Consider the following 121896-nt stretch of genomic DNA (forward strand, 5'->3'; position numbering starts at 1 on the left):
CAGCAGCAGCGAGGGAATCCAGGCAGCCGAGCCATTTCCAAGAAGCAGGCTCCTCTTCTCTCCGAAAGCCCAACCGCTCATCACCTCATCTGTCCCCACAGCGACCCCTCCCCGCGCTCCTCTCGGCACGCACCGCTGCCGCTCCTGAGGCATCCCGGCACACTGCGGCCTGGCAGTGAGGGGCGGCTCTCTCCCAGAAACCCCCAGAATCCCAGAAAAAGCTCCTGAGCTGCAGTAGGCACCTCTGGCCAATGCCCACGAGCACACAGACCCCACTCCTCTGCAGTGCCCCTGCGCAGCCCGAGAGACAAAGCATCACAAGTGGTGTTGCGTGATGACCTTTTTTGCCCTTAAAGCCATTTCTCCTGCGAGTGAAACATTCATGGCAGCCAAAGACCTCAGACATGTCACAGAATCACAGATTATGCTGAGTTGCAAGGGACCCTCAGGGATCATTGAGTCCAACTCCAGAACCCACACAGCACCATCTTCAAAAATCACACCAAGTACCTGAGAGTATTGTCCCAACACTCCCTGAACTCTGTCAGGCTTGGTGCTGTGACCACTTCCCTGGGGAGCCCGTTTATCACCCTCTGGTGAAGAACCTTTTTCTAATACCAATGTCAAACTTCTCTCCAGCAGAAAACTGAAAGCCGATCATTAGAAACCAAAGTCCTGCAAGACTTCGGGTGAAGGATCATGACTAACTCCTTCCCAAGTCAAGGAACTCCTCACGTCCAACCTCGCTGCAAAGCCCTGTACCCCAAAATGCACCCCGATGCCCGGAGCGCTACCTGGAACCCCTCGGCCTGAGCCGCTCCAGTGATAAGGGGATAGCACAAGCTGGGCAGAGCACCGGGAGCCCATCGGCCCAACCCCTCTCAGAGCTGGATCAACTTCAGAGACAGATAAATGTGTTCTAAAACTTTTTCTTGTTTGGTTTTTGCTGTTGTTGTTTTGGTTTTTTTTAAAGTAATCGCTCCGATCGCACCTACACGACGGCCTTCCCCTTTTCTGCAGGGTGCGAGGCGGCCGCGCTTGCCACGGTGGGAAGCGCCCGCGCCAGTCCCCGCTTACCTGAGCTCGGAAGTAGAGGAAGAGGGCGACGCTGCAGACCACCTGCCCCAGGCCCAGGAGGACGAGGGCGACGAGGAGGGAGCGGGATGCGGGCGGCGGGTGCGGGTGCGCGGGCGGCGGGGGCGGCGGCGGCGCCGGGGCGCTCTCGTGGGCGGCGCCGCTGCCCAGCTCCTCGGAGCCGCGCAAGTACTTGGTGTAGTCTCGGCTGGCGCGACGCATCGCAGCTCCGCTCCGCTCCGACGGCTCCACACGCGGCTCCGCCGAGCTCCCCAGCGCCGGCAAACAACCTCACCACCCCGGCCGGGCACCTCTTATAAACTGGGCGGCCAATCAGCCCCGGGCGGCGCGCCCCTGCCGCCCTCCTCCTCCCGCCCGCTACCGCCACACACATCACCGCCGCCCCCTCCTCGCCTCGCCTCGCCGAGCACAGACCGGCCCCCGCCGGCCGGGGTCGGGTCGGGTCGGGTCGGGTCGGGTTGGGTTGGGCTGGGCCCGCCCCTGCCCCCGGTGCCCCGGCCCCCACCGCTGGGCAGGTCGCCCGGGGATCGCGGTCGGCGCTGCTCCGCGCCGTGCAGCGGAACCGTGCGCCCCCGCGCCACCGTGGGTGAGCACCGCGCGAGCAGCCCTTCCTCCGCCGCCTCCTGCCCCCTCCTCACCTCTGCCCCACTCAGGTTCGCGCTCCGTCAAGGCGGCGCCGTCAGCCGAGGCTTCCCTGAGCCCCTGGTTGCATCTGGAGGGTCCCTTTCCCCTAAATTCCCGGTATATGAAATCAGCGTGCACCTCGGGTGCGCATCCCCTGGCTCCTTTGGTGGGTCCAAGCCCCTAGGGGACCAAAGGCCTGTCAGTCGCTCCCTGTCTCACTCGCTCCTCACTCAAGCCAGGTGAAAATGAGCACAAGTGCTGCTGACTTGCGATGTCCAAAGAGACAAAGCAGTTCACAATCTTATTAAAGGAATGGGTTAAAGAAATGGCAGAGGTGTGCTGGCACCTAGCTGCCGGTGAAACCAGCTCAGAGCTTCCTCATCTCCCACATGCAGCCAGCCTGCTACAGACACATTTCTGAACCCTTGGTTAGGAACATCTGGTGCTCCCCATGTCTCAGCTTGCATTCAATACCAAAACCTCTTCTTCATAAAGCCGTTCTACAGTTCATAGGCATTTTCTTTCTCATGGTCCTCTAGGCCAAGTCTCCCCTTCATAATGCTCATTTAAAGTTTGCCTGTTTATAGTCCTTCCTGCCTCCATGTAGTCTTTCCTCCATCTGGACTTTCACTCATCAATTTACCCACACTTTGGAATTCACCATCTCTTTGGCAGACAGAGCTTATCTGCCTGGCAAGTTCACTTTGTGGAAAACGCTCTCTTAATTCCTATGAAAGTGCCTGTTGCAATGGTGGCGCAGGTGTACTAGGTCTGCAGCCCTGCAAAATTCAGTGGGGAAATGGTCCAGATATAAAAGTGAGCTGAAGTCCAGCTCAGGCTTTGAAGAACATGGGAGAATGACACAAATCCATCATGTAGATCATCTTGTCTGTAGAAAAAAGTCTGAATTTCAACTCAAATACATGATGCAATATCCTGTTTAGGTCTGCCTAATCTAAGAAACTGAGAAAATTTTACCTCCCAGAGAGGTTGACGGAACCAGACATAATTATGTGCTCCAAGAAATTAAAGGAAATGGAAACCAAACCACCATGCAACAAATCGCTATCAAAAGAAACTGATATTTAGCACTGAACCCAAATAGTGCAATGGCAATTCCTTCACCAACAAGACAACATCTGAGAAATGATGATGAGAGGACCTGCATCGCAACATCACCCACCACAAAGTCTTTGGGAATAATACCCCAACCTTGAATAGCTATCTCTTCTTTCTAAATGCTTACTTTTATTCTTGGAAATGTTGGGAGCATTGTGGTCTGTAGTCCAATTGGAGGAAGTGTTCCTGTAACTGTGTCTCAACTTTTCTGGAAAAAAAAAACAAAACAAAAGACAAAATAGCCACCATCACCTGTAAAATAATCATGAAAATAATCTCACATTATAGTGAGCTGCACCCTTCTATATCAATTTTACATTGGTCTACAAAAACGATTCTTTCAGAAATGATTTTTTGAAAGATAAGAATGGGGTTTTCTAAGGGTCTATGTAGTTTTTTAAATCCAGTCACCAATTAGTTATTAAACAATTGATAAAGGAGAAGTTAGAATAGTATCAGTGATGCTAGCAGATGATTTTTTATGCTTTTCTGTGAGAAGGAACTCAAGAAACACCTCTGCTTTTTTCACCCTAGAGTTCAAATTTCTTCCTAATGAAGATGGAAAAAAATTATATCAGCTCTTGCCACCTTAGGGTGCTCTTCTACATTCTTGCAGAAGGAAACGGAAGGAGACTTCCAGTGAAGAGCTATGAGGATCTGCAGACACCATCTTTAAATACTTTGTTACATATGGAAATTACTTTCTCCAGACAAACATGCTTCCTCCATGATCCCTGCTTCATTAACTCTCTTCTCTACTGGCACCATCTTTAGCATAGCTATCATATGCTCCACCAGGGAGCCACTACCGCTGACTCTATGCCTAAGTGACTCCTAACTGGTATCTTATATGTGCCGGTCTCTTGACACTGAATAGTCAAGCCCGTCTGTTTCATCTTCATCCACAACAGTTTCACCCTCACAAAATTTCAGATGCAACTACAAGCACCCAGGTACTTGTATCCAAGCACCAGGATATCAGGCTCTTCAGGAGTCAGCCCACGTAAAACATGAACCTTTCCACCAAACCAACATGGGTTCCTAGGGTACACTAGAGGCACATAAATGATATCTGTTCTGAAAACTTAGATTCCCTCATTGATTTCTACCACAAATTCAGCAACAAAAATTGCCCATCAAACTCTCTGGAAAACTTACATCAGCATCAACTTTCTAGACACCAAGGTCAACATGAAAAATAGCAACCGTCAAAATACCATATGCAGAAAATCCACAGACCAACACACCTCCTTCCACAAACCATCAGCTATCCAAAACACACTAGAAAAACTGATATAGCCCACAGACATCACCTCATTTGCTCTGAGGAAAGCACTCATGACACGCCCTCACAAAACTACAGATGATGCTCATCCAACAGTGACACTTCACTAGGATCACATATTTGAAGAAGCCACCTAAACCTTATCCAAACTTACTACAATACAGAGAGAAAATCCCCTACTGAGTATCGTATACCACAATATGCAAGAAAGGTATACTGGAAAATGTTAATGAGTTGTAGCTTATATTGGAAGAAAATCATACCTTGAAATTATTTTTCCTAGAAACACCCATCCTTCCCTTCAAACCACACTCATTATCACTAGTTCCATCACTGAAAGCAAATTTTGGCAGACCAGTATATTCTGGCTAGAGCCAGATAGCTCTGGAAAATCATACCCAAATATTGCCATAGCCCTCATGATAAACACCTGCTCCATCAGAACCACCAAAATACACAGATCCTACACGTGAGCAATCTGAAATGTCATAGGCAGCACGCAATGCATTCACTGCTCTTAGGGAGCTCGTGGGTGAAACCAAACATCCACCACAGGCTACCTAATTAGGCTAGAACAGCGACACCCAGTTACTAATTGGAAAATTATATTCCCAAAAAAGCTACTCCATCTCTAACCTTGGAGTCCTGACACTGCTAGGCCAAAGATGGGCTATGGAACTAAAATGTGCGGCTCCGTCAGATACCAGATTTCATATCAGATGAATTTGACAAAGACTTCTGAGTTTCCATATTTCTCAAGTCTTGCCGATCTTTGATAGGAATTGCTGTTTCCTCTGATCATTCCACTTCTGTCACCACTTATACTCTTTATAGGGTCAGGATCACCCTCTGCTCCCAAAATAGAAAACACTTTTCTCTCAAATGTCAAACTGATTAAAATAATTGAATGGAATCAAAGCAATGACCTACAATTATTTTCATATTTTCTCTATACTTTGGACTCAAAGAGTAGTTCATCTGCATGAAAACTAATCTGCTTTATCTAATATCTCATTTACACAATTGTCTCTGTGGGCCTAATAAAAGTACTTTCTTCCTAAAATATGTGTCATTCTTTGGGTTGTGTGAGGACTAATGACATCCACAACAGTTCCCATAAACAAAGTCCTGGCTCCATAGTATGAACTCTTGGCCCCTGAGCAGAGCACAGCTCTTTCCTATTGTCTACAAAATACTTGTGTTGCAAGAGATGATCACAAATATACTACCTGTTGTGATAAGGCTGCATAGCTGCTAGGATTTTTTTTCATCACTTTGCTTTGAAGCAAAACAGGAAACTGTGTTTACATAAAAAGATTGTGTTGAAAGTAGTTGTCATTGCAAGGTTGATTCTCATTGCAAAGTTGAAAGTCTGGAAGAATCTGAAAATGTCAAAGAGCAACAAGCCTGCAGGTCAAAGTAAAACATTAGGGGGGAAAAATTCAGGCTTTTTAATTTTAGTTTGTTCTCTTTCAAAACAGGGAGGATCACAAAAAGTTCTTGTCCTGACCCACACTTCAAATAATACAGTGGTTTTTACCTTGAGAGAGATTATGCAGCTGAAATGTACCATTTTGGTAAAGCAGTTAAACAAGTGTTACATTCTTTCACCAGAAAAATTTTTTTCCTGTGGACAAATGCTTGCAACTAAAGGGTCTGGTATTACTATGGTTTGAATATTGTCCGTGAAATTATTTCATCAGCCAAAGGTTGTTTTGAACCTGACACAAATGTTTAATTAAGTTGTATAAATTTTGAGCATGTTTTGGACAGTAAGGTTTCCAAGGAACAGCACAGACTCTTTAGGGGATGTAAAGAGAATCCTTTACTGAAACTCTGATCTACTGAGTGTGAATAGGGATGCTTTGATGAAAGTAGTGAAAATAGGCAGAAATTCCATATATATTATGTAGAATGAAATTCTACAACCTCCAAAATTGTCATGGAATGGACTTTATCTTTTTTTTTTTTTTTTTTCACTTCTTGACATGCTATACAGTGGTTAATATAAGTAAATATATAAGTGTGAAGAGAAGGATGGCAAAATATGACCAATACAGAGAATGCCTTAGTTAAAACTTAGGCTTTTATTTAAAATACTATTCTAGAAAAGGCTGGAAAACAGCAATTGGTACACCAGGAAATAATTACTATATTTTACAACAGTGGAAAAATGCATTAAAATGTCGTTTAAGTTTTCCAGCAAATTGCCATTCTGCTGCTTTCTAGTCTAGTGGGTATGACAAAGGTCAAAACAATGAAACTGATTTTGAAATCTCAGCAGAAATAATTAGTATATTAAAGTATTTTATTTTTATGTAAAAACTCTTAAATTAAGGTAATAGAAGTAACTTTTTTTCCCTGTTTGGGAAAAATTAACTGAAATGAAACTTTAGAAATGTTCTTACATTGTTTTAGAGCTGAAGACAGCAACAGCGTGTTGGGGAAAATACTGAGAGAACAGTTCATATCTCTCTAGGTTTGGTAAAGCCAAAAAAAACCCCAAAAATCCCCATACTCCTTGTTGGTAGTTAAAGTCCTCAGAGCCTGTTAAAAGCTCAGAGAAATTGGTGAACTTATTTTTCAGGACTTCAATGTATTTTGGATCAGGTTTCTCCAGTAAGAAGGCTTGAGGTCACCTTATATGGATTTGCACAATTTATTTCTGTATTGTACAGGTTTCACACATTAGGATTGCAGCACCTCAAGGCCTCTTTTGCAGAAGAGAGGCTTTCTGGATATTTCTTTAAGCCAGATATGCTGAAACATTTCTGAATATAAAAGATTTCTTTAGCGTAACTTGACTGTCATAGCACATTTCTTTGTGATGTCTGAGTTTCAAGTATCCTAGGCCAGACAAAGTCCATGACCAAGTTACAGGTGACATGCAGAGCTGTGAAACTCCTGAGATGGAGTTGAAAGACAGGTGAAAGTCCATCTCAGTGATTATAATCCATACCAGGAGCACAGGCAGTGAAGCACTTTGCTCAGTAGAGTTTGATATTGGATAAGGTCACTCTGGTCAAACTCTACATTAAAAGGGTTTCAATTTTATTTTCCAAATAAAAAAACCAAAACCAAAACCATGTATTCAATAAGCTGGTTAAATTAAAGCATTGCAGAAATAGTATTTTTCATTAAATGATGCTGTCAGAATTAGTTGAACACTTTCTGTCTTATTTCACTGAGCAGCCTTTCATTCTCCATGACTTTATGTTGAAATACACACAGCCCTAAGTTTTTATTAAGACCATCCTGCTAAATTTAAATATTTCAATTTACATTGCAGCTAGGAACTGTATCACTTTACCTTTTTATGGCTGTCTTCCAAGCTGCTACTACACATCTACTGCTTTCAGCACTACCTAGAAATGGTGGAGTTGCTCTGATGCCAAGGAAGAACTTGTTGTTGCCAGTACTGATCAGATTGAGTTAAGGTATATGCACTTGAAAACAAATCATTTGTTGACAGCATCTGTGCCTCAGGGCAGCTTTCTCACACAGGAGGATGAGCAGTACTGAGTCAGACGGAGATACATCGACTCACACTGGCCTGTGTGGGTGGCAGCTGCTGTAGATTTGGAGTAGCCATGTCCAGCTGTGGAGAGCAGTGTGGCTAGCCCAAGCCCTGATCTTTGGAAACCAGAGTGCAGTTGCCTGGAGCCTGTCCTTCACAGGGATGGTTTTCTTAATCAAGTGGAGTCTGGAGCTCCAGCCACCACACTGGAATTTCTGGATCTGAGACTCTTGAACTGTCTGGAAAAGTGGTTCAGGCAAAAAAAAAAAAAAATACTACCAGCCCAGAATTAAGCACTAGCACCTGCAGTTCTGCATCCACAGTGACAGAGAGGAGAACAGTTTCATGTTCATTCAATATCCAGACTCCTGCTGCCCAAGAAACCAATAGCCACAAAACTAGTAGTGAGTAAACCCAGCTAAGACAAGAGAATAACGTTCTGATTTCAGAAGTAGGAGTGGCCAACCATTTATGCCCAGGAAAGAAATAAAAGAATAGGGCAAGCATGTAATTAGACTTCCCAGTACTCTCCAGCAGCTTGTGGCTCAGAGCTGCCCTAAGTCAGTGGTGGTATTTTTTGTGTTTAAGTCTGTGCCTGAAGCTGCCTGAAGATTCCTGATGGTGTGTGGACATGTGATGGAGCCTTGGTGGGAGCTGAGTCTTGGATGGGGCAGGGACAAGAAGATGTGACACAAAAAGAAAAGGCACAACAGAGCAGTGATCGCAACAAAGAATATGAGTCAGAAGCTGTCAGACATGCCCAGCAGTGCTTGTGGCTCACAAGAGGGGACAGAGAGTACCAGATGATGTAGCAAAGATCCCTTAGAGAGGATATTGAACAAAGGAGACCTAGAAACATGAAGTACTGGATGAAGACCCATGGGAAAAGAGCAAGATGAAACACTTGGAGGTCAACACAAAAAAACCCTCCTTCTTAAAATTTAACATCTTTAAATCATGGAAAGGCTTGGGTTGGAAGGGACCTTTAAGATCATCTAGTACTAAGTACAAAGTGATATTGGAAAGGAAGTTGGTTGAGATAAATTAATTTTCCACTTGATGTAGACAAATCTTCGTCTTACAAAAGGGATATGTCATTCCTGGCCATATAGGAGGACAAAAGAGGATCTCCTTTTGGAAGAGAAAAGACAGTGCCTCTACCCTTCCCATTAAAGTTTTGACAGTGCTCTTGTCAAATCCCATCAAATTTCACAAACTACTTTATTCCCACTCATCTTGTTGGCAGTGGTCATGTCTGTAGGTGCTCTCTGGGCTTGACACAGAACAGCCATTGAGGATGAGATGCTGGGCTCTCCCACAGTCACTCCACAGGATGTGGGAGACTTGCCTTCGTATTTCTTTTTTTCCAGTGGGATTCAAGCCGACAAATATTCCAGGATCCCTAAGAAGAAATCCTAACCACATGTCTGTGTGCTGGCTAAAGGATGGGCTCTCCCAGTTTGCACAGCAGTTTTAGGGATTTTGAAGATGAAGGAAATGGGAAAATGAATAATATGGGGGAGGAAGGTTGTGTAAAGGTGTGTTCCCATAGAAAGCAATGTTTGCCTTAGAGATAATATCTATCTATCTGGAACATCTGTCTTCATCTCTCACTTCCTCTTTTCTCCACGTATTTCAGTGGTAAAAGCATGGGGAAAGAGCATCTGGTTTCAATTCTGCCTCCATGAGGGCACAGAAGCATGTCCCACGTCCCCAAAAAGTAGTACAATCATCTGTTCTTCTGACGAGGGAGTAAATGCACTTGCGTAAGCCCACCTGCCAGAACTGTTCCACATTGCTTGGAATAATTAGAAGGAAAACAAACAGGGATTTTCCAACTCAGTCGGATGCTGAATGCAGAAAGGAGATGGCATGAGTTAGAGAAAGGTTTCTTGTAAATTATGATGTGATGTTGAATGTATATCCTGAAAGCAGGGATGCAGGTCTGAGGAGTTTCACACTCAGCACTGGGTCTTGAGAGTTTCATTCCAAAGTACCTGCTATGGAGAACAGACTGCAGACCCAGCTCAGGACAGTGTCCCAATGCTTTTTTAAGGACAACATGAAGTCTGGTGTCACAGTGCCCAACATGCCAGCCCCAGTGCACCGCAGATGATCAAAGCCTGCACAGTAGCTGAAGTAACCTGCTGAAACACACATACACTGATTTTTTTCTCCTTTATTGCCTCATTTGATCCTACAACCAGTACCACTTAAGAGTTCAAATGAAGACTGTGGTAAAAGCTGCCCAGGAGCATTATAAAGCAGAGGCAGGTTTTACAGTCTGGGGCCGCCTAACATAGCTACTGTTGCATAGTCAATAGCAAAGAAATGCACTTGTTACCTTTTTTTGTACTGATCAGTTATCAGTAGGGCTGAAGTGCTAAAACTTGTATAAACCCTTCAACAAATGCACCAGAACTGCACAGAATCAGCAATGGTTGCAGGAAATATTCAAGTAGAAAGCAACTCCCTCAGCATCATTTGTCTTGGAGCCTGAAGAAATAGGATAGTTTCTTCATGAATAACTACTTGCAGACGATTGCACCCTATTCTGCTTCATCATACAAAAGCACAATAAAAGAATGAACTGAAACAGGGAACAATGCTGTTTATTCTGCCACATTTTTTAAGATCTTGGTCCTAATTACATATCATAAAATACTTTGATGCCTCATATAAAAGCAAAGTGTGAAAATAATACTTTTCTAGTTGAGAACTTCCTACTAATTATAGTTTGAATTTGCTTTATTTCCTCAAAGGCCATTACCAGCAAGCTAGTGAAGTTGGGTGAGACTCCAAATACAGTGCTCTTGTTTCAGATCTGTTTACACAGGGGGATAGGGTTAAAGCCCTGGTGAAAGCACAGAATTTGTCCCAATCTAGTACCCACACTGAATAAAAATTTCGTACAGGAAGAAGAACAAAGAAGTGCTATCAGAATATCAGAGAAGTGAAAAGCTTGCAGTCAAGGCTAAAGGGGTATAATTGCCACAAATACATTAGGGATATGAAAGTGGCAAAGAATCTTATTTAAAGTAAAGGTTTACAACCTTTCAAACAAATCAATATAAATTGTCAATGATTATTTAAGCAGGAAATCAGAAGAAGGCTTTCACAGAATCATAGAATACTTCAGGTTTGAAAAGACCATTGAGATCATCGAGTCCAACCATTACCCTAACACTGCCAATTCCGCCACTAAGCCTTGTCCCTAAGCACCACATGTACATGTCTTTTAGTACCTATAGGAATGGTGACTGGAACACTTTCCTGGGCAGCCTGTTCCAACACTTGACAATCCTTTTGTTCAAGAAATTTTTCCCAATATCTAATCTAAACCTCTCCTCTTGCAGTTTGAGGCCATTTCCTCTTGTCCTATTGCTAGTTGCTTCAGAGAAGAGGCCGACCCCCACCTCACTACACTTTCCTGTCAGGCAGTTGTAGAGAATGATAAGGTCCCCGTGAGGCCCTTTTTTTCCAGGCTAAACCCAAGCTCCCTCAGCTGCTCCTCATAAGACTTGTGCTCCAGACCCTTCACCAGCTTCATAGCTCCTTTTTTACGCATTTAAGGAATAATGTTCTGGAATAACCTATTAGTTAGAGTAAATGGAGCAAGGAGTTTCTCCAGAAACACCAGATAGACTTGACTTTATATGTGAAATGTGTTATTTAAGTGTTTTGTAAGTCTTGCAATAGCAGGCATCTATCTTGAAATGTCCTTTCCAGTCCTCCTCCTGTGGTGACTTCTGCTTCTGGATATAAAGAACTTTCAAATACAAAGGAGAGGATGCTCCTCTGCTTGTGCAAGATGCATGTACCTTGAAGCACAGAGGAATTAAGTGGTTTCTACCTTAGAGCTATAAAATAAGGCTGTTACTCATGCAGTTTTAAAATCATAATAGTGAAGAGTTTTATGGGACAAAGGGTCAACATCTAGGTGTTGTTATTGACATGAATAGAGAGGTTTAGAGAATGAAACCGCAATAACAGATTTCAGTTTTAAGTTCTGTGCAGCTTCCTTCTCTCAGAGACCAGTACCTATTCTGCCTGTAATTAGCAGAAAACTGAATCCCACAAAGAAAAGGGAAAGTTTCAAACTCTTGCAGCAAAATAGATGCCACTAGCAGAAAGACCTCCCTGTTAACAATCTTGCAAATTGGGAAGTGAATCTGGAAAGGAGTACATATTCTGTTCCATACTAATGCTCTGGCATTGCAGCCGACATGCCCTGCAAGTCCTTGGACTGTTTATACAGGTGATGGTTTTATCTTCCTGTTTTACAGAGCAATGACTTTCCCTGGCAACAAGTCAGTGGATTTTACTTACTTTTGCTCTCCAGACATCTTTCAATTAAAAAAAAAAAAAAAGCAAACAAAACAAAGCAACAAACAACATTTGACTCAAGGTTCATTTCTAGCTACAAGACTCATCATTAATTAAATGGTAGCTTTTCAAGCCCGTCACCACACTTATGGACAGCAGAGTTCAAGAAGTTCATGAACTGGTTCCCCACAGTTATCTTGAACATGAACTCACTGTTTAGTCAATGGCTTAGAAAAACAAGGCTGGACAGCTGGTCTCTGTGCTACTTACCACAGTCCCAGGGTAGGGACAGAGGAAATTTAGAGAATATTTCCAAATACAGCCTGCCAGATTATTCAAATCTACAATGCATCCACATAGATGTTAAGTATTATTTCTTCTGGAATTTAATGTACACTGTAATATGCTCCCTTTTTATGGAGTGTGAAGGCTGACATTTAAAATTCGTGCTATTTCATAGCCTCGTATCTGGTTTCTACATCTGGCTGTGTCATGTAGTCTGGGGAAGTGCTCTACCACAAGGACTTGAGCCACAGAGGATGGTGAGACAGATGAAGCTAGATAATCTTTTTTATGTCCATGAGGGTCAGTGTTTCAACACCAAGAAGAACTAAGACAAATAAACAGAAACAGGACTCACTGTAATTAATGGCTCCAGAACACAATAAATCCAAACAGCTTCTTATTTTCTATCTGTGGCTCACTTCAGACTAATACGAAAATTTAGAGGGTAAACAAGATCTTTCCTCTTAACTGTTGAATTGGAACTTTCTTATAGAACCACTTTCAAACTAAATAAGCACACAGACAGAGCACTCCCCCCACCTAAGGTCTCTGTCTGTATGTATGCATGTCTGTGCCAGAATGTCATTTGAGAGGGTTCTTCCTTTCCCAGTGTTACCTAATCCTAAGAAAACACCATGTCCTCACGTTATAACTGTGCAAGAGCATTTCAAAAATGTTGCCACGTGGACTTAGATATCAAATACAATTTGTTCCTTCTCAGTTTTTCATGTATTCTCTGGTGATCCAAACCAATTTTCTCTTTAAAGTTCTTAAATATTAGGCTTGAAGCAGAGATGGCTGCAAAGATTATTTTCAGCACGGATTACCAGATTCACACACACTTCACTGTTGCTCTGTAATATGACAAGTTCTGCCTTATGAAAACCAAAGATTAATCCAATAGGTTGATAAACATGATTTATTAATACTATCCCTGGCCCCAAACACATGCACACACACATACACATGAAAACTGAAGTCAGGACTCAGCACTCACTTTCATCTTCTCGATGGTATGAATCTGAATCTTACATTAATGAATTGTGGTCACATTCAAGTTCTTTGAGTACAACGGGTCTGATTCAAAACACACTGAAGTCAATGAAGTATTTTCATTTAGAGTCAGAGACTGCTTCCTTCTCTTTTACACCCCACCTCCAGCACCCCAAGGCATCATCTCTCCTCCTCTTTAGCTTTGGCACTGGAGAAAGGAAGGAGGAAAAGCAGGGAAGGGATAGGAGGGACAAAGTGAAATTCCTAAGAAAGGCTGTGTTCCTTGTGCAAGCTTCATGTTCTGATGCCTGTTCAAATCAAGCCTGCAATCCTGCCCATTATCTACTAAACATATACTGCATGATTTGAAGAAAAACATCTGGTTAAATATCATTCCTTGAGGCTGGTTCTTCCGTAGCTTCTTCTTTACAACTGATTTTGAAGCAGTTTATCTCATTTTATTATGGAAGTTCAGGCAGTATCTCTTTATGAGATGTGTTAAATCCCCACACACACAAGTTTTGGGGTTTTTTTAATTTATTTTGAATAGCTGCACTCATGTGGATTGTCAGTGTGCCAGCCCTTGTTGCAAATAGCATGCTGTCCTTCTGTGCCCTGGGCCTCCTGGTTGGTCTGGGAAATGCAGTGTGCTAGGAGTTTCTGGCCTCCTTTGGGGTTAGGTATGATGGTCTCCGTTGTGCGTAAGCAAGTGGTTTCAATCCTTAATTGCAATGGGGAAGTGGTCAGACAACATACAGTCCTGGCAGGATAATGGCAAAATGTCTTGGAAGAAGACCAGAAAATAACAAATATGTTACATATGAAGTGAATATGTATTTCTAACATAACCTGGAAAATGTGTAAAGTATAGGAAAGCAAAATGCAAATATGTTTTTGATGCTTTTTCTTTGAAACTGGTGCATTATTTCATCCTATTCCTTTATTCCTCTTTATAGAAATTAAAGAAGTGGTCTAAACATTTTCTTCTTACATCACAATTACACAAATCCAAACACTTATTATGAAGAAATGGATGTGGGTTTTGACTATAATTATGAATTGAAAGTGAGCTGTCAGTCATCAGTAGTGAAGCACCAAATTACAGGAATTTGCCTTGTTTTATCTAGGAGAGAGATTGCTTCATCACAGATGAACACTAATACCTTGCACTAGACAGCTCACCTCTTCCAAAGAGACAGGAAATCTTTCACAATATCATTTTGGTAACTTACTACATCCTTCTGAGATATGTTTTACTTTGCTCACTTTACAGAGGATTAAACAGAGACATAGAAAACTTAGCAGCTCTAAGTCTCTCTATAATTCAACATGACAGCTGGGAATTACTTCCAGGAATTGTGTTTCTAGTGCTTTCTTACAATCACTTTAGTGATTCTCTCAAAAACGTGCTAGCCAGGATAAAAATCCAGCTTATGCCCCCAATCTTGTCTGTGAAGATGATTATCTGAATAAACACCAATTATCATGTACATCCCTGAAGGAAAAGAAAAAAAACAAAACCAACCCAACCAAAATCAAAACAAAACCAAAAAACCAAACCCAAACAACAAATAAGGAACAACCTCTCATCTGAGAGTTTCAAAGTGAGCTATTTGGTCTTCCAGCTCTCACTGCTGTTTTCAGAGAAGGCTGCATATCACTTACATTTGGACATTTCTGTGCTTTACCTGGGATTTTTTACAGGTGTGGATGCATTCTCCCACCTGCTGACCTTACTTTTTATCCATGGTCTATTTACACTACAGACATCAAGGTGGCAGGACATTATGTATATGAGGTAATACAGGCAATGATAGCACTGAAGATGCTGGTGCCCATTTCTCAGCTTCACCCTCTGAAGTGATACACAGAAGCTTTGTCCTTTTCCCACTCCTCTTGCAGCTGCTTTTCTACTCTTTACAGAGTGAAGGTCATACACATACATGAAAAATCATACATCCATGAACAGCACCTCCGGTTTTAGGTCGTAGACTTTCCTGGCTATGTCATAAATATTCCCTCTTGTTCATTAAAAGTGGAAGCCTATATCTGATTTTATATGAGAAACACAGAAATAAAAGTAACTCCTACTTGGTCCCAGTCCAAAATAAAATATTGCTTGGAAAATAATAATTTTAGACTCTTTTTGACAGTAGAGATTACTCCTTTATTTTCTTAAAATATATATGCACAAAAAAAAAAAGCTTAAGGGTTGTAGCTTAATTCATCAAGAAATGTATTAGCTTGCATCATCTGAGAGGTAGTGACAATAATTCTTACAGAACAGGACATGGTCTCATCTTAAATCATTTCTATCTTCACAAATAGGAGAGTTTCCACCAGATGCTCATGGGATTATGGAGTCATCTTGCTCTACCAGAAGAGGAGTATGTAAGCATTCAGCTTATCCAGGACCTGTTTTGCTCTAAATCCACCTTGATTCTAGGGGATGTGTGTGGATCTTCATAGCAAAAAGTATTTATAGCACCTTGTGTTGCTACGTGTTGCCTGCTCAGCTGTGACAACATGAACAGCATATCTTGATATACCCATCATTATTCCAGCTACTCCTAGAGAAGGTAAAACCTGAAAAAGAGCTTTCCTTAGTCAGTCTGGTGCTGGGTAAAACATTGTTCCACACTTCACACAAGGCAACATCCCAAGGAACTATAAAACCTGGCATGTGTAAATGGCTACTCCAGGTCTGGTTTGGATCTATTTCCCAGTTTCTGTATGCACCTAAAGTTTATAGTTCACCTGAAGTTCACTGGCTTGTTTGAAGCTCAGTCACTATCATGAGGGGAGAAAGGAAATATCCATTTAATTAGGCCCTTTGTCTGCCAGTCCAAATGCCTTTGCTGATATTGAAGAGGTTGCACTCAGAGGCTCTGTTCAATCTGACCAGAGAATGGCAAGTGAGTGGATTGTAACTGCAACTGTTGTTTTGTCTACATGAAGGAAAAAAATAGAATAGAGGAGAGGAGGGGGTTTATTACTTCAGTTATATTTCTGAATTAAAAATACAGTACTTTTAATACAGTATTTTTAATACTTAAAAATTATTTTTCTAGGAAAAATACCCAGAACAACATCTATATATTGTGGAGGGGAAAAAAGAGCAGTTCTACTGAGGACACTGTTTCTGTTGTTTATAACTCTTCTCACTTAGGATTGACCAAGTATCACACATAAAAGTATCTTGGGGAAATGTCACTGTCATTTTTCAATATATTAGAATGGTTTCAGATGGCTAGAGAAAACTGCTAAGACATTTTCAACCCAAGGTGACATTCAGAGCTCTGAAGCATAAGTGAAAAGTGTGAATTGGTTTGTGCAGTTTCCATTTGCTCTTTTCACTTGCTTGCAATACACCATTTTCAGTATTAGACCTCAATACCTGGGGTGTTAGTTATCACAAAAGAAGCATAGCTCTCCATTCCAGTAAGAGTTTCCCAAAGGTCGAGTCTTGCTCAGTCTAAAACTGTGCTAAAATTTAAGTTTCAGGTATGGGTTTTAGAAATTGCATTATACGGTCTGTATGGGAGTCACTGTTAGTTGAATGTGGAGGGATAAGAGGTGGATTAAGCTTAAAATTAACCTGAAAGTAGTTCTGCAAGGTACAGTCAACACACTAAAAAAAAAACCCCAAAAACCAACAAACAAGATGGAGTGGGCAAGTCATTTTCTTTGATACATTTGTAATTAGTGGCATTTATCATAGAAATTAACTAAATCTGTTTTTTACTAGCATAGAATATCTACCAGCCAATATGAAGAATATCCATCTGCCAAAATGAGGAAATACTACTTTCCCAAACCCCAAGTAGTAACCAAATTCAAAATGCTGAAAAGAAACCCAGAAGGAACCAAGTAAAGACAGCAGCACCGCTGTTTTATTTTTGTAGTTCTTTGTAACTCAGTTTCCTGTTCTAAGCAATAAATTGCTTAACCTCTTACAAGATTGAGCTTATTTTCATCATTAACCTTGTCCAGTAAAAGCGAAAGCAAATCGGCAGATGCAGGTTAGTCTGTTCCCACAGTAACAGGTAATCTGCTTACGGGGTGGATTTGCATAGTGCCGATGAGCCTGCAGCCCTGCACGTCCCGCACTACAGCTGCAGGAGCCAGCTTAAATACAGCTGACAGCAGGGAGGAATTGCATGGAGGAAAGTTCCCATTTTCCATGCACAAGCCAGAAGGCGAGGAAGGGGCAGTGGGAAGACAGCTGATTACCTAAAAAGCCCAAACATAACTTTTCTTCTAGATCTCACCCTGAGCTTGCTGGTTTATAAGGCTGCAAGGAGAAATCAGCTTTGTCTACAGCACCACAGATACAAAGAGTAATACTTGAAGACTGGGCTGCAATTTTTGGCTGTGTGAAGTCAGTGCCAAGTCAGGTACCTGCAGTAGGGGCCTGTGCATCATTCTGTTTCTTGAATATGAAGTCATAATTTAACCCTCTTAGGTAACAGCCTAAATCATACTTCTTGAACTCAGAAACTAGGATCACTACTACACCAAAACAAGGCAGCTATACCAAGAAATCTGAATGTGAGCCAGACTCACCAACATCAGTTTTGTAGTCCAGTTTTAGCTATGTTGCAATGATTATCAAAGAATTCAAGAGAACAGAAGTGAGAGAGGTCAAGAAAGAAAAAGTAAACAGGCTCATTGAGATTCTTGCACAAAGCAGCATTCTTATGACTTATTACCAAATTTGAAGTGCAGTTGGGTTTGTTCCCTCACCTAGGTAGATGCCAGAGGTGGTTCTGCCTATCTCTAGTCTCACTTAATGCCCTTTGTTATAACATTCAGATTTAATCTAACTTCTTATCAGTCAGTAGATCTTTCATTCTCCAGGTTGAAATTATTGATGTTGGATATGACAAGGGTAATTTAAAAAAAAAAAAAAATAAGTCAAAACCATTTATTTTGGAAATGGTTAATGAGGTATTATCAGCTAGCAGACAAGAAGTCATTTTTCTACAGATGTTTCAGGGTCTGGCTTTAAAAGGTTTTTCCCTGCAATTATGTTACCCTACCCACAAATGCAGTTTTTCCCTTAGTTCAAATGACAGAAGCCCATGTACTGGATTGAAGTGTTCCAGTCCTTCAAATTCACATTGCACAATGATGCTGAGCACTGGGAGCTCTATCCTTTCGTTTTCTGTTTTTAAAATCTAGGAGGGAAACACACAAATCTGTTAAGAGCACAAAAAAAGACAGCAAAGGAAGTTAGGAAACATGGTAGGCATATATACACTATAATGTGTTCTGTATATATCAGAATCATACACAAATTTCATCTCTAGACTATTTTGTTATTGTTTATTTTCTGACAAGCCTTATTTGGAGACATAAATATTTTGGGCAAGGCATCAAAAGACAGTGTTGTACAGAACTGCCCATACTCTCTCTCTAGAGTCTCAAGCAATTCCAGACCAGTTCCCACAATGAAAATGTGTTGTGTGACCTCATGGAAGTGGGCAGAAATGTACCTCCACAATTTTTTCAGTCCTCTGGGCCTCAACTGTGCACCCAGTCTATTTCAGAGTGAGAGGGGAGATCTCTAAATATCTCCTAGATGTGGCTCCTTAGAGGTCCTTTCCCTTTCCCTTGCCTTGCCACCAGACTCTCATTCTTTTAATGTTTTCCTACTACATTTTTCTTAAAAGCAAACAGAAGGATAGGCTACAGTTGTAGCAATTTTCCTAAAGTGCAATTTTTGTCTCAATATATATTGTCCCCAAATGTTTTAAGATCTCAGGAAAAGAGGCTAATGGCAAGGAAGAATATGTATTCCCGTGGCCAGAGGCATAGGGATAAAAGATGGAGCAGGGGAAGGAAGACAAGGTTGTAGAATGAGAGACAGTGATGACATTTGTTTTCTCAGATGAAAAGCTGTTGTCCTTTGAGAATGCTTAGCATATTTATCTTTTAAGGGAGGAAAAAAAATTCCCACTAGATAGACTGAAAATTTGACAAAGGTCTGAGAAATAAGATCTTCTCAGAAGATCTTTGTCTGTAGGTGGGTAAAGTCATAATAGCTCTGTTTTTCTTGGTTTCCTTTACATGAGAAAAACTGAGTAAGAATGCCTTACTATGCATAATTGTAAGGATATTCATTTCTTGGAGTTCTTTTTGCACTGCATCTCTGTCAATTGAAAGGTCAATTTAGTTATTTTTCCCTCCCTCACATCCTATACTGGGAGAAAAAAACCAACACCAAAACATGTAGACAGGTCTTTCAGATTTCAATGAAAATAACAGCTGTTACCCATCAGAGCAGCTTCCACCCAGAGCGAGGATGACATCTCCGCAGTGACTGAGATTTTCTCCCAACAGCCAGAGCTTCATCTCAGGCAGAGCCAGGCGCTGCTTTGCTTAGCAGAAGCAACTGTTGTGATTTCACTAACCTCCTCTGCTTTGGGTCTGAAAGGAAACTTTTGATCTGACTGCATCTACCACGTTATCGTGCAGATGATGGAGCATATTGACTGCAAAAATCGCTAGGCTCAGCATTTGTTTGCTTGTTTGGCATGGTGCATGCAGAAACTTTGGTTTCATATTGTTTTGGTCAGATGTAGGTTTTACATTCTCTTCTTTTTGCCTGATCAGTGCACTGGGAAGACCACCAATCTTTTGGGTGGGCTCTACAACAGTCTCTTATTTCCCAATTTATTTAAATTCAGGGTATGAAATCATTGCAACAAAACCACAAAAGCCATGGAGTTTACAGACAAGCTAAAGGCTCTTCTCCAGTGACTTAGATGCAATTATAGTATAATACTAAGCAAGCAAATATTGTTTAGTAAGGACTTTGTTTCTCCCCTAAACCAGTGAACGGTTAGAAAGACAGTCACTTCACACACGTGTGCCTAACAACAGGCCAAGCATGGATGCAGTACAATAGTGATTCAAGTTCAGCGGATAAGCTGGAAACAATCATGGACTTCCATACTGACCTTAGTCCATCAACATGTGTCCCATAGGCCAAATGAGAAGATCATGAAATACTGTAGGGCAGAGAAGCAGGCAATGGGCTCATCTGTAGCATGGGAATGTGAGATAGGTGGGACAACTGAGTGTGCCCGGAGTCTGGGGTAATTTTGACAGCTCTTGCACCCCTTACACTAAGCCATCCGTGCTGGAAAATGTATTTGATAAGAACATTTCAGCTAGAGGTTGGAAAGGACACTTACTGTGTTTCCCAGCAGCACTCAGTAAAAGAGTCTGTAGGTTGAGAGTAATGAATTACATAAGAGCCATAAGAGATACAGAGTTTTAATAACTAACTGAGGGTAGATCTTGCTATAAAAAATCTAGCTCTAGTTGGAGGTGCGTGGTATGCTTGAAACTGGGTTCAAGATTGTCAGAACCAAAGTGTTGCTACATCAAGCAGTGGTGGGCAGCAATAGACAAGCCAAAGCCAGTCATGAGTAAGGATGTTTGTCTGCGTAAAAAGGCAGCAGCACCATTTATTTTTTCTCCAGCTGCTGGCTTTCAGACAGCCTTCAGCAGTGCCCCAGCATGGCAGTGCACCTTTGTGTCCTGGGGTGCACGGTGCTGTTACTTCTGTTTGCAGGCAGGGCATCTCCCAGCAGAACTAACACTGCAGTTCCTGAACAGCTTTCACTAATTGAGCTCTGCACATTAAGTGTGCGGTATTAAGGCATGATGCTGTGGCTTTTTACATTGTCTGCAAGTATGCAGAGCTGCTGTGCATTACTGGGGCTTCTCAAGAGACCTGTTAACTGCTTTTTAATATTTCAACCTCTGACATGGGTGTTAATGTGGTGTTATAATTGGAAAAGTCTCTCTCCCTTACTCAGCAGTTTTGCTCCATGTGTGTTCCAAGACTTACTTGCTGACTTTATTGACACACATAATAAGTTTATTGCTTCTCTTCTTGCTCTATACTGTTATTGCCAAGTCCCAGGCACGCAATCTTCAGTCTTGATGGAAATACATAAGCTAAAAAAGCATAAAGTCTGACTTCTTTTATCCAGGCCTGGGGCTGCAAAGTTGTTAGGTAGTAAAATGAGAGAAGAGGGGGGGAATGCATCATTTCAATACCAAAAAGAGTTGATCCAGCCCAGCAGTCCTGTCAATACAGGTTAACAGAGTACTTTTTCATGGTATGTCTCTGGCCATGAAGACCATTTGTTTCCCATCAGTATAATATCAGGTTATCCCTTAGTTATTTAAAATTAGATTTGTCTGGTATTTTATACTTTCCAGGTTTGTCCACAAAAGCCTGAACCAGAGTTCATAGAAACAGAATCACAGAGTATCTTAAGTTAGAAGGCATCCCTAAGGATCATTGAGCCCAACTCCCTGCTGTTAGTTAGGACTGCCTAAAACTAAACCATACAACTCAGAGCATCATCCAGACACTCCTTGAACTCTGACAAGCTCAGTGTTTGTGACCACTTCCCTGGAGAGCCTGTTCCAGGGACTGACCACCCTCTCAGTGAAGAGTTACTCCTTGCCCCAAAATCTGGCCATACTGATTTCTGCTGAAGAGTGGCCAAAAGTAGCAAACTGGGCATTTGATTTTAACTTTGGGTTTAGGAGGAGCAGAGTTGCCTTGAATAAAATGAATTTTTAAGAAGGGAAAGAATAGAAGAGTGGCTGTGAATTGTTAGGATCAGTGGGAGAAGTGGAGATTTCCTACCACCATGCAGAGTAATTTGAAAAGGATGGGTTGAGTAAAAAGAAACTCGTTTGATATAAAATGTTAGCATATCCCTACACAAGTAACTTACTACTGAATCACATTTCCCTGCATTCATTAAGACCTTTTTATTTTCTTCTTTTTATGCTTCTTTTTAGGATTTCCACAGATTGGCTTCAACATCAGCTTAAGTCTTTCAGCAGAGTAGGGAAAATTGAGTTTGGGGATTTGGAAGCTGATAGTAAGGCTAAACCTAGGAACTGGCTGGTGTCATGACAGCTCAGCCATCCCAAGGCAAAGAAGGACTGGTACAGAAGATGCAGAGGAGGGGAAAGTCTTGCAAAGCCATGTTTGTGACTTGTGCTACTGCTTAGGGGAAACAAGCCGTAAAATAATGACTTGTACAGGGTTTCTCACCAGCAGAAGTTGCCACACAACCATGCCAGGTCAGGTTTTAGTTATATCAGCTTCCTGAACTGGCCTGCCACTGTTCACACTCAGTGGTAACAGCACTGGAAATGGGTGGGAAAGGACATTCAAGGGCAGGGGAAAGGGAGCTTGACCACACCATCTTCATGTGAGCTTCAGCTTACAGTGTAAGAGCTGTAGCTGTGGGAGAGGGCTTAGAGCAAGGCACACACCTGCATCGCCGTCTCTGAGTACATCATCTGGTCTGGTGAATGTCACTATTACGGTGAATAACCACTATTAGGGCAAGGTGCAATCTTTAAACAATTAATTTCATGCCATGCTTACTTGCAGTGGTAAGAACCACAAATGACTCTCTAGGTTTCGTTTCCTCTGTGTGGTCATGGATTTTCCAGACGAGCTCAGCACCTCTCTGTGCAGCCCAATCAAGCAGTCCTAAAATCCCACGAAGGAGATTGACATTGTGCGCTCCCTCAAATTCAGCTTCCATGTATCCCAGCACTGATTTGCTGTGTTGTTTCTGAACAGTGAGTGGGTGCTCAGGTTCACTTTGTCCATGCAAAAGTGAGCCTCATAATCCCACCACATGAGCAGAGCAGTACTGCAGCAGGAGCCACTGTAGCACGGCCTCTTGTGTTAAAGCATTGCCAACATCACCGAGCAGCCTGTGGGAGACAGCTGCGTTCCCTTCCCACTGTACAGTTTTGACAAGGATAAAAAGGAAATACTCAGATGTCCTGTGGGAATGTGGGTGATCTCGGATATGAAGGAGTGAAGTGTTAATCACTCATTGCATTTTTGTAATGAGGAACCACATTAACTGTGTCATTTGGTATTATTGCTTGGAGGGTTGGGGAACTATGTTACATTCATTCTGCTCTGATTCTGCACATAGTGAACATTCTGTGCAACTGGACACCTTGCCATAGAGAATAAAACTGCTGGAAAAATGCTGTGATTGATTAAGGGTGGTCTTGTTAACTAGAGACCTTCCCAAATGGCAACATCTGCTTCAACAAACCATGAGAAATAGAAGTACCAGCAAAAACAATAATGCCAAACTCACAGCAGCAGGTGCTGACTTTGGAACAGTTGTCTTTTCATTTTTAAAATCTGTTACTACTTTGCCAATGTTCTATAGGTATGCCAGGTGACTCAATTTGCCTTTTTTATTTATTTATTTTTGGCAAACTGAAATAACATGATACTTTTGAATAAATCTGAATAAAACAAAAAATGTATTTAATAGAACTTAAAAAAAAATCTGAAGGACTGGTAGGTCTGGTAGGAGTTTTAAACGATATATTTTTGTTACAGGAGCTATTTTTATTTTAACCATTTTTGTTAGCACAGCAAAAATAAAAAGCACAAACAAATCTTTTCATGTTATTCCAGATGCACCATTTGTCTGCTCCAGCATAAAAAAGGATTATTTTAATCACTCAAAGATGCAAGGTTTTGGATCTCAATGCAGCTCACAGGGTATCTGTCTACTCCTGGTTCCAAACCATGGTGCAGCAAAGGGGAACAGCACAGTTCTGGCCTCTTTCTGCACCTGTGAAGAGCTGGAATTTGCTGCAAAGCCAGGTAGCACAGAAGTTAAATAATTTGGAGAAATACTCTGCCAGAATGCTGGCTCAACATCTGCCCAAAGTCTTCTCTGGCACTGAGAAGAGGCTGCCACAGTCAGAGGGAGCATTTCCACCCTGCAAGGATGGGGCTGAAGGCAGCAGGCTCTTCCTGCAAGAAGGTCTGGCTACCATGTCTGCCTGAAGATTGAAAGTGGTGGCTTGCTGCCAGGAGGAAAAGGCTAGGAAAGCCAATGACTTTGGGAACAGTAGCTCCCTGTCAAGTGAAGAACACCACTAAATGCCATGCCAGCTGCAGCCCGTTGCCAGGTGGGGCCTGTAGTGAGGGGAGGGATGATACTGAAGAAGGGCAATTTCTCACTTCCCAGTACTGTGTTTCCAATTAAGGGGAGTCACCATTAAGTAGCTAGATGTTTCATGTCTCTGGAAGTATCCTGGGGGCCCAGGAATACCTTATCCTCTCCCCTGCCGAAGGCAAGGATGCCCACACACACTTGGGCGTGGTCACTCAGGGAAATCAGGTCTCTCCTGGGACTTTGTCATATGGTTTTGCCCCCTTTTTCCCCCTGGCACCAGGCAGAAATCTCTGAGTACCTGTAATCATTTTATATTGGGTTTGTGGTTTGGGTTTTTTTTCCCCAAAACCATGGTCCCATTCTTTTCAGGAGACCTTGCTGTGGTCCCTTGATGGCATAGCACTGATGCTGATGAAAGCATCAGATGTGCCACTGCCTGACTCAGCTTGTGGGTGTGCCTACAAGAAAGGGACTGGCCTATGCCACTTGGTCTTGGCACACCACAGGCAGGGGATGGGGCATGGTGGCACAGTTTTATAGGGCAGCATCGTTTCAGCCAGGCAGGGTTGAACCCTTGTCCTCTCAGCACAAAGACAGGCAGGAGGTTTTCTGGCTCCTCTGTTCCTTTACCTGCCACTGAGTATAACCTAAGAAGTTGGAAACTGAAGCCAAGCACTGATCCTTGGGTAGAAGCGTGGGTGTCCAGGGGCCTGGACTGGGTTTTGTTTTGTCAGCAGCTGGTTAGCTGCATCTGTGAAATGATGCTCTGAACAAGGAGAAGTCATACTCTCTATTTTTAGATATTTAACTTGGCATGACATGAACTGCTCTCAAGCTAAATAACGAAGCTGTTTTCAAATAGAGATGTTGTGCACTCACTGGGAAAATCCATTAAAGAAAACAGTTCTTTAAAAATGCCGTAATAAAATACTGCACTGCAATGATGCAGGAAGTCCTTGCATTTGCTGCATTACCAAACAAGCAGAAATAGAAGCATAGAGGAGGCTAAGCCTGTCTATTTGTTATCTTACACACTGTTTGGAAAAAGAAAAGAAATCCTGCAGTTTGATTATGTGTAATCTTGGAAGCTCTGAGCCTCAGGCACAGACAAGAAATGGGACAAATTCAGGTGTCATTTTCACTTTCCCTCTCTGTTTGGAAGATTAGCTGGCTAAGCAAAACACTTCTGTATCTGGGTAACAAAGCAAGATGTGGCAGTTCTTCAGGGTTGTGGGTGTTCACTGTGGATTTTACTGACACACTCTTGTACGCTTTAGGGGGAAATTGTCTTAGTGTGGGATGGGCAGAAAAGGTTAAGAAGCCACTGCTCTTGTGTGTGATAATATTTTTTTCTTTATTTCATTTTCACTGTACAGCAAAATAGTTATTTTGCTTTCGGTTGTTAATGAACTGAGCACTGCCATCTTGTGGGCATTTTTAGCAAGTGAAATTATTCTTGAAAATCTGCAAAGGGCAGGAAAAAAAGCAATCCATGAAGATCTTGCCAACGGATTACTTTCCACCTCCATTATGATGCCTCTGTTTGCATCTGTAGACTCGTCTGTATAAACCTAAAAATTCAATGAATAAATCTATATGAAAAGTGTAATATAATTTTAAAAGCCGATATGTATCTCTTTCTCCCTTTTTTTTTTTTTTTTGGGGGGGGGAAGGGGGAGGAGTTGAATGGAGATTTATCAGTATCATGTGAACTTTGCAATCAGGAGCATCAGTATTTCTCTGCACATTTCCGAGACCACTTCAACAGACCATGAGCTCAAAATCCAATAATTGTATTTAAAGTTTATTGACTCATGGACTCATGGTGGAGTGGTGATTCTGTGAAGATATCTTGGATCCAAACCTATCAGCTCTTTCTGACAGGTATTAATTGAAGGGCCATTCTTTCAATTCTCTTTTAGGCAGCAGCAGTGAGACAGAGTCATTCGAAACACTCTAAGGTGAAACCAGGAGCCTGAAATATTTCAGTCTCAAGACTGCTCAGCATGGTTCTCCAGCACAGAGAGAGATGCTAATACAGCCTGACTTTGTGAAAATCATAGAGTAAAGCATAAATTTAAAGAGAGAATTTCTCCTGTTGTCTAATGAGTTACTTTTTACACAGGCAGATAGTGAAGGGACAAGGGAAAACCATTTTAAAACAAGGGAGAAGTGATTTAGATTAGCTATCAGGAAAAAAATTTTTACCCAGAGCGTGGTGAGGCACTGTCAGAGGCTGCCCAGAGAAATTGTGGGTGCCCCATCGCTGAAAGAGTTCCAAGCCAGATTGGATGGGACCCTGAGCACCTTCTGCTACCTGGTGTAGTGGAAGGTGTCCCTGCCCATGGCAGGGGGGCTGGAACCATGTGATCTTTGAGGTCCCCTCCAACCCAAACCATCCTGTGGTTCTATGAGTTTAGAGAAAGACTTTAGGGACAATTGTCAGTGTAAGAGGATCAAGGCATACCTACACAGTGCTGCTAGAGAAGTCAAAATACATTACAGAGGGTCAAGAAAATGAACCATAGACACTCATTAGAGTTTCTTTTCTCCAAGAGGCATTGACAATGCCAGTGTATCTACAGCAATGAAGGCAAAAGTATGGCAAGAATGGGTATTGGTGACAACCCACTTCTATATATCATAAATAAAAAAAAAAAAAAATAAAAGGATACTTCAGTTACATACCACAGAGGCTGCTGAGAGCAATTCAAAATGGGGAGGCAAAGCCATCTCTGACTGGTGCTTCAGGTGATGTCTAGACTACAACAAGGCGCCAAACCATTGGCTCAAAAACCTGGTCATTGCCAACAGCCTGGAATAACAATGATATTGTCCAAGACAACAACATTTCTTGCCTCCTGCCAGGAATAAAGTGTGTGTCACTTGATGGTGAGGGACTTTTCCTCTGACTCAACGCCTGAGGTAAAATCTTCAGTGACCAAAGTCCCCCGCTTACAATCCCTCAGTCCAAGAACAGTGCCCTCGCACCTGTCTTCTGCAGTTTTTTGGGCTATGCTTGTGGTTTTTTGGGCTTGTGGTGAAAGCTACAGATCCCAAACCAGCTCTCAGTCCATCTCCAAAGAGAAGACCCTCTGACTAGAGCCAAAAGATAGAAAGTTGGAGGGAGCTTCCCATGTCCGCAAAGCAATCCTACCCCCAAAGCCTTTGGAGATAGAGAAGATAGATGTGGCTGCATAGTTGAGGTATATGCATATATTATATTTTTTAAGTATATATATATGTGTGTGTGTATGTGTGTGTATATATATATATACACATATATATAGTATGTACGTATGTATATTTTGTAAGCAAATCAGCCCTGAAGAAATTGGTGCAGGGCTGTGTCAGTACCAGAGGCCCTGCAGCACAAATGTGCAATGCACGTGGGCTTTCACTGCTATGAGAAGGTGGGCAACAGCCCACCATGTGGACTGTCTACTTTGGGATGTGCTCACTGAACAAGTCCTTAGAAGCAGCCTAAAAAAACCACACTAACGTGACCACAGGAGGGCTGCTTCTCCTCCACTGGTCCTCCAGTCCTTCCCACTGCCCCAGAAATCCCCCATGACCAGTGAAAACAATTTGCATGATGAACAAACTGCATGTACGTGGCATATGGGTATCATTGGTTATACATCCAGCAGTCAGTCCTGGTTCTTTTGAAAGCCTTATTTCTTCACCTGTAAAACAGGCTTAATAGTAACATGGTTTGAGTTTAGTTTGTTTTGTTTTTTTCAAAGAACATGGAAAGCCACAGCTCAGAAGTCCTTCATGTAACAGATAAAAGCTATTAACAGTGTCTTCGTGGCTCTGGTCAATAAAGCGGAAATAAATTGCTTAGCTAGAAAGGATTATGAACAGTTTTATTAATGTCTGCAAAGTACTTTGAGGCTCTAACATGGGCAGTGGAAACAAATATTGTATAAACATGATGTTATTAAATGACTGCTCATCTCTGGGAAATGGCATGGGAGCGGTTTTTCCGTATTTGTCGTGACTCAGTAATTCCAGGTAAAACACACGTGTTTCACAACTTAAAAAAAGAGAGAACTCTTAACTGTCAGCTCTGTCAACACATCTGAGGAGTCAGAAGCCAAGCCATGTTTTTCCTGGCTTGCCAATTAACGCCACTAGCGGCAATGTTACAGGGGAAATGCTCCTTGCCGTTGCGTTCCATCCTATTCCACAGGATTTCACCTGAGGATGTGAGTATTCTGCCTGTAGGTGAAGGGCTGAGACAGTGTCAGTCACTGCTTATTTAACAGTGCTGCTGACAGACAATGAATCCAAAAGCCTTCAGCTCTCCCTCCCTGTTCAGTTCTGGCTCAGCAGAGTTTCTATATGTAGAACTGCCAAACATTTCTTTTGATTAATAAAAGCAACAATGACTAAATTCACATCGAGGGTCAGTACGCTGGGTGAGAAACACCATTTTCACGGAGTCGCTCTGAAGAATGCAATTTGAGGTACTGAATTACATGATTATTTTTTGTCAAGATGCTGAAAATTATTCATCTTCTCCCTGCCCTAACAACCCATCAAAATGTCACTTCTTTTTCAGTGCAGCTTCTAACCAGTGATATTTAACACGGGTAATTATGCCTCTTCAAATGCAAAGTAGTCAAGTTTTGTAAAGCATGATGCATGGAGCAGTTTTACCAGCTGTTTTCCCGAGCCTGAACTTCTGAGCTAGACTAATACACTGTGATCCTGATGCAGGACTTCTGGTGGTTTCATGAAAAGCATCGGAAGGCGAAAACGTTGTTGTATTGTATTTCTACTGTGTTTGGATGCTGGCCCATGTGGGCTCCAACACCCCCAGAAGCAAGCTGAAGCTGGCCTTGTGGCCATCAACAGTGCTCTGAATATGGCTTATGGAAAAGTTCCATTTAGTTTTACACTTGCAATAACATTGTGCCTTGTATGTTGTTTTTTGTTAGCTGAAAAGCATATGTTTTGACTTTTCCCATCAACGTAGGAGCAATGGCTTGTATTTTAAGTCATGGGACAGAAAAGAAATAACAAAGTCAAGGGTTTCTTTCCAAGCTGCTGCACCTACGCAACATTTTACAAGCTTTTTTTGCTAATTTGCATAATTGCTTTTTGCTATTTTTTACTCACTTCTGCTAATTATCATCACTCAATTTTTTGCACAGAATTAACAACTTGTGAGGACATTTTCATAGCACAGAAGTAAATTTTCTCTGTGAGGGTATTTAATTATTCAATTCTAGCCAAAAGTGCTGACACGCATAAAATGCATCAAACATATTACCCTCTTCACTGGTCCATAGAAAATCTAATAAAATCAAGAGGCACAGAAAACCTTTTGCAAGGTGTTCAGACACTGGAAGACTGGATTTCATCATTTATATGGATTTATTGAAGCTGGTTGATTACCTATTAATTGATTACTACTAACTCTTGTCCAATTTTACATTAGTGGCCAACAGCCATCACCCTTCAGACCTTGCTAGATGATGCACAGCAAGCAGAAATTTGCTCTGATGACATCAGCTGTGAAGCAAAAACCTACTCAAACTAGTAAAGGTATAAAGACCTGACACTGGGTATAAATGCCATCTTGTTACATGCTGGACTTCAGATACTCTCCATCCAATAAGTATTAAAAATATCAAAAACATACAGGTTTTTTCTAATACCAACATCACAGTTTTTGAAAAATAATCACTCTAAAATTGAATAGCTGTAGATTTTACTAGCAGACCCATCAACTACCCATCTCTCATTACACCAATTTCTACTATGACTGTAAAAACAAGCTCCTCCATGATGCCGAAACATAAATAATTCTTGGCAAAATGATAACAAAACCCGTAAGATTTCTAATAGATCTAATTCTGGAAGGATACTTATTTGACAGTCAAGTAAACTGTTGATGTGAAGGGAAGGACTTTTGAGCATGAACTGACTAGCATGATTCCATTTTATTTAGTTAATGAGAACCCCAATTTAAAAAAATTCCCCTAATACACCAGTGCTGGTATATTGGTACATACTACGACCCAGCCTGCCTTTTTGAAGCTACTTTGGGTGACACCTCAATCTTCTGAATGTCTCCAGAGGTACTTTCCTCTTCTTGGTGACTGTAGAGAGAATTTTAAAACCCTGTTAGGAAAGAATATTTCATCAAGCAAGTCAAATTTAGATCCCCTGCTAAGCTGGGCAGAATAGATCCCACATAAATATACAAACTGAACACTAAAAGAAAGCTGTTTACTCATGTAAGTTTACTCTGGGTGCTGCAGTGAGTGAACATGCCCACCTGAAAGATGGCTCTGGTGACTCTTGTAGCTTGTGTGAGATCCTCAGTATTTCTTAGAGATTGAAGCCCCTTCCAGATGACACCCCAAGCTGGGGGACTGTCCCCGTCTCAAAGATGACAGCTTCATAACATCCATTTTTATAGTGTGGATTTACACCTGAGGAGAAGGTTATATGTCAGAATGGGAACACTGCATTGGTAAACCTTGCCTTTCATTCTGTAGGATGGGAGATTCACACATGCCAGTTATTGCAGGCAAGACAACAATTAAATGAGCCCTGGGGACAGTCCAGCTCACAGCAGGCACCATGGCTGGATCTGGCTGCCTCTGAGAGCACAGGAGCATGGGCACCTCTCTTGGACTAAGCTGACACCAGCTCAGCCCCACAAGGGGACTTGGTGCCCAATGTGCAGGCAATCAGTTCAGAAATCGTTAACTGGCCTCAAACTACCTAAACTACCCCTGGAGAGATTGAAGGTGTCATCACGTTCAACAGAGCAGACACTGAAATACTGGTATTGGAAAACCCAGGGTGCTACTTTTACCTAGCAGCAAGGACCTTTTTTTTTAAGAAACCATCCATTTGCAGAACGATGTGCACCTAAAGTTTTATCCTCAGTGAGTATTCTTGATTTTTGTTCACAGGCTGCATGTAGATAATACTTCTCTCTTAGTGACACACCATACTACACACAGAGGAGTCAGACACAGCGGTGATTATCTTGTGGACAATCCCTTGTTTCTCTTGGAAACGTTTCAGGGGTGAAGTAACAGGAACCACACTGAAAAAAAGTCAAACAAACAGTACAGTATTATGGCAACTGATTACATTGCATTCAAAAAAACATTAAGGGTCTTGCTCTATCTCCTTTTTCTTTTTTTTTTTTAACTTGCACGTATATTTTTTTTCCCAATCCCTGTCCTTCCTCCAGCACCACCTCTCCAAAATCTTCCTGCTGGGATTCATGTACAAAGCAAAATAGCTAAATTAACTGTTCAGTACTGTTCCCAGAGGAGATCCAAACTGTAGGATACACACTGGTTTCAAGGCTGCTAGTCAAGCAGTGTATTTGACTGTGAAATTAAAGATGGCCCTGGGGATTCCTTCTGTGGTCACACAAATGAGCAGGGTAAATTTCAGTATACAATACATAACATTCAGAGCAGGATGATCACAAAGTTGGTAGTTAAGGCAAATTAATGGTCAGTCAAGTAAAAAAAAATTGTCATGATCATACAATGATCACTTATCACTCCTGTAACTTCACAGATTGTTCCTATTCCTAACAAAGTGCTTTAGGGTATCCCAAAACTTGAATTGCACCAATAATGAAATCATTCTTGGAAAATATTAAGTTCAAGGCTAGTTACCATGTTCCACCACAAATTATCTGGCCTTAAGTACACATTTGCTTCTAAACTCCTGGAACTTAGACACAAATGTATAAATAAGCATTTACCCTAAAACTATTTGGTCTGGGAAAGGAAAAGCTCTAATTTAGAATACAACATGGAGAATGTACTTCTTTAAAATCAGGATAGTCCAGGTTAAATGCCTCTGATTGCAAGGCAGTATGGCATGAAGCAAGAATCCATTTTTCAACAGAGCAAATCAAACCAGAATGCAAATAGAGTTAACTATGCTGGAAACCATAAACTCTGGGATGACTGACTGTGAAACACCAGTGTCACGAGCTGGCACTAAATTACACCACCTGTTGATTGTGCTTTGCTTCACTTTCTGGAAGGGGTAAAGGTACAGTTTTATGGCAGGAGAACTGCCTAAACTCCAGCTGGTGTGTACACAGCTCTTGGTATTTGAGTCTAGACTCAGAAGCAGACACAGCCTCCTACCCAGACTGGCTGAAAAAAAGTTATTTATTTGAGCCACTGCCACAGGGACAAAGAGCCACCACCCACTTCTCCCCATCTGGTAGTGCTCGGGCATCGCCAGATCAAGCCACAGCTTGTGTCCTCATTCTTATCATGAAGCATAATGAAAAGGAAAGGGAAAGGGAAAGGGAAAGGGAAAGGGAAAGGGAAAGGGAAAGGGAAAGGGAAAGGGAAGAAAGAAGAGGCAAGATAGAACAAGAAACAAGAACAAGATAGAAATAGCTATACTTCTAGCTAACCACTTTCGAATGTAGCCAACATTTAAAAAAAAATAATAAATTATTTGAATACTTTCTGTCATCTATGTTTAAATCAAATTTCACTTAGAGCAGCAGATTTCTGTATTACTAATATTTTGCTACAGGGCTGCCCACTAAACCAAGGGCTGCTTCCCAGTAGACCCCTCACTCTGCCACAAATTGCACAACAACACAACGAAACAGAAATAATGCATCTGGAAATACATGATATATTTAAAACCTGCAATCAAAGAGAGCCCAGTGGGGAGCAAAGAACACTGGTATGGGCTCTATGGCACTTCCATGGCATGGACCCTCTGTCCCCGAATACAATCTGCCTGATACATGCTGGAAAACCTCACCAGGCCAGCCCTTCATTCCTGATTGTCCTTGGCATGGATCCAGGTTTAACCATGCTGGCTTCAGCCAGATAGATTACTGAGGGAATGAGGGAAGATGGATAAATTCACCCACTAGTCTGAGGGCCAAAAACATCTGCTGGAGTCATGGAGTTGTTGGTTGGCTGAGTTCACATAAAGGAAGCCCTCTGGGAGTTGGTACCCAGCTCTTTGGAGTTTTGAGGGTTGTCCTCGGAGACCGCAGCATTTTGCTACCTAGGGGCAGGAGAATGTCAAACCAACCAAGAAATCTTGCAGCCTATTAACACAGCATGACACAGGCAAAATGCTCTTTGTGACTATCAAAAAGATATTAAAATCAGGAGGGGTTTTTTAAAAGAAATCCTTGAGTCTGCACACAGCCCAAAGGCTGAGCTCACTCCACTAAATTAAAGGTTTCAGATGTGCAAAAATTTGTAGTGCATCCATCTCAGGAGATGTGAATGTGGCACCAAAGTGATGGGCAGCTGCACAAGTGCCAAAGACAGTTAAAATGTTGTAGCTTTTCTTTTTGAGTAGCAGAACCCAAACAGAATTAATATTGAGATTAAATAGGAGGATTGTTTCTCTGCAATTTTCAGAGGAAGTTTCTTATCCCTGATGCTTGATAAGTATTTCATGTGGTGGTGTTTGGCAACAGTGTTATGTCAGATTCATTTGTGTGATTCACTTCACCAGCTTTTGGAATCAATGGCTGTTGCTGAAATAACTCACTAGTCCACAACACTCTGGATTAAGTAAATTTTAGAAACACCTTAATCTTTGATGCCTAGATAAGATTAATTTTAAAAATCCATATGTTAAATAAGTAAATTTATAATCCAAAAGCTGCATACTGTGACCCTGTACCAGACCTTACAGCTGAGTTTTGCCACTCTCTGATGACTAAGGAGTTGCAATAAGTGTTGTCCTTGTGGTATAAATACAATTTCCTAGCAGTCTGCTGTGTCTGAGTCATCCCAAACACTAAAGGAATAAAAGGTCTCTCCCTTCATTTTTTGCTTCTCATATCTGAGCAGGAGGCATGGAACATTTTAAAGACCATTCCCTGGTTCAAAGCTCGTTGAAATCAGCAGGAGCCTTTCTGCTGAATTACTTAGTTTTGGATCAGAGCCACCATTCTTTAATATGTTAAACAGTGAAGTTTAAAAGTTACCTCCTTCCATTACTAGTCTCAAAATATGGAGATGTTTTATAACAGTTATGTTTATAATTGGAGATTGCAAATCCCATTAACCTGGTCACTATGGGAAATGCATATATAGATACAAGGTAAGAGCCTGATCCTCTATAAATATTAACACATTTTCAGCTGAAAGTTATGTCTTTGGCACTCATATAAGTGTTGCAGGTAGGAGCTAAGGCAGGAGTTAATGTGCATTTTGGATGTGCATCCTAGAATCTTTTGAGGAGTAACCCCACTCTGTAGCATGACAAATTTACTGCTATACACTGACTGCTATTGCCTGCCAGTTATATCCTTTACTAGTCAATCTGTTAGTTATAGACCACAAGCCATGGAAAGGCCAAACCTATTTTTCCTGGGCTCTGCACTTCACTGGCTGTGAAGCATTTGGAAATCTTAAGCATATCTTGTGATTCAAACTTGAGCCCCTTAGCAAAGGGACTGAAAAGCAGGAGCTCAGAAGTTTGGACTATCATCAAACACACACTGTCTCTGTGCACCTGAATTTCCACTTCTGTAGAAATGGAACCTCTTCTGAGTATGACAGAAATAAAAGTTGTGTTAAATGTTCTGTGAGGTCTTTCAAATGTTTTTTACAGAAAATCTTTTCTGATTAAAGGATAGAACTTTATTTCATGTCTTAGTTTAAAGGTCAGACTGGATTAGAAGGGGGCTTTTGTTCACAGACGTGTTCTCATCATAACTTCACTCTCATGCTATGACATAGGCAGCAAGAATGATTTGCCCAGAATTTTATGAGAATGGGAATGAATTCTTATTATACATTTATTCAATGGGGGAGGGAGAAGATATGATCTGTCCTTTGCAAATTTACTTTGTGGTTAACAAATATATGGAGAAACAATCCTATTTTAGTGAATGCTGGCTAAATATTTAAACACTGAAATACTAATTCCACAGCATTTTTTAAGTTACTATCCATCCTATTTCTGTAAAATATCTCCTAAGAATTATAGTGTTGAATCCTGAAATATTTATTGAAGCAACACTATGTTTTCCCTGGGTAACAACTCAGTAATGACTTCAGCATATAATTCGTATTATTTAAGTCATATGCAGCATCCATATTTTAAGCAGTATGTCAGCTCCTTTAAATTGTATCAACACTGTGTTGTATAAGCGTGTGGCAGGAATAGAAGCAGCTTTTGTTTGAAGCTACTATTTAAATTTTCACCAGAGAAAGAGAAGGTAGTAATTTATCCATGGAAATAAGATGTTTCTGAATATTACAAAATAACCATTATTTATGGTTAACTGCATCCAGAACCTTTTCTAAACTTGATGTGAACTTCTGCAATCCTTCCAAAGAATGTTTTTAGTCAATCCTGTATGACATCTATAGCCATAATCTGGGGAAAGTAGAGTAACTGGATACCAGTATTTAGTACTAGTAGGATTTACTCCGTCCCTTACTATTTATCAATTATGTTTATAATGCCCCAGTAACCAATGAGTACAATAAAGATACTGATTACATTCTTGAGAAATGAGCCTTTTAAATTGTAATGCTGAACTGCTGAGCTTACAGGCAGACAGATAAAGAAGAGCTTCATTTTATTGTGATTACAATGTGATGTGAGAAACTATGCAACTCAAAAATGTGAAAAAGTTACTATCAACATTGTTTTTTCATTTGTTGAAAGAAAATAGACTGGATTTTTTTCTATCAAAAGCAAAGTAAAAATCTTATTTAGCTCAGGATGAGAATCTGAACACAAATTAACTGATTTTTAGGTCCATGAAGATTTGTGGCAGCACTACTCATGCCATTCCCATCTGCCAGTAGGAGTAGACATTATTTTCACTGTGTGCATGTATGTCATTTTCCTGGGCCTAGTTTAAAAAAATACATAAATCCAGATGCTTTTGAGAGCTAAAAGTCAAAGATATGAAGAAAGATAGTTCCTGAAGAAAAAAAACAAACAACTCGGGAGGTTACATCAGGCTTTCATTTTTAACATGGCCATGATTTCATCACTCTGTGGTTGGCTAGACAGATCACTAACATTTTTGGTAATTAACACTGTTTTTGTCACTTTGTGAAATTGTTTGCAAATCTATATTTACATAATTGTTTCTCCAAACTGCAGCAGAATCTGTCACAGGCATGTGTCACAGAATAAGCTGGTTTTAGACCTGCTTGTTGTCTGACCTCTCTGATTGTTACGCATACAAGGTTTTACCTTCTTCCTCTTAATTAGCTGGCCCCTGTTGTGCTGAGGTCTTTTACAAGCTTGAAAACAAGTAGCCTTTGTTTCCTGGTAACCAATCTTTAACTTCAGAACTGTCATCACAGATGTTGCAAAAGAGTTTCCATTTTGAGCTGCAAAAAACCATTCATACAGATATTTATCTGTTTTGTATAGTCACTCACAAGAGTAAACCTGTATGTAAACTATGTAATGTCAATGGACCCAGCCAACACCTCCAGTCCTGGTCCTAATGCAGTCTGCCTGTGTGGCATTAAATCAAGGATCAAGGCATTGCTGGGGTACTCAGTTTCAGTCTTACTCGAACAATGACTGCATTTTTATTCAAAGAGGTACCCTCAGCAGTGAGGCACCATGTGTTTATGGCATTGAGTTTCAGCCCTCTCATGGCCTGGAGACAAGTGCTGTGAAGCTCTGGACCCCGTGGTGAGAGCACCAACACAGAAAATACAGCCTTTGGAAAATTAGAGTTATCTTGTCTCAGAAATTGCCTGTAGAGTCTCCTATTATGGATGTGAGCTTTTCATGTTTCCATTCTATAGTCTATTGTGAATGTTGAAATCCTGTCCTCCTTTCAGGCCTAATGCTTTCTGTAAAGCAGCTATAGAAAGGAAATTTCAGGCTGTGCCTACTCCTTTCGCTGTGAACAGAATATTAAACTGTGAGAGAACAAGAACACCAGGGAATTAAAAAAAGGCATTGTAAGAAGGAAAAAACTACACATGCTTTTAGTCTTTCTACTGATAACAGTCATACAGCAGCAAATTTAACCCACATTTTTGGGCTCTCATTGATGGATCTGTCATGTTTCTAATCATATCTCAGTCTTTCACAAAGTCTGGCACTGTCCACCACACAAACAGAAGATGCATTAATCCCAATAGCAGACTGTTAAATTTTGTGTTCTGCTTCTTTTTACAGCTGCTTGCCATGGAGGTACCTTTACGTAAGGCACTTTTTAAAGCATATAAAGAAAAACTCCAACTTCCCAGGGCAAAGCAAGATGTTTACAGGTGTTGCGTGCCTTAACACCTCATCACCCCTTCCACACCACTCTTACACACCTTTTTATCGCACTTCTGGCATGTCTGAAATGACCTCAAATTATCAGACTGTTTGCTCTGCTCCTCCCACCACGTGGAAAATCATACAGGATGTAACTGGCCATTTGGCAGATCAGGAAGCATACAAGTAGTTGTCACATTACCATTCAACATTTCCTCCATCCCCAGCTGTAGGGTCCCAGATGAAAGGCTGTTGAGGGGGGGAAATCCACATCTGGTTTTCTGGACAATGTGTTCACTTATGTCAGATGTTCTGAGAGGTTTCTTAAACCACTTAAGCAAGGGTTATCCTGTTTCTCAATATCTGACAGGTATTGATGCAGATGTATCAGGAAAGTATTTTAAAACAACAAACTTAGTAAATAGTTATGGCTCAGTATAAATTACAGAGCAACCTCTCTTTGGAGCCTTATCATTCCTCTGCTATCTTTTTTTCTCTTAATTTGTCTGTGAGGGAAAGACAGTAAAGGTCAAGGAAAGAGACTTCTATTTTGAGGGGCATGAGTCAGTCATTCACTGAGCCTCTAATAAATGTGCATCAGGTAAAATAAAGTTCTAGCTTCCTCTTTTTAGTTGGTCACACTAAATTCCTGGCTTTACTGATGACTACATGGCCACTTCACATGGAAAATTGGGAATTTAAAAAAAAAAACAAAAAAAACCAGAAGACTAAACAAAAGAAGCAGGATTAGAAGGTCTCTGTAAATGTGAATTATCACTAAAGACTCAGGTCTGTTGCCCACGCACAGATATTTAGAGGCACTTGATGTTCCCTGTAGAGTCCTGCCTGGACTCCATCTCCTGGCCTACAGCTCCCTCAAAAGCTTTGTGTCCTACCCCTCAGTCCACCTTGGAGGTCTCAGACACCACAAGGCATCTATGTTTAGGCAGCCTAATCCCTAAGCCACGAGAGTTTGATATTCAGGTCCAGACTGTAGACACATAAATATACTTTCTAAATGTGGGTGTCTTCATGTGATCCATCTCCCATTATAGCAGGTGGAGACTCACAGGGGCAGAGGAGTCTGGAGAGCTGTTCTGCTCTCCCTAAAGCAGCCACCTGTGTCTGGCTGGTTGAGCAGCGCCCCTGACTGTGAGGATGGGGCTGACTAGCTCACTTTCGCCAACCAGCAGCTTGCTCACAGCTGGGAGATCAGTGCTTAGACCTAGTGTTCACAGCCAAGAAATAAACCTGAAAACTCAATCATTTTTTTTGTGAGAAGCTGTTGGTGAGAAGGAAGATTCCAGTCTGAAACCTTTGTTCCACACAGTCTCAGACTTTCTGAATTTCGGTGACATCGGCTGTGATGAGCTGAGCCCCTGAAGAGGTCTCTGCAAGTATTGCCTGACAGATTGTACCAGGTGAGCTTTGCAATATGCCACAGAAATAGAGGTAGAGGGTTTGGGATGACATGAAATGCTCGTGAACACATCCTCTAGTGAAAAACCCTCAAGTCAAACATGGCAAGTCCAGCAGAGAGGAGGCACCCAGTACAACACAGCAGCTCCAGGGGTCTTGACTTCAGCTGCCATTAACAGAAGATTGCAGACCTGGCAGGGGCTATTTAAAGTATTCTTTTAATCCACACAGAGAGAAAAGCTGCTAAAACCTGTTTTCCACTCAATGAATCCGTTCTCCAGGGTTCTTCAAAGGCATCACTGCTTTTCTTGGCATTCCACTGATCTAGTGCAATGCATCATATCGGCGGGGTCCCTGTGAAAAACTGTATTAGCTCTATTAACATCACCAAGAAAACCCTTGGGCAAGATGTAACAAGTTACAAAAGCAAGTCATTAGTATGTGTTTACCTATAACACCCCTTCCACAGGACCAGCTAAGACTTCTCTTCATTAATTTCCTACTGCTCTATGCCTAAGAGGGTCATTTCTTAAAATCTGAGATACATTTAAAAACCCCAGAAAATTAAGGGCTAACCCATAGCCCAAAGTAAAAAATGTTTACCACTAACTGAAAGCTAATTCAAAACCATCACCCATGCTCTTATTTTCAGAACAAGTTCTCCAAGGTGCAGCAAGAGACACTGACAGCAACTGAACAGGACAAAAAGGGGGAAAGAAAAAGAAAACATTTCCTGTTGTCCACCTCCTGCTGTACAGAGCAAAGGCTTGCAGTATTGGGTGCTAAAAGACAGTCAGTGCCTACCATTAAATGTGCAAAGAGAAGAAACATGGTAAGTAGCTGGGAAGAATGGGTTTTTTTTTCCTTGTTTCACTTACGAGTTCACATGATTTACATATCTGTGTAGCTACTTGAAACTAGTGTGAATACCAACATCCAACACCTGCACATCAACAATAAACAATTTCCAAAAAGCTTCTGCAACTCCTCTGAAATTACATTACTCTGCCAGTCCAAGCAAAAAACATTACAATATCCAGGGAAAAAAAAGAAAAAGAAAAAAGGGGGAGGGGGGAAAGTGTTTAATTTTCTCCCTATCTATGTATTTTAGTGATTTCTTAGGTACCCATTCTTGTGGACTCTTTACTGTGACAGACTACAGACTTTTGTCTTGTGAATCCCTTCCTCTGTTTTCATAAATTCAATACACTTTTCACCTAGTCTGAAAATATTCCTAACACCTATTTACTTACTCTTCTTTTCTTTTCTTTTTTAATTTTTTTTTTAATTATTAAGGTAACATCAAATGGAAAGTTTATGAACATTGTTTTTTAATAGGGAAAGGAAATTTTGGGAGGTTTCTACTGCATTTGAAAATGCCTTCAAAATATACCTCACATTTGAGAATACAGCACCCAAGGGAGAACAAAGCACAATCCTTGTCTTGCTCAGAGGAGTGGCTCATATGCTTTAAGATGATCCATATTCTGTGTTTGGCTGGTTACTGAAGCATCCAATTTTCAGAATGAAGCCCCCACTGAAAATAGGTGTATGACAGTATATGATATCGAATCCATATTTTATAATTATTTTGATACCACATTTCTTTTAATATGCTGTTTTCAGAACTGCCTGCTTCAGTATTTATTCTGAGTACCACATGCAATGTTCAGCCAGACAGACACCGAGGCATCAGCATTAAACTGAAAAGATGAATGTCCACTCCACCTGCTTCCTTTCCTCTGTTTCACACCTTAACACATGCACATGCTTACTCAGTGCTCACTGTGGATTTCTGACATGTCTTTCTAAACTCCCAAAAGACAGCTTCACATGGCTGTGCTATTGAACACTGGCTTCCTTCCCATCAATAGAGAGGCCTCTAACTCTTCCTAGGAAATACTAATAACTGTGACAATCATATAATTATTTTGTTTATTCTTAATTCTGTCAGAGAAAACAGAGTGAGCAGAGAAAACTTCCTAAGGAAACAGGATTTGAGTTGTCTCAGCAAAGTTTTACACGTTGTTTAAATATATGTCTTTTTACATTAAAAAAAAATCATTCAAAGCACCTTGGCTAACAGTTTGCTGCCTGGTTTGAGGCAGTTTAACCTTAAGGTGTGGCAAGCTCTGGAAACTTAGTGACTCACTGAGTAATAACCAGCTACAACATAAAACATCAGCCTACATACAATTTTCCAACCTCATTCTGTAAATCTTTTACTTGAAAAGAAAAATAAAACAATTATCTAATTTAGTCTGTTTTTAATCTTTATGGCAAAAAGTAATACGCTTAAGGAATATTATTCTTTCTTGAAAACATACTAAGATACTAAAGAAAATCACAAACAAGTCCTTGGAAGCTTCTTTGAAGTTTTACTCTCCATTTCTTCATTTTAATTTTATTTTAAAGTGATATGATATGCAAGTATCTACAGCACAGAAAAATAAACTTGTAATATCTGTGGCATTATTATTATTGGCAAAGAAAGCAAGAATGGGGCACACAGATTTTTAAAATAATAATAAAAGAAAAAACCACAGAAAATACATATTTTCTCTATTTTTCCAGACAGGATACGTGTTATGTTACCCCCCACCCCCATGCAAATAATCTTTGTTTGCAGAAATATTCCAAATTACTCCAAACACAGGACCAAATGAAGAATGCTGTTAGCTCTCAAAGGCTTCACCTCATTAAATTTCTTTTTCCCAAAGAAAACCTTTTCCCAAGGGGAAACCAACATTTCTGAGGAGTGAGAAGGAAGAGACACAGAAAAGGCAGAATCTCACCCAAAATTGTAGTCGGGATGTGGCTGGGTGCACATCCGGATCTGAAAACTACAAAGTGCTCCTAGAGTCTCTGTTCAGGATTTAGTGTCTACATACATGGACACATAAATCCATAGAACCTCGAGTGAGTACGGAGTAAGGCCACCACCAGATACAAGTATTCTCCATTTACTAGAATGCAGTTAGGTGGCTGTGACATTCAGGATACGATCTTCTCTCCTGGAGCTGCTCCAACTTCCTTTGCCAAAAAAAATAACGTTGTTCAAAGGTAAAAGCAGATGGGTCTGGTGGGATATATCTCCACAGCTGATGGACTGTGGTGGGTTGATCCTGGCTGGATGCCAGGTGCCCACTAAAGCTGTTCCATTGCTCTCCTCTTCAGCTGGACAGGGGAGAGAAAATCTGACAAATTAAGGGCAGGGGGAAATCAGTCACCAGTTACCATCACAGGCAAAACAGACTCAATTCAGGAAAACTGATTGAATTTATTACCAATCAAATCAGAGGAGGATAATGAGAAATAAAAGCAAATATTAAAACGACTTGCCCCCAACCCTCCCTTTTTCCTAGGCTCAACTTCACATCCGAATCCTCTCCCTCCTCTTGCCCCACAGCACAGGGATATGGGGAATGGGAGTTGTGGTCACATTTCATCACATGTTGTCTGTGCTGCTCCTTTCTCCTCAAAGGGGTGGACTCCTCTGGCCCTCCTCCAGCATGGATCCCTCCCGCAGGAGACAGAACTCCAAAAACTTCTCCAATGGACATCCTTCTCCTGGCTGTTTTGCATGAACTGTTTCAGCATGGGTCCCTCTCATGGGGTAGAGTGAGGGTCCCCCATAGGATCACAATCCTCATAGGATTGAAAGCAAACCTGGTCTGCTCTCCATAGGACCACAGGTCCTTCCAGATTTCTGTTCCAGCATGGACTTCCCATGAGTTCACAGCTTCTCATGCATCTACCTGCTCTGGTGTGAGGTCCTCCACAGGTGGCAGGTGGATCTCTGCTGCCTCTGAGATGTCCATGGTCTGCAGGGGCACAGCTGCCTCACCATGGTCTGCACCAGTGCCTGGAGCATCTCTTTCTCCTCCTTCTTCACTGACCTGTGTGTGTCTGTAGGGCTGTTTCTCTCACATATTCTCATTCCTGTTCCCAGCTGCTGCTGTGCAGCATTTTTTCGTCTTTATAACTCTGTTGTCCCAGAGGCACTGCCACCATCTCTGATGGGCTTGGACTGGGCCAGTGGTGTGTCCATCTTGGACCCACCCGGCATTGACTGTGTTGGACATAGCAGGAGCTTCTGGCAGCTTCTCACAGAAGCCAACCCTGTAGCCCCCCACTACCACAACCTTGTTATGCAAACCGAATACAGGCACATGCTTTGCAAAAAGACCAGAGAAATGATTGAGGGGATGTCTTCCAAACAAGAAGCCTTTTATCAGTACTGAAGCAGCTCATCCCACTCAGAACTAAACTTAGGAGCTAAATTATGAAGCATCAGTTTTGCTTTTCTCTATGACCTTGGATACCACAAAATACACTTATTTTGAAAGACTCTGAGATATAATTCCCTGTTGTATTCTGTATCCCCTTTCCAGATGCCAGAATGAATGCAGCCATTTCCAATTTCTATTCCAAGATTTAGATGAACAGGTTTGGGGAGTCAATTTCCTTTCAGGTAAGAGCCTCACCTCTCTTGGCTTGACTTCCTTTACTGACAAGCCTTTGGTTCCTGTCTTGGCCAGATTTTTCTACCACATTATACCAAATGAAGGGATTAATCAGTGGCACAAAAACCAAATAAATGCAGAGCTCTCCACAGAGTTTAAATTCTTTTTAAAAAGGAGATCTGTGAGTCCAACATCAACTGCCTAATTTTGGTAGGAAGCATGAGGTTACTTCAGAGAGGGGAGGCAGTGAACTGTGTATTTGTGGCATTCAGATTGGTGATACAATGTAGCTCCAAAACAGGAATAACCCACGCTGCCAAAAGCTACAGAGTTAAGTGTGATGCAGATGATGGACAGAGGTGCAGAAATACAGCAGACTGATCATTTCTAGTGTCGCTCCATTGTGTGCCAAGTGTACAGGTGAGGTAATACTGGAGCCAGCCCAGTGCTTTCCAGAAAGAAGCATAAAGGCAAAGTTTGCCAGTGTACAGCCTGGGAAGAATTAAATACACCAAATTTTCATACTGATCCTTTTAGAGTCAATGTTTTTTCACAAATCACCATGGCTTTTCCAGTGGTGTGTTTAAATACCAAGTGAAATTGCATGGCTAATTTAACAAAATTGCCTTGGCATGTGTGAACCAGGTGACTGCGTGCGCAGAACCCCTAAAGCAGCCAAGAGGCCACAAAGGCGGTCAGCCTATGCCTGTAATTATTTTAACAGCACAGACACGGTCTGCACAAGCTGTATTTTGTCCTTTGGTATTTACTATGTGAATGTTATATGCTAAAAGAAATTAAAAAAAAAAAAAAAGAGAGAGAAAGAAAAAAAAAAAAGCAGAAAACAGAAGTTTTCCAACCCTATGGAATGACTTACATAAGGGTTTGGGGGGTTGGGGCCCAAATGCAGGAAAGAATGTTCTGTTCTGGTTTTAAATTAAAAAAGAAAAAAGAAGGCAACTGTAAATATTCTAAATTTGTAGATGGCACAGGGTATTACGCCCTGCAGCATCTCAGACGAATTTTGCTTGTGGCCATCTTGAACGCCTACAGCTCCAGATACACTGTAATTACCCCAACCCATGTGATGCAGCATGTGCTTTCCTCTGCCAAAGGATGGATGTCTTTTCCATACAGCAATTTCCTAGCAGTATACTCCACGTGCCATAAAGCTCATTCTGAATACAGTAGGAGTATGAGAAGTCAATGTAAAAGGAAAGCAATTAATCTGGATAATTTGCAGCCTTTGAATTTCCTAGACATATTTAATAGGAAGCTTACATAAACACTGTAAGAAGAAGAGCTAAGCCATTCCTACATGCACATATAAAATCACTCATTTATGTGTGCTGGATGCAAAAGCACCACAAAACCCACACATTCAGTTGGAATGGTGCGACGCAGAATGGCATTAAAAAGCAGATGTATTAATGCATTAAAAGGGAATTAAAATATAGTCCCCAAGACTATACGTAAATGCTTAAGAGAATCAAATCTGTAATCAAAATGAAAATTGCTTTGACAAAGCATGATAAGCTTCAAGGATTTAAAAGCAATGATCATAAGAAAGGAAAAATGCTCTGTAGTCCACCTTTCCTCAGCCAAAGAAAATACAGACAAAGGCAACAAGCTACAGCTACAACATTAAGTCAAGAGACGTAAAGAAGCCCATGAAAATATTTACTGGTGAGCTTGAAAGAAAGCCACTGAAAATTGCTATCTGCCCCAAAAACCCCAAGAGTCTGAATTCTCTAACTAAGCAAGAAGATTTCCAGTCCCAATAGTGTAAATATTTTTAAGTGCAGTGAAAATACTGTACAATGATAACATGTTTATTTTGATAAGTGCCAAGTCACTACGGTTTTCAAAATTAATAAATGTATGGCAAAAAAAAAAAAAAAAGTCCATCATGCTTAAATTGAGAAGCATGGAATAGGTCTGTTGGTATGTAATATCTGGAATTAAATATTCACTCCTAGTTGGGCTTTGTTGCCTAAATGGATAAATTCCATTCAAGCAGTTCTAGCTATTCGTTGTCCAAATTTTAGTTTAATGAAATATTAAGGAGCAAGGCAGTGAGTAATTTTATAGGTACATGCTTGCATTACAAGCAATGGACAATGGGAGTAAATTTTATCATGGACATTAAATACATCTATGCTATCCCAGTGAGGTTTTTTTTTGATTAACTGTTTAAATTTCTGAGGCTTAAGCTGTAAAACTGCAAGCTTTACCATAACAACAGAACAATTACAGTAGCAAAAAAAGAGTGCCTAAAGAGGATTTGCAAAAACTGAAAATAGTTGTATCCCCTTCATAAGTGCACACACAAATATAGAGCATAGAAAATGATCAGTTGAGGCACATGCACATTTAAACCTCTGCTTTTTTCAAATATGCAATTGCAGAGTCAAATCTCTTCACTACTTTAAGCTGCAGTTGAAAAATCAGCGACCTCTGGGAAAAGTGACAAAGAGCTGACGGAAACTCCAGCACTTTCAAAATATGATATTTTAGGGTTTTTTCCTATTTTTTAAATGGCATCTCCCTTTCAAAAGGTACAGAGACACTTGTGGGGTTTTAAATTAATTGAAAAGGGCGTGTAGCACATGAAACATTAACACTGTAGTGCATGAAACATTTAAATTGATGCCTAACTATTCTTTTATCTAAAAGTTCATCTTTAGACCAGTAAACAAAAAGAAAGAAGAAAACCAAAGCCAGCTCAGCTCAAGCTTCCTTTGGATGCACATTCATATTTCGCCTACTTGTTTTGAAAAGCTGTCCATAAACCCTGTCCAAGTGGCATTGTGGCTCCAGGGTTCCTAGAAGTAAGAGATAACAAAACACTCCTAGATCACTCAGTACATCTCACTGCTAATGTCAGACAAAATAACAACAAAATACCAGCTCTTACTGCCAGGAAGTTTCTCTTACCAGCTACCAATGGCATTTTCTCCCACTGTTTCACTCCCTTGTGTATGCCTCGTGCACAAGCTTGAGTTACTCCCTCATTTTCTGATATTCCACCCACCCAGTGACATGTGGCTGTACTGGAAAGCTACCCTCCACTAGGAACTCATAACGTGTTAACCTCAGACATTTGAGAATTGTAAGGTGTGACCCCAAAATTACAACAGCTTTAAAAGAAACCCAAAATTTTTAAAAGTTATCTAATTTAATTCTCTTTATTCAACATTTCAGGCTGTTGGGGTTCCCAGTTTAATATGGCTTTTTATACAGCTCTAAGGACTTGGACTTCTCAATGTGGTTTTTTTAGTGAAAGGTTTGATTTGTGCATTTACTCAATAGAAAGATTAGAGTTATAAAGCCAAAAAGGTATGAATTCTTAAGATTTGCAAAATATTTACAAATTTTGGAAGCATCTTACCCCTTTCATGCATTTTCCCCAATATTTCTGGATTAATCAAGAAATACTGCCCCGCCCTTCTGGCAGATGCAAGGACTGAGTTTATTATTGCTGCCATATAGACTTGGCAATTTACTCTGCATTTCCAAGACTCACGTTTACTGCAGAACCGGTTTCCTGGGAGTTTCCTGCATCTGTGGAGGGAGAGGGGAGGAGACAGCCAACTTCTTGTGGGAGGCACATTCTAGTTCCTTCTCCATACAGTTCTGATTTTACTAAAACAGATGAATCACTTGAGCTTGTGCTCACCTTATTCCAAGCTGTCTATCAGCTGCCAGTTTCTAGACTATATCCCATCACCTCCCATTTTTAATGAAGACTTATTTTCCTGTGAGTGCAGAATGGAAACAACAATTGAAACCTCAGGAGTTGCCACACAGCAAATTTTTCTGGCAGCTCTGTTCACATGGGAATTTTCAAAGAGCCTTTAATAGTCTTAAATCCAGAAATATTCTCATGAATTTGTGATTTTCATCCACAATGGTCAACAGTTTCCATGAACTGCAGTGTAGGAGTAACTGTGTCCAGAGGAAGATCACTGCCTGCTTTCCCAAACCTTTGAAGGAATAACTGAAAGAGCCGCCTCTGAGGAGGGTTTCTGTCTCTGCTTGTTTCCAACGAGAAGAAATCCTATCCCGCTGTCTCGGTTAGGATGACACTTCCCCCTTTTCTATGTCCATTCCCGACAAGGATGAAAAAGTCAGCAGAAAACCACAGCTGGATGCTGGCTTGATCCAGAAGCGTTGACTGGGTGGAAGGAAGGAGGAACCAAAAGGGGACAGGGAAATAGCTGAGCAAGAGAGAACAGGATTTAGGGACACAGGGATGTGTGGAGCAAGGAAACATTGCACAAGGGAAAGTGGACGGAGCTCCGGCAAGAAGCGAGTAGAATGATTTGGTGGGGGCAGGACCAAGCTGCCAGAGCAGCTGAAAAGTGACAGCTGAGTGAGAGCAATGCGGGAAGAAATGACAGATTTACAGTCTGAATTACAAGCCGTGAATAGAATCTTCTTTCCTAAAGAGCGGGCAAAATGGCTGGACCTGCATGGACACATTTGCCTCGCAATCCCTAAGCAGGCAGAACAACAGCAGGATGCATTTGCTCATTTCCTTCTCATATCCTGGATTTTAAGGCTGATCTCCAAATATCTGAAGGCGGTAACAGCATAATGACAAGACTGAGGATGCCCAAATGACAATTTCAGTTTATATTATTATAACACCTGCATGCCAGCTGCTGTTCAGATGAACCCTCAAGTGTTCCAGCTGGAAATGTTTCTGATCCAGGAAAGACTGAGATGCTTGGGGAAAAGGGAATTTCTCTTAATAGAGAAAAAAAATGTATTTCAAAGTTTTAGAACCATGAGCTGACATTTTGGCCAGGATTTTATGGGATCCTGGGGTCCAGAAAAGATCCATTATAAAAGACAAATTGGGGATATCTGATACAACAAAGTGGAAAGGGTCATATTTTTGCTGAACAAAAGAAACTTTCCTTTATAACTGAACATTACATTTTGATAAAATTTTGATGTGTACAGGAAAAATCTATAGTATTCCACATGGGAATTTCCTTAAGTCAAGAGAGTGAACACTGAGGCTTCTGAATGACTTTTTACTATTCCCCACCTTCTGTTAAAAGAGATTAACATCAAGCTAGGGAATTGCACTTACTTGCATCAGAAAACCTCATCCACATACCAAGATGTCAGAGCACATCAGGAAACCCTGAACTGCTCAAAGCCACAAGTAGCCTACTGTGTATTATATTTTTACTATGATGAACTAATGCGTAGTGGTTTTCTCTATTTGTTTCCTGTTCAGTATTGTCTTCAAAAAAATTACTCACTTGTTTGCTTACATTACTGGAGGGAATGATCACTCTCTACAGAATCTGAAGGGCAGTAATAACATAGAGCATGAAGTCAGGCAGCATTGCAATTCTCTAGCAGCTCTACTTCTTTCATTTGGCTGCACTTATTAAGGAGGTTCTCAGTGTGGAATCGTACCACCGCTTCTATGGTGATATGTCACATACATATCAGCTCTGTGTGGCATTTGCAGCCTTCTGAGGATTCAGTTTAACCTGAGTTGGTAGAGGTAGATGATTGGAAATGCTCTTGGCAAGGGTGACTGGCTGTGTCTGGCTGTGGTTAACTGCTGGTGTGCACAAAGCTTTTAGAAACAATGCAATGTGACTCATGGCTAGATGGTGTGGGACTTTTCCTCCCTTACTACATCAGCATTTGGTTTTATATTGTGATTTGATTTATGCTTCGGTATTTCTAACATTAGAAATTACCTAAGCAGTAAAAAGTGGTTCAAGGGAAGATGCCACCTCCACCACTGTGTCTTGTACTAGAATATAGTTACAGTAAGATGAGGTGGCAAAATTTTCTGAGAAGAGGATTTCTGCTTATAATGTTCCTAAGAATGGCTTTGTGAGAGAGCATTCTCATCCTTTCCTGTATTACATATAAAACTGTTTCCCCAGGAGTGTGAATGACATTGAGTCAGAAAGACACTTTTAACAAGGGACTGCACATCACTGGTTTTATAGCATCATATGTCAAAGTGGAAGCACAATTTAGGCACAATGACTTCACATTAATTTGAGAATTCTGAGTCCCTTGAAACCCCTTTTTTTCTCAGAATATTAAAAAAAAAAAAAGAAATGGAAGGACAAAAAGAAGTAAAAGTATCCCCCTGTTAAATTAGTGTGAGCAGTGCACTTTCATCTTTACATGCTGAAAAAATATTCCTAACATCTTTAGGTAGCCTGAGCTCATCTCCCAGCAACCAGTTTATCAGGAAAGCCTATGGATTGTCTGGTCATGGTGGGGGGTCACATTTCTGAGAAATGTGGAAGAATTGTGACTGGTCTTAGTTGAGTGACAAGATATCCTGCCTCGGCGTCAGAAACGTAGGTTTGGAAAGCAGTGTTGAGTCCCACAGCTCTTGACTTACCCTCTGATCAACAAGGACAATTATGGAGACCCCACCCAAAGACACTACCCCAATCCTAAAATCATTTCAATAAACTGTTTGCCCCTTTAATACCAGAAGTTCAAAGCTCACTTCAAGCCAGCCCTTCATATGTGCAGAAATATGAAGTGCATCAGGCAAAGTTTTCAAAGGGTGGCGGAGCTTCCTGCCAGCCACGGCCGGATCATCCAGCCATGCGGGTGTTCTCCAACCAAATGTCCACACCACCAGACCACTCAGCTGTTGGAAAGCGGATAAGCAGCTGGAAAACTGCTTTGCACGTGCAGTCAGCATCCATAACAATACTTCCCTGATATTATTTCTGCTACATCTAATCCACCACAGACTATTTGGTCCATCCACTTACTGCATTTTACTTTTAGCAAAGTTTGTAGGCTAAGGGCCGCTTCTGCTTCTCACGTGTTCAATCCACAAAGCAAAATGAGGTTCCTGTTTTGATAGCCACTACTGATGGTTGCAAATAATAGCAAAAATAAACTGCTGCTACTATTTGACATGACCTATTTCCAGATAGGAAATGGTCTATCATAGCATAACTGAGAAGATAACCCATTATTAACTCCTGTCTCCAAAACTTCCAAGAAGACTGATTATATGGTTCACCCTGAAACACTGCAATTTCACTAACATATTTGTTGAAAGCAATTATAATCTATACAGTACTCCATGGATCTTGGAATACAATAACTTTAAATGGAGTAAATGGCTTGTATGTCCTGATCTCAATTGAAATGTGACACTATTATATTTTCAGAGGTTACCAACAAATCTCTTTCTCCTGGGTAAACAAAGAAAATCATGAGGAGAAGAGAAAAAGAAAATATTTTGAAAACTTGTGAGCCCAGCTGCCTTCTGCCAACAGCTATGCAGACACTGGGGCTGACTTGTTGCCAGAGTCAGCACACCAGTTGGAACTCTCACATTCTTCAGACAGAAGCTTGACGATAAAAAAGGAAAAATCTTCCCCTTCTTGCTGCCTTCAGCAGATGACTCCAGCCTAGAAGGATGCCGACCCAAGTGTTTGCAACAGCAATTTGTTGAGTTTTTGCTCATTAAAAACTTTGCCAGAGCTTTACTCCCGAGCGGCTGGCTGACTGAATGCCTGTTCCCGGACTGAGGAGGCTGAGCCAGGGAGGAACTGCTCTCTCAGCCTCATGTCTTAAATGGGCAAAAGGAGGGGTTTCCACCTCTCAGCCAGACAAGGCTACGATAGAGAACTGCTGAGTGGGTCACAGGCACCAGGGCTCACCTGGGGCACAACAAGAGGTGTTGTTCCACCAGCACAGCATGCAGGTCCTCCCTTGGGCAGACAGCAAGGGTCCCGGTGTAGCACCCTGGTCTGGGTTCAGAGGACAATAGCAAATAGCAAAGCAGTAACTTAGGAAGCTACAGAATTAGATTTTTGTCCTCTACACTCTCCTGTGCTAGGGCATTGGAAGAGAGCACTGCAGGCAGGGATCACAGAACCATGGAATCTGAATGGTTTGTGTTGGTAGACACCTTTAAAAATCATCTAATTCCAACACCCCCATGTGGGCAGGGACACTTTCCACTCAGTCTGGTTGCTTAAAGCCCCATCTAACCTGACCTTGAACACTCTTCTGGGGAGCAGCCCTGCAGAAAGGGATCTGGGGATGCTAACTGGCAGCAGGTGTAGTGTGAGCCAGCTGTGTCCTGGCAGCCAAGAGGGCAAAACATATCCTGGGGTGCATCAAACATGGCATCTCCAACCAGGCAAGAGAGGTGATTATCCCACTGTATTCAGTCTTGGTGCAGCCCCACCTGGGGGTACTGCACATAGTTCTGAGCCCCACAACTTAAGAAGTACATGAAGGTACTTGAATGCACCCAGAGGAGGGCAATAAAACTGATAAAAGGGCTGGAAGGAATGTCCTATGAGGAGCAGCTATGAATATTTGGGCTTGTCTGGTTTGGAGAGAAGGACACTGAGGTGTGACCTCACTGCTCTCTACAGCTTCCTGAGCAGGGGAAAGGGAGAGGGAGGTCTGAGCTTTTCTGCCTGGGATCTAATAATAGAATGTGTGGAAATGGTTGAAAGCTGTGTCAGGGGAGGTTTAGACTGGACATTAGGAAGCATTTCTTTACCAAAAGAGTAATCAAACCCTGGAATGGGCTTCCTAAAGAGGTGGTCGATTCCCCAAGCCTGTCTTAGTTTAAGAAGCATTTTGACAATGCCCTTAATTGTATGCTTTAACTTTTGGTCAGCCCTGAACTGGTCAGGCGGTTGTGTAGATGATCGTTGTAGGTCCCTTCCAACTGAACAATCTATCCTGTTCTTTTCTTTTCTATTCAATTCCCATAATTTCCAGTGATGGTGCATCCTGAACTTCTCTGGGCAACATGTTTCAACATTTGTCCACCCTCATCATAAAACATTTCTTCCTTATATGCAGTCTAAATTGACCCTCTTTTTGATTAAAACCGTTAACCCATGTCCTATCTCAACAGACTCTGCTAAAAATTTTTTCCCTGTCTTTCTTATTAGCCCCCTTTAGGGGCTGAAAGACTACTATAAGGTCTCCCTGGAGTCTTTTCTTCTCCAGGCTGAAGAAACCAAATTGTCTCAGCCTTTCCTCATGAGCGAAGTGTTCTATCCCTCAGATCATCTTAGTGACCCTCCTCTGCACTCACTCTAACAGGTCCATATCCTTTTTGTGCTGGCAAAGCCAGAACTAGACACCATACTCAACACAGGACTCATGAGAGCAACAGAGAGGGCCAGAATTGCCTCCCCACCCTGCTGGTATGTCTCCTTTTGATGCAGCCCACAACACAGTTGCTTTGTAGGCTGCAAGTACATGTTGCTGGCTTATGTTTAATTTTTCATCCAGCAATATCCCCAAGTCCTTTTCCTCAGGGACACTCCCAATCTCTTCATTCCACAGCCTTTATTATACTGACACTGATGATTTCTCCAACCCAGGGTTCAATGATCATTATTTATGTAGCTCCCTGCCACCCCTGACTGAAGATCTCTTGGCTTAGCCATTGATCCCACAACCCTCTGGCTGTGTTACAGAAATAACATAGATTTAGAAAAAAAACAGATTAAGGTTACTGTGAGTAGGGATTCTAAGGCACCCCTGCATCCCTAGTCCTTCCTGCTGACTAGGTGGAAGTGGCTTCCCAAGAGCGTGTTTGATCCTTGATGCCAAGAGAAGGCCTGTAACTCCATAATAGAGAACGTCCAGAGTGATCACCTCAGAGTTTGGGCCCCTCTCCTAAGGACCAAAAGCTTACAAACATCTGTATCCCTTTCCACTTCTGTTTTTTAATACCTTCCCAACATGGAGTTCTCCTTTTTTTCCAAGGCTCAAACCCCAGATAAGGTGAAATCAGGGGCTTCTGCTGGTGAACCATGGATGTGAAGGAGGGACCTAAAGAGGAGATGGATGATTCCCCCTTGGTGAAATAGATAAGAAAGGATGAGGTTCTTCTTTCTCATTGTGCTATGATTTTGTGGCCTGTTTCCCAAAAGTATCAAGCAGAAGCCAAAGAAAGTAATTTGTCATGCCTCTTCCTGCCTGCATACAGAAGGGCAAGCTGTGTGTGCATCATGGGGCAGACCTGCTAAGAGGAAACTTAGGGAGGATGTGATGTACCAAAGAGAGCCTGGGGAGTTTTTGGTGGTTAAAATACACACCTCTGTCATCAGTTCTTAGCAGAAAATGTCAGTCAAAAGACCAAAGTGTCTATGAGGTAATTTAGAGAAACTAAAAGGTCCTCAAAATAACAGAGGTTTTGTCTCTGTAATCATACCACACTGAGGAAATCCATTATCTTATTTATAAGGTTTGTTTTTCAGGGTCAGAGCAGACATGGTACTGTATATTGAGAAATACAGGTTGTAATGCTGTAACAGGTTGGGCCACCTCTGTGGGTTTGTCATACAGTCCTGTACAGTTTGTTTTAACTAGGGTGTACTCATCGAGTACACAAAATCAGTTAGAACTTTACTGAAAGCCAGGCCAGTATCAGTTAACTTGCAGTGTTTTAGTTCTGTAAGATGGTCCAAAGGAGGCTTTGCAAAGCTGTTCCAAGGAACAAGAACTCAAATTTAAGAGAACAGCAGCTAAAAATGTCAGGACACATAGTGTGTTTCATTTAGCCAGGTGAAGAGCCAACCAATTTAACTGAAAACATCTGCAAGGGATGGGTAGTATCTGCAGGGCTGTTGAAACAAGATTCACAAATTCCATCAACAGCTATCAGCCAGATATTGCCACTCAGAAGCAACGTGGTATTTTGCAAGCACACCATGTCTGCACAACAGAAATGAACCCAAGAAAAAATTCAGTGTTTATAACTCCTCACAAAGTATCCTGTGCTTTCTCACCTGCTTTCAGTAATGGAAATAGACATTGGCTGTGCCTTGCATCTCGCCTAGCTTTACATCAGTTCCATGTAGTAGTCCACTTTTGAGTTAGGCTCCTATTACTGTTATCCACCCTCTTCTTTTGACCTATTTTAAGTGTCATGGAGATTAATATCTCCATAGCAGTGCTTCTTCATTGATCGCAAAGTGAGTCAGGGGTGATGAAGATGACTGAGATCAGCTAACACAAAATCTAAACAGAGAGATGAAGATTCATCTGTTCAAAAGTGTGATGGCATTGGTTATCCAAGTTTTTGGTTATCCAACTTGGGGATGGTGGAATCAGAGAAAGTTCAGATATGCCTATCCCCAGACTTTCCTAATGGCTTTTCTTGGCAGTTTCTGAGGAGTTATTTGGACAGTGTTCTGTTGCAGAGGGCTTCAATGTCACTTTCTGACAACTTGGAAACAAAAATCCAAACTCCTAAATTACTCTTGAAGTGTGGCCAGTATTTGTGGTTTAATGGTTGGGACTGAGCATGTTTGGTTGTTTTCTTAAAGCCCTAGACTCTAGAATCAGGTTATTTATTACCTGAGAGTTCCACCTACTTTCATCTGGAAGCCCTCGTAATCACAGGGAGATCACAGGAGGAAAACCACAAGGGAACAAAGGGGAAAGCATGTGAGTATAAAGGACAAAAACTAAAGTAGTTCAGTAGTAATGATATTGGGAGCCTGATGACTCTTGAGCAAGTGTCTTGATTTGCTGGAGTATGACCCGCGTTTTGAGCAAATTGGGCTATTGCTTATCACCATTAATTTGACTGGTTCTTCAAGTTCTGAGGATTTTTGTAATCTCCAGCCTTCTCTCAGGCTTCCAAAGATGAAGGTGTGCACCTGAGAAACATGTTCTTCCATATTAGCCAACTTTTCTTCAAAATTAATATCCACGGAGAGTCTAAATGATTAATTTCATTGAGACCAGTTTGGAAGTTGTTTGCCCAGAATGATTCTTGTGCTGACCCAAGGTCTCTTTTTGCATGTCAGCATGAATTGCCATGAACAAATCTCATGCAGTGAAGGAAGTGGCACATCAAGGACAGAAAGTTTCCAGGTTTCCTGCCATGAGGGATCACACATCGCTATTGCCTTGGGGTGGTGGGCACATGCCATTTTCCGAATTTCCACCCCCTGCCCTCCACTGCTTTCTTTCAATCTGAGTAAATCTGACCGATACTGTGACTAGGCAGGTTTCAAGCAAAGGCAGAGTGGGATGGGGTGGGTGGATAGGGTAGGAATTAAGATACCTAGAAACTGAGCATGAGATGGTTAGTGTTCATTCATATCAGAAAACCTTGTCCATCCCAGCTTCCAGATACAGCATTGTAATCTCCTGAATTGCTAGAGCCTGGATATAGCTGTTTTGACATGGAAATTTCCTGGCATGGGCAGGATGTGTCATAACATAAGAAGAGTGTGTCTTCTGTCCATCTGGTTTTGTGATAGCTGCCTCCAAGTGCATTGAAAAGTGCTGACTGAAGATACAGAACAATAAATCCACAGTTTGCCATTCAAAGCCTCAAGAAAAATAATAACCTTGAACCCTGTCCTGAAATTTTATCACTTTGTGCTCCAAAAGGACCTCAATGTCTCAAACGGGCTATCTATCTTGAGAGTCATGTTTTATTGGCAGCTCACTCTGACAACAAAAGGGCTAAGAGTGCATGCCTGGCCTTAAAAACACCCATTTGAAAGTTTTCTGAAAAAAAGTTTAAAAGTCTGCCTGGTGGCTTGGTTTCTTGCTCCACTACCAGTAACTTTGCATTTGCTGTGTCACTGGAAGCCTATATTGATGGGCCAAAAGTTTCTCTTCGGAAACTTAATTTGCTCCCCAGCAACTGAGAGCCTTCCGCCTTCCTGGTAGCAACCCCCAGCCCAGCTCTGTGAGGGCACCAGGCCAGCATGAAAATGTGCTCTGCCACAGCAAATCGGGTTCTTTTAAACTATGTTTGCTAATTTTCAAGCAGCAGAAGGGAGCAGCCACAGGGCTGCAAGACCCAACACCAGCATAACGGAGGGTGCAGAGAGGCCAAGGTGGGCCTGGCAGAGGGCAGGGCTGTAGTGTGTCAGGAGCAAACACTGATGTGAAACCCCAAATTTACAGCTTCCCTAGGTCCACTCAGCACATCCCACCCGAATGCACCCACTGTGCAAGCCCTTGAAGGCTCTCAGTCATCTCTTCTCATGCACGCTACCAGAGCCAACAGTACTGGCTTTGCCAAGGCTTGTGAACATATTTTCTATTTACAGAATACCAAGACAGGACAAAACAAAGGCCTCCCCATCCACTTGCTTCTCTCAGGGGTCCCATACCTCATTGCAATCCCTTCTGATGTCCTCCACAGCTTTCTGGGGCGCATGAGGTTCTGACCAATTGCGTCATTGTCTTTCTTCTGAGGCACGCAATTATCTTCGCGTCTGCATTTGCTGGCTTTGATGCCAGCTGCCCCCATAAGTCACATGCCATTAATCTTTTTTGGAGGTGAGAACATCTTTCTCTCTTTTTCTCTCTCTCCTCTGCTCCAGCCAGTTTTTCACACCAGTTTCTGCCTGAGAACCACTCTCAAGTGCTCTCAGCTGCTCTCAATCCCCTCTTCCTATTCCACTTCTTGTCCTGGCAGCTCAGCCTTGTTCTGTGACCCACATTCCTTCAGTTCAGCCATCAGGCCATGCCCAGTGTGCTGATGGTGTCTATAGGTAAGTAAATGGCCTTTTCTCCATCTCATCCAAGTGCTTTTTAATTCTCTCTTGTGGGACTAAACTCTGTGAAAGACTGCAGTTTAAAAAAAAATCATTCCTATGCACGATTCATTTTGCTTGTGTCAAGAGTTTACTTCTGTCATCTTTGCAGATGAGTAAATGCATTTGCTCTTCAATCCAGCACTTTAGGCTCATCTTTTTTCACAATATTTATCAGCAAGCAAACAGAATAGCTGCCCACCATCAGGAACCAGCAATGCTGGTGGCAGGAAAGAGTGAGTAGGAGGGTTTTCAAGAATGAACCAAGTAAACTGTTGTTACTGAAACACAATGGTAAAAACAAAGCATACAAGTATGTAAGTCCCCCAAAAGCACTTAGGCAATCTGCAGGTCATCTCCTCTAAACACCATCCTTAGAATAGGCTGTCTAAAATATTCCTGAATATTTGAATATTTCTTTTGTTACAGGCAACACCGTCTGATTAAAGAAGTCTCTAAAATGTTCTGATGAAGGTCAAGCTGAAAGGCATGTTCTTTCAAAATCTGAATGCTGTGTAAGGGCTGTGATAGGAAGCATTTTCTGCCCAGGATACTAAATATTTCTCTAAATTACTGTATGCCCAGGTACATCTCTACTAGTTCTATCAGTCCAAAGACAAGAAGCACGGCACAGTTAATCTCTGCACATATGAACTCTTCCATCCCACAATGGCACTGCTTCTTCTATACCCTCCATTTGGAAGGGTCCCTCAGCCACACCACCTACCAGTGCCTGCACAGTATGTGCTAACTACTGGTACCAGTGTTGCTAGTTGGTAGAGCCCAGGTGGCATTTTTTAACCTTTCTCTTTTGATTTCCAAACTGCCAATAGCTAGTGATGAAAACAGGACTCAAGGATTACTACAGAGCTCCACTCAAAAGAGATGCATCTTTCCCTATGGGTTTAATTCAAGTACCTAACTGTGTGTGGGAATCATGGGCAATATACTATGTAATACCATTACTCTTCTGTTCAGTAAAGGTATGAGACTCAAAGACAAAACCATTTGGTTCCCAAGTATGCACTGAGAAAGGAGAGCAAATGCTCAGCTAAGTGCACAAACTCAGCCACAGCCTGTGAAATCGAAGCTTGAGGCTGAAGCGAGGACTTCCGCTCCTGTTGAGGAAGGCAGGAGCCCAGTTTTTTTGGTAACATAAAGTGTACTCAGCTGCATAAAGGCTCCAGCTATCCATGCCAGGTCAACAAGAGATGAGACAGAGCAATATACACTCTGACATCGGCTCATAGAAGGGAAAGTCTGGGTCCCAAATGCTAGGGATCAGACAGCAGGCCTGTCGTCATCAATTTAGTGATACGACACACATTTGTGACCCTTCCCTTGGATTCCCTGAGTGAAAAAAAAAATTATATATTTAAAGGCTTTAATTTGATTTTCAGCTGCTGCTGTATGGGCTATGTACACATGCCAGTGTGAGGCCCAAAGCTGAATGGCAGATTATAGTCAGAACGTTGGTGTTTGGCTACTGTAATTATTTACAGTATTATTTTAAATCTATGGAGTAGTTTGTGGACACCAGTAATACACTGAGTAACTTTCTATAAAATGAATCTTGAAAGAAACTGAATATCATCAAAACCTAGGGAATTAATAGAAAAGCTTTTGTTTAAATTCCTCTTACCTGGTTGACATCAATGTACCCACGTCTTCCTGTATATACAAAGTCTAAAATGCTTCCTACCAATGGAAGCATGGGAATGCATATGCGCCAAGGCTTCCATAGCCAGCACCTTCCACCTAATAAGCTGAGCAACCTCTTCATTATCTCCTTGTTTAGAGTCTAAAAATCATGTTACATTTAGCCCTGGAATTAACAGGTGCCTGGTTGCATCAGAGGTTAAATTTGTTGGAGTAAAAATACACTAATAAGTAACAGACATTCATTCTTCATGCCTCAAGGAAACAGGGTTTGTTCTTGTTTACAGAGCACCCTTATATAGCTGAAATAACTCACCCGAGCAGAGAGGAGATGACCTGCTGGCGACTGCCTGTCCCCCTGCAAGAGAGCCAGGACTGACTGTGCAGCACAGGGCGGAAAACGTAACAGGAGACACGGGGAGGATGTCCTGTACCGCAGACAGGGCACAGGGCTTTTAGTGGTTAAGATGACAACAAATGCGCACCTCTGTCATCAATCCCTAGTAGAAAGCCATATCCATGGAGAAATTTAGAGAAACCAAAAAGGTCCTCAAAAACAAGTGAGGTTTTGTTTTTGAATAATGATAATGTACTGAGGAAAGCCATTATCCTATTTATGGTTTGTTGTTCAGACTCCCAGCCAACGGCGCACCATACTCCGTGAATATATACATTCTAATGATATGATGGGGCAGGACACAGATGTTACGGGTTTGTCACACAGTCCTGCCTGGTTTGGCTTAACCAGCATGTAATTGCCAAGCATAAGAAGCACTTGCAATTTATAATGATTGCCAGGCCAGTGTCTACTAATTGCTGTAACATGATTGCACATGACAACAAGAGAGAAGGGGGAATAAGAAGGCAGTTCAGGGGACCAGTCCAAAGAACAACAAAACTGATTTCAAAACAATTCATGTTGAAACTGTGTAGCAATTTTGTTATGGTGAAGCAGAACTCCAACTAATTTAATTGACTAAAAAATGAAAGGAGAGTCTGATCTCAAATACTGTCAAAGACCACTTGCTGCTCTTCTTTAGGGATGGCCAGGCAATAGAAAACCCAACAGATTAGGATTATGTATCACTTTGTCTCTTCTCAACAGAACCACTGGGGTGGAACTGTGTTTCCGAATCACCATTCTCATCCTCCTTTGCTTGAGTGTTTTTGTAGCCCAAGTCTTCCAAGATTTTAAAAATCTGGGCATTTTAAATATAGGTGCCTTCCCACTCATGCCCATCTAACATGTTACTTCCCAAGCAAAGCTTTTAAAGGTAAGAACTATTTGCAATTCCCTTTGACTTTGATTGCAGATTCATTTAAATTCTTGGTCTCTAGTCAATCCTTCAAATATCTGAGGCACTGAAAATGAGAGGCCATTGTTGTCAGATGAGTTTTTCATTAATAGTCTAGATCTACCCATCATGTCAAATTAGACAAATGTTCAGAAAAATTTGATTAGAAGGAAACTGAATTGTTGATCCAGCACAAATAGGGCTTTACTCGTATGTGGGGCTGGTTTTTCAAAGAGCATTGATTTTTGCAACATTTCAGTGTTAGATTTCTATATCTTCTGTACAATTTGGTGTCTTAAGAGATAAATGAAGGAAGGCAAATGCCTGAACTGGGATCTGAGGTCCAGATGGGTCTTTGTCCTCACCGCACAAATCTAACCCCCTCTTTATAGCAGGTTTGCCCCGGAGACAACCTCTGAGGGATGTCTGAAACCATGAGAGAGCAAGCCAGCTCTTCAGCACTGTGGATAACTGGGGCTCACTTCCCAACTCTTTTTTATTTGGCAATGTAGACATACCCTTAGAATCCTTCCACTGTCTCTGCAACTGGACAAGTACATACAGAAGCCAATTCAAACTTGGGAGAGCTGCCTTATCTTCTTTTGGATATGCCTCTATCCCTCCGTTGGGTATAGTGAGAGCCAAGGCAATTTGGTGACTAAATCTTCTTGTAAATCTAGCCATTTACAAAAGAGATAAACAAACTGAGATTCTTGTGGGATTTTTTTTTTTCTAAAATATTTGAAGATTATTGAGGAATACATTCAATCCAGGTAGCTGTGTGAAGATCCAGTGGGAGCTGCAGGTTGAGCTCTGGGTGGTAGGAGCTGGGGCAAGAGGCCATGGACTGCTGATCCCTTGCATAACAAAGGACACAGGGACCTGTGGCACCAGTCAGGTGACCAATCACTCAGACACGTGGCAGGAGCCAAGGACTCAGCTGGAAGAACCCAGAATTTTGGGCACATCGACACTATGTGTATAAAAACACAGGGTTTCCTTTGTTCAAGGTCCCTCCTCAAAGGCATCTGCTTGAGTTGTTGCTGCACCATGATAAAATTTCTAAAAAGAACCAGAGGCTTGAGACTCTGCTGTGGGAAATATGGGTTAGAACTGTTGAGGAAACCTGGTCTGACTGTGTGAGTGGGGTGTATGGGGAGCCAAGGGGGTCATATCAGTCACTGGAGCCACCCACTGTGAAGGGGCTTTGGTCCCAGCAGTGGCAGCCTCTTGTCTTGGAATGTGACTGCCAGTGCCTTCCAGATGCTCAGTGGGAAGTTTCCTTAACAAAAAGCCATCACATGTTTATGAAGATGTTAAAAAGTCAAGTACATTTCAAGCACTTTGGAACACATTAGCTTATCTGAAATTTCATCCAGAAATACATTATTTGCTTTAATTATTATCTGTTTGTAATCAGAAAAAAAAAAAAAAAAAAGAAGCAGCATTTTGTATAACAGAACTATATTGTGAGGAGGCAAAATGAACCTTTTCTCAACAATCTACATGCAGAAATGCTTTTATGCAAACAACTTAAATAATACCTATGAACATAGCTAATTAAAAAGCGGAATTTCTGTCTAATGAGAAAACTGAGTATGTCCAAATCTCATCACACTTCCTAATATGGGAAGAAACATGAATTCTGTATTTTAGGGAGGTTATAGCTCAGGCAACTATCTAGGCTATCAGGTCAGATCATACCTCCATGCTGTATGACAGCCACAGATATCTGTGATGCATCTCATACAGAAGACAAATAGTATGTCAAAAGCCTGGAATGGCAACTGGAAAGCTCTACTCTTTGAAAAAAAACAAGGCCCTAGAACCCAAAAAAGAATCCATCAGCACTTCAGAGGACATGGGTTAATATTAATACTAAATTAATCCATTTTTTTTTTTCATTTTGATTTTATCAAGCAACTCACCAAGCACCCTGGATCCTCCCAACTTGAAGCAACAAATGTTACATGTTGATGGAAACTTGTCAGAAAAAAAAAGTTAAACCATCTTCCTGTGGTAAATTTTGATTTTTATGAGAACCACATTTTCCATTTTTAAGATAGAATTTCCAAGCAACTCTTAAGTATGGCTAAAAAACATATCCACAGCCATCAGGAATCGTTGGTTAGCAAATGGAAAGAAAGCTCAGGTTCAAAATAAACAATGTGGGTCTGCAACCTTTTGTGGTTTCATTGTAGGTATCATGATAACCAGCCCTTTTACCCCTAACACCCAACAGCAAGAATTTGTTCACTGTCCCACATCTCACAAAGAAAACAAAAATGTAAGCCCTGAATGCTCAACCACCAGCAAGAAAATAAAAACAACACAAAACACATTCTTTGTACATCTCTCAGTTTTGACTGGTTAGGGTCCTGACTCATGAGTGTTGAAAGTTTGGGGTTGCCAAAACTGCTTTTGTTTGTCACTAATAATCACTCATCCCAAGGAACATGTGGTTTACTGTCTCATGCCAGGCTTCCAATGCTAGGGGCTGGGGTTCCTTGGTGAGACAGCCTCTCCCAGGTCCAAGACATATTCTTCCGCATTATCGGAATATTTTATATTTTTAAACATCAACTGTAAAACAAATAGGTCTTTCCCTTGATAGACATTATGATTTTTATTTTTTTTAAGATTAACTTTGTTAGCCACAGAACTTCTGCAATGTTTCAAGACCACTGATAACTGAGCAGGATGGAAAAGAACACAAGTACATGCAGCCTGCTGTTTGTTTTGTTTTAATTATTTTCTCTGCTATGGCTAGAGACTTCTGGAATTATCCTCTTGGTGGAAATAAAGTCAGGCAGTTGGGCTTTTCTATCAAAATACTTAGCTGAGTCATAAGGGTTGGGGAAAAAGTAACACAGGATGAGTTTAGAGTTGTATTGAGTTGTCTGGTAAACAAAGGTATATTCTTCAGAAGTGCCCAGGTAAATTGCATTTTCTAATGTGTTTTAATTCTCTACGGTCTTCCTGATAGAACAGTCTCAAGATTAGTAACTTGGTTTTCTGTATTGCCTCGTACAGGCAGATTCAGGCAGTGCACAAATACCACCTGACCCAGAGAAGGCAATGCAGAGTCCTTCTACGGCAGCCATTGTAGGAAGAAGTTCCCATAAGAAAATACTCCAGTCCACTTTCTGCTTGGCAGCATCTCTGCCCGATCAAACAAGTCCACTTCAAGCACTGACTACAACTGGTGTCCATTCCCTCCTCCCAGCTTCTTCCAGGAATATGGTAATCTCAGAACTACTCAAAAAATAGTCCTACAAGCAGGTAATATAGACAGAAATTTAGTACAAATATCTTATGGGACTGAGCAGTTAAGCCAAAGGGCCAGATGCCCAGAGTGGGACTCAACTCTACTAAGAGCAAACATCCCAATACAAGAAATCATCCCAATACAAGAAAGAAAAATTTTACAGTGAGTGTAGTCACTCACTGGAACAACCTCCACAGGGGCATGGAGGTGTTCCCATCACTGGAGATTTTCCAGTTATGACTGGACAGAGTGCTAGATAACCTCATTAAGGCTCCCTTTCCCCCAAAATATTGAACCAGATGATCTTTCAAGTTCCCTTTCAACCTGGACTATTCTGTGATTCTGATACATATCAACACATTAACTAGTAATCCAAATTCCTTTACGGTTTTAAGCTGGTGAAAGGACTAGAAAACAAGTTTTATGAGGAGTGACTGAGGGAGTTGGGGCTGTTTAGCCTGAAGAAAAGGAGGCTCAAGGGAGACCTTATCACTCTCTACAACCACCTGAAAGGAGGCCATATGAAGGTGGGAGTCAGTCTCTTCTCCCAGGTAACAAGCAACAGGACAAGAGTAAATGGCCCCAAGTTGTCCCTGGAAAGGTTTAGACAGGATATGAGGATAAGTTTCTTCACTGGAAGGATGGTCAAGCATTGCCCAGGGAAGTGGAGGAATCTCCATCCCCAGAAGCATTCAAAAATGTGTGGATCTGGCACTTAGGGACATGGTTTAGTGATGGACTTGACAGTAGTGGGTTAATGTTTGGACTCTGTGATCTTAGAGGTCTTTTTCAACCTTAACAATTCTATGATTTTCTGCTTTTGTGATTGTTAAAAGAAATAGAGACATTTACTCTGTTTTCAAATGTCTACATGAAATGAGACAAATCATGCTACAGAAGGAGGTTTTGTTTCCTGTGAGTCCTACAGGGAACTCAGAGCAGCTGATTCCCACGTAAGTGCAGTCCCCCAGCAAGGTGAATCACCTTATGTGCATACATTTCTCATAAACGACATTTCAGCTCTGATATGAAGCAGGAGTCTTCTATTACATTGCCGGTTTTATGGTTGCAGTCTCAGCTATACCCCAAATCTCTGCTGCAATGCCAGACTGGAGAGGGAAGGGAGCTAGTATCATTCTGCTCAAGCAATGTCTGAAGGATATGGACTCACAGGAAATCTCTAGACAACTGAGACACCTCTTGTTGTTCACATACTTGCTCGGTATGAACATTGCTCCCAGAAAGGATACACCTGCTACTGTGCCTGTCTCTTCTGAGGGGGGTTTAAACCACCAAGGCACTTGCAGTCCAAGAGCTGCTCATCACTGCTACACTCAACAGCAAAATTTTACTTTACAGTTCCAACCAAGCCTTGCTGCAAAATACCCTGTGAATGTCAGAGAGAACAATAGAAATAAGAGGAGCATTCTGACTGTAATGCTATAAATTGGCTTCTTCCCTAAATACAGGAGATGTCTTGTCCTCTCTTCTAGGCCTACTTACGCATTTTATGCATCTCATTTAAGGTGCTTTGGAGAAAAGGCATAAAGAGTTGTATTAGAGCTGCCAAAAGGGGGTCTCAGGCCCATTCCTGCTATTAAGCCTTAAATGCTTTGGAAAATGTCTTTCCATGTCCTCCTTAGCATACAAATCTTGGCCTGACTATTCATTGGCTGGAGCTTTATGCTGTCGGCCATGCCAAAAGGAATGGAGATGTCATTAGAAAATAAAGCTATCTAGCAGCAGATCAGGTATTTCATCCTCTCAGCCCTTCAGAAGTTCGCTGCAGAAGTTTGCAGTGGGCACACATCTGAACAGGACTCATGGTATGTCCTCAGCCTGTCCATCAATGGTGTCAAGCTGACTTCATACCTGAGGACAGACAAACCAACAGAGGTAGTCAGCAGTGGGCTTTGGGCTGAGAGACATCTGTATTCCTCTAATGGGCTGATAAGATCATTTTCAGCACGAAGCAGTACGTGCTACTATATTGTCAAATACTGATTTTTATACACAGGCCAAGGACATTGTCCTGCATGTTTCTGGGAAGTAAATGTTAAGTGCTGTAAAATTAGCCCCTAACAGAAGAAATAGATTCTGTCTACATAAATACACTGCTTTTAAATTCCAATAGTAATTTTTCGGTCTCATAAAATAAATCTAATGACACCACTGTGTCATTAATAATAATGTCAGTATTTCTGACTCTGAAACCTCAAAAAAGCCAATAACCCAGTAAGGAGTCCTATCTATTTATTCTCCTCTTGATTCTTAGGCATTAGGGTATCAAAGTGGCAATTTTCCAAACAGGCTTTCATTTTAACAAATGCATTTTACTGACCCCTTTTATAGAGGCCAGACCCTGGAGGATATGTAGAAGTTTCTGAAGAAAATTACCTCACTGTTAAGAGTAAGGATGCCGGATGTCTCCATCTCAGCCATCCATAAGTCATCTTGATTAGTCAGATGCACTGGCTTTTTTAAAAGCTCAAGGTAAGAATAGCCATAGGAATAACAAGCTTCATTCTATGTTTCTAGCAACAGTCAATAGCAAAGGTGTCATCTTCCCATATGACTCTTTTACCTCCAAAAATCTTCCTGTATTTACATAATGCCATCAGTCTTAAAAGATTTTCCAATAACTATGAATTACAGTTTAAATAATTGCCTAACTGGAAATTAGGACCAGGATTTTCAGCATTAAAATCCTTAGACTGCAGCCATCTGTGATGTCTACACAAATGAATCTCTCCAAGTAACTCAAAAGCTTTGTGAAACTGCAAACTTGAGAACAGTTTATCATCCTTCTCTCTCCATCTAAAAAATCCTGCCAAAAGCTGGGATTGGTGACACTGCACACATTCTGTGAAGAGCTAAAAACTGCGGACTGCTGAGCTTCCAACAGCAGAGTCCATATCCTAGAGGTAGATATGCAGAACTGTGTTTATACCATGTACACAACGTCAGCTGGGCTTAAACCTGGGTATTCCACATTCATAGCAGTTCAGGTGTTCAGCTAAATGTGAGCCTCTGCTTATAGCCAGTTTGAGGAACAAGCAGACAGGCATAATGTAGACAATGCCAAATTTGATGACTACGAGTAAGCACACCCATCTTTGAAAATCTGTAACTACTATTGGACTTCACTCAGCCTGTAGTTTTACCTCTGTCTGGACTTTTATTTCTAGTTCTGCAAAGTGTGATGTTTTCTTCTTTGGTTGCACGCTGGCTGGAGGTGCACATACACAAGATAAGAGATCCATGCCTTTCTCCATAGATTTGTTATCGAGTACTCACCTTAGAGCAAAGTTGTCTGGTTTAATTTTTCGCATTAAAACTCCAACACATTATGTTGCCTATTTTTGCTGCTACTTAGAATTCCCCAGCTCCAACACCTCTTTGTTTTTCCAGTAATCTCTGCCTTTTCGCTGACCCATATACCCACAGTTCAGTAACTGAGCCATATTGGGTGCACCACTGGTGCCTGTGGGTAACCTCATTCACCTCTTGGCCAACTGCTCTTCTCACTCTCTTGCAACACTTATCAAATGGGAAAATCCCCTTTGCAGAAACCCACCTCTGTCATCTTCACAGCTGGGTAAATCTGCATTTTCTTTGACTCCAGCACTGAAATCACAAAACCGTAACAAATTTCCTATAATCTGGAATTGCCACTCCTACTATGGTGAGGAGAAAGGTGACAGGGTTTTAAAGCAAAGCAAAGATTTTTTAAAGTTAATTCAGTTAAATTTATGAGCCAGGTTTTACTGTAATTTCCAGAGCAAAGTTATTAAAAGGAGATGCAGAAAAATGTAAAGAACTAAAAATGGGCCAACATCCTCTAAATGGTCCCAGAACATTAATTATGGGATATTGCTGATGCTGAGTCTCTCTGACAGTGTTTTTGGTCAAATGAGGGTGGGAGGCAGGTGGAAGATGTGGAAGATCACTTAAGGCTACTGAAAATAAAGATGCATCTATCTCACAGATACAGTTCACATGTAAGGACCTGATAGGACAGATTTATTTCATAAGATGCCAAAACCCACAACAGTACCTTAAGCTTCCAGGGCTTGTATGCTCATCCTTAATGTAAGAGAATGAACATTTTAAACTTTTTCTTTTTACCTACTAAGAGAATATATCTCCAAAAAAAAAAAAAACCCCAAGATCTGAGTATAGACAATTTTCTATAGCATTTAAAAGTCTTATTATTGTGTCATTCTTTTCCTTAAAAGGCTGTTGAAACTGTCAGTGATTAGTACAAAGATTAAAGCTGAGCAGAAGAACTGGTATAAAACTATGTGTAAGCTAGAGAGGTACAGAAGAAGGGAGTAATATAAAACAGCAATAAAAACTGGACCAGATGCACTCTCTCATCACTAGACATGTTACATGATTAATCCCTTGTCCTCATTGTAACAACGAAGCCAGGAAATCCACAAAACCTCAGTATGTATGTAATAGTGCATTTCTAGCTAACAAATTACAGCTATCAAGCTACAGAGAGAAGCATGCACTACATTTACTATAATTTAACATACTGGCCTTGCCTGGAAACCCGGCAAGGTTTGCTACCATGCAAGCCCATAGCATCAAAGCCCTGTATTTCTGTGAGGGTGAAAATTCAAGTATTTAGCATTTACATGAGATTCAGCCAGAAAGACCACAACTGGGGCAATTTGTGTAAAGTAGTGCATTGTGAAGGTGCTTCTGACAGTCCAGCCTGGCCAAAACATCCATTGCTAACCATAAACAGAGCAAACATTCTAAACAGGTTGTGGTGGCGTTACCTGGAGTCAGAGCACAAGCCTGGCTGCATTTTATGTTAAACCACTGCTGCCACTTGGAAGGTATGGCTGACATCTGACTGCGGGCCACCCATGAGGTTCACCAAACCACCAGCAGGAAAGTGGTTATGCTGCTTTCTTCAAAACATTTTTGTGGCTCTCTTGAGAACGCGGTGTTTGTCAGGTGAGTAGCACAACCAGGATGGTTTTATTGCCTTGTTGCCATTACATGTGCTTCAGTACCCTCCCAGAGACCTCTCTTCTGCTCAGCTGTAACTAGAATGTATGAAGAACTATTCTCTGGAAGGGCTACAGGCATCAGAACACATTTTAAGGCTAACAAGGAGTATTTTCAGTCTGAACTTCCATACACCAAGAGGAAATACCCAGTTACTTATGTAACTCTAAAGTACTTTTTATTTCTTTCAAACATAATTCAAAGAACATTTTTACCTTTTAAGCTGCAATTTTCAATCATGTCAGTCCATGACTAATACTTTCTCAATGGGAGAAGACTGCAATTCTGAAATGGTGACTTTAGATCTTCTCAAGGGGTAGTTAATTAGCTGTTGAATTAGCTCTCTGCACCTAAATTAATACATGACCACCTAACATGCCTGTTAACATCCATCTGCCACACATAATCCTCTGCTACTGACCTCTTTCCCTGGAGCCTCATCAATCAAATTCAGCTTGGCAGGAGACTTCTTGTTCATGTAGAGGAGAAAGGGAGACAATTCCCACCATCTCCCTGTGCAAAGGGCAGGAAGCATCAGTCAGCTTCAGAAAATGAGAAACAAAGAAGAGTAAGACAGGAGACCTACCCAAAAGAACCTCCAGAATCCCCATGTCCGAGTTGAGCAGAGAATTGCCTTATTCCAGGCAATCACAGTGTTACAAACATCATGCATCTTAATGCAGTCTTTGCTGTTGTGGCTTTTATTACAAAGTCATGCCCTTGGAAAAACAAAACAAAGAGGGATAATATCACGTGGAACATTAGATCCTTGCATTTCTAGTGTTATCTTTGGGAATTCCTAGACTTTCACATAGCCATGGGTTTGCTACTGCCTTGAAGGTGAGTCATCATCTAGAACAGGGAGAGACGTTTCATCCTTTTGACTCCCCATGGAAAGGTCAAAAAAACAGTCAGGTACTTAGAATGATAAGATGGTTTGGGTTTCAAGGGACCTTAAAACTCATGCAGTTTCAACCCCTCTGCCGTGGGTAGAAACACCTTCCACTAGACCAGGTTGCTCAGCTTGGCCTTGAACAATTCCAGGGATGGGGCATCCACAAATTCTCTGGACAACCTGTTCCACTGTCACAGTGAAAAATTTCTTCTGAATATCTGATTCAATCTCTCCTCTTTTCAGTTTAAAGCCATTCCCCTTTTTCCTATCACTACGTGTCCTTGTAAAAAGCCCCCCTCCCAGCTCTCTTATTTAGGAAGGTGCTGTAAGGCCTCCCCAGAGCCTCCTCTTCTCCAGGCTGAACAGCTACAGCTCTCTCAGTCTGTCTTCACAGGAGAGGTGCTCCAGCCATCTGATCATGTTAGTGGCCCCCTCTGCACCTACTCCAGCAGGTCCATGGTCTTATGTTGGCGGCCCCAGAGCTGAACTTACAAAGTGATTAACTTCCAAATTATGAGGATTTTTCTACATGCAACCAGTTTGGGACAGTCCCTGCGTGATTTCCAGATTTGCCTGAAAAGGCCCACAGTTTTCAAGCTTTATTACATGAATGTATCTGAAATTGTAAAATATTTGTTTGATCATATTTGGGAGAGTAATAAAAACGGTAACTACTGTGGGATTTGGCAAATACAAGGAGTCATTGTTAATGTCCAAAACTCTTCAGAAGAGCCCAGGATCATTGTTCTGTTTTACAGACTGACTCCTTCGAACAGACTTCACCTTCTTTGAGGGTATCAAACCTTCTTCAGGGTCAATGACATGTCTGCAGCACAGGACTTGAGGTTGGTAGACCTTTTAGGAGCAGAGAGTAGTATTGAAATCAAGTCAGGGAAGCAAAATTCCATGGACTACGTGCCAAGGATGCTATGTGGGGTCAATACAATCCACAGCCCCTGCTAAAAGTTACTGGACTGAGAAGGTGGACTAGTTGAAACATCCCACCCAGTAAGGACACTACAACCAAAAAGAAAGAAAACCTTTGGAACCATTGCTCTTCTCAACATCCCAAGACTGTAGAAACTCCACATTTAAAAACAGATATTGAATTTAGGACACAAATGTGTTTGAACATTTGAGTTGCAAAGAAAAGACGGTAGGAAATTAATTTCAGTTCAAATTAAGTGAGCTCCAGGGTCAAGACTGTGTTATGACCACAGTTCATTCTCTTTCATTTTCTCCTTTTTAATTAGATACAATTTCATGAGCTTTAGCTTTACTGCACTTCCAATCTAATTACTGAAAAATGTTTACTTTTTAAGAAAGAAAATTGAAAATGAACAACGGAAACAACTAACCTTCTCATTGCTGCCATGCATTCAGATTAATGGTTATTTCCCTAATTAATCTAAATCACTCATCCAGTGTAATTTGGATGGCAGCAGGAAGGATGATTTTTTCGTGTACTTAAATTTTTTCTTAACAGTGGTGGCAAGATAATACATGAGAAAAAGTCTGTCAAATTTTAAACACGCAGACTACAAGCTGGGCATATTCCATAAGCCATGCCATTGCAACACTTGCAGAGGATGAAAAAAATCTCACAATATAATTTTGAACAAAAATTACCAAATTCACTGAAACCATCTCTAGGAACCTTTGAAAAGCACTTCGATCATACTGATGAGGACTCCTTGGGGAATTTCCAACACCCACCTCTTTATTTTCTCAGGCAGTCAAAGGAAAAGAGGTTTTGTTGAAGATGCCAGCATATACTAGGCTTGTCAAGATGTTTCAGGCTTAACCTTTTGAAGACTCTGATTACCCTGAAGATACAATATTCACATCATGGTTTACAGCAATAAATTAAGACGCAAGTCAAATTCTGAACCTCCTAAGCTAAAAGAATGAAAAACGTGTATGATCTGTTGCCACAGAAATATTAAGCATCTCACAGTCCTGCAGCAGCTAGCTTGGATGCTCTCCTATTCCCAGTGCCTTTTAACTCCAATGGATTTAGCTGTGAACTCTAACTCTCTGCATAACATAATGTAAAGAGTTCAACAGGACACCTCAGTATTGTCATTTCTCTTAACATAATTTCTCTGCTTTTACAACTTGGTTTCCACTGAGCCATACTTTTATTTCCTACAGAAACATCATGCATCTCCTCTGAACTACAACTTCCAGCAGAAGCAGATGGTTCTTTGCTGTATTTCTGTCCATATTGTTAGCATTTTTGTAGCATCATGTCTGGTTTTGTGTGGTTAATCAATCCAGTTGCAGCATCTGTTCACAGCAGCATATTACGGGGCAATAATACGAAAACACACCTTCCTAGGTCTTGACTATTTGCTGTTAAAGGTTACTATCTATCTAAATTGAGACCTGATGCAACTGGGTGAGACAACTGGGGTTTTGCCAGCTTTCAAATGGATTGAGTTCTTCCCTGTGTCTGAAGCCAACCAGCAGCATGCTGCACATACAGCAGCATGAATTATGGAGTATGTCAGAGTTACATTATACTTCAGTATCAGCTTAAAAGTTACTTTTAGATCAGCATAAAATTCAAGGGTTTTGCAAGCAGTAAATTGGGTTCCAAACCAAAGCAACCACAGATTACTTTCCTACAGGAGTGAAAAACTCAGCCAAAAGCAAGTTTAGCTCTTCTTCACTGCTTGATGATTTCTGGTAGGCAAGCCTTATTCCACAGCCTCACAGCTAAGACTCCCCTTGCTGGTTTTTAACCACTTCCACCAGACAAGTATGAGAAAGCCAGAAGTCACATCAGGACAACAGAGCAGAGTCAAAAGAGAAGCTGAAGATGACAGCTGCACTACAAGGCTTGACAAAGGACAGGAAAAAGGTAGAAACCAGCAACAGCCACAAGGAAAGTGTAGGAAGAGCCTCTGATTCAACTTAGAAGTCAAATGAGGTGGCGGCTGTACAAAATAAGAGATTGGCATTAAGTGGGCTACAGGGCAAATAGCAGAAGAGTACCACATTATCACACCCTTTCTTTTCTCAATATTCATCTTATTCCTGGTTGAAGCACTGGAATTTCAAAAAACTAAGTCAAATGAGTTGCACAAGTGCTCTCTTTTGCCTTTTCTTAATTAAAAACACACAAACCACCCCAAGTAAATGTATGCAAAGCTCCCTCACAGTCCCACAAGCAGAAGCAATTTTCCGAGGGATAAAGGCAATGCAGACTCTATGTTCTGACTACATAAAGGTCCTAATTTCAATTTTTGTAATTTCTGTGGAAAGGTGTTGTGTGGTCATGGACTAGACAGCCAGTACCCTGACCACAGACATGCCCTCATGCTTGTCACTGTTGGTTCCCTTGTCCCAAGCAGTCACACACTTCATGGTTTGCCTCAACAGCAGTGGAAGGAAACAGCATTTGATTAATATGGTGCTCAATAACCAGTAAGGTCAGTGATCTGGGTACATTTCTGCAGCCTTGGCATGACTCACTTTCCGTAGCCACCTTCCAATTGGAGGCTCGAAGCAATAGCCAGCATGGAATTCAGTCACACCAGAAGCTCAGGTTAGGGACTGAGAGAAAGGTCTGACCAACAGCAGCAAGAGATGGAGTAGCACACATGTTGGGCGAAGACTATGGACTAGCTGGAGACTTAACTCTCAATTTAATACACCAAGGTTAAACAAAGTGCATGGATAGTGTTTTGTGGTTGAATAAAGCCAGCCAGAACCAGACTGCTGAATGAAAGAAAAATAAAGTCCGAGGCAGGAACAAAAAAACTCAGATTTATCTTCCACATGAATGTCTTCTTTCCCTTCATGAAAACCTTTTCTTTGTTTCCAACTCACTACTTGTCTTTTTTTTGGACATACAATATTTGAAGAGTAAGTTATTTACTTGCTTCAGTTAACATATATTTTCCATGTAATTGACCATGAGGCATTACCCAAACAAAAAATCTTTGAAACAGACACGGTAATGAAACAAAGGAATGCTCCTTTTGGAAGCAATCTCAAAATACTAAAGAAACCTCCTTTAAACAACCATTGCAAAAATAATCAAGGAGAGTTACTCATGCTCACTGGTTTTAAAGTAACTTTAGCAAAAATTTCCTAATCCTTGAAATGAAACCCAGCTGCAATTAGTAGATTCACAGCTTATACAGCAAAAGACATTAGGACAGCTATGTGCAACAGCAGTACCTCTAAATCTTAGAAATGGTACATCGTTTCTGCTCAGCATTACTATTTTGCAGTACTTGACAATAAGCTGGTTGGTGAATTTCACAGGACACCAAAACACTTGAGGATTTTGAAGAAGCCTGTGAAATGTCCTGTTTCATACATTTTCATGAGCATTCTTGCATTTGTCCAGAAGACTAAAGCTGAGTTCTAAGCTAGTTTCCCAAATACTGGACAAAGTGCCAAAGTCCAACCTCAGTCCACATGGAAATATCAAGGCATATTACTAACCCAGCTTCCAGGCAAGATGAAGCTGACTGGTTCTTGCATCCCACCTGTGCTGTGAGTAGAGTCCATGTGAAACTTTACTGCATGTCAGTGGAACTGCAGGTTTACCTTTCAACCCAAAGACAGTAAAGCAGCATCCTCACACCTTGCAGGACTCCAATTTAACTCTGTAGGAAGTATGCCATCTACTCATGCACTGTTTACTATACCCTTCCTCAAGTGCCTTCACACAGCCGCTGACAAGAACCAGTCTTAGCTGTGTTTGCTGAAAAGGAAAATAATATTCCATGAATTTACAAGAAATAACAGCACTCTCGAAGCCAGTGAAATGTGTTTTATTTTAAGCCACTGCTAAAACAAGGACAAATTTAGTGCAACCTGGAGTTCGTAATCTGAAAACTGAATATAGTTAAATTACTAAAATGGCAAAACTTGTCACCATGATACAGTACAAGACCTTCATATTCACTAAGTACAGTTACATAAACATTTAGTTATTCAAACTGCTTTTGGTATACAATTGCATCACTAACTGGGCTGTGAATTACTGTAACACTGCACAAATAAGCAGCAGTTCCAGCAAATTATAATAAATTTTAGTATTAAATACTATTCAGACATTAGAACAAAGGCCCTCTAGAACTACAACACCAGCTATACAACAGGAATGTACAAAGATGGTACAAAATAAAGTGACTACAGTGGCTGGGCTCTGTACCTGCCTCTTCAGAGCTCAAGTACAGTAAACGCTTGACAGTGGTGGCTCTTGATGAAAAGCCAGAATTCTTACAATAAAAATCATTCCTGAATCTTGTATTTCTCTTTGCAAATCAACTGTCTAGAACTACAGGGGTTTGCGCTGGTGTTTACTACTCACTGTGCTCCCATCTCCATCAATATGTTGCTCTTCATAGAAAAGGTCCCAGACAAAGTTACATTAGAAAATGTAACATTTAAAATATGACACCATTTTCGAGAGACCTAATTTGTCTCGGAATGTGGGTTGCCGGGTTTTGGGGTTTTGGTTGGCTTTTTTCTAAAAAGCTTATGCAATCTTTGAAAACTCAAGAACAAATATACTGCAGAAATTGCATTCATGTCTATCGCCTGAGCCACCTTTTCACATCCTTGTTTTGAGACAGAAAATCCTCCTTGATTTTAGAGTATGGGTTTGAGTTTTGTTTGGTTTTTATTTTAAGGCTTTATGCATACTTTATATTATTTATGCACCCGTTCTGAATGTTTAAACTAGTTTTAAATATGGCCAGTTCTAACTCTTGCTTTATAGAGGGTCTATTTCTCAAAAGTGCTTTTTCTACAGAATCTTACAAAACATCACAACGCTTCAATTTTTTAGAACACCAAATGTATTTATGAAGTGTTTGGGTGATTTCTGAAACAATAACATCCTAGGATATATTTTTCTCAACATAAAAATTAAATTCTTTTCAGGGTTTCCCATCCAGAAAAAATGCAAGGTGAAACAAACTCCACCTTATTATGTTTGTTTATAAAGCAGAGTTGTCTGCTTTAAAGGGACCAGAATGTGGCCCTTCGTGTTTTTACAGTTTTCACTTACATTTCTGTATTTGTGGTCAGGAGTTTTAAACAAACTCAGTACAAGTGTAATTTAAGACTTGCATTAGCAAAGAACAGCTTTTTCACTAATATGGCAGACAGTACCAGTTAGATATAGTCAGAGTAAGGTTTTCAAAGATTATTCCAACTATTAAATTGTAACAATTTTGCCAGGCTAGTTTAATGCTTTCCTAATTCCATACAGAAAGAGAAAAGTCAAGTCATTCAGAACAAATTCAAAACAATTTGTGTAGAAAACTGGTTTGATTTTGTTGCTTGTTTTCAGTAAAAATGAAGTATTTTATAACACTTTTCTCACAAAAATTTTGAAACTATGCTACTTTCCTCAAAGGCTAATAAAACAATCTCTTCCTTAATATAACACCAATCAATAGCGACACAACATATTTGATCCAGTCTGAAAACAAGATTCCGTTTATAAAAATAATTTTCAGTGCAACTCTTATTTACCTAAATTTCTGAATAATTGTAAGCTTTGTGAATGGTGCAATCTTCTGCCTTTCTCCACAAAAGTAAATGAAAAGAAAAAGCACTTCACCAACTTTATAAAATCCAACATTCTGAATAAATCAGTTAAAAAATGGCTGTTCCTGCGGTGGTTTTTGCTAGTTATGTTGTAGGTTTTTTTAAATGTACAGTTTTGTACATTTACAATACCTTCAATATCTTTCTCAATGTACAGAAACACTTTACTATACTCTATCCTCATGCCCTGACATTCCTCTTGGTAAGCAAAATTTAGTCATGAGGCTCCGCTTTTAGCATTTTATTTCTTTGACATTTCAATTTTATAGGTAAATTTGTCCAAGTATATTTTTGCTGTGTAAAGGGGAAGGTGCTACACCCAGAGAACTGTTTCAAATTTTTGTCTAAAACAATGTTGAAAATCAACCTTAAAAAAAAAAAAAAAAAAAAAAGAAAAAGGAGGAATATGGGGATTGGGAGAGGAAAAAAAAATCCAGACAGTTTTAATACAATTCTTTAAAAATATTTGCTACTAGGCCCATCTTCCAAATACAAGTATTAAGATAACTTCCCCTGACATGCTTTGGGCTCTGGAGAAAAATCATTCCTGATGCCTGGACTATATTACCTATAACGATACAAAAAACCTTGAAATGACTTTTGGTCTTTTTGTCACATACATAGATTTTTCAATCAGTGAAATGATACATGAAGTGAGGAAATAAACAGAGCATAACAGAATTTTAATTTAGTGGTGGAAGTCTGCACTAGGAGTTCACATTGGTGAGATCTCATACACAGATAAACATACATATCTCTGTGTGTATTCACATGTGTGAACACATGTACGTGCACATATAAAAACATGAAAAATCTTTGGCTCTGTGAGAGAGGTGAACTTTGTGAGATCCAAGGCAGAAATCCAGATGACAAAAGAGGACTAAAACCAACCAGGTCTCTGCAAAAAGGCCAGTGGAATGCTTTCCTGAAACACAAAGACACTGCAAGAACAGCGCTCTTGAGTTTACCACTGTGACACTTCATAGTAATTCCTGGGATAGGGGAAATCAGAACTGTATATATGCCATTAAAACTCAGGAATAGATCTGGAGACCATATATCTCCTTGTTTGGGATCGCAAACTTGTACACCATATCAACAGTATATTTTTCTCTGAAAAAGCTATTAAGATTTTTTTGTTCATCCAAAATCAGTAATGCTCTATGACTATTTGCCAAGTTTTAGGTGTCAACCTGGTAATGACCAGCACGTGCCTTTTTCTCTCAAAGGATATATAAATAACAAATCCCAAAAACCACTTTGAAACCACAGGGTCAGTAAAGGTCCAGATTTCCCTTCAGACAGAAAGGTAAATCAGCAGCATTGGTGAGAAACCTGACAAGACTGCTAAAAATATTCAATTAAAAGTGCCTTTAAAAAAATTCAGTGAAGGTAGTTAACAAAAATGAAAAATCAATTTGCAAGAAATTTCCCCTTTACATTTTTATTAGCTTTCTTTGCTAAACACATGCTTGATGAGGAACAAAGTTGTCTATATTACTGAAAAGAAAATTCATGTGTGGCTGCTTTGAAATAAAGAATTAAAACTAGTCAAAAAGATGGCCAAAATCCTCAGAAACTTCTCTCTTCTACTTTTAATGCATCTGTGTGAGAGACTGATGTACAAATTCTTTGACATGGAACTAGTGTCATAGAAGTATCTGCATACAAAAAGCCTCAGTAAAAAATGTAGCCATTTAAATTTGATTGGCAAGCTTCGGGAAACCTTACTGAAGAATTACATACGAAATTATGCTCAACTTCCCACTCTACCCTTCTACCAGAAGTTACCAGGTCTACAGGAGTCAACAAAGGGGAACAGGCATTTGCACCTCAGCAATTTCAGAGCAGACTCTCCCATCTTCACATAAAGTTAAAACTGATAAAGGTGGCTATGAAGACTGTATTAAGTGGGTAGGTCACCATTTTCTTCCTGGCAATGCTGTTCTTGGGCACATAATACCTGGCCAAGATGGATAATTTTTTCCATTATCTGCAGCAAGGTACTCCAGAGCAGATTCTTGCTGAAATCAGTGCTCTTAGTCCTGCTGTGAATGTAGCACACATAGGAGTGGGAGAAAAAGCTATCCTAGCACAATGGGAATCCTGAATATCATATCTGAGACTGTCTCCTGTGGACTACTATCATAGACAAGGGCTGCTCATAAATATCTCAGTGGTATGAACACAGCAGTAAATACAAGTTATGCGTGGGTGGACAACACCGATTATGGACTGAATAAACATACCATGTGCACAGTATCACAAAGCACAGCACAGCTATTTTGACTTTCACCTCAAAGTCTTTTAATGCTGACTATTACTTAGACATTCACTAGTTGAATTTTACTTTACACATCTGTGTTCTTTCTGTCTCCTTTCAGAAGAGGAATGAAGTGAAGAGTGTTGCATCTTTGGATTTTTCAGACATTTTCCAGAAGCCAATTGACCAAAGATTTACTTAGAGCTTGATCTCCATCAGATGCTTTCTCTATCATTTCACAATATTTCAGCACTGCTTGCAAGAGATCTCCAACTTTCCAATCTCTTTCTCTCAGTCTTCTGGAAAGCTAAGGGGGAGACAGGAGAACACAAAACAAAATATTTTGACTGGGACATCCTGATTAAGTACAGAAGTTATTCTCAAAACATTAGGTCATAAGAGATCAGTTGTAATGAGTTAATCATTATTCCCACATCTATAAAAACAAAAACTTCCTCAAGAATCAAGCACTTTTCTTTAGGGCAGTCTTTACAAAACTTTCTTCTGGAGGGAGCACCATTTTCAAATTATGTGGTGCCACAGGTATGAGGGCTGTGGTTCATCAAGATTGCAGAAAACAGGAAATTCTGAACACAAGATTAAGACATTTGCCACCCCTCCCATGCCAATAATGCATGTATAAAAAGACAAAACTCTGTCTTAATAAAAGGATGTGGATTTTCCTTTCACAACATATAGTGTGGTTGGGGTGGCACAGACACTACCCTCAATGAAAACAGTGTCTTCAGAGTTGGGAAATTATAACATCTTGGGGAAGAGGAAAAGGTGATGATTAAGTTAAACTACCACTCAGGAGCAGAGATCAGTGTAGCTGAAAACATTTCTTTTCCACCAGGATCCAAATAAAAAAATCTTCCACTGCTGATGTGTCAAGCTCAGCTATATGTGTAAGAAAGCCTACCCTAAGGGAAGAATGAATTTGACAGCTTGCCCAGGAGTAAAAAACCTAACAACTTTGAGTTTGAATAAATAAATAAATAAATAAGTATCTAAAACACCCACACAAACAAACCTTATTCTCTGTAGTTTTCTGGACACCTGTCAATGCTGCATTTAGTAAACACAGTTTAGACACCCTCCTTATTCTTTGGAGCTGTAGATTTTTATTCCCTTTTATAGTCCCTACCAAGACATTCCATATATTAAAAAAGTCATGCACAGTGTTCAGGGAAATATTTTTCACAGCTACAAAATTAAAAATTCATATCGTTTCTACTATGAGATCTGTCAGATTGCAATACAAAGTTTTATAAAAAATAAAAAGGAAGACAATCTTTCCCTGCTTCTTTACCTAGCTGATGTTCCAACTGCAGCACGGCAGGTGATAGAACTTGACAGAAAGAACATGGGCATAAAAACATGTATCAAACAATTAACTTCTTGAGAAAACCATTAATTTGAACAAGCAAAAAAAATCCTCTCTAATCCTGAGTACAATTTATTCTGAACACTGGAAACTTTTCTCAGTGGAAAAAAAAACCAACCATCTTTTCTATATAAGAGGGGACCAAAATCTGTAGCTATTTCTGTGAATTTTAAAGCAGAGCACAGGAAGTAGGAGTTTTATAGTCTACAACATGCAATTTTGTAAATGATGTTTGTTGGTTTATAAAAGAATGGTCATTTTTCTTTCCTCTGCCAGAGGAAAGTGTGGCTAATGTCCAAATACCTACTTCAGCAAATACAGTATAAAACTGTCCAAAGAAGTTTTCCAACACGGTAAAACTACAGAGCTGGCACCTAAATTTTAATTTTAGGTTTAATCTCACTATTTCTTTAGATGACCAATCCGTTTCTTACTGCCAGACAAGTGAAATACTAGCGTTCATTCAAAATAGGAATCTTAAAACAGCTAGGTAAGGTCTGATTAAAAACCGAATACATAAGATCTTTTAATCCAGGCACTTGCATATCCACATGGTCAGGCATCTCAAAGAAGTCAAGAACGACCCATTCTAATTTACTGGTTTCTTGTTATCCCTCCTAACAAATATATTTTGTTTCCAACACAGGTATTTAACTTCTTTCTGCCTTGCTGAGGATAACATGTACCCTTAAGTAAGAGTTCATACCCAGCTGCAGCAAGTAATAAATACCCTGCCCTGATACATGCTAGCAGTACTTTTGCCTTTTATGCAGCCACATCCCATGGGTGGCTCATTACCCTGCTGCGATCAGCTAACACAAGCCTTTCCTCCCTTCCAGAACTCACCACCTGCTCATATAGGAACCATCTGTTTGCGATGTGCTCTGACCCCGGGCCGGTTCCCCAGGAAGCCGAGGTAACTCCCGAGGGTACCCAAGAGATGCCCCAAACCCGCGGCTGCCGAGGGACCAGGACACCGCCGATGGTTTCTTGCTGGGCTGCAGCGCCCTCTGGAGGGGCTCGCGCAGCTTTACAAGAGACAGACCCGGGCACCGCTAGTTCCAATTTAATTCGGTCTGGGTCAGAGATCATTCCAATTGGAAGTGCAACGGAATAAAAAGCAGGTAATCATTCTCTGCCTCCGGGGAGGGAAACAAAATTTCAATTTATTTTAACATAACTGCATCTGCAGAACTAAAAATAATCTATAAAACTAAGTGAATCAATTAACTACTGTAGCATTTTCAGGACTGCCTGACTACTGCCTGCCTAAAGGTCTTACCTTCAGGTGTAAACTCACTATCAATTTATGACTGAAGCGTCAAGTAGAAAAATATTATCATTTTTAAGGAGGGCACACATAACAGACACTGCTATTTTCCAGAGTGCTCTTTGCGGTATGTCCTCTTATTAAGGTAGCTGGAGTCATGCTCAGATACCCAGCCAGCTAATAACATCTTTCCTGTGTGTCCTGCAGCATTGGCTCAAACCTCAGCACCACAACTTTGCAGTCTCTTAACTCAGAGCTGGCTGAAAGAACGAGACACTAAAGCAAAAATTAAAAAAAGAGGCACCTGCCATTGTTTTCTCTTACATATGATATTGCAATGGAAGATACCGCTGTCTCACATACACAAAAAATAAATTATTATCAACACTTGTGGGTCCTACCACTATCCTACCTGAGTATTTGCAGTAAGCACGAAACAGATGAACAGATCTTCAAAAGAAAGCAAAAAACCTCATGAAGTCAGAATTACTGAATTACCTAATTACCTAACCCCAACTCATTCACATGAAAAAACCTTCAGAGAATGCTCAGCCAAGCATGAGAGAACAGAAAAAGCGATTTATTTTCTTCTTTGTGTTAAGGCACTTATAATCTGTAACCAAGAAAAAACATACGAATATAAGGATTAAAACCAACAATTTCAAATAGCACAGAAGTATTCTCAAACTGCCTTCCAGCTTACAAAAGCACAAAGTCCACTCTGTCAGAACTAATGTACAACAAAACATATTCCTGAAATAATTCTAAATCAAACATACCAAGCTCCAGAAAAAGAGAAGAGGACACATATTTCTATATGCCCAAAACACATTTCCAAACTTTCTGGGAGCTTTCAAATAAGAATGCAAAACTTCCTACTCTCGAAATCAAATACACATTCCACAGTTAGAGAGGCAGAAAAACACCCCAAAGTTATCATTCTCTTTGAGTGGTAGGAAGGGAGGAGCCTCTCTTAAGAAAATGCACAGCAGGTACAATCTGGACTGGCCTCCAGGTACCTTTCAGATTCTTACCACAAGTCTCCAGTAACTAAGCACCATAGGTGCACACATCCATCCAACTCTGGGAGTCTGTTTTGTCACACTGACCTTTACCTCCCAGTAACTCCCCTTTTCTCCTGAAATTATGATGCAAGCTTTGGAAAGCCCCAAGCTGAAGAGTCAATATTAAATTTCAGAACTGAGAGCAAGCTTTTTCTTCCTAAATATACTGGTAAGTACGTTAAGTCGTTTTTGCCAAGATCTTAATTGTTAAAATCATAATAATGGCATCACATTAATGCTTTTTCACATTACCAGGTCACAAAATATAAATATTTGATAATTATCATTCCTATGAGCCTCATCATTAGACACAATGCCTATATATCTATTAAGGTAGCCTTTCAATAACCAGGTAATGATAAAGTAATTTCTTGGTTGATTAAAAAAATACAGCTTTAATGTAAGAAGTTCCAGATTATCATGTGTAGTTTGGTGTGCAGCCATGAAATAGTTTTTATGATTTTACAGGAATAAAAAGTTTCTCTTACATGTTTCTGATGGAAATACTCAGGATAGCATGCATACCAAAATACTGAGCCTTTCCAAAGAGATACAAATTGCTAAAGCCCAGTGCTTTGTAAGTTTGATCTATAAAACCAAAATAAAGGCACCTAAGAATAAAACAATCTTATTGAGACTGCTTTTTAATAGCTTTGGTTTCACTTGCTGATGGAATAAAGACATAATATTTACTTATAAACTAAACTTCTTTTTAACAAGAAAATGTGAAAAAAAAAAACCCTAGACAGAACATGTTAAGTTAGAAAAAAATTGCATGACCAAGTTCTCAGAAAGATTCAATTTATAGAGAATTAAATACTTAGTAAAAAATGCTTGAAAAAATATAATTTTTACCAAGAAAAAAATGTTGTAATTGCGTCCTTTTTGGAGTAAAAGAAATGAAACAAACAGCTTTGATGAATACTGGTTTATGTATAGTATTAAACAGGCTGTTCCACTTTGACCTCTCAGGATTTAGATGATGATTTTCCTCAGCAGTGAACAGCAAATAAAGTAATAGCAGCTGGTACATCACAGCAAATGGAAGTCAAAGAAATCCTTCCCCTTTCCCACCATCCATCAAACCCAAGTACTTACAAAGACAAATTCCCTTGCAGCAGTGTCACGAAAGTGAAGATCAGACACCTCTGTTTCAGAAGCTGCCAACCACTGGAGTGCTGCTCTGAGCTGGGGGTCCACTAGATTTGGTTCCAGATCAATATTCATTATTGATAAAGTCTTTCGGATTTGCTCCAAACCTAACATTAAATATAAAATCGTCAAATCTATAGCTTCAAATTGTTTCAAAATAATCTCTGTAGTTCCCTGTTCATAGACTATGTTATCTTAGAAAAACTCAATTTAGTATACACAGATAATATGAAAGGAAAAAATTACACTGGTCTCAAGTGTTTCAGCACTTTCCTATTAGGAAGGACCGTTTATCCCATTTACAACAGTGTGCAAACATAGCTGAGTATTAAAAGATACCTAAACTACATTGTATATTCCAAATGACAAGGAATTTAGCACAGACTTTCATAAACTGAACAGCAATGGCTCTCACATGGTCCATCAGTTACTTCTGTTTCCAGCTGCTATTTTTTGCTATGCCTTCATCTAGTGATTTTAAAAAGTGTGTATTTCTGAATTCTTTCCTGCCTCTTGAACTTCTCCAAAATATCTTGCTGGTTTTACCAAGGCATATCCAGTTTTTCAACACTTCTTTTAAGAGAAGTTCCAAAAATTAGTATTGGAAGAGCAGCTGTGTTAATAACACTTAGGAACTACAGTATTATCACCTTCTGTTCCCAAGCTGAGTTTCTGTATCCAGCTACCACGGTGATCCTTTGTCACACTCCCAGAAACAACTAGGAACATACACAGTGCTCTCCAAGTTGAAGTCACTACTTCCAGACTACTGAACTTGACTCTAGAAACATGGAATGTATTTGCAACAAAAACATATATCCATGTTGAGTTTACCTCAATCTCACTACTCCTCCAACTAAGATTATGAAAACCAAGGTACATAAGGTATTCATTCCTAACTGGCAAAGTCAAGCAAGTTGAACCAGATTCCCCCAGGAAGTAAAAGAAAGAGAAAATTAACTAGTAAAACTGTCCAACAAAACTGTGCTTTTAATGGATAACTGAGTATTTGTCTAGGAGCCCCAAAATTTAACTTACTAATAGGGGAAAGAACAATTTTTAAAAAATTATGACAGTGGGTGGAAAGTATTGTGGTAACATTGCTGGGAAATTTTGGTACATTTTTTTAGTCTTATAAAATAGATGTACATTTGACAATAAGGCTTTGATTCAAATTCTTTGGTGAACAAGGCACAGTCAGCTTAGAAAAAGCCAGACACTTTCAGGTATGACATGAACAGAACTTCCAAATGTGCAAGACCAGGTACAAAGGTTTTCTACCTAGCAACAGTCCTACAATGACAAACAGAAAGAGCCTTTTCAAAACAATAGTGAGAAGGTGAGGAACTTATACAGGAAAAATTGCACTAGAAAATCCTTAATACAGTATAAAGCAGCCTGTTGCACTACAGACAGCAGGTGACATCTAAACCGTGTAAAGAAAAAATCCAATCACTATTCTAATTGAGCAATTTGAATATTTTAGATGCCAGAACTTTTTTAAGTTGAGACCAAAAGAAAGCAATGACATACTGATAAAGCAGATGAAACCTACAGAGCAAAAAATATTTTAATTGTAATTATTCTGAGGAAAAAATACTCAATAATTTAGTTTTCTTTTCTTATATCCTTACAGTCACATCTGATTTAATAAAATTAAGAGATGTTGGTCATTTACATACATTTTCCAGGAGTTTAAAAGGAGAGGAAAAAAACCCAAACAAACCAAAAAACCCTAAACCCACACTTTTTCTGCTTACATCAAAACTACTTGAAGATGTGCAACAAGGCTGAATAACCTCTGTAAGGAAGTAGCAGAGGTTTCTGGAAACGCTTACTTATCTTCAAAATATACCCAACACAAAGAAGAGCTCTGTTACAACTTGTTCTAATGTTAGCTCATCTTAAAACCATCTTCATGCACTGTGTATTCAGGCTTTTTTCAGTTAACAACCTCTGGCACATCAATCAGACTGGAACCAAAGCACAGAAAACTACAAACTACAAAGTCGTACCAAGGTTCTGGACAGACCACATGTCACACTTCACTAAGAAGAAAGAGAATAGCAAATGCATCGAATCCAAGATTTTTATTGTTTTTCATTACTCTCTCCCAAGATCAATGTGTCCAGTTTGAGTAACTTCTTCAGCATGTTGAACGCAGCCTCGCGGATGCATTGCCATGGCTCCTTATCAAATATTGTTAAAAAAAGTTAAGCTGTGCATATAAATTCCCACTTTCAACAAGCTGATCAAAGTTCCCTACCTTATATTCATTAATGCATATGAGCATCAGTAACTAGCACTTCCCAAAGGCTGTAAATTTCAGTGCATTAAGAGGATTATGTAGGGCATTAATCTAAGTATACATTCTGACACTTGACTAACATTCATTATGATGAATAGGGATAATAGAGTTGTCATCTTGTTTTGCAGACTACAAAGGCAAAGAATTAACAAAATAACTAATGGAGCGTGCAGAGGACAAGAACAGAAGTATATGCTGGAACTGACATTACCTTCTACAGGATCCTTGGAATCTTCATCTTTATCTTCTGTTCCATCACTGTATTTTAATTAAGAAAACAAAAATATGAATCCAATATATGTACTAAAGGTAGTAAATCCTAAGACTGTAATGAAGGTTAAACAACAGGAAGATCATAAAAGAATTAAGGAGTGATCATGAAAAGCAGCTTTGCTTCTCACACCATTTCATGTTGTAAACAGACTTATCATCAACTTCACAAGATTTGCTCTTAGGAAAAGAAGGGAGAAGAGAGAAACAAGAGAAAGGTGTTAAAGGTGTTACTTATTGATTTTAATAGTTTTGCTTCACATGTGAAAAGGTTGAGCCATCTTATGTCCCAGATATGAACAGCTATAGGTAAGCCATAAGTGGTCTATAAAAACTAATTATTAAGCAATTTTGAAAGTTTACACAAGCTAAGGGAAAAAACCAAGAAATCCTGTAGGAAGCAAGCTCTAGTTTGCATGAAAAAAGTAAATCTAAAGACTTATAAAACTGCAGGCAAAAACATGCAAAAAAGGGACCTTTTTGCAAGCAAAACACATTCATCAGTTCTAGCATAGCAAAATTTAATCATTCAGCGTGGATTAATTAATGAAAAAATCATATTGTGATTAAGTGAGAAGAGTGTGAATAATGTATCAGCATAAAAAATGCACTGTATTTTTATTTTCAAAAATGATGATTTCATGCATTAATTATGAGGAACCCATCTGGTTTATATTTCTCAACTCAACCAACCTGTCTGATGTTGGAAAGGATAAATTCTCCTCATACATATCCCCTTCTAAACCAAGACTGCTCCAGCTACTGCTGTTACCATTACTGCCAGGAGAAGAAGAAAAGACAGCTGAACTAGAAAAGAACAATAGCTCAAACTAGAACCTTCATTTTCCTTACAACTTTTTTGTCAAGACATTTAATGCAAGAGCACTGAAACTTTCTAGATAGGTTTGCTGGAACAAACATGACTCCCAGGGCTATCCAGAGCAGCAATGTGCACAATAATACAAAACTAGCAGGTTTCAGCACACAGGTTAAACTATTAATTTGTACTCATTAATTTTCCAGATCAATGCTAGCAGGAATTCTGTCCTCAGGTCTAAGCACATTGCTCATTATTTACAAAAGCTCAACAATTTCAAAAGGATTACTCATAGGAATATGGATTACATCTGTATTATTTACTTAAGGAACAGCTAAGAGTTAATAAAATTATGTATTGTGAAGACAACTTCACATACCAAATCCTTTCATCTCATGCCAAAAAATCCAGTAACAATCTCCAACAGCCTGATGAGAAGGAATTCCTACAGTAAATATATATTTTTTTTAAATTTTGAATATTGTTTTGCAAGTTGATCTTTTTAAAAAAAAGGAGGTTGAAAGCAATACTGAAAATATTATTTTACTCCCCATTACAAAAATACTGCATTTATTCTATGACTACATTCAACCCAATGCAAAGAACTGGAAAAACTGAGCATGATCCTACACTCGTTAATTTTAGTCATTATAAATAACAGTTTGTTAAGCCTGTCAATATGTACAAGATTGAGCAACTCATGTGATCAAATCTCTGTTCTTCAACTTCATACCTCCCCCAGAGCATGTCTGGAAGCCTTCCAAGAACAGGACTTCCAAATATCTAGCATTCTCCAAGAAAGTACACTGTCTGCTAGAGATGGCACGAGAAGCCATGGAATAACTGCAGAGAACAACAACTGCTGCAAGAAAATGTTTTCTTCACCTAAGTTTTATGTGACTGTTAAAGCTCTTTTCCGCTCATACCACACAAGGCAAACAGCAAAATGGTGGAAGAAAATATTTCAAGAGGCAGACACTAATCTCTTCCAAGTGTTTGCCAGTAACATTATCACCTATCAGCGTCCCTTGCTCTCCAGAATGCCTGCTTGGATCCTAATTTCAAAACAGTGAAGTAACAGCAGGTCAGCAATCCTGCAATATAAACACACCCAAATAACATGAAAAAAAGTCTAAGAAGATGCAAGTGCTTCACTCAGTACACTGTTGCTTATTTAGACTACATGTCCAAAGAAAATTCAGAGTTCTCTTGTTACACAAACAAGAAAAAAGAAAATCAAAGAGCAGAAGCTTTGAAGAAACCAACTTGCAGAAAATGAAAATCTGGTCTAAACAACATTTCTCAAGCTACTGTGTGAGACTTTCACACTCAATATGAAGTATCAAATTTGGCTTAAAATGGTTAAATTACAGGTATAAAAAAATTTAATATAGCCTACTGATATCAATACTTTGCACTCACACAGCCACTTTCACTGAAAGTTACAGATGCAGAACATAAATAGAAGTAAAAGCTGCCCTGGTTCTCAGACTAAAAGATAAAGAATTTGCAATCTAACAGAGTAACCTCTGCACACTACTGTTCTGATTAGGTAAGAGACTTAATACACTTTACAGAGATCAGTCTTGGTCTGAAATAATCATATATATTGAACCATATGATTACAATGAGGTATGAGAAAGGGATGAGACCTTTTTGTAATTAACAGTCTTTAAAATAAACTCCTGTAACCACAAAACAAGCAATGAGCATACAAAGGCATTATAATGCCTCTGTAATGGTTCATGCAGCTCTTCAATGAGCCAGCAGAAGAATAACAAGAAAAGCAAGAGGCTTCTGCTCTGACTTATAACCCAAACTGGATGGTGGATGAAAAGCCTATGCCCACACCTATGCTTACACCTACACAAGAGAGAAAGCTTAAGACCTTTTTAATTCTAAATTTAAGTCACTAGATTTAGGCATGAAAAGCAGAAGACACAAGCACTTTCCTACATAACTAACTACCAAGTTCTCTAAATAACTTTCATCTTGATGGAGCTGCCCACAGGAAGCAGTGAATTAATTTCTTGTTTTGCTTTGCTTGTGCATGGCTTTTGCTTTACCTGTTAAACTGTCTTTATCTCAAACCATGAGTGTTCTCACTTTTCCAGTTCTCTTCCCCATCACACCTTGGGAGGAGTGACTGACTGGCTGGGTGGGGCTTAGTTGTCAGCTGGGGTTAAACCAAACCAGGGCGTTATTACCGAGTATCGTCTTGTTACAGATCTCCCCCTGGGTATCATTTTTTACTCAGGGCAAATCCTGAGATCCTTCCTTCCACCTGATAAACCTCAGCAACACAAATGAACACAGGTGGTGTTACCAATTTTACCACAATTAGTTCTTTAAAACCACCTGATCAATTTGCACATGCCTGCTTCCTCCACCAATACCCTGCTATCCAAATTATGGCCTCCCTTCTATGAGTAACATGTTAATTCCGGTCACTCCTCCTCTAATGAGCCACAGATTTTCTTCCACGTTATATAAATTACCTTCTTTCATTTACATCTGTTTTGGGAATGATAAACAAATAATAAATAAACACAACATAGGCACTACTGGTCCAGAAATTTTTTTATACTTTTTCCCATTATCAACTAACCTATATTTTATTGTGTATTTGTGACTGCCAATATAGAGAATATTCTTCCTTATACTTGGATTTTCATCATCATTTTCACTTGTTCAAGAGATAATGTTTTACTAAAATAACTCTAAGTTAATGTATTCTTTTACAAAATTATTAAGCTGTATGAGTGATAAATTATAGTAGTGGTTAGATTAAATTATTTAGTTAAGCAAAACATGACAAATATTGCAGACATTTATTTGAGTAGTTTCACATTGGAACCAAATAACCTATTTGTACATTACTTAAGCAAGCATGTCTCCCATACTTTCTTTAATCTCAGCAATGCTGGAAGTACAAAGTAAAGAAAAAATCTGTCTCCCATTTCTGCTATTCTTCAACAGAAATGCTGAACTTTGTTATATCAATCATAAAAAACTAAGTTTACTCGTTCCTCATACATTCCTTATATAGAAGCTTGGGCCACAGCTCTGAATATAATTCTCCCTGGAAACAGGCAGAGACATTGCAGATTTTAGAATTTCCATTCTAATCTTCATTAGTTATCAATCGGCCAGAGACAGTGCAGTGAGAAGCTCTGCAGAAAACACTACTACCCTGAACAGGTTAAGTTCCAATATTACACACCCACAAGACCATGGTTAGCAGTATATAAATACTCCACCAATGTCAGTGAGAGCAGCTTATAAATTCCAGTCTCCAAAAAGACAAAAATAGCTGTAAAAGCTCATCATGCAAATCAAGCTACTATTACTTCTTTTCAAAAATAATCTATATAAAACATTTTCTCAAGGATTAAGTTTTAATATTTTAGAGCACAACTTATAAACTGTACTCTCAAGCTGTATTTTACACCAGGTGGTTGTTTTTAAAATGCTTACACCTTTTGCTAATACTTAAAGTTTATATGCACAATTTTACTTGATGTGACTCCCTGGCATCAATGACAATGCACACTCCACATATTTTACAGAGTAGGAACATTCATGGCCAACAGCGTTCTGTAAGATAACAAAATCATAATATCAGAGCCATTTTTAACAAAAAAAGTCATTGTGCGTTGAAGAAAAAAATAATCTCTTCTCCCCCAAACCCTAGGAGAAATACACTTGATGATAAGTTATTTGATGCCAAAGTAACTGTTTAACTATACTAACATCTTTACAATTACCTGTCACTTAGGTGAAGAAAACTGCTGCTCTCATCAGGATGTTCATCTTCAAAACTTAGATTGGACCAACTCCCAGTGCTATCATCACCAATACTAAGACTCATCTGCTGGCTAACAACTGATTCAACAGAGCGAAATCCTTCTCTTCCAACAGAGCTAAACAAAAATTTAAGATAAAAACATCACTGCATTTCATGCTGATCAGTGTTAGTTCATTCACAGCAATTTAACACCATTCCAAAGACAATAAATTCCATTGGAAAAGAAAAGGTGGGGAATCCCTTAATCTGTGCCCTATTCTTAACACAAGAAATAGTGCAACCAAATGAAACTGCAACAACAACAGGCTTAGGTCAGGGATTGCTATTTGGAATTCTTTCACCAGAAGTCGAAGGGAGTGGTACAAAGAATTCTCTCATTTGGAATATTTTTTGCTATACAGCACAGAAGGCATCGTAGCCTTGCAGACTGTGTATTGAGGTACACTTTTCAAGCAGAAGACTTACCATTTCTGAACTTGCTCACCATAGGACAGTTTGGCTATTTTCCCCGGCCTGCCTTCCGTGCAAGCAGCTAAGTGGTCTGCTACTACAGGCAAAGTGCTTAAGTATAAACTGGTGTCTAAAATATTAGGATTCCATTTTTTAAAAAAAGCTTTCTGCATAAAAAGATCTGGTTTTCTCCTTCAAGAAAGTGTAGCAATGCATGACTTGTACAGAATTTTTCCCCTCAGGAAGTAAGTTTGATTTTTTATCCAAAAACCAATCAAGCAACCATACCCCATAATAGTGAATCTTTAGAAGACCCTCATAAAAATTCATTTAAAGAAGTGTGAACTCCTTATTTAAAAAAAAAAAAAAAACAAAACAAAACCAAAAACAACTTACAAGATGGGAACATGCAGTTATGAACTAACTTTCATGTGCACACTGTGATTATCTATATATACATGAAGCGGTAGGAAGTTCAAGAAAAACTATCATCCTACTCACACATAGCAAGCAGCCACAGTAACATTCACTATTTAAAAAGACAACCTTAACTACATCATTCCTAACACTTTGCTCCAGTGAGCATGAATTTGTACAAATATGTAGCTGAACTGGAACCCATCAGGGTAATAAAAAAGGTCATTTTCCTCATTTTTATTTAGTTATACCAGCACCAGTTCTCTACTTTACATAAGGCAGTTTCTCAAGAAACACGTGCATTACATATCACACACTAGATGACAATATAAGAAACATTTATAAATTCTGTCACAGCAAAATTCTAATATCATCTTCTTGCCACAAACTTAATAATAAACAGCATCTCTTTGAACCCTGCACTTTGTCATTGGCATATTCTAACTAGAATTTTTAAACAAAGTGTCATCTTTGATACCATAGGTATAGAAAAACATCACCACATGACTACTTTCTTTTTTTTGTCACACATTGAGTAAGGACTCAACCCTGCTGTGCAAAGACCAACAATGTATTACCCAATAGCACTTTTATGCTGTTAGTATGTATGTGTTTCATATCAAACCTTGAAAAATTTAGTTCAATCCCACTGTGGCCTTTAGCCACTCAACATATAAAAATCAATATTATTGTTCATCATGGTGCCCCTCTAAACACCACGGAAAGAAGCCAGTGTGAGGAATTCCCCTCAAAAAAAAAAAAAAAAAAAAAAACAAAAAAACAACCAAAAAAACCACCCAAAACAACCAACCAAAAAAAAAATAAGGAATATAAGTATTACTTCAAAATTAAAAAAACTAAATGGTAAGGATTGCTCTTGAACCTGAAGAGATTTCACTCTGATCAAAGCACACTCTGTTTTAGAAAACAGTAGTTTGCTACAAATGTATTGTAGCAAATATTTCCTATTTATAAGCCTACTAAAGTATGTCACCCTTTGCTAAATACACGAGAATTTCAAAGTCAATTATTCCTTCGTTATTGTACTACTATTCTATAAACTAAAGTGTGGTTTAGTTAGGTTTTTTTTTCTTAAAGCAACAGGTTATTTTTTTTTCTTTTTTTTTCAGTAGTAAAGACAATATCACAACACAGCCATAATAAAAAACGAAGTTTTCATGCTACAAAGCAATGGCTCATGTGGCCAGCATCAGATGTTGAAGAGGAAGTACCAATAGGGAACAAATCTGGATTTTGTCACCGCTCATAGATCAACAAAACCTGTAAGGACTAGTATTCACTACTGTAGGTACTATTTTCAAGTTGAAAGAGTAAGTTCCACTTATTCACCTTCTGGAACATATGTGTGCTGATATACATAGTATCCTCAGTTTCAAGCTCACACAGGTGGAAAAAAGCTTTTTCCCCCTAGTTCTAAGTAATTTAAATAAAACCAGAAGAATAAAAAGAAAATATTCAGAACATAAAGTGTATCTTTCTAAGAAAATATAATAAAATTCCTTCTGAGCATATATTTGTATTACCAATCCTTTTTCTGGTACAAAATGCAACAAAGAAGAGAAAATTAATATTACCTTGTGGTAACTGCCTGACCAATATTAGTCATAGCTGATGTCATTATTTCAGTAGTAAGGCTTCCAGCAAAACTGACTCCATCTTGTCCAATACCACTGTCAGCTGTCAGACTTGTGTAACTCAGCTCTCTTTCTGCTTTCTCTACAGCTGCAATAGCCCCCTTGTCAGAAAACACTGTCCTCTGTTCTACGTCAACGTGAATTTTGGGAATATCGAGCTGAAACACTCTTGAATTTTGACAGGCATCACCCAATCCAGTATGAAGAAGATGCCGCACTGGAATGCAGGATTCTTGTGCAGGTAGATGATGGGATATACTTTCTGTACAGTACCGATGTTCCTTCATACTGCAGCATCTACAGACAGTTCCAGAAAAAGGAGACAGTTTCTCAGTATATGAGAGCTTATCCCCATTTTTTCTGTTATCAGCCACATGGAGAACAGCTGACTCTAAACTCATTTCTAGAGTATCATCTGCTACTTTCCTAGCATATTGTTCTATAGCTTGAATTATGCCTTCACTGTAGCCATTTTCATTTATATTACCTGTACTATGATAGAGTTTATGATCTGGGGAGAAAGGAAGAAATGTCCTAGAAAACCTTCTTTTAATGAGATCCCCTGTGACTTCATCAAATTCATTCTTTTTATATAGACAGGAATCTGTTAGAGACTTTGGCAAACACGGTCCTGACATTTTCAGTTTCTTCCTGACATCACAAGTGATACTGTGAGCAAGGGATTCGGAAAAATATAACAACTCTGAACATTCCATTCTCTGTGCGCTCCTCTCGAACGTTTGGCCTTCACAGCAATGAATGCTGCTTTTCACTTGCTGTACTGCATCTTTATTCTCTGCTTTGATCAGCTCCAGCTTACCGTTTACCTGTGCGTTTTGCCCAGGAAATGTCTTTCTGCTGTATCTGAATTTGGTTTTTCTAGCAGCTTGCTGCAAGCCCGATTTGATAGACCTGTAAGCAAGTCTGCTGGCGTACTGATCCACCAACAGCTCAGTGTTACCTCCTTCTCTTTTCAGAACCCGGATAACATGATCTGCATATTCGTCAGTCACACTTTCACAGCTCGGGTACTTGGAAGTCAAACCTGTCGTGCCTGAACCTTGTGGTAAAGAAAGCACAGATGAATCTCTCTCCCCAGGCCACTCGTCCCGCACTGGGCCACACCATTCTTTTGAACTGCCATCTTTATCACCTTTTCTCAAATAAAAGCAATCCACCTGGCAGTTAACGCGCTTCAACCTCAACAGCTTACAATGCCTTGATTTCACTACTTTCTTGGCCTCATTGATGACTTTTCCCGCCATATCACCTGCATAATTCCACAAGGAATTGCATGTCTCTTCTGGGATATTTACAAATGCAGTACATCCGCATATTTTCTTTTGCATACCTAACTGAGTCTGCCTACCAGCTTCTCTTTCGTTTGTTTTACCACCTAAATGGGAAGCAGCCATTTCAGTCGCTACTGAAATTATGTGGCTAGCTAGGCAATCTGCATAATGAATTGTTTTTGCTGAATGCTCCTCTTTCTCAACAGGTATTTCAGAATGATCTTCATCTTCACTACTTTCCACTTCTTCAGAAAGCGACCGCATGAGTTTCAGCATAAATTCCTCATTTTCCAAAGAGTCGTGTTCAGTTCCAGACAAATCAGTAATGGATGGATTGTAGGGTGTAGAAGGTGGTGTTGCAGGTGCAAATTCCTTTGCTAATTCTCCCTTGAGTTTCTTGGACAGCTTTCTTAGGTTTGTTTCAGAACTACCTAGACATGGTACTAAAGGAGTCGGTGGGGGTGTATCGGGCATTAGACAAGTATTTCCAAGTTTCAGGCTTGATTTTTCTTCCATCTGCAAAGCACCTTCACTGCCAAACATCTCAGAAGAAAAGCTATTTGCATGCAGAAAACAATCAGTCTGCCTGTAATTCAAAGCTTCTGCTGATAGTTTCTGGGTATCACTTTTTCTGGAAGGCTTGTTTAAGCATGTTATTGAACAGCTTCCTGTGTCAGTACAGTCCTCTAGAACACGCTTAGCAAAAGTCACAGTGGAACAAGGCGGTGGTGATTTTGAAGAAAACTTGTTTCTTTTTTGTCCCTGCCAACAATCTTTAGATTCTAAAAAACTCTGAACAGAATGAGTTGGAGTAAGAAATTTACATGGATTATTTGAAGGCAACTGTTGTTGTTCCACAATTATAGAAACATTACTTTGTTTCTCAGCCTCTTGCTTCTTTATCACACATTGTTCTTTTTGATTGGTATCTCTGTAAGTCTGTGAGCTCACATTACATGTTAAATTCTCACTGGTGTTGCATAACAGAGTTTTACTTTCTTCCACAGATTGTTTTATGACATACTTTGCCAAATGGTCTGCAAACATGCTCTTGGGGGAGTCTTCACCAATACCTTCCACATACGTTTTTTTATCTATAACTTTTCTTGTTAAAAAATCTGAATACTCTTCTACTGCTTTTGTTACTCTAGATGAGGTTATGGCTTCATAAGCTTCATTTACAATCATATCTACCATAGTTCCAGAAAAAGTATTAATGCCTTTTGACCCACTTGTTAATTCTGAATTATTGTTCATTCCAGATCTGTTATTTGTTAGTTTGGTATCATTCTGGTTACAAAAGAGTGATGGAGTACTTCCAGTACTTTGACTGTGATCTGAAGTTAGATAAATATTTCTGAAAGAAGCTACTTCCTCCTCTCTCTTTCTGCTTGTGAAAAATGGATGAGTGGAGTCTTTCGATACTTTCATACTGTCATCAGCATTTGGAACAGTGGATGCTTTTGCTTTGTAAGCATCAGAGGAAACCTGTTGCTGACAAAGAGCTCTTCCAGCTAAAGGCACAGGTATTGAACTCACAACACCAGAGGTACAAAATAGAGCTTGCTGTACTGTATATTCCTCCTTGGAGTCTTGGATTGGCTTTAGTGCTACTCTATCATTAAAATTAGGAGAAACTGTGGAAGTCTGTGTTGACTCTAACATACTTTCTGCACTTACATATTTGATATTGTCCATGGAAACACTAATGGCTGCTTGTGTTGTGAAGGTCACATCAACCTGAGATAGTTCGATAAATGCCTCCTGAATGACAGATTCAGACAAATCTCGGGCATAGGATCTTACCACTTTGTTCTCATAATCAAGTGATGAGGGCTGTGCAGTAGGTGTTGATGGATATGAAAACTGGCATACCTCCATGATTCCTTCAAACACAAGTTCTTCAGCAAGGTCAGCTGCAAACCGTGCAACGGTATTGGTAAATATTTGTTTCTTTACCTGACGCAATTCTTTCAAAGCACCAGTTATAGCTTCGCTCACCAAAAAGTTTGCTATGCCATTAATGGCACGCTCCTTCAGCGAGATTGCTCTACGTCTTCCAATCTCATAAAAAGCCATTTGAAAGACTGAAGAAGTCAACCTAGCAGCCAAATGGCAAAGTGCATTTGTGCATGAAGAAACACCTTTCTGGAGGTCTTTAAATGCACTGCCAAAACTTTTTTCAACCAATTCAGTTGCAAATTTTTGAATGCTATCTCTGATCATTAGTGACTTATGTTTAGATTTTGCTTGCTTCTCTGGTCCCTTACCAGTTTTCATTTTGAGATCTGCAGCCTGCCTCTTCTTCTCTATCAAAGTAACCCTTTTGTGCTTCGAATCAGTCTCTACATACACTTGCTCTGGTGAGGACTCAGAAAATAAAACAGAACCCAGTATTTCAAATGAAACGCTGTCAGCGTATGCTGAGTAACTGCTGTAAGCTGCATCACGGTGACTTGGACCTGTCCCATCTCCACCAAGATTAATTCGACACAAACATTCAGAAGAACTGCAGCTCCCTAGTGGGCTGAAGGCCGATGTTCTAATAGGGCTGAAGAAGCTTCCATTCTCTTCCCCTGATGTTTTAACTGGGCGAGGGGAATCTGGGACCTCAAAGATGCTGCTGTACGGTGATTCTGGCTTACGAGGAGTTGGTTTCTTTACATTGGCTGGGAGAGTGGGACGATCAAACTTGAATTTCTGAGGATTCATTGTAATGCTTGCAGAAGACAATTTTTCATGTGCAGTCCTCCTTTTCTGGGCAGGATTCCCTAGGATGGGATTCCTAGTAATTTTACAAGAGTTTTCCAAGGTTTGTTCCAGCTCATCAAACTGATCAAAACTATCAAAAAATTCACTTACTTCTGAGTCTGAATCCTCTATACCATCTTTTACTACTGGAATTTTTGGCAGCTGAAGTTTTGCCTTCAAACTTTTTTGATATCCTTCTTCATCTAAGAAGATGATGGGGCTTGGGCTGGAGCAATCTGACTCAGAGGATTCAGCTGGAGAGGAAGAAAACAATGTTTTACGTAAAAAATTAACACCTTGTTCAGAAGGATTATATGGCTTATAGAAACTCCTTTGTATCCAAGGATCAGAAATTGAGGTTGTAACTGAATTCTTTACTGAGGACAGCTCCTTAAGTCCAAAAATATCAATCAAAGTAGATCTGGCAGATGACTTTTGATGTGCAGAACCCACAAGAATCTTTGAGTCAACAGCTTCTACACTTTGAGCAGGGATGGTCTGTGAAGCAGCATCTCGATGGTTTTGAGAAGTAAAGCTGCATGTACCTGAAGGAAAAAAAAAAGGTAAAAAGAGATTGCTTCAAAACCAAGAATTTCCACAGAACTACAGCAAACTGGACAGATTTTAATGGCAACTACTGGGTTTATTATTGTTGCAAAATGCTAGCTTATCTTTCATGATTAAAGCAATCTTCCATTTTCTTTAAATCCTATTATACAAATTTAATCACTGACAAATTAATGTATTTTTTAGCACACAAAGTAGAACAAGATTTTATTTGATATCCATTTGACACTGAGATAAGAATCTTTAGTTTATGAGTTGGTAAACTGTAGTGAAAAGAGCAAAAAATTAATTTTTCAATCGCATAATATCCCTTTACAAAGCATGATTAATGTAAAAAAAATTACAATTTATTTACATTTACTTTCTTATTAAATCCCAACAGCCTAAATTTCAAATACCAATTTCTAAAAGCGTGCAAGAACTTACCAGCACTTTGTATCTTTGAAGATTCATCTTCATCTAAGTGTTCAAAAGCAGTGACAAAATCATCCTCAATTGAAGAAACTGACTGATTGGTGTCATCATCTTCTCCATGGGTTGTCTCTGTTTGATGTTTTTGTGAAGAGTTTATTTCCACAGCATACCTTATGCCTGTGGTATACTTGCTTAGCAAGGTAAATATATAGTCAACTTTGATTCTTGGGAATGAAGGAGACAGTCTCATCACACAAAACACTTCAGGGAGCTGATTCTTGAAAAAGAGAACAACAAGAAAACAAACACAGCAATCTTCAAGGGATCCCTTCAATGCATTTTTATGAAGAGTAAATAATTTAAAAATATATTCAATACATGAAAATAAATTCAACAGTTTGTGTAAAGTGATAGCCAGAATGACTTACTCATTTTTGTAACTTCTGCATTCTGAATAAATCATTACAATAATGTAACACAACCATGATAACATGTAGCCAAGAATCTACTAAAGAATGCATGTTAAAAATTTGTGGAGGAACACAATATTTCAGAGCAGGTTTATGCTGTATAATACTTCAGTTTATAGGCTATCTGTTTCTTCGAGGTACCTTTTATCTTAAATGCAATGTGTGTAATTGGAAAGAATACAAGTAGCATGGTAATAATGGGAACAATATAAAAGTAAAAATAATGGAAATTACATCATTAACAGCATTTATAATTTCTTTTTTAAGAAAAGCGATCACTGAGTTTTACGAACACCAGACACACCCTTAATTTCTGGCACCCCTGTTTCAAAAAAAAAAGTCTGCTGAAGATGAAAGCTATCTGAGCAGAGATAGTTACAGTGACAAATTTCATATTCTTTCCAAATTGCCCGTGAAAGGGACTGTAGCCTAGCAGAAGCATGGGATCAGCACCATAATTAAATATTTATTAATTATTTTCTGTAAACAATACAGCACAGTTTATTTTCATGAAACAACAGAAATTGGCTAAGATGGCCCAAAACCAAAAGCAAGCCAGGGTGTAATAAGACTAAGCTCTTTAGGAGGCAAAATGTAATGCTTCTGACATGCAAGGAGACACACAAATTTTACCTGATGTTTCATGATGTAAGGTTTTGCCAAGGTTTTCTTTATGTCTTTTAGAAATACAGCATCATTTTCTTTTAGTTTGCGCAACTGGAGCGATTTCAGAACATCTGGAAGCTCGACAGAAACAGCTGACAACTCCTGATTTAAATTTAAATAAAAAAACATTGAGAATATAAAGTCAAAGAAATAGCATGCAAATGACAATGGTTTTGATCTCATACCTCCCCTAAATCCTAACAGCTGCTAATTCTGGTGAAGTTTTTCTTTTCTTTCCTTTATTTCTTGCTCTATCCCCCACGTACTCTCTCAAACTGTGATGTAAAGCTTGTGTAAACAAGATTTAATTCAGTCCATACTTGGAAGAATGCTTAAAAGTCATAAAGCAGAATCTTGTATGCGCTGAAAAGCAGCTGCACATCCTACAAAATACCCAACTACACTGACCTCAGCTAATGATGGTTCTCAGTGGACCTCCACATGCTCCTTGTGTGCTTTATTGGAACAGTGTTCTATCTCCCTATTACAAAAGCATGGTCTTTAACATGACCTTGGACAACCTTTAGATCTATCTAATACAGAAGAGGCCTATGAAAGATTTACGCTTTTTTTTCCCAACCCTCCAAACACTACTGATCCTTATGGGTCAAAGCAAAACTCCTTAAACCTGTTCTGTCCAACTTTCTCTAAATTCCATCTAATTCTAAACAATCAAACAGTTCTTACCCATACTTGAAAAAATGTCTAGTATTACAATTTGATGAATTACCAACATTGATCTAATATGGAACACAAGTGGATTCAGAGTTTCTGTTTTACATTTTAAAACATCAGCAAACTATTACAAGCAATCTCTATCTACTAAGATCTGGGCAGAGTAGAAACATGGAATTTTACTGTGAACATGTAAGTTATGAATTATACTGATATGTAAATTGCACAGGAAGACTAAACCCTTAACTTATTAAAATGGCACATCATAACCCTCCTAGCTTGCTATGCTCCACCTTTTAAAATAATATTTCCTTATCTAAATCTCCAGAATAACATCTTAAGGCATAACCATAATACTGACTCCTAAACCCTCACAGCTAGTGGTCAGTTCAGTAAAGTTTTAGTTTCACATATGAAACTGCACCATATTAATAAGCACAACTCAACTAAGGATAACATAGCAAAATTTTGATACACTCAAGTGTTTAACAACAACACCCAAACAAAAAAAAAGCACCCACAAAAACCACAATCAACCAAGCCTCTTCCCACCCAAACACCACCCCGCCCCCCAAACCAATCATCCCCCTCCACTGCACTTGTTCCAGACCATCCTAACACAAAGACTGACCCAGGTAATACTGTAAATACATATAAAACACTGATTATCATACTAAAATAATTATTTTCAAACTTTCAATGACATTTGAAACTTAGGCTTTTAAATACTCAAGATACATCTATTTCATTTCTTGAACACCAAATTTCCCCCATTTAAAAAACTAGGTGTTAGAAGAAATTTTCCAATATAAATAGATATATATTGTACCTGCAAGCAAGCAGTACCCATCTCTTCTGCAAAACATATAAATGTAATCTGTAAAATAAATACATTAATATAGTCAAGTACAGTAAAGATTTGTTTCCTGCAGATACTTAAGAGTTAAAAATTCAGCAGACTTTAACTTAAAGCTTTATTCTACTGCCACAAAAACCATACCTTAGGGTAGCACAGCTAGCTCAAACAGTAGCACACGGTCATACATAAAGAATGGTAATGCTATACTATTTGACTTGAGAAAGGTCAGATCAGACCGAAGAGCATATACAACATTTAAAAACCACTACACAGGAATTATTCTAGTGGCTGGTATATACAGAGCAACACATACAAGCCTCATTACATCTGTTAAAATAAAGACGATTTTGCAAAGATCAGTGCTCATCTGTCCTTGCTTCAGGCTGGGCACATATAAAACAGTTCCAGTCTGAAATCTGTCCGTGCTGGTAAACTGTTATACATTTGGATATACTGAATAAAGCATAGTGCCAACACATTATGCAATTTGCCATGTAAATTGATTAGCCTAAGGCCAAAACACAACGGATTACTTAAGCCACATGTTTGCATACCAGCGCCAAGTAAACAAACCCTAACATAAAAGAATTAAAATATCCAACCTAGCAAAAAAAAAAGTCTTGCCAGGCTCAGGAACCTTGAGCATGCCAGAAATATCAGTTTTACCTCAGGTTCTTGTGCCTGTGGACAAGGGAGATATTTTATCACACACTGTCCCTCTCTTCTGTCTACAGGTGTTCCGTACCATTCAACATGAACAGCCCAAGAAAGTCAGTCACTACTCAAACTTTGTTTCAAACATCAGACTTCCTTAGTTCTCATTTATTATTTCCCTAACAACAAATCAACAGGCCATCTGCATACTGAAAAATAAAAAAAATCCCAAGGCATTTATTTTCAAAACATTCAAAACAAGGGTGTCAGAAAATAAACTTTGCTTCCTTTTTGTAGATAAGGAATAAAGCACACAGACTAAATACTTCTACCAATGTTTGAAATTCAGTTTTACATGGCTTGGGTTCCATTTTTTCAGAGCACTATGCAACATACTGATTTCTAGGGCATAACTCATAAATTTGTAGCAACTACTCCAGTTACTCCAAAGAACATCACTATGTTTATATTGATATATTATTAACTGCTTCAGCTACTTGCTTGTACATACACAGATTCTCTGTAACTAAAGAGCTAGAAAAAAGAAATGGCCGGAATTCTATTTTGAACTGTACTTGTGCTTTGAATATGTTCTTTCGAAGTGTGACCAAAAAAGAAACCCCAAGCTTTATTTTCAACTGAAATCATACTATGAAAAATTCTGACTTGTTTATTTCAGGGGTCTCAGAAAAAGATCTCATGCTTTCAGTAAATACTTTCCTGCTTACATCCACTTATCCTTATGTCATGTATGATAAGATCATAAATGAAACAATGCTCCTCAGTAGCATTCCAAAGAGCTCCAGACAAATTACACCTCTCCAGTACCATATTCACTGTGTTAACTGTGACACAATCCTGTTTGAGCAATGTTACTCTTCAACTCTTAAACCTTCTCTTCAACTCCTACACAATTCATCTGCACAATATCTGCAGGACACTACATTTTATTATCTGTACAATACCTACAATGAACTGAATTCCTCCACAGAAGGGGCAAAATACCAAACAATTTAAACTACCTGGGAAAAAAACTAGGTCTCTTAAAGAACATTTTGAGAGGCTCTAGAATTTGTTGCTGTTTGGGGTTTTTTGGCAGTTTTGCTTTGGTTTTTTAATGGGTGGGGTTTTTTTGTCTTCCTACATTCCCCTTCCTCTTCCTCAAAATAATGATTCCAACCCTTATCTTCTCCCATGGGATAACTCATTGTGCAAGACAGGGCAGTGAGCAGGAGTCATAGCTTCACACAAATGAAGGGCAATATTACACTGTGAGGTCAGCAGACAGCTGTCAAAAAGACCACACCACTACTGAGTCTGTCTATTTTTGCCTCGATGACAAGGCTAATCTGGATCTCTTTATTGTGGTCAAACTCCAGTTTTCACAGAAAAAAAATCACCTTTTAATACCTTGAACATGTTTGAAGTTAGCATTTCAGTTCAAAAGTTGCTGGGGAGTAGGCCAAGGAAATAAAAAGGTCATCAGTAACACAAGCCCTTTCTTTCATCTAAAAATAAGCGCATGAGACACTGTATTCAAAGGCTATCTTAAATCATGGATACAAAGGAAATGGTACAGGCAAACCTAAAGTCTGGTTTTCTCAAGTCTGAGTTTTTTTAACATCATTCTCCATATAAGTATCTTTTCCTGTATTTTCATAAGAAAAAAATACCTGTTCTGTGACAGGATATTGACCCTCTTACATTTCAACCAGAAGCTCTTAATTGCTTGATCTAATAAGGTAACTAAATATAGTCAGCTCTCTTTCTCCACAGAGACCATCACTGCAGGCATATAAAACATGTTCCCAGCTATTTGTCAGGTATTTGCTACAAGACAAAAACACCTTCATAGTTTCTAAAGCATGGTCTGCCTGATCAAATAAAGACAAGGCTTTGCTCACACCTCCACTGCATAGCTCTTCCTTCTTACGTTAATCTGTCACAGCTTTCATCTTTCACAAATTCAGCTTCTTGCCTGCTCCCCAAATGTTTTAGAGTCACAACCTCTGACTGTACCCATTCAGTTACAAAACCTCTGGTGCTATCCAGGCAATCCTAACTCATCTCTGCTGGTCACACAATCTGCCTCTTGCTACTGCTTATGCAATTATCAGTCTCCCCTAACCACTTCCTCAACTGTCATTGCTTCAATTCTCCCTATCTCAGCTCCTCTGCATGGCCTTTTCAGGTAATCCTCTCCTTGTCTAAGCTCCTCGTCAGGCCTGTCAACTACTCATTAGAAGTCTTGTAAAACCCATAATACAACTTACCTGGTACACATTGCTTTTATTTTTTTTCTTTTCCCTTTGGAGATGTTGTTGTTAGCCTTGTAACTCAAACAGTTCTAGTAATTCCTCCTTATAGCTTGACATTTACCTGGATAGTCCCACATTCTGCCAGGTCTACTTCTCTTCTTTCCAGACCCTGTCCAGCTTTCAGCCCATCCATAATCACATAAAACAAGTCTAGATCTGCAATTCTGAGGCTTCAGCTTTTATCTTCAGATCTGAATCAAAGTGTTCTGCTATTTTGTGAGGATACCAATCCCTACAACCTTGATCACAGCAGTGCTCACAAATGCAGTACACCCAAGTCATCTATTTTACACATCTTGGTTTTCTAGTTTCACAAATCCTCCAAAGCAGAGAAATGTCACCTTGAAATGTCACAGCTCTTTTTAAGGCTTCAGTGACTAAATTCAAGAATGACAATAGGGGGCACAGATTTTAAGTCCAGTAACTTGCAGCATTGTTCCTATTTACTATCCTGCAGCTTTCCATACTGTGTCACGAGAAATAGTTTTCTATCATAGCCACAAAATATATGTAAGTGGGAATATTACAGCAAACCTCAATAAAATTATCTTGTTCTTCCTGATTTAAGCATTCTTCTGCTGATACATTGCATAACTCTTTCCTGCTGTGTAGCAGTGACTTCATAGAGTGCAGGATACTTTCACCAAAACTCTGAAAAAAAATTTAAGAAAAAAAAGCATTTTTAGTTTCAGAGACATAGTCCATCCATCTATTCTCTGCTCCCCACAAGTTTTGCTACTCTGATTATTACTTCAAATTACTTTTTACACAAATCACCAGGTTTGAAGTTTAAATTTCCTTCAGGACATGAAGCTGAAGCAGGTACATTTTTTTCAAGCAATACTTTTATTCAAAAATAGTTTGACATTCTGTATTTAAAACAAAAAGAAAAGATGAGAACACACAGACTTGGAAAAAAAGAACAGATGAATCCAAGAAGAAATCCAAACCCCATCCACTCCTTGCATTGTAGCCTGTATAAGGAAAAGCCCTCAGCTTTTCTTTAAATAGGATGAAAAGCAATTTTAGCCAAGAAAAGTAATGGAGGTGGCTTCAAAAGTCAGAGGGGAAGAAAACAAACAAACAAGCAAAAATCCCCAAGAAAATCCACATACACTCTTTCCCATTCTATGAAGTATATAAAACAACTGAAACTTAATCCCATGTAAATATTTCTTGTAATTACACTTATGGTGACATGCAAGCACCCAGGGATGGCTAAAAAAGGCTGAAGAATCCAAGACTTTCTCCCAGTGTAACAAAGCGTAGCAGAACAAAAGAATCACCATTATGAAGGCAAATAAGACTACAGAACAACAAAAACTGGCTCACCCAGCTTGTAAAAAAGACAATATCCTCTCAATTGTTTTAGGAAGTCGGCAATCTTTTCTTTTTTTAATTTAAAATTTTCATCTTCTCTAGCAAATTGTAAGGTTAAGAACACAAATAAGAACATCATACAGTTAAAAATTATTAATCCAGTTAATTATTCTCTATAAGACTGCCCTGTTAAAAATGACATGAGGAATCAGTGTGTCCAACTTATGACAAAGTATTTCAAATTTGCATAGTTTCTCAAACAATAGCAGAAGTGCTAGATAGCCAAATTTAGACAGAAAATGTTTTGCATTTCTGGTACTCCCACAACAAAAACAATCCCTTTATAGTAAAAGGTGATCTTACTTACTACGGTTAAACCTCAAGAAAGATTTTATTTTTTCTCTGTATAAAAAGCAGTATCAAATACTACTATGTTGAAAGCCAAATTATTAGAGCAGGGCCAGTGTCACCGTGGTTGCGCTCATGGCAACACAAAACTAGGAAAGCACTTCTAGAATCAACAGACAAAAGCAAAACAGAACTTCAGGATCTTCGAAATTGCCAAAATACATTTCAGACTGCTAGCCAACAAGGCTCAGACTGCCATACTGACAGCCAAGGTCAAGTGACACTAAAGAAGTCAAAACAGTAACTTTTATAGAAAACTAACAGCTTAACTATTTTAAAAAGTATGTTAGGCAGCTGTTGGGTCATTTGAAATGAATTAATGAAGCATTCACCCAATTTCCACTTTTATCTATTCCCTCACCCCCCCTTGTTTAGTTTCAATTTGCTTCCACAGTTTAGTATGACATCTTTGTACTTTCCAAAATATGCTGTCAGTGCCTTTCTCTGATTCTCTGGATTTTCCAAATTTACAAGTGGATGCAATACCAATTATTGCTCAAAGACTGTTCCCCAGTAATTCCTTCATTCATCTTGTACAAAAGTTAATTTGTGAAGCCAAGCAAACATGTTGAAATGTCTCATTTTCAGCTTCTACAATAATTTAATCAGTCACAACATTCAAAATAGTAATTAGGGAAAGAAAAGAAGTCATATGACATGACCTGCTAATTTTCTGCAAGCCAACAGTGCTCCAGTTTGAGAAGGGATCATTGTTATTCTCTAGTTGGCTTTTCTAAAGCTACAAACTATTACACACACCTTATTTATAAACAAGTACCTTTCCCTAGCTTAACACCTGAAAGGCAGAATTGGTAAGTAAGAACCAGAGCATGGTATGAGGAACTACTGAGGTAAAGGACAATTCAACATTTTGGAGAATTTTAAGTTGAAGTGGGAGAAGAAGAAAGATGAAACAACTGGAAACATCTCCCTAAGGTCTGGAAGGACCAGCATACAAGACTATATGCAGGTCTGGTAGCCCATGGTGGCACTATGCAACTGAAGAGATAAAATATCCATAGTTAAAATGAGGAGGAATGAAATGACATTTGTTTTTCAGATCATATTAATGAATATAAAAAAGGTCTGAATGTGAAAATAATAATAATATGGAAATTAACAGGCACACTACATACACAGAAGAAAAAATCCCATCTATCTGGACTTCTGTGGATCACTTAAATATATGAAGAGCTAACAAAAACAGATAAAGACAATTAACTAAAAGAGTTGGTTTTGGAAATGAAGACTTTGCCTGGATGGAGATAGTATGGGGGGGGTTTTGAGAATAGTTGATATAGGTCAGTAAGCAACTTCTTCAAAATTTATCTTGAGACTGATACCAAGCATCATCATCATTAATAAATTTAATGAGGAAAGAAATATGAGATGAAGACTATTGACAATTTGAAGTAAGCAGGTGTCATCAGCTAAGACAAAGAATAGCAAATCATACAGGAAGAACTTGCTAAGCACGAGTGTTTTAAAAAACAACCACAAGGAACACAAATTTATGTCCTTAAAAACCAATAGCAAGCTTTAAAATTGAATTGCAAATTCACAAGATGGGAAATAAAAGACCTGAGCTGACTTCTTGATCATGGCATAGCAACGAATGAATAGTCAATATGATACTGCACTGAAAATAGCAAACATGCATCCTTTAGTGAAAGAACTGACATCAGAGTCACTCAGAAGGACATCCTGTGTAATTGCACATACAGTATTACCCACATATAAAAAGAAGATTAACTCACAACAAGCACAGAAAGTAGGACTATGAAGGATAATCACTGGAATGAAGAGGCTTTCATACAAAAGCAGACTAAAACCTCAGTTTACAGTTTCCAAAAACCAAGGCGAACAGAGGACAGATCACCAATTGTCAAAAAATAAGAAGGGTGAACATCAGCAAAAGAAATCATTTAAGTAGAAGAATAAGGATATTGAGGAACAAACAGGTACAAATTTGCTGTGAGTAGCTTCTGCCTGAAATTCTTAAGTCTTAGTTATTAGTGCAGTGTGGCTTAAAAAGATAAAACCAGCAGTAGGTTTGGGGGAGGTGTTTTAAACCCCTCATTAACTGAGAGGCTATATTTAGTAACTTCTTCATATTCTTATCCTTAGCAAAATTGTGCTTGTGACAGCAGAGGATTGGACTCAATTTCAGAGAAATCCTCCTATCCAACAGACAATGATGCGAGTTCTCTCACAATCCCGAACTAGGAGATGCAACTACATTAAAAACTAAAATCTAACAAGTTCCCAAGACTATCAGCTCAGTTTAGGTAAGGACAAGGGGCCATCTTCAACAAAAGGATGTAACTTGTTTTTATAAACAGTACAACTACTTCCAATGTACATCGACATATGGGCAAAAGACACCCAAGCAATCTATAAAGCGCTACTTGGTAGGCCTGTAGGACTTGGTACTCCTTCCTCACAGAAATTCAAAAGTCGTGTCTTGCAAGAAACCCTATTTCATTCACAAGCACAGACTTCAAATTTACTAAGTTGTGCCAGGGGAAAACCACAAATATTGTCAGGCTGCTCAGACATGAACAGTGGAAACCCTTGTCACACCTCTAGCTCAGCTGAGCAATTCAAAGATCTGCATTGTCTCTTCATTCCAGCAAACCAGGAAGTCATTATCTAAGGATCCATCACAGTACACTGGAGGACGTATTTGGTCTCATGAAATGTTTTAAAAAACAACGGTTTTCTAATATTTCAAACAACCTGCAAGATGCCACAGTATCTAGAGAAACAAAGTGCAGTGCTGGACAGTCAGTCATGCTTATTCTGCTCTTAAGTCACAAAGCAGCTCTTCTTGATTTCACCAACTGCAAGATTAAAATGGATTGAATATTTTAAGGTAATTTTGTAAAAATAGAAACTCAGGCTTTAAATATGCATGCTGTTACTGTGCACTGACTTTCAAGAGCTACTACTGCAACAATTCCTGTTAGCTGTGATAAAGTATTATGAAAAGGACAGGAATCAGACTGCAATCGTCTGTAAATCAACAGAAAGTGAAACACAATACAATTCTGACCACCCTACTGCCTGGTTCTATGAGAATGAAAGTTCCACCTCATAACCTAAGTAGACTCCTCACAGGTAAACATTCAGAGGAGACAGCCACAGATCAAAACAATGAAGTCTGGCTGTAGAAAAATGCAGAATTCTGCAAGAAGGGTTAAATTCATGTTTCTAGAACCACAGAGTTCAGAATGCTTAATAGCAATTAATGGAGCAGTTCACAGAGGTAATATTTTAAGCAACTATTAGAATCAATGAGGAATCACTGGTCACTGTCATTATTAGAAAGTTGTTTCTGTAAGGTCTAAAAACCTGGTGGGGCGGGGGGGTGTTTGTTTTGTTTAGTAAATTGAAACAGAAAAACAAATAAAGGGCAGATTTTAAAAGTCCTTTAAAAGTAAGTTTATGTTCATGTTAAGGATGCAAAATTACTTGACTGCAGTGGAAGATCTCTATCTGAGCTGGAAAGTAAAAATACAAGGTTTTATACCATGTGTCTTAAAGTGAAGAATTATCATCCATAATTACAAACTGCTTAATATATGGCAGGTAACACTCCATGTTAGGACCTGGAACAACTGACTGCCTGCCTGGCTGTCTCATAACACTTTCCTCTGCCTTCAAACATGACATGTACCATAGACACTGTTTCCTTAAAACAACAAAATCTGCTTATGAAACAAAATAATGCAATTTTCACATGATAAGATGCTTCCTTGATCAGTTTCTCCTCTTACTGTTGCAGCAACTTGCAAATAAGGAAGTTATTAATAATCAAGAAAGACCTAGAAAATTACTCATCTGTGTTCAACTACCTAGAGAAACATGGTTAGATATATAAATTTGTTCCTTCAGGATAAACTGCAACTTTAATTTCATTAAGTGCTTATAGAAGTTGCAAGAAAATTTTAGGAACAGTATTTATGTTCTCCAAGTTAAATTCACAAAATTTAAAAGGACACATAAACTTAATTTAATATTAGAAATCCCCACTAATATCCTTCATAAGTGGTAGACATATTTTCTTTTTCACAAAGGCACTTCCTAAATGTTCATGTAAACACAACGGTAAACCAGACAAGACATCAAGATCTAAAAATAAAGATATTACAAGTAAGCCCTTACACAGGCTTCACAGAATTCAATGAAGGCTATATCATCATATATTCATTTATTACATAAAACAAACTCAAAAAATCTGCTCTAAAATAAAAGATATACTCCAATAAACAAGGCAAATTCTAGGAAATTCATACATCACGATTTTATCACATCACCCTGAAAGACAAAAGCGTGCACCCTTTCCTTAAATTATGCTGCCTCCCAGTTCAATTACACTAAATATGCCGAAGTGTAAAGCAAAAGCAATTTCTTTGCCTCCTTGAAATGGCAGACAGCCAACATTAAAACTTAGTAAAAAAAATCCCCACACTCAAAAAACCTAAATAAACCAGTTTACTTGGTTCATTACTAGATCGAAAAGCTCTGAAATACTTTTTTTTTTATTTAAATGCAGATAATTACCTTTTCAACAGATATTCTGGACTTCATGCGATTGCCCTGAGCCCTGGCATACATATCCATGATCTTACCAATCTTGGTATTCGATGAAAGACGTCAGTTCAAAAATACCTACAAAAAACATTTACATTTGATTATTTTATGTTTATCCATTTAGTTTGCATCCACCCTGAAAATGCAAGTAGACAAAACAAGAACCAATAAAAACAATTAAAAAGCAGTTTAAAACCGGGAAATATTAAACAGCACACCATCCATACTGACAGCTGTCTTTAAAAAAGTACTGCCTTAATGACCTTCAGAACCAGGCATGAAATGCAGAACACAGACACCTTGCAGTAAGTTTCATCATTTTAGTTTAACTAGAATTTCAAGGCTGCATTGGGGGTGGGGAGGAACATTACATTAAATATTGTTTCACTATCACTTACACTCCAGAAAGTTTTTCAGCAGGCTCCTGTACTGTAAAATGCACTGCAACCACCCTTTAACTATCTTGGGAGGCAAATGTACAACTCACCCACACAACCAACTGGCCTGGTCATGCCTGTCACCCTGAGGTACTACAGGCTAACATGGATCCTCACTCTTGTCCTCTGGTTCTGCTCTGGGCAGCCCAGTCTCTGCTGGCAAAACACAGCAAGACCACATGCATTTACCAGCACTTGCAACCAAGTAGGTCACAAGAGTTTCTGCTCGAGTCAGCTGCTCTTATTTATCCTAAGCCTAATTCTAACGACAACAAGATAAAAAAACAGCTATAAGGGTATATTTTTCAAGTTTCCCTCTTTAACCAGCAGCAATGGATCCAGTTTGTTTCATTCTTGTCTGCATCCTCCCAAACAGGCAATAAATATAGAGTGCTAATAAAGACAGAAAGTATGTGGTGGGCTTTTAAGTTCTATAGAAGTTTTAATACTTCATCTTTTCCCATGGTCACACCATTTAATCAGGAAAAAGAGCTCCTAGACTATACGAAATAAACCGGGCAAGGAGCAAGTGCATGTAAAAATTACTGCAAAGATAAAGAAAATAAACACCACGACATCAGAGTATGGGTCTTTTCCACAAAACTGACCAGACTGGTCTTGTCGATCTCATCTCAAGCACATATTTAACCTTTATATGGGAAACAAATATTTTTATGGGTTTGGTATTCAGTATAAGTAATTTAAATAAGAAGATTAGTAGTGTCATCAAGTAACTGTATTTTTCATCTTCCTCCACCCCAGCACCTCTAAAAGTAAAACCTTTTCAAGAATACAATAGCAAGAGATTATTATTAGGTACATCTATTCACATTTCAGTTTGACTTCTGCTTTCCTTCACAAAGATGAACTTGCTAGAATCTTAGAGAAGTTGTTACACTTGGGCAAATAAACTGCAACATTTTCATCTCTAGAGCACAGTTTCTCTCAACTGGATGTCTGAAGTTCGGAAAATTAAGACAATTACATGAAGTAGCCAGGCGTATGTTCCACAGGTTATATATATTATATATAAATATAATAAATACAAATAAAAATTCATTTCACAGTAAACTATGGCTAGAAGATTAAACACAACAATGCTTCTGCACTACGTTTAAAAGAAAAAAAATCCACAAAACAGTATCAGGCAACAAAATGAAATCCACTTCACTTGTCCCTGCTGCTCTATCTTAAATGGCTAATCCACTAAAAATACAAACCGTACTGGGGAAATACTCTTAGACACTCCTTGTCCTAAGAAAAGCCATCTATAGGAAAAGTTGGGTTTTCACACATGATCAGGTACTTCAGCTCTACATTTTTGGACGGATCCCTCCTTGCAGCAATTTTAACAAAGCCCAACACACCACACTATGGAGATGACCTTTTAACCCTGTTGGGCGCTGCAGTGTTTACTCAGGTACAATAGGTCACAGTTTTACCATAAACTGCCTTCAGGTTAAGTATTTTCCTATGTCATCTGCTACTAAACGCTGGAGACCTGAACATCAACCTGCAGGATCCCCTACCTATGAAACCAACAGACTTGTAAATCACAGTATGAAGACTCTGAAAGACACTGCACAGAAACCATGCAGGTTTATCAACATAACACCATAACCATTTTGTTTTGTCTGCATCCTGTCCTTCAGCACTTGAATTATAGAGGTCCTAATATATACCTTCGTTATACTACCTACAGCATCTCTGCTCTCCATCATGCATTTCAGAGAAATCTGAAGGGTCCCACTTGTCCAACAATGCAGCAAAACCTGAAGGTTTTCTTTTTAATATATAAAATTATTATCCGTTTTCAATACAACAATGGTCCAATCATCTGAGAAGTACACAAACATTAAAACTAACTGAAAAGGAAGTGAAAGCACTGACAACAAAACAGCCTGGAAGTACCTCATTTGTATAAATAAAACGTACTGTTTAAAATTGCTTTTACTTCTGGATATTGAATTTGACTACTAAATCTAATTTCCTCCTATTGTTAACTCAAAAAAGGGAAAAAATGGCAGAAGTATCAGATGTAAGAGGAACAGGACTTTCCTGTCTTGAACAACTATCATCAGACACCCAAAAAAAGGAAAAAATTGATCACGCAACTAATTAATGAACACCCACACCATCTTTACCTTTTTAGCAAGTTGGATCACCTTAAATGCACACAGCATGAACAACACACAGGAGGAGTTGGAAGCCTCTGTGCTGCTAGAAAGCTACAACTTAGTTGCCATTACTAAAACTTGGAGGGAAAAATCCCACAGTTGGAGTGTGACAGTGGACGGCTACAGGCTGTTAAGAAACGACAGACTGGGAAGGAGTGGCAGAATGTTGCCCTCTACAACAAGATATGGATAGATTGTGAAGAGCTGTCTCTGAAGAACAGCCATCAACAGGCTGAAAGCACCGTGGCAAAAAGAACAAAACAAGGTATCAAGAGAACCTTGTGGTTGATCCAGGGAAGCCTACTGAGGAAGCTTTCTTGCTCCAGCTACAGGAAGCATCACACTCACAGGCTCTTGTCCTGCTGGGGGACTTCAACCAACCCAAAATGTATTCAAAAAGTAGCACAGCAAGCTATTTCAGAAGAAGACTCCTGGAATGCATAGAGGATAGCTTAAGACATAGACAATCCTGACCAGAGCGGATGCAACACTGGATCTGCTGATCACCAACCTAAGTGAGCTAATCACTGACGACAGGACTGGTGAAAGCCTGGGCCATAGGAGTCATGCATTCATGGTGTTTGCAGCCCTGAGGGACACGGAACAGGCAAAAAATAAGTTCTGGATCCTCAACTTTGGAATAGCATACTTCTAGCTGTTTAAGGAGCTAAATCCATAGGACCCCTTGGGAAACTGCCCTCAGAGACATGGGAGCAGGACAGAGCTGGCAGATCTTTAAGGATGCTTTCCATAAAGCATAAGAGCTACCAATCCCTGGGTGTAAGAAATGAGGAAAGGAAGGCACAGGACAGGCATTGCTGAGTTGAGACCAAACTAAGACCAGCTGAGGTCAAACTAAAGGGCAAGTAGGAGATGAACAGGCAGCAGAAGCAGGGACAGATATTCTGGGAGGACACTGCCCAGTTTTGCAGGGATGAGGTCAGAAGGCCAAGGTGAAGATGAAGCTGAACTTGGCAAGGGATGCAAAGAATAAGATGGGCTTCTACAGGTATGTCAGAGAGAAATGGAAGGTCAAAGAAAATGCACTCCCACTGACAAACACAATTGGCAAACCAGTAACAAAAGATGAGACGGCTGAGATACTCAACAACTTTTTTGCCTCAGTCTTCACTGGCAACCTTTCTTCCCACACCTCTCCAGTGGATGGACTGGGGGAGCAAAGAGAAGATCAGGTCTGCAACCACCTGAGGAATCTGAATGTACATAAGTCTAAAGGACCTGTTGAGACACATCCCAGAGTCCTGAAATAACTGGCTGATGTAGTTATCAAGTCACTCCATCATATCTGAAAAGTCATGGCAATCAGGTGACTGGAAAACGGGAAACGTTTTATCCACCTTAACAAAGAGTAGAAAGGCTGAACTACTGACCAGTCGGTCTAACCTCTGTGCCTGAGAAGATCACGGCACAGACGCTCCTAGAAGCTGTGCTAAGACACATAGAAACAGGGAGGTCATTCAGGACAGCCAGCACAGTGTCACCAAGGGCAAGTCCTGCCTAACCAGCCCAGTGGCCTTCTGTGATGGGGTGACTACATCAGTGGACAAGGAAAGAGCTACAGATGTCATCTATCTGAACATCCGCAAGGCTTTCGACACAACCCCCTAAAACATCCTTCTCTCCAAATTGGAGAGATATGGATTTGATGGGTGGAATGTTCAGTGGATAAGCAGCTGGCTGGATGGACCCATCCAGAAGAGAGCAGGCAACAGCTCAATGTCCAGATGAACACTGGTGACAAGTGGTGTCCCTCAGCAGTTCACAGTGGGACCAGTGTTACCTAGTATCTTCATTAATGACATAGACCAAGTTAATCGAGTGCACCCTCAGCAAACTTGCAGACAACACCAAGGTGAGTGATGTTGATGCCTTGAGAGGCCACCTAAAAACATAGACGGAGTAAGGGAATAAAGGTAGGTATTTATTCGAAGGGCCTTCAAAGGTACACCCTTGGGAGCCAGAGGCTATTGCCAAGATGGACCCCAATGTGGACGACAGGTCACGAGTTCTTCACACTTTTATAGGTTCTGTTCATTTGCATATCAGGGTTAATTCTCCAATTAAAGCTTCAGTTAATGATGTAGCTTCCCCAAGCTTGCCCCTCCCTTTAGAGGCTTTTGGTTTATACTTTTTGGGCCTAGGACAGTCTGAGTGTCCTTGGAGAGCAGGCCTGGAGAGGCTTTGTTATGTCTACCTAGCATGAGAGAGCAGAAGTTAACAGGCTACAAGAAATTCTAGAGTTACACACTAGGCAGAACAGGATTTGAAAAATATGAAAGTTAAAACCCAAGGCATCAGTGTGGTTGATGTGCCTAAGGGATGGGATACTTTCCAGAAGGACCTGGAAAGTCATATGAAGCTCATGAGAGCTTCATATTAAGCTCATGAGGTTCAACAAGACCATATGCAAGATCCTGCATCTGGGTTGGGAAAATTCCCACTATCAATACAAGCTGTAGGATGAACTGATTAAGAGCAGCCCTGAGAAGACTGACTTGGGGGTGGTGGTGGACAAGAAAGTGGACATGACCCAGCAATGTGCGACTGCAACCCAAAAAGCCAACCATGTCCTAGGCTGCATCAAAAGCAGCATAGCCAGCAGGGTGATTCTCTGCTCTGGTGAGAGCCCACCTGCAGTGCGGCATCCAGCTCTGGGGTCCTCCACACAGGAAAGACATGGACCTGCTGGAGCGGGTCCAAAGGAGGGTCACAAAAATGATCAGAGGGATGGGGCATCTCTGCTATGAAGACAGCCTGGGAGAGTGGGAGTTGTTCAGCCTGGAGAAGGCTCTGGGAAGACCCTACAGAAGCCTTTCAATATTTAAATGGGGCTTATAAGAATGACAGGGACAAACTTTTTAGCAGCACCTGTTGTATTAGAATAAGGGGGAATGGCTTTAAACTAGAAGAGGGTAGGTTTAGATTAGATATAAAAAATCTTCTACAATGAGGGTGGTGAGGCACTGACACAGGCTGTCCAGAGGTTGTAGGTGCCCCATCCCTGGAAACATTCAAGGTCAGGCTGGATAGAGCTCTGAGAAACCTGATCTAGTTGTAGATGTCCTTGCTCACTGCAGGGTAGTTGGACTAGATGGCCTTTAAAGGTCCCTTCTAGCCCACCCAAAGCATTCTATGAATTTATAAACCCATTTTTCCAGCGATTTGCTGAGGAACACTCTTCTCATCAGAGCATGTAATAAGCATTTAGCTAGCTTTTCCATATACATGTATCCTTGTTTGAATATATGTAAGGAGCAAAATCAAATAATCAACTTAAGGGAATCCAGTAGGAAATTTGCCATGGATTTAATCTCTTTGTGTAAATCTATCCCATGCCTAAATTCACTCTAAGTCAGTCTATATTGACAAACCTTAGCTGGCAGAAAAGAAGAAATTTTATTTTTTTTTCTGTAAATGTGGTGAGTAAATCTCTTCAATTGTTACAGGGGCGTATGTGGACATCTGCACACCTATGTTAAACACATATAGGTTATGAGAAATTTGAACTATACAGGCACTGAATTTAAAATATATGTAGTATGTTCTTATTAAAATTAAACTTCAAATAAAAGATTCTAGGCCACGACAATAGTATATCTATATTATGTTTTAAAAAGGAAGTCTTTTAGTAGTACTAGAGCAAAAATAGACATCTTTCTTTTAAAGAAAAAGTACGGGTTTTTTGTCTTCAACACACTGACCTGAAGCAGCCCAGAGAACTGTGATGATGATTTGCAAAAGCCAGGCTTAATCAAACACTGAGCTTTGAATGATTCATTCCAAATATTAAATTTAAAAACAACACTTTTTAGAATCATAAAATCATCAAGGTTGGAAGAGGCCTACAAGATTATCTAGTTCAACCATCCATTTTCTCTGGTCCACTCACTGCAGGCATGGCAGAAGAGACTGGCCCTCACCACTACACCTTCCTTTCAGGTGGTTATAGAGAGCAATGAGGTCTCCCCTGAGCCTCCTCTTCTCCAGGCTAAACACCCTCAGCTACTCCTCATAAGATGTATTCTACACCTTCCTGGAGCCTTGTTGCCCTTTTTTAGACATGCTCCAGTGTCTCAATGTCCTTTTGGAAGTGACAACTCTGACACAATCATGTAACTGTGTAGGTTTCATGTACAGAAGTGAGAGGCTCAGAACTGGACACAGGATTTGAGGTGTGGCCTCACCAGTGCCGAGTACAGGGGACAGTCACTGGCCTGGTCCTGCTGGCCACACTATTGCTGATACAGGCCAGGCTGCCATTGGCCTTCTTGGCCACCTGGGCACAGCTGGCTCATGTTCAGCCACCGTCAACCAGAACCCTCAAGTACCTTTCTACTGAACAGCTTTACAGCCAGTCTTCCCCCAGCCTGTAGCGCTGCAGCGGTTGTTGTGACTCAAGTGCAAGACCTGGCACTTGGCTTTGTTGAACCTCATACCACTGGTCTCAGCCCACTGATCCAGCCTGTCCAGGTCTCCACGTGCCCTCCTACTCTCAATCAGATCAACACTCCCATCCAGTTCGGTGCTGTCTGCAAATTTACTGAGGGTGCACTCAATCCCCATGTCCAGATCATCAATAAAGATGTTAAACAGGACTTGTCCCAGAACTGACCCCTGGGGACACCACTAGTGACTGGCCTCCAGCATGGTTTACCTCCATTCACCACCACTCTCTGGGCCCAGCCATCAAGCTTGTTTTTAATCCACTGAAGAGTACTCCCATTCAAGCCGTGAGCAGCCAGTTTTTCTAGGAGGATGCTGTGGGAGATGGTGTCAAACGCTTTACTGAAGTCAAGACAGACATCATCCACAGGCTTTCCCTCATCTACTAAGCGGGTCACTTTGTCATAGAAGGATATCAGGTTGGTCAAGCAGAACCTTCCTTTCATAAATCCATATTGGTTGGGCCTGATTCCCTGGTTGTCCTGCATGTGTATTTATAACCTTACCAAACAATTGCTATTGAAAACCAAATTAAGCAAGTCTATGCTGACAATCAGGCGGAATAGTCTAACAGATCCTTCTCTATTTCTCATTTCTAATGATTTATCAGTTTCAGTGATCAGGTTGCCAGTCTTCAAAAAGTCCAGTTATGAAATACAAGTTGTCTTAACTATAGCCAGACCCACACTAAGAAGAGAGCAAAATACATCATTTATGGTGAGCATTAATGACAGGCTGGGTCCTCTTTTAATTGTTTGGTTTTAATTCTCTTACATAGTATTTTTGTCACATAGAAGCAGCAATTTCAAAAGAATCCTTCGTTTTCTTTTCCTAGATCATCACTAGAAAGTCATCACTCACAGCTTCCCCCCAGTCCTGGGTCTGGATTCTCAAACACTTCCCGGGAAAAAAATGTTATGTACTAGGGATATCCATTAGCCTAGATTTTGTGGCTTATGCAATAAACTTTAAGTTTCTGTACTTCATTCTGTTGTGTACATAACAGTACTACACCAAGTAAGGTGGGAATATTATTTTCTAATAAAAGTAAGTGACTATGCTGCAGCATTTTCTCAAGCAAACTTATTCCCACCTAGAGAAAATTTCACCAGAGAATACCTTGTTTAGTTCTCAAGGATTAATTAAATATTGGTGGTATCTATCACCAAAGTCTAACTGTACGAATCTGAAATAATCTTACAAACACGAAGCAACGTAAGACTCTTCCCAAGCGTAAAATGGATAAATTTCGAGCATTGTTACCATTTATTTCAGTATCACTGATCTTTTCCAGATACAATGTAAATGGGATTTTTTCCTCCCTATCTCACTCCAGCAGTACACCACTAAATACAGTTCGGATCTACAGCTCACCCTTTCTTTTTCCTTTTGCATATTGGATTTCTTTTTTGAAAACCAGAGAAAAGTACTTCAGTTGTTATAAGAAAGCCAAAGAAAGCCCCTCAAAAGAGCCAAGAAAGCAAAGGAGGAACGCTCCTTGTTCCTCCTCCCTTGAGGGAGAAAAGGAACTGGGAGGAGGACGTGCGGCGGGAGGGAGGGAGGGCGAGGAGACACTTTTACAGCGAAATGCTGAGAATAGGCTGAACTTACTTAACCCGTGCGCATCGACCACAACCCAAACAACGTAGGAAGGAACGCGAACTCACGGAGCCTCCGTGCACCGACCACGACAGCACCAGCACCGGTCAGTCAGTCCCCAACCGAGACTGCAGACGGACAGCCCTGGCCCACGGGGGCACCGGGGGGACCTGCGATCGCGAACCCCGCACGCCCCGCGGCTCCCGGGCCCGAAGCGCTGCGCTCCCCCCTCCCCACCTCGTGTCACCCCCGCGCTGAGCTGCAGCGCGGCCCCGGCCTCGCCCCCGCCCCCCCCAGGTGACCGGTGGGGCCCGCGGGAGCTGCGCTGCCCCAGGGGAACCTTCCCTGGGAAGGGCGGCGGAGGATGCGCTGCCCCGCGCCCTCCCGGGAGCCCCCGGGCCACCTGTGGCAGCGAGCCCCAGCTGACAGGCCGGCGGCGGCGCCCCGCCCTGCGCCCGAGCTCCCCGGCAGGGCGGCCCGTGGGGGAGCGGGCGGAGGGGGTGGGAAGAAGAGCGAGCTATCGGTACCTGTGGCTGCGACCGCCGCCGCCGCCGCCTCCTCAGCGCCCGCCGCCCGCGGCCATGGCCCCGCAGCGGCGCGGCCCCGGAGCGCCCGACCGGACCCGCCGCCCCCGCCCCAGCGGGCCCCGCCCCCTCCGGCCCCGCCCCGCCCCGCCCCCGGCGCGCGCCCCCGCTCTCGCGACGCTTCCCGCCCTGCCCCGCCCCCGCAGCGGCCGCCGCCGCGCGCTCCCATTGGCGGGAAAGCGGCGGCCGCCCCGGAAGCAGCCACGGCAGCAGGGCGCGCGTAGGGTGGTGCGCGCTTCGCGCGCTTCGCTCGCCCCCGGCCCCGGCCCCGGCCCCGGCCCCGGCCCCGGCCCCGGCCCCGGCCCCGGCCCCGGCCCCTCCCCGCCGGGAGTGCCTTTGGGAAGTCCCCGGGAGCCGTGTGCCCGACAAGGGGGCTGGGCTGCTCGTGCCTGCTCCGTCGGGCTTGGGGGCTGCCGCTCGCTTGCTCGGGGTCGCCTCTCGTGGCCGACCGGCGGCCTCAGCACGGGACGTGGGTTGGAGGCTGCAGCCTGGTTTTAGTCAGACGAGGCGCAGACAAGACTGTAAGACCTTGCCTGAGAATCCCGTGCCCTCCCTCCCTTCACACTTAAATTCAGTGCTGCCGGGTTCCTCAGGACATCAGGTGTGCTTTTAGCCCAGCAGATACGCAGCTGATTTTCACCTCCTCATGAGCTGTTCTGATGTGTGTGCAAGTGTAGGTGCTGTTGGGGCCTGGGATTTCTTTTCGTTCGGATGGAAGAGGCAATGTCGCTTCCCAGCATAACTCCGCTCCACTAGCAGCTCGTCCAGGCACTAACCTGGCAGCAGGGACACAGCGAGGAGGTGTGTTGAACAACACACAATGGATCGTCTGAGCAGTATGGGCTGACAGCTCTGTCCCCCCACAAAGGAAAGACTCCGGGAATCGGCACAGGTGTTCCTGAGACCCGGCATGTGAGGGGGAAGCTCGGGGAGGAACGACAGAACCGGAGTTCCACAGGCGGAGATGGGGCAGCATGTGCCTGCAGCAGCTTCTGCAACACAGAAAAGAAAGAGCCCCCAAAGCTACATTCAGACAAAATCCCCAACTTCGTATACTAGGGAAGGGGTTAGGGAAGAAAAAAAATAAGAAAAATTCTACCCTTGCAGCTTTTTCAGTCCTGGGTGGTTTCAAACGCTAGCCTGCCCCATTTTACTGAGAGAAAGAGGGAAACTACCCTGACCCCCTCATAAATTGCACTTTTCTTCCCGGTACCACCTACAACCTATAAAAAGTACATGAGATTTTTTTTGCTGCTGGATCTCCTTTACTTTTCTAGATAATTCCTGCTTCTTCCTGCCTTCTCTTTTTACTTAAACTGTAGCTTTTATTTCTGTTTAGTCTTTAATGAAGGGCTGTTTCTGGGTTCTACAATCATTTTAGACACTTCAGAAGTCAGGGGGTGCATGTTCATTTTTGTGAATAGGTGGGTGAACTACATTTTCGTTCACCATAAAAACTACTAAGCTGTGCAACAAAGCCATGCAAAGACTACACAGATAAAAGAAACAGAAGATTGGTTCTAAACTGTGTCACAGTGTGTGGCATAAGTGGGACAAATAGAATGTTTCTCTGCTTCCCATAGGGACTGCAGGTCTCTGTGGGAGGGAGAGAAAGTAAATGAATAATAGCATCAAATTTAACTCAAGCTAGTTGTCATTTCAGTGCCCATTGAGACCAGCCTGATTTGGAAATACACTGTCGATTGAGTAAAGACATTTTAACAGTTTGCTCATCTCCAGTCTAAGAACAAAATACCTCCTTTTGACCAACTGCATCATTAAATACACTTCTCAGTTTTCATGAAAGCTAAAAATTCTGTAAGAGGGTTTTGTTGTTTTTAATGTATCATTGGTTTTTATGTATCAACAGTAAGTAAAAAATTTCCAAAACAAAACAGCTATGGAAGCAATGTAACCATGAGAAAACATGCTTTAAAAATAAATTCAAGCCTTTTATTCTCTTTGTTTTTGAATTCCCCTTAGACTGTTCAGAATAATGAGTTCCTATGGCTCCCTGCCAAAACCTTGAGAAAAATCAAGGTTTACCCTCATCAGGAAACTATGAAACACAACCCATGGCATGCCATTGTTTGTCACAAAAAAATGTTCTTTTTTATATAATAATAAAAATGGGGATAGCTTTGAAATAGTGATTTTTAGTTTGTTTTTTTTTTTTTTAACAATTGATTTAAATACTGCCTATGTAAAAGCACAGGAAACTTGTCTGGTCAGCCAACACTTCTTAACATTTATATTAATTATGAAGAAATACAGTGTTAGTTTCTGAGCTCTGGTATTTTCTGTCCCATTAATTTTTACCTTTTTCAGTGCACAGTCTGGCCAGTCAGAGCCCATCCTACTGACCCCAGCAAGGGAGGAGGCCAAACTCAGGACAGCCCCAGCCCTGGGGCATCAGCACCAGTGGGGACAGGGAGGGGTCTAGGCCAGGCTGGAACATCAGTCCATGTGTGGGGGCCAGGATCAGGCCCCATGAAGGGAACCAGCATCAGGCAGAGTGCACCATGCACCTCTGATGTCTTCTGCCTGCTCATTTGGTATGAAAAATAGGTATCTTTAGAATCTTTTTGTCTAAACTACTGTCATATCCCTGGTACTATCCTGACTCACTGTCTGCACCTGTCTATTAAGCTTGGTATTTCAGGATTACTGGCTTGGAACAACTTGTTCAAAGACTTCTCAGACTGAGTTATATGTCATCTCTCTCAGGTACTGAATGCCAGTTCTATGAAAGGTGTTGAAGATCTATGAAGGGTGTTGAATAAATGGTCTGTGGCTTTATGTGACTTTTATTTTACCCATTTTCTTACTAGTCACTTACTTGCGTTTTTCCCCCTCTGTGCATGAAGCCTACACAGTTGCATGACTGCGTCAGTGTTGTTCTGTTGGGGTTTTTTTGAGGATACTACCTCTGGAAAATGTCTCTCTATAACTAAAGCTTTATTAAGTTCAGGCAAGACCTGGAATTACATCCTGTGAGCTACACTTATAATAATGAGGATAGCCTTCTCAAGGGTAGATGGGTAATTTACAGTCCATGTATTCCTACCTTTAACAGGAGGCATAGCATATTCTTCCTGTCTTAAAACCTGTGTAAGCCTTT

At 40.3% G+C, this 121896-nt stretch overlaps 2 protein-coding genes and 3 long non-coding RNA genes across 8 annotated transcripts in view; 2 read left to right on the top strand and 3 right to left on the bottom strand.

The window, feature by feature from the left end:
• Positions 1-1346, bottom strand: part of TNFSF11 (TNF superfamily member 11) — a 22989-nt gene extending 21643 nt beyond the window's left edge. Inside the window, exon 1 of the mRNA XM_048295718.1 lies at positions 1078-1346. Within this exon, the coding sequence (XP_048151675.1) occupies positions 1078-1296 (219 nt within the window). The 5' untranslated portion in view covers positions 1297-1346. The remainder of the gene's footprint in view (positions 1-1077) is intronic.
• A 26148-nt stretch (positions 1347-27494) lies between these two features.
• LOC125321931 lies at positions 27495-69228 on the bottom strand. Of its 3 annotated transcripts, XR_007201770.1 has the most exons (4): positions 46892-47842; positions 31130-31310; positions 30528-30684; positions 27495-30348 (listed from the first exon to the last, which is right to left on the bottom strand). It is a non-coding gene; the product is annotated as an uncharacterized LOC125321931 (long non-coding RNA). The 3 variants fall into 3 exon arrangements; XR_007201769.1 differs by lacking the exon at positions 46892-47842 and adding an exon at positions 68608-69228 and having other exon boundaries at positions 30528-31310; XR_007201768.1 differs by having other exon boundaries at positions 30528-31310.
• Positions 62610-69495, top strand: LOC125321932. Its single transcript, XR_007201771.1, has 4 exons — positions 62610-62622; positions 62696-62702; positions 63554-63556; positions 69398-69495. It is a non-coding gene; the product is annotated as an uncharacterized LOC125321932 (long non-coding RNA).
• A 4363-nt stretch (positions 69496-73858) lies between these two features.
• Positions 73859-118760, bottom strand: AKAP11 (A-kinase anchoring protein 11). Of its 2 annotated transcripts, XM_048295372.1 has the most exons (12): positions 118719-118760; positions 109485-109592; positions 103725-103841; positions 100189-100236; positions 98652-98786; positions 97561-97825; positions 92465-97112; positions 89962-90117; positions 86071-86154; positions 85319-85365; positions 82746-82906; positions 73859-78233 (listed from the first exon to the last, which is right to left on the bottom strand). In XM_048295372.1, the coding sequence occupies exons 2-12, from the start codon at positions 109542-109544 to the stop codon at positions 78087-78089; spliced, it is 5868 nt and encodes a 1955-aa protein (XP_048151329.1). In that variant the 5' UTR covers positions 109545-109592; positions 118719-118760; the 3' UTR covers positions 73859-78086. The 2 variants fall into 2 exon arrangements, with proteins under 2 accessions (XP_048151329.1, XP_048151330.1); XM_048295373.1 differs by lacking the exon at positions 86071-86154.
• Positions 118214-121574, top strand: LOC125321933. Its single transcript, XR_007201772.1, has 2 exons — positions 118214-118297; positions 119453-121574. It is a non-coding gene; the product is annotated as an uncharacterized LOC125321933 (long non-coding RNA).
• Positions 121575-121896: the final 322 nt, after the last annotated feature.

This window comes from Corvus hawaiiensis, chromosome 2 (genome assembly GCF_020740725.1).
Source record: "Corvus hawaiiensis isolate bCorHaw1 chromosome 2, bCorHaw1.pri.cur, whole genome shotgun sequence".
NCBI lineage: Eukaryota > Metazoa > Chordata > Aves > Passeriformes > Corvidae > Corvus > Corvus hawaiiensis.

Excerpts from the sequence above, each read along its gene's own strand:
- AKAP11 (XM_048295372.1), bottom strand. The coding sequence starts at position 109,544 with ATGGATATGTATGCCAGGGCTCAGGGCAATCGCATGAAGTCCAGAATA. Across the intron at positions 85,366-86,070 it reads TCCTTTCCAACATCAGACAG|TGATGGAACAGAAGATAAAG; the intron begins GTTGGTTGAGTT and ends ATTAAAATACAG. Across the intron at positions 82,907-85,318 it reads TTCCAAGGATCCTGTAGAAG|GTTTGGAGCAAATCCGAAAG; the intron begins GTAATGTCAGTT and ends ATTTAATGTTAG.